This window comes from Lipophrys pholis, assembly GCF_963383615.2.
Source record: "Lipophrys pholis genome assembly, chromosome: 3".
Classification (NCBI taxonomy): domain Eukaryota; kingdom Metazoa; phylum Chordata; class Actinopteri; order Blenniiformes; family Blenniidae; genus Lipophrys; species Lipophrys pholis.
Window position 1 is genome coordinate 11,781,332 of NC_137627.1, and position 116,952 is coordinate 11,898,283.

Below are 116,952 nucleotides of genomic sequence, written 5' to 3' on the forward strand. Positions count from 1 at the left end.
TATATATTTTGAAGCTTTTCTTTTATTCTCATTGATTCATGTATGATGGGATTTGTGTTTATCTCCGTGACTCTATGAAAGTGGGCAGGCTTTTTTATTTTTTGGGGGGGAAAAGCTAAACTATTCAACGCGTTCAATATGAGAGCTGCTCCAAAACCTGAAGCTATGAGGAAACTAGATGAGCCATGTTTCCTCCGTTCCTCCCTGGAGACATATCAGCATGATCAGCCTACATTTGCTGCTTGACAGGTGAGAGCAGGTGGGAGAGCCGTGGGTGTCGTTGATTCGAGAGGTGAAATGAAAAGCCGGGCCAATGTCGTTCCTCGTCCTCCCTCTGTTCCGATTCCCGCACCTGCGTTGGTGTGAGTCCACTTTCGGCTCCAAGGGCAAACAAACAAAAACGAGAAAAAAAAAAAGAAAGAAAGAAAGACACTGAAGCAGGTTGTCAAGGCAACACGGGCACTGCACACACACGCTCATATATACACACTCGCTCACAGACATACAGGTGCAGTGTGCGGTGTACAGTGGGTATACACATGCTCAGACATGTGTGGTGGATACGTCACCGCTCTTCTGTTTGCAGCGTGAGCGAGTGTTTGTAGGCTGGAGCTGAGGAACCTTTCACGACTTCAGCTGATGAGTGGGCAATAAAGTTGGCAGCGTGTCGCAGGCTTTATTTACACAATGCTGTGTCTCACAGCTACTGTCCTATTTTAACACAGACTTTAGAAATGATGTATTTGTCCCAGTATTTCCAACACTACACCCACAGCGGCGAGTTTAAGTTGAGGTCATCTTGGTTTATCTTCGCGTTCTCCACGATTAAGCTGCGGAACTGTTGAAAATGGGATCCTGCAGACTTGCCCATACTACAATGCTCGTCTGTTGAAATAACAAGGCATTTATCATTTGGTCGACTCCTCCTCCCAACCGATCTCCAATCTGGCTTTCATAATCTGTTGACTTCTTTTCTCATGTGTCATTCATGTGTCGCTCTCCCCAAGAGCCCTGAGATACTTTTAATGGCTGGGTGTGCCAGCGCTTCACATGCAAATGTGGGAAAGTGTAAAGAACCAGACAAAATCAAGACCAAAATTCAAAACAAATGCCTAATTAGTAGCTGGGGACTTCAATGAAGCCTGAGGCACCATAGTCAATGTAGCAAACAATTTTGGGAGGGGGCAATGGGGGGTGGGATGTAAATGTCAGGTTTTAAAGATGTGTTAATGTGCACTTTCTGGTACAGTGAGAGCCTTCATGACTGGCTTTGGGGCCTTTGTATGGGCCTGTGTGTGTGAAAGCAAGCGCTCACATCTGTGTGGGTGCGTGCATGTGATGTCAGCTCTGTCTTATGTGTGTCTAGCTGGATGTGTTAATTAAGTACGAAGTGCATGGCACATTACCAAAGGGGAAATGGATCTGGGACAGAGCTGAAATAAGCAAACACCTTGCTTAGCCATGCAAAAGATTAGACTGACACTGTCAAGTTCAGCCTTCACTGGCAGAATTAATGATCAAAGGATTATAATCTGATTCTGGATCACAGCCTGGGAGAAATTAAAGATTCATTTACCAGATGTTAACTATAAGGAATGGATTAGGACCATATAGAAAGGCCAATATACAAAAGAATGTATCTAAACTCACCATGACCTTTTTTTTTTAGCTTGTTACCCGCTTTCTACATTTTCTTTATCGCAGTGTTAGGAGAGGAAATGCTTCTACTGCACGTTGGCCACCCCACCAAACTGAATAACAGACAAAACAATATGAGTACCTCGATTAAAATGGCTAACTTTGTATAGAAACCTTCCCAGGGCCCGATACCAATAAAGTTCACCCCGGTCCTTGCCAAGTGTAATTTGTTCGCTCTGCTTGTGTTTCTCGACAGGCTGATCTTGATTAAGACGTACAACCCTCCAAAGGGCCAGACCAACTTCTTATCTCACAACAAGGAAGCGAGGAAGGAACCATCAACACTGACACAAAGGGTGGACCGTGTGTGACGTGAGTCAGCCATGTTTGGGTTTGGAACATTTTCCATTCGCCGAGGTGTCTAAATGGGAACCTACTCTTCTTGTTATTCAGCTGGTTGCTCAGTCTGTCTGACACAAGTGATAGATATGCAGTGGGGCCAAATGCTGGTGGGAGCACTCACTCTCACAAACATACAAAAACAGGATCTTTTAAAATGTAAGCCACAAGCAGTGTCCGAGGTTTGCTTTCGATTTGAGAAAGTCTCTTTATAACATGTGCAAATCGAATTATGACAACCTCAGAGCAGGCAAAGCCTCTGGCCCCTCTTGTGATCCCTGGCAACCCCTCGGGGTCCCTGATCCCACGTTGGGAACCACGGTGTAAGAGTGGAAGTCAATAATTGTCTTCATTCTTTTATTGAGATGGAGATTTATGCAGTTTTCTCCCTAAATATGCCAATATTGCATGAAAATGGTGATCTTAATCTGGTTTATAGCAACAAAATGTAATATAGGACATATTGAACGTTTAATTAGAATTTCAGATCACAGCATTAAAAAAAAAGGTATCAGACAACAACATTTAAAAAAACAACAGTTTTGATGTCATTTATAGTATTAAATTACCAAAGGAACGTGTACCATCGTCCACTATAGTAATACCATTAGAAAACATAAGCTTGTGAGGGGCTGCAGCTTTCGGGAACAGTGTGTTCTCAGTCCAACAAGAGAAGCGGAGGCAACAGGAGCTGGCAACGCTAGAAAGGTAAACATGACAGTTGGCAAAGCTTCGGCAACTTTTAACAACAAATAGTAAAATCTCCGAGATCCAGACTGAGGGCAGCTCAACACCTCCACACCATCACTTTATTACTGAAGTCTTACATATTGCACCTTGAAGACTGGTAATGATCCTACTTTAATCAAAAACAAACCAAATTCCTCCTTTAAGGATTTGGAGAGCATGAGTAGGCGAGTTATAACTCAACAGATTGTACAAAGGAGTATTGACGTATTCTTCAGTGTGTTCCTGCCAGATTTTATCCCATACATAAAAAGAAAAATAACAAATTAGGTAATTTTTTCTGGTAATGAGATATGAGCCTAATGAGATTCAACATGCAGAGTGTGTGTGTGTGTGTGTGGGGGGGGGGGGAGTTGCAAACCTGTTAAATCATATTAGTTACATATTATGTGTGATGACATATTTGAACTTGAAACACAATAGATTTTCTGCAGTGCATGCTGAACTGTTATCCTGCAGCTTATTTCCTAAGCGACGCACGAGAGGATGGCGCGTGTGCGATGTGTAAATGTCTGAAGAGCCGAGGAGAAAGGAGCAGGTGTTGCTGAATGATAAAAGGGGAAAATTAAGGAAACGAGGACATTGGAAGGACAAAGTAAAATGGAAGTAGGACAAGGAGCGCTCCCGTGTTGCACCTCTCCCCCCCTTCAGCAGGGGTGGTCCTCGAGATAGATAACCCCAGCCAGACAGCCGTGGGTGATAGAGATCAGATTGAGATGACAGGCTGGAGTGCTGCCCAGGCACACATGTACACACACACACACACACACACACACACACACACACACACACACACACACACACACACACACACACACACACACACACACACACACACACACACACACACACACATTCATGCACACAGACAAAGTAATGAGGAGGAAATTAAAAAGCCATTCTGTAGCATGAAAAGAAAAAAAAAAATGTGTGTGTTTTTGTTGTTTGTCTTTCGTGGAGGGGAGAAAAAAAAAGACGTAAGTGAAAACAGAAGGCTGGAAGCTCTTTTTACTGTCAAACAAACATGTCTCCTGTCGTGTGAATGTGCAACGGGGAGAGCTCTTATACTTTAACTACACTTGGACCGGAGAGCATTTTCACTTTTGCATTCAACAGAACATGTGCGGAAAATTGAAACAATATATTGCAAATGCAGAAAAACACATTTCAGTGCGTGAGCATCCTGCAAACAGCGCAGACTACAGTCACAAAGTGTTTACAGCATTAAAAAAATACCTGCCATACAAAGACTATATTCATATAATGGATGGATTGGCCTGCAGAATGAATCATTTCACGTTTGATGAATCGTGTTTTATAAATCGTGTTTTATAAATCGTATCACGGAATCATTTAGGCCACACAAGCTTTACGGTAAAGGTAAATAGTCAACTGCCTGTGTTTTATTTCTCACAATGTTTACCGTATTTGCAAAGTTCGAATTGTGAAACTGTTTTAAATTTATAATTAGTGACCTTTTGTGTGTTTCCTCAGGCTGGAATACATTTACCTCATCAATACGTGTTTTGTGTATATTTTATATAATCTCTTTGACATAGTTTTTGATATTCATCATCTAAAAATGTCATTTCTGACAACCTGTATTGTAATTAGCCAGTTGAGTGGTGATATTATGAAAATCTTACTGTTTAAGAAGAATTTATGGGACAGTCTTTGTTGTGATTTATTTATTTCAATGAAGGATAAAAGCATTTGTGGAGTGTCCCAGGGTTCTGTCCTGGGACCCCTTTTTTTCTCGTCTGTGCATGCTGTTACAAAAATATATTAATAAATGTATTTCCATAATTTTGCAGTTTTTATATGCTGCGACATGTTGACTCTCACGTCACCTTTTTCCTTTTGTGCCGATTAAAGTTTAAAATAATGTTTTGGATCGTTGATATAAAACCAAGATTCAGATGTCAATTTTTGTTTCTTTGAGGAGTTTCAAACATATATTTGATTCAACTATGATATTATCACCTGTTTTTCAATAGTGCGTTTTTAATGTCATCAGAAAATTGTGAAAATTTGAAGCGTAGGTTTATGAGACACTTCTTCATTCTGACATGACACCATGTCTTGTTAATATTTCAACACAGAAAGAATATGCCAGTGACTGACTAATGTACCTCGATTTACTGTCAATAAGCCAGTACTTTAGTGAACCCAGCCTCCAGATGTTCAGTTGGGAAAATTGCAGACTTAATGACATATCTCTGCCTCAGCTGGTTTACGTGAGGTTGCATTTTCATTAAAGCAAACCGACTGTCAGCGCCTATTTCCCGGAGCTGCATCCACAAACCGCATTTAATGATGAAACAGTCTTTCCACCGTGTGTGCTGTCGTATGTACGTGTCTGTCTGACAGGTGCCTATTGTCTGATGATTCATCTCGGCGGCCTGGTGTCTTGCTGTTGCTTCACTGACGGCGTTCATGTAGGAGCTTTGCTGCACCTCGGGGATCCATGAACTGATGGGAGCGCTGACAGACTGAAAACGTGCAGCGCTGACTGGAATTTACGAGCAAGGGGGATAAACGTGTAGACACGCAGTCAGTGGTTTTTGTTTTTTTTCTCCACACAGCTCCACCTTTCCATGAGGATCCCTCCGAGCTCCTGTGCGACGTTGTGAGCTCTTCGCTTTCCCAGAGGTCATTGTCTCTGGGTCCAGACGGTTTCGACTCAGGTTCTCGGTGTGGCTTCTCTAATCTGCCGTAATTATGTCTCACGGCCAGCTCACACACAGTCACAGACATTCACTGGATCCTCGTCTCCTTGACTGTCTTTCTCTCCCGCCTCTCTCTATCTTCTCTGCTTCCATTACTCTTTCTCTTTTGCTCTCAGGAGACCAGAATGGCCGTTGCCTCGGGGCAGCTGGCTGTGCATGTGTGTATATATGACGCGGCGTTACCAATGCAATGGGACCTACTACCCGGCCAACAAACAGCTGAAAGGACTCCCTTCACAGCTTGAGGGTGAAAGAAAATGCGTTCGTGACTCGCCATACAGCGAAATGTTTTTTTTTGTTTTTTGTTTTTTGCTGGGAGAGTCATCGGCTGCAAGCGCCACGTCTCCCTCATCCTGCAAGTGTGACGCAGATCTTCCTTTTTGCTTTATCAGATGTCAAGCCTCAGATTGTGTGCTGACACAGAATCTCAGTGGGAGTTGTGTTTTAAAGGATCATGACAAAATGAAAAAATATAAAATAAATAATGATAATAAACTTGATTTTTAATAATATTCTGATAAACCACATTGGTTTGCGTTGCAGAGGCAATGACATTTTCAGCCATACACACTGTAAAAATCAATACAGAGGCTGAGTTTCCATTGTCTCTCCCACCTTCTTTTAAATTTTTTAATATGCCCCTTGGTGTTTCCTCCAATTATCATTGGTTGTCGGCTGAAGTTGTCTCTCAACATTGTGTCATGAAAAGGTAGTATAGAACAGGAAGCTGTTATGTCCTTGATTTGACTTATTTCTATTTTTCCCTGTAAAAAAGCAAACAAACCGGTGAATCCAAAAATAATGACATCACACTGTGAGCTCATTATTTTTTATTTTTGTGACGGTCACAGTCAAACCAGATTGAAGCGTAGCATGTTTACAATGAATTCAGAACATTAAATTAAATTCTAGTCCACACATGCCAAATAAAATAGACTGATATTTCAGAATAATTCAGACTCACGTATTGGACTATCATCATTTCTCTCAGAGATTATTTCTTGGTTACAGTTTCCCCCAGACTGACTTCTTAGAAATAATTCAATGTAGTGATGAGACAGAGAAGCAATCTTTTAAATGGCTCTTTGACAGGAACAAATCCTGAAGAACTGGCTCCCATCAAAAAGCCAAATATCCCATCTTTTTTTTTTTTTTTTTTACCAATGACATCAAGATGAAGAAATTGACAATTAAATCTTATTCTCAATTAGTTGTCTAAAATTATAATCCAGGCCCCTTCACAAGCCCAGGTGTATCCAAATGGAGAATTAATTTTTTTAATTACATTTTTCCAGAAATTAGAGGAACAAAACAAACATTTGTTTTGTTTAGAATGGTAATGTGATGGGCGGGGAGGTGAACAGGTCGTCTGAATTGTCACTTCTCCATTTGCCCTTGAGGGTTTGTCTCTCGCGACTCTAAATTGGCCATTGAGGAATACATGTCTGAGCTGATTGTACTTTTCTGTGTGGACTCTTGACCTGTCCATCACCCGCCGTCATTCAATCCCCCTATCGGCTGACCGTAACTCTGATGACACAGATTTCATACGTTTTCTTGCCCTAATCTTTCCATCCAGGCTGAATACAAGAGACAAGTCCTCATAATCTGCTCATGAACGTCACATGAATAAGGACTTTCTCTTTATTTCACAATCAATCTAAAGATCAAAACCTTCACAATAAAGTTGCAACTGGAATATATTCAATTATAGATCATAATGTTCTAAAAGTATTGTAGCTGTTAGCACACAGTGTATATTTGGAAATGCCTTTTATACTTGTACATGGCTGCGGGTAGATGATCACCATCCTGCTTCGGTTTTTCCACTTTAATTAGTTGCATCATTATATTACTATACTAAATCAAAGACTTTACACATTCAGCTCGCTGTCAATCACCTGACAAACACAGAATTAGAGCAAAGTCCCCTCAAGAAAACGATCTCCCAGAAACATGCCACTTTGTGAACTTCCACTATCTCATGCTTGTCTTTTTTTTTCTTCTTTCTCTGAAGCCTATAAAATGCGTTTTCAGCTCAAGCTTTAAAAAGAAAAAGCGGAAAGTGTGTTAAGATTTGATAGTCACGGAAAAAACGTACAGTAGCTATGGGGCATAAAGAGGGAAATGAAAACAGTTATCTATTCAAATGACAGAATGGGAGCATGCAGATGAAGAAATAGACATAAAATGAACTTTTGTTTAGGTAAACAATCTAAAAATAATTAACTTAATTAGATGTGACGGCTCGCTGTCCCTAAGTGCAACTTCTAAGATGGCATATCTATTTAAATTCTCAGGCTCCATGTCTATAACAAAGCGTCTTAATTCATATTTACTGTTGTACTCATTTATATTGCAGTGATGTATGTTGAGGTGAACTCTACTCAACCCCATGACAGCTTTGATTTATTCAGCAGGCAGGTTGGCCTTACAGGACAAACCTGTTTCTTTAAAAAAAAAAAAAAAACACCTCTGTGGAGTGATTGACCTGCGCGTTCGTCCATGTGTGCGTGTGTGTGTGCGGGAGAACCCCACTGAGCTCATTAAACTGTTAATATCGCCGTCTTTCCTCCTCACAAAACCTCAAACCTCACAAGATATTGCATGCTGACTGGCTGAAACACACAATCCTGCACACAGACACTCAGTCATACACACATACAAAGCCTCGCAAAGCTCTTCTGACTTAGTGCGTGCCTGGCCGCTTGCTTAAACACACACACACACACACGCACACACACACACACACACACACACACACACATACACACACACACATACACGCACACAAAGACGCACACACACCCACACGGCTGCAGCACAGCACTCTTATTTAAACTGATGTGAGTGCTGTCACGACATCCGACTAGTCCTATTTGTTCCACAGAAGCCTTGGCGTGAGAGAGCAGGGTCACCCCACTGGCTCTCATGCAAATCCATTCAGCACACACGCGCACACACGTCCACACACACACACACACACACACACACACACACACACACACACACACACACACACACACACACACACACACACACACACACACACACACACTTAATAGTGCTGCAGATAAGCAAAAAGACAGAGAGACGGACGGGCAAGCAACCAGAAAGCCATATAGAGATTCAGGCTGAGTGAGCCCGGTGGAGAGGAAAACCATTAGGATCCAAAAATAAAGAACAAAAGACCGACGCACACACGCACAGAGATAAATAGACCTGAACACACCCTGTCGCACATAATGAAAGTGTCAGATATGGAACTGGTCACGTCTCAATTCAACAATCCACAAAGGTTCACTTTGTTCTCAAGATTTTAAAGTTGCCTCAAGCTTTTTTTTTCACTCACTGATGGCCTCTGATGGCAACAAGAGACCCTGCAACAGTTTAAGAATTTAAAAATATGTAGATGTTTATTTAAACTGAAAAACTAGAAGCACGCAGAAGCCGTGGCTGGTTGGGCTGCTTTTGAAGATTAGCCTCGGAAGGGAGGTCAAAAGATCAGGGCATGGTAGAGCGAGGTCATACAATTCAACCAAAACTTAAAGAGAAAGAAAGAAAAGAAACAAAGTGTTGACAGGTGTCGTAAACAGTGGCATTCATTCAGCTGTCACAACGTCCGGTCATAATTGAGGGGAATTGGAACTTTTTCCTGTTTGCCTCAGTACTCATCATAATTATTACTTTTCCATGAGAAACCATGAGAAAAAAACACAAAAAACAAAGGTAAGATTGTCAATGGAAAAATTATATATTCTATGATTTATGGTGTATGTTTGAGCAAAGATGTCTTGAATTAAATGTAATCATTATAGTATTGAAGATTGAAAGTATAATAATAATAATAATAATAATGTTAATAAAAATGTTAATAATAATAATAATAATAATAATAATAATGTTAATAAAAATGTTAATAATAATAATAATAATAATAATAATAATAATAATAATAATAATAATGCAGATCAATCAAAAGGCAATATTTTTTTTTAATGGTAAAAAGAGAAATAACTTTTGTTACAAAAAAGAATGCTTATTCGGATAAAAAGTAAAACATTTTTTTAAATAAAACACCAGATGGTGCCTGGCAAATATTGACTCATAAACGATTCCATAGTTTCAATTCATAAACAGAAGCGTCCACTAATGTTTTTATGTTTCATTTCAGGAACAATCAACAGTCAAATCAACCACTCGCCAATGCAATGATGCTAAAGCAGTTTATATACGCTCACTCTTTCTTGTACGGTTAACTAGTGTAAGAGCTGAGTTTTAAACTAGCTGTACTCAATCAGCTGTTGATTTTGGTCGAGTTGTCAATAAGACATTAAAGTAAACCCAGGCTTCGGAGCATGCTGATTTTAGCAACGGTCAAACAAACTATGAGGAAGCATAAATGAGGAAAACAGAAGTGGGCCGAATACTGTTCCCTATGAAACACCACATATTATTTTATGAAGATTTGAACAGTCGTCAGCTCTCCTGAAAAACAACAACAACAAAAAAGTGTTGCCTTTTGTTTTGAAAGGATATAGTGGCGTACCGATGAAAAACAACCCTCTAGTCTAAAAGAATGAAAAGGCTCCATTTAAAGTCACAGCTAATGACCTTGAATGCCTCAAACGAGAACTAATGTCTGTTATTTCATCCTTAAAAATTCAGCAAAGTATTGATATTTGAATGTTTATGCCTCTCACTTTGTATTAACCTTTAAATATTGACATCTGTAAATGTTTCCCTTTGTTTGAGGGAAAATAAGTTTAAGTAGTTTTTTAAAAGTTCACATTTAAATAAATCTCTTTTCACAAAATCTGAACAAGTTGAAAAATAAGAGTCAACTTTCTACATTATGCCATTTGCAATCATTCATTGTCATCACAATGAATTAGCTTCACTCATGTTCTTGGCTTTGAATTTGTTTGACTCCGAAGATGCAACTGATCACTTAGTGTCGTGTTTCATTTATCGAATCTGCAGACGGATCCGAAGTCTTATCAGCTACAGCCTTTCTTTATAACTCGTGTTGCTAAACCCTGTTGCATCACACACGAGGGCTCCGGGCTTCAACTTGTATTTTCACCGTCACTCTCACAGCTGGGACGATGATGCTGCTTGAATGGAAGTACGTTACGACTGCATCACATATTTGTCAGCTTGAAGACCCTGTGTTGTGCTGTGTGCGTCATTCTGACAAAAGCAATGCAACTCCCCGCGAATAAATGAGAAAGACATTATCATCATTAAAAACAACTCAAAGGGCAACGTTTTCCCCGTGGGAGTCATTCTGTGAGCGGATTGATCCCCGTGGGAGTCATTCTGTGAGCGGATTGATCCCCGTGGGAGTCATTCTGTGAGCGGATTGATCCCCCTGGTCGTCCAGTCTCGGCCCGTCTATTTCACACTCCTGCTTTAAATGATCAAGACATGAAGATGTTGCTTTCAGTGACAACATGCCCGGCAATGTGTGCGTATGAGCAAAATACGCACTCTGGATATCTTTCATGAGTCAGACGTGGGGGTTTTCTTTTTCTTTTTCTTTTTTTTCTTTTTACGCAAAAGGAAAACAAGTGACTGAGCAACTTGGCAAAACAGGATCAGGATGCCACAGAAAGTGACGCAACTCAACAAGAGGTTTTAGATGGAGATGAGTACGCTCACACAGAGAAGCGTTGCGTGCTCAAGAGGACCATTTGGATGTTACTCACAGAAATACCAAGGAAATCTGTTCCCATCAGAGGAGCACAGTGAAGGCAGTGAGTGTGGGATGTGTTATTTGGGTTAACCGAGCGAGTGAGTGTGAGGAAGCTTATGTCATGAAAGTTATATTATTCACAAATGGAAAAAAATAAAGAAAGAAATAAAATAAAGCTGTTTTTCGAGTGCCAGCCTGCAGTTTTCTAATTCTCCTCTTTCACTGTCAGCCACACTTTGTTGACCTCCGGTGCTGCTCTAACGTTGCAGGGATTTCTGAGAATTCAACCTTCATGCTCGGCCATCGGATTCGTCCTGCATAGACTCGCCTAAATATGTCAAGCGTGACAATATTAGTTATTTCATGCCAAAAAAAGAATAGTGGGTCATATTCTCCCTCCCCCCCCCCCCCCCCCCCCCCTCTTAACTCTGAGCACACACACACACACACACACACACACACACACACACACACACACACACACACACACACACACACACACACACACACACGCCTACTTTCGCCTGTCGCTCCCCCCCGCTACTTTCTCTCTCTCTCTCTCTCTCTCTCTCTCTCTCTCTCTCTCTCTCTCTCTCTCTCTCTCTCTCTCTCCCTCTCTCGCTCTCTCTCTCTCTCTCCTCTCTCTCTCTCTCTCTCTCTCTCTCTCTCTCTCTCTCTCCCTCTCTACACACGCACGCAAGCACACACTCAGCATGCTTCATTATACACTTGCCCACACAGCATAGCGTGCCGGAAACAGACTCAATAGATGCCAAGCTCCCAGTCCCCGCAGGCTCAGTGCCCCTAAAACACTGGATGCACCTTCCCCAAATTAGGTTAATTTGCTTTTGCCGAAGAGGCGGCCCAAAAATACCGTCTAGTGGTTAGACAAACAATTATGATAGAGAAATAATTAGATTATGGTTTTGTAAATTCCATCTCTCATCAATTATTCTGGTCAGTTTCAATAATCACACCAGCCCAGCTGAAATGGATAGCGCGTATTGGAAGATGACGGCAGAATTTAATACCCTATTGCCAGCCTATTTTGAAAATAGGATTGACTTTTAAAAATATGATCAACAGCTTTGATCCTGTTGAACTCTATGTTCTAGATCGAAAGAGTGACAGTTGCATTCCAGTTACACAGTGTTCCTTATTTTAATGCCCTTGCCACCGGGGCAATTGAGGACATGACCAGTTTCAAAGAGGGCAAGAGGGAGTGAGACAGAAAGAGGCGGAGGGATGTTTTTTTTTCCCTTTACTATATATGATGGGCCAGCTGGGTGAGAGGGTTTTTGTTTCTGCCTAACTACAATTTCCCCCCTCTTATCACGTTCACCAATTTTCCTTTCCTCCGCGGAGGCAGATAAACAAGCACGAAAGGGAAGGTAGGGTAGACTTGAGTGGGCGAGTGCAATTTACATCAGAGTGACTGAGCCTGCACGATTCATTGATGGCTCCATAAATAGCACGACATGCATCCCAAAAGAAATCATAGCCAAGATCTCGCTCGCTCGCTCACGAGCAGAGGAGGCAACATTCAAACTGAGATTGCTTTCAGTCGCCACAGAAAAATGAGAGCAATGATATCACATGAAAAGATAACAATGTCTGTCTAAAGACATTTGTTAACAGTCTATTAACATTAAATGATTGGTCCTGTATAATCCCCCACCGGAAGGTCTGGACACTATTTCACATTAGTTCTGAGGGAATGAATTAAACACACACAACTAGTATCGGGAGGGGGGGCCGATACCACATTAAAAGCTGGTATCGGCAGGTATGAACTATTAACTCGCCGATACGCAGCGCCGCGTGTTTTTCTCTCTCCCGACTCTCACTCACTGCTGCCCTGACTCCTGATCCATGTATGGTGACGTATTCAGTGCATGCCAAGGAAAGCCTCATATGTATATTATTTGTTATTTTAATTTCAATTTAGCTGCGGTTGCACTACTGTTTTACCTGTACAAGGATATTGCACTATTTTTTGGCATTTGTGAGCTAAAACTCAGGTTTAAGAAAAGTTTATTCTTTTTTCAGTTTCACCCATACCAGGTAGGAAACAAAAAAGTTGTCCTACATTTACTGCGTTGGTGTTTTTTTTCCTGTTTCACAAAGGTTTAAGCAGCCAGATGAAGCCATGATAGCAATGAGTTATACAACCAAGTGAGTGTGCAGTTCTTAAGAAATGGAGGTAAAACAGGCCATACCTTTTTTTAAACACTCCGGTATAGGCAAGTATCGGTATCGGCAAGTATCCGTATCGGTATCGGCCAATACTATGCAACAGGGTATCGGTATCGATATCGGGACACAAAATTGGTTTTGGAACAACAATACACACAACCCAAACAGAGCATGGAGAGTGACCTGTGCATGCATGCGTTGAGAGTTCGGAGAATGCCACTGCATGGCATTGTCTGTCTGCACTGAGTGCACGATAACTTAGTGACAGTATTAATGCTCTTGGTATTTTTTCATTCGGGCCCTGACAATTTGGAATTTATGCATGCTGTGTTATTTCAGCAAAGTATGAGGATACCGCAGAAAATCACTATCGCCTTCATCTTCCTGTGTCTTGTATAACCACCTTCTTATCATCTATAACCTTTGTCGCTGCAGTCATATAAAGACTGGAATGTTTTATGTCAGTCTGTTTGTTTTCTTCCAAGAGAAGCCTCCAGCTGCTAACTTATGAAATTGCAGGGATAATGAACTTGACCAGCTGATGTTTGCTCCCCTGACACTGAAGCAATAGTGGTACATTTTTAACTGTTGCTCAACAAGGGAAAAAATAGAAACTCCCTTATTAATGATTTTTATTTTCCATCTTTTCTTTTCATTTTTTTCTTTTCTTTTCCTCTCTTTTCTTTTTTTTTTTTAAATTGAACGCAGGTAAAACTAAATAAACAGTTTTCACGAATTCATTATGCAGTGAAATGTTGAAATGGTGACTTTTTTTAAAATGTGAAATTAGTGCTGCGCTCTCGTGACGGACGTGCTGCACTACGTGTTTACGTAACTTGTGTTACGTCGTTCCCTCAGCAACGGCGAGAGCATGGCGGACACTTGTTTAGACAGAAAACAATAAGAATGTTTTCTTGTTGTTTAAACCTCTCTTCAAAGTGGAACTGCTAAAAAAAAAAATGGGTAGGTAGATCTTTTGTTGTTTTTGTTATCAGCCTTGTTGTCAAAACAACGAGGCTGCACTTTCGTGTGACTGCATTGTTGTAGGTGAAGTTATTCGCACTGATTTGTTGACGGAAGTGAATCACTGCTGTTTAACTCTGGGCTGCGGCTTATTATTTGCACATTGAGTCAATTATTTACTTCACGTTCCTAAAATATTCCAGCATTTTAAATATATGCTACCTAATCCGCGGCGTGTTGATGTTATTCAGTGTTGTTTTTAAGTATTGTTCGATGGATAATATGGCTACTAAGAGTGGTGACGAGAATACTGGGTATTTGTAGTCAAGTTAAGTGGAACCACATTGGTTAAATACTATCATTTACGGATAAAAGTAGAATTTTTGAAATACTCACTACACTACAATATACTCGTCTCATAAGATACTCAGAGTATTAATTACGTGCGTTTTAATAGGGTTTAATTGTCAATTAAAGGTATTCGATTTTATTTCTATAAAGTATATAAAAATAGCATTTAGTCTTGTAAACAAATGTACTTATAAAGCTGTTTGTCTGCTCTTTCCAAAAACAAAGATTCCAAGAAAAAGGTTTGAATAATTGAGATTGCGATCATACTCAGTATAGACTTTATATAACTTGCAAAGTGAAGCACACATTATGCCAACACTTTTCCTTTCACCTCTGAGTACTATATACAAATGGTACTTCTTAAAAAGGCTTTCCTGTGACTCTTTAATGAGTATTATATGTTGTGAGCTGCGGTGACTGCAGGAGGCAGCAGTTCAGTTGCCAATTGCCACTTTGACCAACTGACAGTATTGTGTAAGTCTATTGTATAATCCAGTAAGTTTCCCCATATTCATGCATGAAAGTCTTTATAAAGCCTCCGCTTTATCTCCCTGTTCATCTCTCAGGTCAGAATGAGGTTGGTTGAGGACATACCTTCCTGTTGGCTCCTCCTTTCTTTAGCCAAATACCCCCCCCCCCCCCCCCCCCCCCCCCCCCTCCCACCACTCCACCCCAGTGCTTGTCTTCATACTTGAGCCGATCCATGAGCCCTCTGGACTTTACATGTTCGTGTATATTGTTCTGTCACGATTCAGGCATGCGTCCATGCAGAATAGATGCATTTATGAACAGCTTGCCTCTCTCACATTAGACTGATTAATAGTTCAATCAGGGCTAAAACGGACAAAATGTCACAGGGGAACAGTTGTCATGCAAAATCAGCCCGTTATATCTGTGTCCATCTAAAAGGATAGGCCTGCTTAATGCTGTCATAGGGCGTTACTAATTTATCTGTGTTGTGAGAGCCCAGTGATTGAGGAGCTCTGCTGTGTTGTAAATGCAGAGCCTAGAGACAGTAGGGGGGCAATTAGGCTATTAACGTGCGTGAGCATGAAGCCTGCTCTTTGATTGGGCAGGGTTTGTGTGTCTGCAGTGGCATGTGAGTGTGAAAGAGACAGAGGGAGTGCCCATGCTTGTTTACATGCAAATACTCTGACAGTTTAGTGTGTGCATCAGAACAGACCTGCATATCTTTGCATGGCTTCCTATTTTTAGATCGATTTGTGTGCATGCATCGTGCCTATGGCCGAAGCCTTGTGCGTCTGTGGACGATTTTCCGTGCGTCCTCTCATTCTATTCCTGTCTGATGATCTGCAGGGACATTTAATGTGTGGCATGCAGTCGTGCACAGGAGGCCATCCGATAGGAGTGACCTCGGGCCCTAAGTTAGCGGAGGTATTTAATCAGAGGTCAAGTGTTGAGTTAGCGTGTTCTTTTCTCCTCGCTAATGGTGAGCTGATATAGATAAATGCCCTGGAAGCGGTGTGCGCACAGACAGACAGAGGTCGCGTTAGGCTTGTATTACTCTTCTCCTCACACAACCTCCTGCACTCATGGCTACATTACTGACAGGACATTAGTAGCTGCTCTCGCACACATTTCTTGATTTACAGCGACTCCTATGATAGTGAACATGCTTTCTTCTAAACACTTTGTAAGGTCAAAGTTGTATAACACTTTTTGCATTTAATCAAGAGCATCAAGCAAAAACAAGCATGGTTTCTTATTGATCAATGTTTACATTTAAAGGTTGACTCGACCCCGCGTTGCACTGCGGTCGAGGCTAATGTATGGCTCTGAAGTCAAAAATACCTTCTGCTGTGAAATGCCATAATCTACAGCCTGTAAGCTTAATGCCGTAAGCTTGACTGATTAATCTGTTGAATAGAGTGTATTTGAAATGGGTTTAATATGGTGGACATCACGCTAAGGGATTTTCTTTCACATTAATGTTTGAGGCAATGTTCTGTTCATCAGTTTGAAAGTACCACCCACTTTTGTCCTGAAAAGAGAAGTGAATTTTTGCTGGGTGACACAGCGTCTCGGATCAGTGTGACAGTGAATGGCTGGAGTGAGATTTTTTTTACATTTTGAATTTAGCTTCTTTGTTTTTATTTGTTTATTTTATACACATATACTTCAATTCAGGAAGTTGCAAATGTTGTCAGAGCAAATCGATGACGACAGGCGTCACATTCATTTAGGAAAATGCTATTTAAACAAACAAAAACAAAACTACACATTCATTGTTTTTGTAGAAGCTAAAATATGACATCAAAATGACTGAATTACTGATAATTCATGAATTATTGATTAGAGAGACATGCATTTGTTGTCTTCATTTGCACAGTCACATTGCCAAAGGATTATTTGTTGCCTCACGTTTTGGAAATTATAACAAACATTTTCTCAATTCATAGATGACATAGATATGTCATTCATGTGAGGAACAAAAGAACGATGAGTGTCTCTTTTTGAGTGGCTCCAGCGTCAAAAGAAAATGTGTAATATGCATATGTTTATAGTAAAGCAACTCCAGTGTTGCTAATTCCCTCCCTTGTTTCTAGGAGACGAGGACAGGGAGGGATCTCTGGAGGCGGAGCAGGTGGAGGAGGATGAAATGAAGGGGCTTCGTCACTGTCCTTCGATCTCGTCACTGCCTGAGGAGATAAAACAAGTAAGAACTGAATTTATATATAAAAAAAAAAAAACACATTTCTGGAAAACTACACAAATTTTTTAATTTTTTAATTTTTTACATGTAGTAACACCAAATCTCCCATCTCAAGAGAATCCATACACATTCAGTCAGTTGGAGACTTTCACCTTTGAGAGCAGTATGTTAATGAATGGCCACAATGAACATATGTCGGCGACAAATGTTAGTTTTTTTACGACCCAGAAGTATAAATGTGTTGAGTACACATTTGTTTCAAGCTGACGAGGGTTTCAACACAGTACCCTCTCCATATGCTCCAGTAATCCATATGATTTGAATAAAAAGAAATGGGACAATGTCTTCCTCTTTAATCTTCCATCTGTTTTAAGATGAAACACACACAAAGTAACATGGCAGTGATTTCGTGATGATGATATCCACGACAATGTCAGGTGGTGGTTGCGTTTTCCCATATGATATGACATATGGTATGAATTAAACCTTGCAGGGACGATCCCTTTCTTTTTTCCATTCAAGCGGGAATTGCAAGGAGTATCTAGTGCCACTTAAAGCTCCATAGTATCTGTCAAATAATACAATTAATCTGCACACACCATGTTGTATAGAAATTAATGCTTCCTGTTTGTATGTAGTAATAGTAAGCATCATAATTACACTGAAAAAATGCTTTAATAGCCTTGCAACGAGCAGTTTTACTTTTTAATATATTCTGATTCTCAACATTAAGGTAAGCAAACATTTTCGTCTTTAGTGGGACTTGGCAGAGTTTGTTCCTCCTGCCGATTAAAAACACAGCCAACTTGGCACTGTTTCCAATTACAAGAGTACCTGCTGTATAAATCATGTCTTCCACATTAGGACTGCAGAATAGTCCAAGAACGGCAGTGTGTTGTTAATCAACAGGACCACCACAAGATTCACAAGGCTGATAGGATCAGGTCACTATCGCAAAATCATTATTCTTTTGAAGTGATACCACCACAGTAGCATAATCGGCTTCACTGTTTAGTGGCTTGTGCGCTTTAATATGAACAGAATTCCACACATGAATACTATTTCATGACAAATTGTAGAATTAGTCACAAGGTTTTGGATTGAACTTTTGGACGGTTGCAGCGGAGGGGAGTGCCTATTCTGAACATCTGAGTCTGGCCTGTTGTCAATGTCGCAAATCCCCTGGTGCTGGTAGAGTTACCGTATTATTGATGGTGGCTGCATGAAAGACAAGCAACGGTGTAATGAGGAAAAGCTCTATTTTCTGAATAAGGGGAGGCACTGTCGTGATTCAATAATTGAAATGTATTCCTTATGAAATATTTTACAGATTTTACCAAGATTTTACGTACCCAACCAAAATATCTAAATACATTTCACGCGTCGCTTGTTATTTTAGATATATGATCATATTTGTCAGTTGTGACTCACTGCACAAATGTTGATAAAGTGCAGCGAGCGCAGCAGGGTTATTCCGTCAGAATTGTGTTCAAGGCCGCGCTCTGCTCTCTTTTCCTGTTTGATGTCTTGGTTCCTCTGCCTCGTGCTCTCTGGTAATTTCTGGAATTTCTCAATGAGGCCACTCGGTAGTTATGGACAATAGTATTACACAAGGGTGATCATTCCCGCCCACAAATCCCCCCAGAGTCGCCCCATAGGTCCCCCCTCGTTGACACGCCCGTCTTCACACAGTGAAGAGAACACATACAAGCACACTTTATTCTCTCATCCATTGTTTTGTCCATCCATCTTTTTCATTTTTGCTGACACACCATGACCAACACACTCAAATGGGAATCCATTTTATTCATTGATTCCTCTGGTAGGCATCCCTCTCTGCCCTGTGCGTGTGTGTTGATCTGGTATTAGAAATGTTGTGGGGACCTAAATCTGTTCACACAGTCGCAATAAGGGCGCATGTTGTCTTTATGGGCAGTCAATGAAACTCCCTATTATACGTAAATTAGAAAATCCAAAGATGAAGCCATATTTACGGTTAGGTTAATGCTATAGTGTAAGTTAAGGTCAGGGTTAAGTAAGTGGATGTAAATGTAAACTAATCCTCAAGGAAATGAACATAATTCCTTGCAATGCCCCGCGATACTGTAAAACGATATACTTGTGAGTCTGTGTTTGCACCTATTTTTGTCGTATTGTGCTTGTCATGAAGACACGTGACAACTAGGATAGAAAAAAAATAACCATTCTGCCTATCTGGTTCAATGTGAGATCCGCCCCCTCTCCCTTCTTGTTTTCCTCCCTCTGCCCTGCAGTTGAATTCCAATAGGTCTGTAAAATAGAGGATGTTCTGGGCTTAGCCCCCCGCTGCGTGCACTTCAGCACCGTTTATTGGAGGAGGCTTAGGTGGCTGGGCCGAGCGGAGAACAAAAACAACAGAGGCAGTGTGCGTTGCGAGCACAAAGCTGTGGGCAGCACCGTGTGCACCAGTCGGCGTGGGAGGCAGAGAGGAGGTGGTGTGCTAACAGGCCCATTTAAGTGCTGTTAATCCTGGTGTGCTGGGAGTGGGCTGGCACCGAGGTTTAATGGTGGGCTGCTGAGAAGGAGGGCGCTGCGGTTACACACACACACACACACACACACACACACACACACACACACACACACACACACACACACACACTGTGCCTTCCACCCACACACTCTGGCGCTGCAACACACACACACACACGCACGCACGCACACACGCACACACACACACACACACACACACACACACACACATACGGTAGTTGCAGAGAACATTGATGCCAACTGTAGGTTTATTGTTACTCTACACTTGCACATGCATCTCAAATACAACTACAGGTACACACACGTAAACATTCCTCCAGACACCACAAACTGCCGACACATGTTTCCTATTTGTGTGAGATCCCTGTCAAATTTCAGAAGCTGTTAATTCTGTTATGGTATAATTCCATGAAAGCAATGCAATGTCTAAATCATGCTGGACAGCCAATATGTTACTCGCATTTACATTTACTGGAATTAATGTGGGAATACTCACTGCCAAGCTACTTATTACCAAACTGGAATCTTAACAAGTTTTTGCAAGGGGGCCTACAATCCAGTATTTATGGTTTGCTTCAAATATGCTGGAAACTCGTAGTGTTTTTCAGTCTGTGTTTGTCGTCTTAAATACATTAATTCTAGAATACAGTTACGCTTACCTTCAGTTACTTTTGTTGTCTTTCTCCAGGGGACATTAGCAATGACTGTATTTCGGTCCTGGATCAGAGAGACACACATCCGTTTCTCACTGATGGCTTTAGAACTCAAAGTCCACTAAATCATGTTTTTAACAAGTACAGCGACCATTGTACAATACTCAAATACAAACTCGGTTCCAAAAATAAAGTAATACACCTGACAGTTAGAAAGATTGGGTTTTACCATCAGCACAAGGTTGTAAAGGCTGTCTGTGTTCAGTGTCGTCACATAATGACTCTGGCAGAATTGAAGCTGGTCTTTTCTTTAAAATGTCATTTATAAGGTCTGGCATGGCTGCAGACACAGACTGTGGCTGTGGTCCAGCAATTTACTTCCTTGGGAATCTGCGGACGATGTTTCTGGTGTAGCGCCAGTGTTGCTTTGATCATCATGACATTCTCCGCTACATTTCTCTGGGCAGTGAGAAGCAGTAGATCGTAGCAACAGTCAGATTGCTAACGTGTAGCGAGTCACAGTGCTGGACATTTCTGACATCGTTGGAGGTGATCTCCAGCTGTCTTTGGTTGTTAGGCCGTCGCAATGGCAGCCACATTTTTGAACCAATCTTTCAACATGGACAGTATCACACGGTATATATCTGCCTTCACTATCAAGTATTTGAGCAGTGACCATATCTAAAACTTAAGGATTCAGATTTTCAGGGAGCAAAACAAAGAAAAGTACAGTAATCATCATAACTTATTCCTGAGTTTTACAACTTTTCTACATTCCCAAAACAGTCTGCTGTGCTTTGTTTATTGCCATGTTTCTACAGTTGAATAAACCAAACACTTCTTCTGAAGAGGGATTTATGTCTTTTCTTGAGTTTTACAGCCACTATACTTTTTTTCTTGAGAAGTGTGGGGAGAGCAGGATTCACTTGGTTGCACTCTGCGCTGTCACTGATAGATGCCACCAATTCTTGCCCATGGGTTCCATAAAAACATGTTCCTCGTCTCCTGGGGCAGATACCCGGTCCAACTGCGGCTGAATGACTTGATGTTTTCCCTGCAACACCGAGCACAGGACGGCACAGCCTTTTTCGCAGCAGCTGAGCACCTCTTGTTCTCCATGAGGTGCTGATACGACTTATTCACTGCTCAAGTGTCACGGTCTGAGAGGAGCTCAAACACACAGTGTAACAGGACAAGACGTTCACCTCCCGAAGTGTTGGAAGCACAGTGAGGGACAGAAAGAGAGGCGAAGCAAGAAAAGCAATTAGAAGGGAAGAAAAAAAAAAGAAAGAAAAAAAAAGGACAACACTCGGTGTCATCTTTTGAAATGCTGCGGTCTGTGAAGACCTCCAAAAACACAATGTAACAGGACGAGACGTTCACTTTGAAAGATAATTACAATGGAGAGCAACACATGCAGTGAGAGAATAGGGAGGAATCCATTCTGTGTGAAGGAAAAGATAAGTGAAATATTTCTCCCCCTTGTTTTGTTCAGAAACAAAATCAATGGAGAGAGGACAAAACCAGAAAGACTGTAGATGTAAACGGTTGCTACAATACAGGCACACACTCACATGGAGACACACATGCAAGCAGACAAGCAGCCCCATCTTTTCTTTATGCTATTTAGGGTTTTTTTTCCCCTGTTTCCTTTCATGATACCAGACACTTTACCAACATAACAAACGATTATAGACAAAACATTAGTTCTTTAAAAAATCTGTTTACCGTTGCCTCACCACACACACATACACATACACATACACACACACACACACACACACACACACACACACACACACACACACACACACACACACACACACACACACACACACACACACACACACACACACACACACACACACACACACACACACACACACACACACACACACACACACACACGCTGCACGCCACAGCATGCATTCGCTACCTGTCAAGAGTTTTATTCATAGTCCATTGGGTGCTGAGATTTGTGAGTTACTTGCTTGACATTATATTGTGTTTGAGCCTGAGGCCGTTGTCCCAAATCTAGAGTCTCAGCGACTGTTCAATTCTTTTTTTCATTTTCACTCTCTGTCTCACAGACTGTATGGAGTGTACTGTAAGTGGTCTTCACACGAAGCAGAGACGCAGCACGTGTTGTTATCGGCTCCCTGCCTCTGCTTTCATGAATATACAACTGTGAAATTTAAGCAGGGCTTATCAATGCGTTTGTATTCCTGCCCTGAGGTTTCGCTGCTTCAGAGTAAGGACCATTTAGAAATGGGAAAACAAGCTTCCTTGTTATCACTTCAAAGACTTCTTTTTAGGGCTACATCGTCCGGGTAACAAAAACAACACATTCAGTCTTCCATCTACACCGGATGCATTAAAGGCACATTATTTAGTCTTTGTCATATTTCAAGGCCTGACTGGCTGACACTCTTACTGTAGTGATAGTATTTTATTATTTAATCTTTTTTTTTTTTTTTTTTTAAACTAATGCATTAAATATAAATGTGACTGTGGTGTCCCAGTGGGGGTTATGTTGTACACCGAAACACATGTTGTGTGTTGCCTTAACTTTTTATTAGCCTGAAAGCAGAGACACTAGCAGTATTGTATAACAAGGTTTGCTGGTGTTCTCAAACAGACTTGTGATCAGCTGTAATCACAAGCTGTGCTGTGGCCACACTGCCCTCTGTATGTTGATAGTATTGGTACAAATAAGGCAGCTTACCTCCATCGCATGACAATTCATCTTTTGTCTGAGACCAAATCTGAAATTTTGTTCTCGACGAACTGTGTCTGCTTGCCTTATGATGGACTTGTGACCTGTGTAGGGTGTATGACATCTACCCCCCCGTTGTCAACTATGATCAGCTCCAGCTCCCTGCAAATCAGTTGGAAATATCTTTCTGACTGCAAGAGTACATCCTTATATTATGCAAAATTCCCTGTAGAATGGTTTTCTATCAGTAATATGTGTCAGCATCGCCTGTGTATGAGGCCCCAGAAGTGAAGAGATTCTGTCATATCCCTCACTTGCTCTCTCCACCTTTTCGCGAATGTGTGCTCATACAGCCGAATCGGTGATTTTCCCTTCATGACATCAACTGGGGGAACTGACCACTCCCACTGGTAGCGCATACTCCCTTTGACCCTCACACAGGTAGATGAGCTCTGCCCTCTAAAATTATGAGCAGGCGCCATTTTTTCTCTCTTTGCAAACACTACCAGAAAACAGACATGGTGTGAACAGACACAGCTCATTAGCATTTAAAGGTACAGACACAGAAAGAGCCTGTTCTCAGTAGAGGGAATTCTAGCCTGGCAGGAATTCATGACCAAGGCTGGGTTTGGGGAAATACACTTAGGATACAAAGTTGCTGGACCTCTGACACCTTGTGAAATTGTTGAAAATGTGTGTGGTCCCGAATATATGTTTCATACTATTTTTTGTAAGAACAATACAATATTTGAAGGCCAGCAGAGCAGCGCTGTGCATCAATGTTTTGATGTAATCTTCATCCGAGAGCAGAGAATTCAAAATGGTGACTGGCTGGCCATCTGCTCTGCAGTCCACGTTTTGTGAGATTTCAAGACAATTTTCAAAAATCAATCGCTTTACACATTCAAGGATATTGTGAAGAAGAAAGACAGTTTAACTACGTTTGAACCAGATACCCTTTGTAACTACTGTGTAAATGATGTATTACTAAAGGCAGGTCAGGTGAAGCCACAATTCTCATACATCAAGGCAGAAATACCTGGACAATGGGTCTTGGGTAAGTTGGGTTATTTCTGTGTGTAGTTTCATCTTTGCCCTGTACGGATGATTTGTTTTCCTCAGGTAGTCTGGTTTCTTTTCACAGTCGAAGGCATCCATATTAAGTGAGTTGTTGTTTCTGAATTGACTGTATGTGTGAATGTATGTGTTTATGTGGTGTTGACTGTGTCCAGCTCCTCGTCAGGACCTTACCCTACCTTTCACCCAATGATAGCTGCTATAAGCTACAGACCCGCACAACCCCAAGCTGATTAATGTGGGTTTTGGTCTCTGGATAGATGAACTGACTCCTTTGAATAAGCACACACATTGTCATCTTGTACCTTTTCAAAGTATAGTTGTAGCTTAAACACCTAACTACACTTTGTCCTGTCGTTTGGTGCCTTGGACCATGGACAGTGCAATCAGGTACTACTCTTTCCATCCATCCATTTTTAATGTGAGCATGGCACCTCTTCTGGAAGAACGGAGGAGAGGAGACACAAGTTTTATGTCTCAGTAAATGACACCATGCTATCCTTCTCTCCTTTTTACTAGTGCCTCAACTTTCTTTCTTTTCCCAGTTTTCTGATCTGATCAGTCTTTTTTATCTTTTCTTCAACCCCCTCATCAGTCATCCCTCAGGTGGACACTGAGTAATGGTCACACAATGTGTTGTCCATTCTCTCTAATGAGCATATCTCTGACTCGCGTCCTTCCTTGTCTCTCCGTCTCTTATCATCCTCCTTTTTCTGACGGTCATGTGGTTTTTCCTGTTCACCCCTTACCTTTCTTGCCCTTTTTCAGGCTGTTTTCTTAAAGCTGTGTAAGAGAGGGGAGGATTAAGAGAGAGAGGGAGGGAAGGTTTCATTAGGTGAATGCTGATCTGCTGTAATGATGGAGAGACAGCAGGGGGATTATTGTGCAATATTGTCACGGGTGTTGTCTGTGGCCGGGTAATACAAAGTGACAATATTGCATGATAATCCACAGGTCATTAGAAGGTCACTGTTGCTTTTCTAAAGCAGTTGCCAACCAAGAATTGCAGAAGTTGCTTTTGAGGGTTGTACACTAATTAGGTGGGCCGGCAGTTAGTCCATAAATTAAAAACAAACCAACAAAAAAAAACCACTTTTTTAGTGCATCAGCATCCTTATTGATGTGGGATAAAACTGCCTTCATCCTGTGGATATCAGGCCAAGAGGCTTCAAATTACATCTGAGCTTGGTCATTGAGTAGTATTCTTTTTTTGACATTTTTGAAAAAAACATTTACTCTTAAAAGAGGAGGACTTCTCTGATTACTGTTTCAACTTTTGTTTGGTGATTGCTGGTATGTGACGAATAGAGACTTCTTGCCCTTTATCACAACAGCCTTTTCTTTTTATCATTTACCATCGTTTTACTTACAGGTTTTACTATTTACATCTAAAGTAGGAGTACATTTCCTTTTGGTATCTTGTGTGATTTAAAAAAAAAAAGATGTTTAGCAAACTAGTGGTACAAACAGCATTGGTGAAGGGGCTTCTTTTGTCGACCTATTCCAATTCTGCTTGCCATGCTCTAGTAACAAGATCAGTGATACAATGAACAGTGACATACTTAGTGACACCCCCGATGTTCTATTGAGATTAAAATATGGACTTTCTATAATTGCTAATCACAGCATCCTGTTTCTATTTTCATATTTGCGCATCTTCCCAAGTTTTGGGGGAATTGGGATTATATTTTTGCGAGAAGGTCACGGGAACAACCACATTTTTCTCGCTTCTCTCACACCAATTTATCCAATGATAGCTGACAGCTTCTCGGTATGAGCGTACTGCATGTGTAAATCAAGTGATTTTTCCTAATCAGTGTTTTTCAGGCTGTCACTTCAGTGCTTTGTTGCACTACTTACCAGGTACTCAAGGGTTTTGCGCCAACACAATTACTGATGGTAACATTCAACGTTTTAAAGCTTTGAAATCAACTTCAGATCTTCTCTCCTTCCCTCATTAATAAGCATAATGTACTTATTTCATCATGCTTGAGGAAGTTGCTCAGCGGAGTGTCGAGTCGGACTGAAAGTCCTATCACCTGGTTTGAACTGCAAATGAAGAGCATGGAAGTGGGATATGTAATCATCGGGAACAAGAGAGCGCACGCACAGGTGCAGGCAGACATGCAACGCACTTAGCCAGCGTTACCTCCTCTAGCCTCTCGCGGCTTACTGTGCCATGCTATGTCGTGCCGAGCCGTGTGTTTTGGTGCGTGCTCTAGTGGGGCTAACGGAAGCACATGTGTTGTCTGCTAACTCTGATTAATGTAACAGACTATACTCCCCCTTCTCTCTCTGGCTCATTTTGTTCACTGACTGCCCCGCTGTCCTGCCTTCACCTCTAATGTCTGCTCTCTGTCTGTGTTTCGTGGCAGAGCCCTGAGTAAAAAGGAGAGAAAGTTGTTCATTTATCACTTTGTTTTTCTTTTTTATTGTAGAATTCTATATTTTGTACCGGAACTTGGCCAATGAATATTAATAGTTTAAGCTTCTTACTACAGGCAAAAGAAATTTAAGTTGTTTTGAGTTAGGAATTGTTCTTTTCTTCTCCGTTTTTTCCAGTTCTCAGAATAAATAATTGAATTTGTCATTAATTTTGATTTACTATTCACATATATATATCCTCTCCAAATACTCATTACCAAGTGACATATGAACTCACAGCAGGCATAAATGGCTCCAGGTTGAATATTCTGGCTTACTGAAGTGGTGTTAATGACTATTTGAGAGTTACTACTCGTCGAGGTTAAATAAGGCGTCTCAATGTCGGCGGCTATATTTTGAACATGAGCTTGCTGCTTCGTTTCCTTGGATGCAGTTGGCATTCAAGTCATGGGGCTTAGTTTACTTTTGAAAAAATACCTTGAGACAAGTAAACTGATTGCTCGACTCTCACACAGCCAACACAGGAACAAAGAAAACGAAATGGACATAGCCAGACAAGCGGATGCCGCCTGCTCTTCAGGCTAGTTGTTTGTGGCTGTGTGTGCGTGCCCTGCCAGGCCGTGCCGTGCCGTGCCGTGCTGTGCCTCACCCAATGTTTGTATGTGATGTGATGCGTGGCCGAGTGCCGGTCGAGGCAGCCATAGGTGATTCTTTCCCTGCCACTGCCCTTTCCCTGTTTCCACGCAAAAGCAGCGAGTAGGGTGGGGGCTGAGCAGACAGGGAAGGGAAGGCAAAAGGAGGAGATATGGAAATGGTGAGGTCCAGTCAGTCACGCAAGAAACCCTGGATTTTATCCTTCAACAAAGCTCTCGTTTTATTCTGGTTTCCAATATATTTTTCCTGCCCCACGCACTTGTTCCTTTTTTCTTTCCTTTGCCTTATAAGATGACTTTTTCCTGACTTTCCACACACATTGAGCATGTGAATGGTTGACTTTATTTACTAATAGTATACAAGTTTGGCATTGGCCTCACCTGGGGGCCACCAGAGAGGTCATAGGTGACTTTGCACTGTAATTGTTCTTTAATGTTTTTGCTTTTGAGAAGAAATATGAAGTAATGATTAAAAGAAAAAACAAGTTGACGGTGAAACTATTATTTATGTTTTTGAAATACACAAATAAATTATTTCTATAGCAAAACTAGAATGGTTACAATTACAGACTTACAAGATACAAAACATCCAAAATATTTAAGTGACACAACTAGAGATATTCTCATATCATATAACCAAGTAAACCAAATATTATTGTTTAGTGTGAGACAAAACATGTGTTGCGTAAGAGTTAGAGGCTTGATAGGAACAAGGGAGGAGTAGATTGTCCCAGACACTGACCTATTCGCATACTTGGAGTCATCCACAGTTCAACATGGCTCTGCTAACACTGGCCACTCCCTTTCTCTCCTCTCTGCCACTCACACACCTCAGTCCCACTCCTCCTCTTCCTCCTCTTCCTCCTCCTCCTTCTCCTCCTCCTCCACTTCCCTTCATCCCTTGTGACTCCTACTGCCCCCCCTTTTCACCTCCTCCATGCATTTCTAGACACACAACCTCATAAAAAAACACACACACACACACACACACACACACACACACACACACACACACACACACACACACACACACACACACACACACACACACACACACACACACACACACTTGTCATGTGATGTGTGATGCGCCACGGGGTCCAGATGAGTGGAATCTCCGTGTTGGCTCTCACTACACTGAGCACCACGGGGGGTCTTTATCGTCGCAAAAATCAACAAAGCCACAGTCACGAAGTGCTGTCTCGATCGCACACGTAGTGATCAGCACGCACATGCATTCAGGCACAAAATAATGCATGTTAGTAATTTAAAATATCTAATCAAAAAACCAAAACAAGAAAAAAAAAATCGAAAAGCACTCAGGCGCACATAAAGTGACAAAGCTGGGAAAAAAACAAAACATTCTCATTTTGACACGCGAAAAACAACGGCACAGCTGGGCAGTGTTTTTGTGTAGGACAGACGTGAACACACACCACCAGCCTCTGTCACACTGTTAAAGTCCAAAAAATAAAATATTTTCTGAAAATTTGAAATGAAAGAAAACATGGATAAGTCCCATAACTATTTAATCCCTTCTTAAACGCTTGCGTGATCTATCGTGTCTGTGATTTCACAGACAGACAGAGGCAGCACTGGGATGAAGTGCCAGATTAGCAGATAGAAAAGAGGAAGCATTTGTTTGATTGGAAGAGAGAGAGAGAGAGAGAGAGGGAGACAGAGTGAAAGAGATTTTGAAAGCGAAAGATTTTACAAGAATACAGGTATGATGTGAAGCTGCACTCCTGCCTTTGTTTTTCCCCTCTCCAAATCCACCACCCATCATCATATCACTTGATTAAATCTAATCCTAATGCCTCTAATCCTCGAGGCACCCCCCACACTCCCCTCCCCCCAAAAAAATGCTTGAGTGCCTCTTGTACCCCTCCATAACAACTCCATGCAGATTTCATTGTGCCCTAAGCGGTGCCTCTATATGTCTGTGTTTATGCGCATAGGTTATAGTTCTTCAAATCTCTCCACTTTGTAAAATTACACCAGAGGATTCAGTACAGTACAGTACAGAGGATTAGTGGGAAAAAAATACTGTAGTTTAAACTGTTTGTGAAAATCTGCCGTTGCCTGCTGTCTCTGTTTCTGCGTGCCACATAGTCTGGTCCTCACATCAAAAGCCCTGACCCTCTACGTATTTGGCAAATACAATTAGTAGACAAATGTAATTAATTTGGCAGATTGTAAATGGTATTAGCGTTTTAATTGACAAGGAGTTGTACTTCAGAAGTCACATATGTGAGGTTTAAGAAGACCAAAAAACACACTCATAACCATCTCTTTTAAAAATCTGTAATGCCGAAAATATTTGGTGTGATTCTCGTCTTCGAACGTGTTATGTGAAACTATTTCAACCTGTTGTTTATTTCAGTAATTTGTGGGCTTTTTGTGTCGCGATTGATATTCAGGCACATTCTGCACGGGATGTGCACAGTGCGTGTGTAAGTGGCTGCATGCCTTTTGGGTCAGTTTTGGTCACGGAATGTTTGTTTGGATGTGTTTATGGGAATGGTTTGGGGGGGGGGGTTATAAGTAAGTGTGTGTGTGTGTGCGTGCGTGCATGCGTGTGTCTGTCTGTCTGTCTGGTGTCTGCATACATGTGTGTGCTACATGAAGGGTCCGTGTTCGTGACAGTGACCCACTTCTGGCGTTTTGATGAGCCAGATGGGTCACGGCAGCTGGAGCTGAGGAGGCGGAGGTGGACGAGGGAGACAAGCAGGACAATGAGGAAGAGCGGCATGGAAGGATCAGTTATGTTAAAGGAGGGAGGAAGGAAAGGAAGACAAAGGACCTTTCCTTGAGGATGGAGAGGAAATTGAAAATTGGGTGAAATAAGGGACACATTAGAAGTGAAGGCACTGAGAAAGAGGAGCCCCCAAACTGAGAAACACAAAATCTTTTTTAAACATTTCGTCTGCACAAGAGTCTGTCTCCACCGTTGGTGCATGAGACAATGAGCCCAGACATTTGCACACCAACACACATGCAGACAGTTATAAAAAAAAAAAAAAGACATAAATTAATTATGTTTCTCATCCTGGCAAGACATCAACCACCCACAGATTGCCCCCACCCTTTTGCCCCACCTGCCCCCGTCCCTCCTAAATGTTTCACGTCAGGCGAGAGGTAATAGTCCCATGTTTAATTGATGGAGCGAAGAGGCATCGTGGCAATAACATGGACTGTGGAGGAGGTTCCAAGTCACAAAACACAGACACACACTGAACCGTCTGGATACCTGTGAGCTGTAGGCGTGTAGGAGGTTCATTTATAGTAAGAGGCTGATGATTCACTGCCCTGTGGTTATTGACTGAAGGCAGAGACGGCGATTACGTCACAGATGTCTCCTGAGGCATCATACATGTTTTTGCATATACTGTCTTCACTTTAGCATAATCTGTTTCAATAAATGCTTAATAGCCCCAAAGAATACAATAGTAAATATTAAATTAACTGAGCAAATATGGCAAGAAACGCAAAAGTTGTTCACTTGTTGAAATTTAACATCGTCAACGGCTGCTGGCAACAGTCCAGCATGTTAATTGAGTCAATAGAGAGACAGAATGAAACTGTGATAAGGGAGGCACAAGGAAAGCTGTGTTTTGCACCATAGAGGACAAAGAGGTTTGGTGTGTTGAAAAAGAGCACTGACTGCTGCTGACATAAAAAATTGAAAGGACAACAAAATGTCACCCCACCCCCATTGTCCCTTACTTTTTCTCCCATCACCTAACTGGCTTACTCAAGCCCTCCATGCCTCGCTCTTTTTCTTTCTTCCTCTACCCAGGTATTTTTTTGTGATTGTGTGTAGATTCACTGCGTGTAGTGCCCGTGTGTTTGTGAGCGAGCGTGTGCAGGGGTTGGTTTTGCGGTTTGAGTGCTAAGTGAACGTGTCAGTGCCCAGGGCAATGGGTCTCCCCACGAGGCTAAACTCAGTCACGGGAGCGTACAACCCACTGGTGGCACGGACATTCTGCCCTCAGGGTGTGTATATGTGTGCCGATTGGTGAGTGCTCGTGTCTATTGGTGTGTGTGTGTGTGTGTGCGTGCGTGCGAGTGTGCGTGTGCGTGCGTGCATGTGTGGAGTGAATGATTGACTTTTCTATCTGCCTCGCAATGTTTAATTTGAGTACATTTTCTTTTGAATGTGTCTGTCTTTAGTGGCATGCCTTTTTTTGTGATCCTTTGTCTGTGTGTGTATGTGTGTGTGCGCATGTTTGTGTGTGTGATAGCTGAGGCACGACACCCCCCAGGACAGTATGATGTTGTGTACGACCCTCTTGTTGTCTGCCTTCATGACTACATCATTTGCATTAAGAACTCGCCCTTCACACCCACACAGTCATTTATACAGACAAAAATTTACATTTGTAAGCATTTCTTTGACAAACTGCACTCACAAACACAGTTTCACACACACAAACACAGTTTCACACACACACACACACACACACACACACACACACACACACACACACACACACACACACACACACACACACACACACACGGACACACACTTAGTAGTTTTTGCTGTATGAATGCCTGCAGGAGCCATGAGGACATCTGCACGGTAAACACTAAAACCCCATGAGCCCCAGTCTCAAATATTGCTCACACTTGCACGCACTACTCTCCTTGCTCTCAGTCTCTCACAAAACGATAATAGCCCGTATTCGCCAGAGAGCATTCTGTGGTAACACAATGTAATACGTTATCATTTTGCAGAGCATTTTCTCCTCCCACACTAATAGACTTCCTCCTCTCTTTTTCTGCCTTCTCTGCCCCATTCTGTGTGCTTCTATAAAACCTTCATCAGGGTAAAACGCTCAGCAACAGGGAATCAAATTATTGCAGTGAGGCCATTAAGAGCGCGCATTGTCGTTATCATATCATATATAAGCATGCAACTACAGCGTAGACAGAAAGCAAGAAATTGACCTTAAACTGAGCAGATTTATTTTTTCAGGGAGCAGAGCCTCAAGAAGAGCAACAAACAACCACTGATCACAAAGGAAACAGAGATGGCATTGGATGCATTTTTCAAACATTTCTTTGAGAAGAAATGAAGAAAAAATTTATAATTTGATGCCAAAATTATTGATTATGTCACTTGAAAAAACATATTTTCTTGGATGAAGTTTGTATAGAGAGAAGAGTTTAAAAAATAAGAATTTAAATAATAGAGAATTAAAATGATTTGAAGTGCAAACCACATGTGTAACAATTATGACAGTAGCAGACTGCATACAAAGACTAACTAAAGTTCAAATTGAAAACATGTAATCAGCAGGAAAAGATTATTATATTTGATCGCCTGAAGATTCCCAGCAGCTATTAAAAGTGATATCTTATTATTAAAAAAAAAAAAAAGTAAGAAGTCCAGGATTGAATCAAAACAACTACCGTGTTTTAGCGCAGTGCGACGAGGTGCATTACACTTTTCTTAGGTAGCATGCACGGTTCATGATTAGTTCAACAGTTTAAAAACAACAATGTTAGTAAAAATACAGGATATTTAATTTGCATTGATGCATAACAATTTTTTTCGTCACAATTTTCTTGAAAACATTTAATGCTAAAAGTATTTGTTTCTGTATGTAACGTATGAAAAAATGAAGTCTTTCAAGTGTGTAAAGGCCTTTGGTGTTGTGAATGAGGTGCTCTTCGACAAGATGTTCTTCTGTCTGTCTTTCTGTCTGTCATGGCGGCGACGAAGACCGACTCCCGCTGTCCTGAAGACACGCAGCAGACGAAGTCTGCTTCCTCACCAGACACAAATAGACAAGATGCTAACACGGCGCAAGATGGGTGTTCTGATAGGTGGCAACAGAGGGGCAATGTTACGTATCTCGGTTGTGAGAAAAGAGTGAGAGATAGGAGGAAAGAGATAAAAAGACTGAGGTTTTATCCTGTTAAGGGTGCCACCTTTCCGTCTACTGTCATGTGTGAAACAGTATGGAGTAACGCTTTATGCCTTGGCTCTACATGTTGGCCATGATTCTGCCATTCATTTTGAAATTCTTGTCTAAAGAACAGAAGGAAACTTGGGAGGCAGCCAAAATAAAGAGGGACAAATATATGGTCCTCATTGTGTGAGACGCATTTCAGTGTGTTTCAGCGTTTTCAAGCAGCGGCTGCGACTCTTTCTGGTTTCTGTGGCGGTACTTGCCTGTCTCTTCATGTTAAGGTCCCTCTCATTTGTTCCAACCTGTTTTTAGATCAGCACAAAGCACAAGCTAATGAAAAGTTCCCACACTATTTGAAAGTCATTCACGACCAGATTTTGTTTAGCCATTATTCTCTTTTTGTAAATTAGGTTTCATTTTAATATCAAAAAGTAGCCCCATATTTACATTTTCATTTGCATCTTCTTCATTCAGGAACCCTATTTGTTCTCTCGCCTGCAGCTGATGGATGCACATCTACTTTGCATTATTATTGTTTTTCTAACCCCATTTACACACACCTTTCCATTCAAATTCAAAACTAATGAAAATAAGCTGCACTTTATGTCCTGAAGCAGCAAATGAAATATGAGTTTGGTACCGCCAATGTGTTTTTACACTGATGTACTGTTGTTCTCTTTGAAGGGCGAGTAGTGAAACACCCAAAGCCTTTGCTTTCATCAGACTCTGAGGTTGTTGAACCTGGTGCAGAGGAGAAACGGTCAAAGCCCCCCAACACATGATTTGGATAATTTCTGACGAAATAATTTCCCTTGAATGCCTTCAAAGGCGATACGCTCATCAGAATGTGGTTTTAATGTTTAATTGCATCACGGAGGTCAACAAAATGGCTTCAATAGACTTTAAAGTCTCGAGTGTAGACTTAACAAAGCAAGTTTCACAGCCATTATGGAGATACAGAATCAAACAACCAGATGACTCAATGGGCAGAAGCAGTTAATTGCCCTCTGCGTCTTCGATCAAATCATGTGTCCTTGTCACTGTTGTCTTCTTCAGCACGTCGGCTTTGCTCGCAACTTTATTTCACCTTGTTTACATCATGTCTGTTTGGAGCTTTCTAACACTTGAGCTGTCAGTATGTCACCCCAAATATCAGCTGCCTCTCTGCCACATGCCATCATGAAGATGAAAGCTGGAGGGATGTGATCTTATCCCTCATAAGCTTGAAAGAAGTGACAGCAGCTTGGCGAGAGCACGCTGACACGCACAAAGAGAGAGAAAAAAATCATTTTAGGAGAGAACAGGCAGCGATGAAGACAATATCTAAAGGAGGGATTACAGTATCTGTGTTTGTCTGCTTTGAACTGCTGCCAGATACAGTAAAATTATGTTTTTGACATGAAACACGGGAGGGGATTTTGTTGGATAATGGGACTTGTAGTTTTCCAATCTTTGAATTGATGTATGATTGAGCTGAGGACATTTTGGTTAATCTCTGCAATGACATATCTACATATGAATAAAGGATTATCCTAATAATAAATGATCTTTAAACAGCTAAATCATTGTAGGTTTTGGTTGTATCAGGCTGCACGAGACCAAACTCTTGTCTTGCTTCTTAGAAACAATGCTTTCACATTGAGATCTCTTTTTGAAGATTAATAAGTGTCAGTTTTATGATTTAGACAACGAACTGTGAAGGAAACATGGGGCTGTTCAAAGTTACCAGTGATTTCCTGATTTATCTGTATGATATTGTAATTGTTTTTATAGGGATTTTCATATCACAATTCATTTTTGAATTTATGATACAGATACAGCAGGATTGATCATGAGACTTGCAATTTGTGTATTCATAGCACATATTTTTATAAAACTGGACTCTCTACCGTTTTTTTGGTGGGTTTTTTTCATGATCCCAGGATCCTGACATTGAATGTACATGTACTGGCTTGCTCCCTTTATTTTTCTATGACACTTGATGGGATTTAACCATTGGTTGGTTTATTCATCAAATCTCTTCCAGTAGTAGTGGTGTTGCTCCAGTGTGTCAAAACCTCAGGTGTAAAGAAGGTTTATGGGGTGCACCAGGCTGTGGGAGTTATTTCAATCATCTGCCTTGTAAAGTAACATATTATGCCTGAGGGAAGTTCTAATAAAACACATTAGTCATCTGTCACAATCAAATTCCACTGCATCAGACATGTTGCTCCTTCTTACAAAACAGCTGTAGAATTCTTTGAGGTGTTGCTAGAAAGAGCTGGTGACGTGATGGTGAATTATTGCTTAAACTGATTGAAGCCCGTCTCCAGTTCTTAGTTAAAATCCTGACATGTGTCTCATGATCTGTTTTTCCCCAGATGGAGCGCAGTGAGACCGTGTGTCGTTACTGTGGCGTAAGCTACCTCATATTCCACGAGTTCCACCAGCTTCACATCAAACTGACCCAGATGGAGGCCGACCTCCAGGAGCTCAGAGAGGCCGCTCAGAGAGAGAAGACTCTGCGTGAGGCACTGGAGCAGGGCAGGCACAACTGGGAGAGGACTCTTCGCCACGAGGTGAAGAGACAAGCAGAAGTGAGAGAGCGACGCACGCAAGAAGAGCTGGAGGAGAGGTTTCAAGACATGGAAAGAGCTGTGAGAGAGGCGCTTGAAGCAAACACCGAGACTGCAAGGAGAGCGGTGGAAGAAGAGTTTCATAAAATCAGCTTAGAGAAAGAGAGACAACTTCGAGAGGAACTGGGAGAGATGGAGGCGGAGAAACTGAGGAGGCAGAGGGACAAGATGGAGAGGAGGGCCGAGGAGAGAGAGGAAGTTCTGAGCGACGCTCTTCAAAAGACCAATAAAAAGTCAGGGGAGCTGAGAAACAGCCTCCAACAGTTGGAAGAGAGGTGAGGTCTGTCGGTGTTTGTGCTTCTTTTCCCCGGTGTGAAATGGAACGCTATTGCCAGGTTTCATGTAGGCAATTATCCTGTGAGCCATGCTGTTACAAACTCTGAGACAAATCAGCTGTCCCACTGGCACACGTGTCTCTATGTCCAACCCAAAGTTGAATTCATAACTCTCTTTTCTACTGTTCTTTTTGTTTGCAGCATCAAGAAAAACAGAACAGTATCAGACTCAGCAAGACGTATAAAAAGTTCTAGTTTTTCTTTCCCCTCAACATTGTTTTAGTTTTCTCTTCTCTACTTCTATACACAAAGACAATCAATATGTGTGTGTGTGTGTGTGTGTGTGTGTGTGTGTGTGTGTGTGTGTGTGTGTGTGTGTGTGTGTGTGTGTGTGTGTGTGTGTGTGTGTGTGTGTGTGTGTGTGTGTGTGTGTGTGTGTGTGTGTGTGTGTGTGTGTGTGTGTGTGTGTGTGTGTGTGTGTGTGTGTGTGTGTGTGTGTGTACTGCTTCTATCTTTAGTATTTATTAGGTTTTCTTGTAACCACATACACACTATTGTGGTTATTGCCTGACTGCTTTTGGCGTTATCAACAAGAGGGAAATGTATTGTTTCATTTAGAAGCTGTGTTATGACAGTACGCCACATTTCCACTCTTTCAGTCTGGATCTGTGTCCAAAAGTGATACATGAGGAGGCAGGGCATTTTTCAAAAGCGACATGCATGGAGGTGTTACGTTAAAAGAAAAAAGAAGAAGAAAAAAGATATCCCTGTTAGTTTCATAGCTTTGCAAGAATGAACATGCAATTTTCACCTGGAGCAGGTGCTATAGGAAACTTTGATCCAAAGGCATCGATTTCAGAAAATGTAAACTTTTCTCTACATCAACCCTTTTGTTGTCTTCTCAACATTGGCATTGGTATGTTTGTGTTGTGTCAGGCCCAAGTATGCCCACATAATCATGAATAGAATAGAAACATATATAGAAATACATATTGGTTCTGTTCACATTGAGTTTCAACTGGATTTAACACAAATTTAAAGCACAGCAACACACACACACACACACACACACACACACACACACACACACACACACACACACACACACACACACACACACACACACACACACACACACACACACACACGAATGTCTGAGAATGAAAGATGAATATTTCTTTTCATGTACTTATTGACAAGCGTTGATACTAAACAGTCACGCTGGAAAAAGCCTGCAGACAGTTGTCTCTATTAACACCAATGTTAACAGCTCATCCAACCTCCCTCCCACATATGTACTGTATCAGATGAATGCAACAGGCTCAAGCATGTGTCCTTGGGGCAAAAAGTTTCTATTCTGAGAAATGTAAGTATACATAGAAGTGAAGTTTTCCTATCTGTGTTATGTCATATGTACCAGTTCAGGCTGTAAACATGATAAAGGCACTGATTATATTTGTACCCTCAAGCTAACATACTAGTTTTGTCTGCTTGTGCAGTCGAGTGAGGAAGATGATGTTAAATATATTTTTGGATATCACTTTTTCCATTTAGTGTAGCCCTCATTGAGGCGCTGATGTCACTGACGTGGAACATATCTGTTGATATGCCGCTACAGTTTTCCAAATAATGTGACACACACACACACACACACACACACACACACACACACACACACACACACACACACACACACACACACACACACACACACACACACACACACACACACACACACACACACACACACGCACAAAAACAAACAGGTGGAGAAACTTTCAGTTGTGTCACTTACATCAGCTTTAAAGTGTTGGTAATAAAAAGGGCATCTGCAAACAAACAGCCATCAAAGGCTAATCTAGGTTTCTGGGAAATATGTAGGAAACGTTTGCAGGCCATGACTCACAGTGGTGCTATGATCAGGCTGTCCTGTTGTGACTCAAAACAATGACATGATTCTACTGCCCTTGCCGCACAAAGATCTGAGACCAACCTGCAGCTTCACACACTCTTTCCCAGTGTACGCCACAAACAGATCTTATTTTGAAAGTTGTTTTGCCTAAATAGAGTAAAATTTTCTAATTGATTTACACAAGTTTAGACACACCAACACAATACAGCCAAGTGTAGATTTTGCATGCACATGGGCAGATGAAAGGCACGGACATACTCGTAAAATTAAGGTTGCTATTTTTAGTTCAGCTGGAACACACAGTCCATGAGGACACCCAATACATCGATGGAGATCAAACAGCACATCATGAAGAGGGTAGACTGTTCAGAACATTGGTCTCTCATATGATTATCAAACGGAGTGGTGTGACGTCTCTCCTCCTCTAAAGCACAAGTTGTAACACGGGCGAGGTCACATTTATTCAAGAGTTTGGCCTGAAAATTATTGATCTATGTGTTGCGCAATGCGGCCAATGTCCAGCTGTGCGGTGGCGCATGCAGCGTCACATAAGCAATAAAGAAAAGTGGCGTAGGTGTGACAGAAGCAGCATTTTTGAGTTGATGGTTTCTATGGTAACTGCTGCCCACCTTCAACCAGGTGTTAGTGGTTGCTGTTATTTATAAACAATAGAGAAAAGTGTTTGTAGCCCTTGTACATAATGTCTGGTTTCCAGATCACACATTATTAAGTTAATAGTTAGTGGATATTGGAATCTGTTTGAGTAAATGTGTCATTTGTCGTGTGTTATTTTTATCTCCAATATTTTGTATTCATTTAAGTTGATCATTTCGGTGAAGTCTGCTCACAAGTCGAAGACTGTGAGAACACATGCTCTAGATTTTATAAGCCAAATCAACTTTGTTTTTCATCTGAGCCATAAATATGGGATAAAACAGTGAACTAGGTACATTTAAATGCGACCAGTGTCCGAATCTACTGGTGTTGTTTTTCAAATTCCCGTAGCAAATACTCCATGACACATCTCAAAGACCATCCTTTTTCTGCCGAGTGTTTGTTTGCTTGAATCTGAAATAGTTCCACATTATTTGTGTTACTGAGGAATGAGCTTGGTTTGCTCTGCAGACGCCATTATTACTCACGCTGCCGCTCTCAAGCTTCTTTGTTGCCTACATCTTACATCTACTGCGTTTAAATTTAGTTAGAAAGTACTCAAATAAAGTCACAACCCCAGATCGCCTCTTTATCAAATCGTAACATCCGTGAATGCTGAATTACCAATTAAGGTTCATATTTAAACGAATCTGCAGTGTTTTGTTGAAACACAAAGTCAATATTGCGATTTGCACACATTTGCTTTTGCTTGTTTTTGTTCACACATTTTGTCTTTTGTTTTCTGTGATTGTTGTCAAAGTTCAGTCGATAGATCCGCTATTCTAAAGTAAAGGCTCCTAAAAAACAGCGCCCTTTTGAAGGCATTAGGAAAACATGAAAAATATGAGCTAGAATGCAATGCTGTATTGTTCATGTATTTACAAACTCGCAACTTGGAGCACTATGGAGGGCTATTGTGAGCTGGTAGAAACAATGGAAACAAACCTGTACTTGTTGAGTAATCAATGCAATTTTACATTACATAGGAGGCTTAAATTGAATATCAAATATGGATCATTTATGATTTATTTATTTATTTCTAATGATTTTCTTAATGTTTGTCTCTAAATCTGTGTGCACGCTACAGCCGGTGTGCTCATATGGCAAACTGGGTTTTAGGTTGTCCGTATGTTGTTTTGTGTTTGGTAGACTGGTGAGCCAATCCACTATCTGGTCCTATGTAAGCTGATTATCTCTCTCTCAGCCTCTCCATTGAGCCAACACATGCAAACAACCACACACATGCACACACACACACACAGACAGCTTGTGCGCACAGTTGTGCTCTGAAGGCTTGGGGCCAAGTGTGGGTCAAGAGGTCAAAGTTCAGGCTGATATAATGATGCTTGGCACAGGGATGCGTGAGAGGCCAACGTGCACTGACAGCAGTCGATTGTTTCTTCCTGTCTCTCCGGCGTTTTAAATACCCAAATTCATTTGCGTTCAGATATAGGATATTTAATTTATATGCATGTCGAGGGCTGTAATCCACCTCTCCATTTGTTTGCTATTTACTCACGGAGCTGCTTTCCACTTCTTTGTCACTCTCCTTTTGTCTGTCTTGACCCCAAACAGCTACACCAGCAATTTGCCAGTACTTCACTGTAATTGCAATCACTCACACTCGAGGTAATAAACGGATTAAAAGGCAAAAAGAGGGAGCGAGAACAGAGAAAAGATGGCATGCGAGTGGGAGTTAATGATGATGAATTGCTTGCTACACAGCAGGAGAATGACTCTGTTGTTATGTGAGATAGGTTTGTGATTGATGCGCCCCCTTCCTCTGAGTCTTCTTTGTGAGGCTTCCTTTTTTATAAGTCACCTCAAAAACACAATACTTTATAGGGAAAAGAATGTGAATTTTGAATTCTACTTCATAAAGTAACACGACGCTTGTGATATGTTTTCGATGCCAATGTTTTTTATGAATACAAAAATCATTGAGAGACTAACTACAGACCTAAATACTCTTATACATGCCTCAACAACCCACCATTTCTACTTTTTACTTGTCATTGTTTTTGTTGTATATGTGACGTAGCCTTCAGACTGTGTGTGTGTGTGTGTGTGTGTGTGTGTGTGCGTGTGTGGAGGTAGAACCTGACAGGTAGCTCCAAAACAAACACGCCACTGATACACAAGCCAAACCTAACTAAAACTGTCACCTGGAACACAGCGGGGCGTGTTCATGTTTCAGAGTGTTTGTCTGCAACAGGTGTTGGAGGAAAGCAGGAGTGTAAAGGTAGCCAGTGTGAAGAATGTAATTAAAGCTCATTTCAAAGTGTCACCTGCCTGACAGGTTCAAACATAGACGCTGTGCTGGAGATATATTTGATCCTCTAACGAGACAAACCAGAGGGAGGGAAAGAGAAATAATCACGTACCACGTTCGCTCGATATTAGGCCGACCGGAGCGTGAGTAATTTTTCTCTGGTCAGTTTTGCAAGTTCCTCACGTTTTCCACGTGTGAAGCTAAATTGCCATTTACCCTCTAGTCAAAAAGATGTTGTAACCTCAAAGCTAAGTTGTGACAGAAGCCCATGTCATAAAAATATTTATTGTTATTGATTTATTGATTTACCTAAATATTTATTGGTTCATACCAAAAAAACAACATAGTTCCATAAAAAGCTGTACAGTTGTCGGGATGTCTTTATTTACACACAAAAAACAAAACATTGAGAACGAAGAGGAACATTACCAGTCCAGTGTTCTCCTAATGGAAAAAGGGGAAAAAAAAGATCAGTTTCAGCAGCTGAATTAAAGGGCCAGCAGTGTCTCAACAGTGGAAGAAATAATGAGCACTATAAGTGAAGTGTTGTCTGCCGGTCACACAGAAATTAGGTTTGCGATTTAAGTGTTATTAAAAAGCATCAATTATGTCTATTTGTGCCTTTTTTACAGGGGTCAAAATAGCAAGTCCTCGCCCCCTTGCTCGTTGACACCAGAAATATTAGTCGGTTAGTGTTTTATTCATGTGAGAGTCACTGCTTAATTGTCATGCAGCCTCCTGCCACTACAGAGCCTCTGGGGCTGCAGAGCTTTCAGATAGAAGTCTCCCTCCGGGAAGCAGCGTTTAAGCAGACTGCAGTTTTAAAGCTGTGTGGTGGGAAATAGGACAGATGTTCTCTTGTAGAAGCCCGTGTGGCGTTACTACTCTCATCTACAAAATACACCAAGTTAGCATTTAGTCTGTGTCAGAAGAAAAAAAAAATTGCCTTCGTCCTCTGCAGTGTTACATAATCACGTTCACCTTGTGGATTTCGATATTAAACTGTACGGGACAGTTTTGATCAATTTTGGTAAATCTTCACTATTTTATAAGCGTTTTCCCTTGTCTTAATTTAAGCTTAAACAGAAGTCTTAATCAAGATTATCGTTTACTCTATAGAGAAAGTATTTAAAATGAAAACTCCATAATTGTGTCATTTGTGGTCATCTTTGATTGCATGTGGATTATTAAGCTTTAGGCCGGGCAGCTGTGTTTCAATCAAGTGTGAAAAGAGCTGAAAATGGGAAAAGATGAAAAATTTGGTGTTTCGCATTTTGGGTCTGACAAAAGAAGGGATGTTATCCGTGGTGGTAAACAAAAGCTCTCAAGAAGTACAAGCTGCCACTATGAACGTAAAGCTGACAGATATGGACGGACAATGCAGCTCTAACTGAAGACAGGTTGTAACACATCATGTCGCTTGTGCGCATGCTTGTGGTATTGAAAGAAGTGTCTGGGAATTCAATCCGCTCTGATTGTTTCCCGTTGGCTGGCTGATCTGCTCCTTGATCCAAACAGCCTGTCCTGGTGTGAGTCTGTGTGTGTCTGTACCTGACAGCGTGTGTGTGTGTGTGTCTGTTTTTGCATTTTGCCTCTGTGTGAGTGCACGTGCCTGCACACACGTGTATACACCTGCAATGGATAGGATAATCACTCTTGCGCACAGTAACAAAAATTAGTCTTGGCAGTTATGACCAATGAATCATAGAAAATGTGTGGGAGCACACACACACACACACATGCACACACACACACACACACACACACAAAAACCTGGGGCAGGAATTTAGCAGTAATAAGAGGACTTGCAGGTGGGAGAGGGGGGTGACAGGGAAGAAAATGATGGATGACAAATAGAAAAGCATCCATTGGTATCAGGGAAGTACTTTGTGGCAAATTAGTTAAGTACTCATGTGGTTTTATTTGAATTTCTGGTTTCCACTAGCTACCTCAGAAACAATACACTTGGGTTCTTTGTCCTGTGTGTGTGTGTGTGTGTGTGTGTGTGTGTTGGGTAATATGTCAAGTCGTATATGCAGAGTCAAGCAGCCTTCACAGCTATCATGTGAGGCATTAGCACAGATCCAACTTCAAGTTCACATTACCACATCAAACAGTCTCTCTCTCTCTCTCTCTCTCTCTCTCTCTCTCTCTCTCTCTCTCTCTCTCTCTCTCTCTCTCTCTCTCTCTCTCTCTCTCTCTCTCTCTCTCTCTCTCTCTCTCTCTCTCTCTCTCTCTCTCTCTCTCTCTCTCTCTCTCTCTCTCTCTCTCTCTCTCTCTCTCTCTCTCTCTCTCTCTCTCACACCCACACCCACCGCTGTATCTATGTTTTAGTTGTGGTCTAAGGGGACCTCACCCTGGTAAGAGACCTCCGTCTGGCTCCAATAGGGGCTCAGATTTTAAGGTGGCGCTCATGACAACAAGGCAAACAAAAACAGTGATATTTGTGTATGTGTCAACATTGTGCGTTCTCTGACACACAGACACACTATATGACAAAGTTTATGTGGTAATCAAAAGCAACATGCTGCAGCAGTATCATAGCAACCCACACACACAAATAAAACACAGAGAAACACATTGCTCTTCAGAGTTTTAATTATAATTGACAAGCTAGAAGATATTCACTGATCCTTTCAGTTAATTTTTTGTCCCCTGTTTTGGCTTTGTTGCTTTGTCAGCACTTGTGTGTGCTTGCCTTTGTTCTTTTCAAGATTGTGATCATTGTTATTGCATCTCCACCGTGGTTACTAGATAACGTAACAAAACAAAAAATATATACAGATGTGTTTCACGGCCACAGATGGATAGACAGATTTCTTTCTCTGAAAGATTAGTGATGAGGAATGGGCAGCTCTAATTTGAATCCTTTAAGTTTACACTGGAGGATTTAACCAGCTGTTGACAAGCCCGAAATGTGCTTTCAGCTTCTTACTTTTTAGAAACCAGCTATACATGCACCATGTTTGACGTCAGCATTTTTTTATGGCATCCCTCTATGGGTCTCGGCATGCTACATTCTGTTTGTGCTCCTTTTTGGTCAAAGTAAGATGGCTTTCGTCTTTGAATGTACTGCCATGCCACTGATCAAAACACCCTTTTAACTCGCACACGCATGCGCGCACGCAGCGGTGCACAGATGACACTTTGATATAGGGAGGCTTTTATGTCACTTCCAATAATAGAAGAAAATATCAGCACATGCGCGCGCATTGAATATGCTGCCACATTTACACTCACATGCACTCATAAGTCGTCACTGCATATGTTAATGTCAAATTCCTGATGTGAAAGGCCTGCATCACTGAATGCTACACATCCATTTGAAAGTTGTTACCAATTAACAAGGGAGGACAGTCCAGAGTCCCTTGAGCCTTTTGATTAAACCACTGTAAGAAATGTGAGAGGCTGCCGTGACCTTTCAATCCTTGAAGCACATCGTTACACATACTTCTTCATCAGCTGTGATTTTTCTCTACACTTTTATACTGTTTATCTCCGTGACTTCAGTTCGTCTCATGTGGTCACACAAGGAATTACACCTCTTTATGTCGCGCTCCCTTCCTTCTTAAAACGCTGCAGCTTTTGTGTTCGTGCTTCTCGAAAAATAACAATGTGTAACAAATCTAACTTTGCTGGGAGCAACCATCTCATAAAACAATGTGTACAATGGAACATCAAAAAAATGGCAGTAAAGTAAAGGCTGCCCTTTAAGCCATATTGAGCCATATTTATTTTCTTTTGGGCCCAGTCGCCCACTTTAATCCTTCCACTAAAACTTGGTTAAACAGACATAACAACACTGAACTTTTTGTAAAGAGTCAGCGGTTGAAAATAGGCCTGCTGGGGGAATGGCAAAATTAGTTTTGTGATGTTGACCTTCAGCCGAAACCTCCAAGAACATGAAGGAGAACTGAACTTGTAAAGTCTCTGACAGATGCGCAGCCAGAAAAAGAGAACATTTCACATGGGAGGTCACGATAGCACAGAGGCTGAGATTGTTTGTGTGTGACGCTTACAGTTCATGTATGGTGTGTCGTGCATGTGCCTGCGTGTGGTGTGTGTGTGTGTGTGTGTGTGACATGTCCTGATGAGGCAGTTGATTTGGGCCGCTTGTAGGGGGTACGCTAATCTGGCACGCACTCTCTGGCACTACACTACCTAGTTATTCCCCAGGACAGCCATGGCCCTGGGAACAGGGAATTGAGCTCACACACGCAAAAGCTCACACAAATTTGTACACAAAATAGACGGACAAACATCACACACATGCACAGGAGAGGGGCGTGTGCATTTTCATGCAAACACCCATCTCGAGGCGGTGTTCTTTCCGTTCTCGCTCTGGGACTGGTGGGGACAGATGGGTGAACAGTGGGAGTCTGGGCTGCCATCACTTGAAAGGCAAAGGCATGTACGCAGACACACACACACACACACACACACACACACACACACACACACACACACACACACACACACACACACACACACACACACACACACACACACACACGATAACAGCCTTGGTCAGAAAAGTGGCAAACATACAAACAGACAGCCTAAAATGCTCACGGAAAACTCTAACTCACACGATCTCTCACACACAAGGACCCACACATCGGCTAAGCCATAGTCACACGCATGCTTATTTACTCGTGAACTTGCACACACACACAAACACACACAAGGTGCAAGGTCACAGGGCTAGACAGCAAGTAACACACACACACACACACACACACACACACACACACACACACACACACACACACACACACACACACACACACACACACACAGGATTACTAGAAACACGCACACATGCTCAATATATTCTCACCCCACATTTCTCTCTACGGTTCAGTTTTCTACTGAGATCATCACACAGGCAAAGAGGTAGTTATTCTGTTTGGTGACAGATTTATGTGATTTTAACGTGAAGAGAATTAACCATTGCAAAAATAAGAAAAACAAGCAAACGTGAAAAATGTCTAAACACAAAAACACACCCATATGTTTGTTCTATAGTAAAACAATTGTAGCAAATCTCATTTAATTCGGAAAGGCTGTGGAGCTGTTATCTTTTAAAGATCAAAACAATTCTCCAAATAATTTATTAATGACTCATCATTCAAGCTCTCAGGCACAGTATGCAGAGAAATAAAGTCTATGCTGAAAAGCCTTCTTACAAACAATTTGTGTGGATTTCTTTATGCATTAAGTCAATAACCTGATATGACCTGAATCGCCAAATATAACAGCTTAATGGACCGTGTAAGCTCAGATCCTCTTTGCCATTTTACTATTTGTGTGTTGTGATGCAAAAAGTGAAATACTTATCACATGGTATCTGTGACCTTAGAATTCTCTGTCCTGACATATCTGCTGTCCTGGACCATTTCAAAGTAGCAACACTATTATCATTCAACCATTACATTGTCTTCTGATTTTGAACTCATTAAAGCATTAGCTATAACTATAGATTGCTCTGTACAGTAAACAAACACGCAATAGTTGAAACGGCACTATACATCTTATCTCTTTTAAGTACTTTCAAGGTTTTGCTTGTTGAATTGTATGTGTATATAGGGCTACATTTTCCCGTAGGTGTGTCTGTGTTTACCCTGTGATGGATCGGCACCCTGTGATGAGCTGGGAGCAGTTCCAACACCCTTCAACCTTGAGTTGCACAAAGCAGTATAGAAGACGGATGGAGGGATGTTTTGTTCTTAAGAACAAACAAAAACCAAGAGTGCCATCTCTCAATCTGTGAATGCCACTACCCAGCTCTGGAGATGCACACAAAGATTTGGCTGCATAGCCGGAGTTAATTATGAAACTCAAAGAAAGTAATTTCACAACCTGCTGCAAACAACAAACACAACTCCGTTCCTTGCTGACAATTCATGTTTAACAAGCAGGAGTAAGTGAGATGTGAGCCACCAGTTCTGGCACATAAATCACTGTGCCTCTGACTCAAGACTCAGTGTTTTACTGGCCCAAATTAAATCCATTTTTTTTATGTCGCCAATTCACCTAAACACGTCTCACACATCTGTAGGACCAAGTCTACTATGGGTGTGCCAATATACACAAGTATCTTTGCTATACAAGCAGCACATTGCAGCACCCTGCATTTACTGCATTTACTGTGTTTGATGTCGTGAAATTGTTTCATTGACATTTAATTTCTATTGTTGATTTTAGAGGGTTAGATCAGAGTGACTATATTTCAAATTTTTTGTTTTGTTTTTCCATGAAGTTTATTTTTGCCAACTCAGTCTGAGTGTGATAATGGGGTTATCAGAATAAAGGTTGGAGATTTGTCTGCCAGCTGGCTTTTTCGTGAAGCCCTTCCCAAAATTTAACACACCTGTCTGAACATGACCACACTTGCAACAAACAGTAAAATCACAAAACTCATGATAACACTTTTCTGTTATAGTTACTGCACGCGCTGCTGTTGCATCATTGGTGCAAAATTTACTAAGTTCACTGAGGTTCGCAGTTAAAATGAGTCGTCTTGGTATTCAAGAGATTGTTGTAATACCTCCTAATTTATATTTCCCTTGATTAGTCTCTTTTTCATGTCAGTGCATATTGTTGGTGTCTTAGAAAGGAACGGGAGGTTTGATAACTGTACAGATCACACAGTGACACAAATACGTTCTCCCCATTCTCAAAATGTACCTGTTGCTGAGACATTACCTTTAACCTCCTTGTGCTTGCAAGTTATTGCAGCCATGAAACAAGATTGTGCAGGCATTACTGCCTGGGACCCGAGTGGGGTCGTGCACTTGATGATGATGTCAACACACAGGCATGCAACACTGGTAAAATATGTGTTGATATGATCACCTGAAGACTAAAGATAAGGAATACTTCTGAGCCATCGGATGTTAATTCATTTCTTTTGTGAATGTGGGCTGTGGCCTGTGGTTTTCCATTGTCTGACGTGCTTTCAAACGTTATATCAGCCGATTATAAATTAGTTCTACTACCACATGATAGCTCTCTTGTCATTAAGCAGTAATTCTTGGTATTCTCAGATGACAACCAACAGTAAAATCAGCTTCACGTTATTAGGTTAACATATGAGTCATAATTTAATATTTACAACCTTCATAGAAACCTATCGTAAGTCAGATGCAGCCCTTTTTATGGGGAGCTATGTTTTCTTTGTAGGTCTCTTTCCTCTGCGGTTTATTCAATACCGACTTTGTCACTGGCAGCAGGATTTCTATGATCATCTACAAAATGGGACAATTTGGTGTTATTACTTTTGTAGCACAACAACTGTAACACAATATTTTACCTTTAAGTTATCCCGAACAATAGAGCCGGAAATCGTGGAAGATTAGATTTCCCTTTTTTTTTTATTCTTTATTTCAGCCAGAATTCATTTGTTACACAATTTATTTGTCCTTTGTCCTTTCTCCCATTACCACGGTTGCTTTCACACTGTGTGCCAGTTGATGTGTTTCCAGTGCAGAAAAGCCTTATTTTCTACTGTGAATCCACTCTGGTGATTCAACAGCTATTCAACAAGGTATAAGAGCACCTGCCCTTAGAGCTGGAGATGGCGCTTTCTTTACTTTCCATCCAAAGAAAGCAGAATGAAGCTGAGTACAAACCATGTGCCATGTTTTACACCGAGCTTATATGCCATCAAAATAGCTGCAGTTGATTTGGACACACACACACGAGTCATAAACTTTCGACCCAGTGTTGAGATGCTTCGGGCCGCTGCCTTGTTAAATTGAAAATGTTGCATCTTTAAAATAGTTTTCTCTGACTTCTTTGAGGAACCACCATGTCTTGTCCTACATGTGTACTTTCTGTTACTGTCCTATAACTAAAACGTTTGGGAGGTTTTCTTTTTAATGTTTTCCTTATTAAAATGTCTGTATTTTCTCATCTTCTATGCTTTGGTGACCTTTTCCGAAATAAGATGCGATGAGCCGGAAAGAAGGAGAGCTGAACTTATTATATCAATTACCTCTGAGAAACATTTCAATATTCATCTCATTCCATTTCATTACATTCGTCCTTTCTATTTCATTAAATTTGCATCATGTCTAAGCTCATTTCACCCCTTGGTAGTTTGGTGGCACTGCATTCAGCTGTGGCTCTCTAATGGCTAGTTATTATTGCTCTCGACTCTTCACTTTAATTCTTCCACCATTCTCCTCTTCTTCCATTTATAGATTGATAATTGCTACTGCCGTGAATAAGGAAGCAGAGCAGACACTTGAAGAGGAGAAGCAGCGATGTGAAGTTCTCAGGTAAGGAAGCAACCGAAAGGTCAAAAAAAGGTGAACGCCTTTGTAAAAATGCTGAAAACCATCTGTTCCTTCTCCATCCTGCCAAAGTGGAGCACACAATCCAATGCGGAAGATGTGAAAAACAGAGCATTAGTCTGAGTCGCTCCACTTGGTGTTCCAATTCTTGACCAGATGCACAGCAGGGAGGCTTCAGCAGATGGGAAACGACTGTGTGAGATGATAGAGACGTGACAATGATAAAAAAAAGAAAAAGCTGGAAAGAGACAGCTGAGTAAGTTAATTCACCTCACTCTCTCCTTAATTTCTGGAAATAGAAAAAGAGCTTGAAGAAGTCATAATCATTTAATGATTTCAGGAGTGGAGCGGTGGGGGGCAAGGTGGCGGTGAAGCGAGCAGGGGAGAGGAGATGAGATGTCATTGGGGGGAAAAGTGCTTCTCAATCAGGCTTCTGACATTCGACACTACTAAATGAGTAAACCGTCAGACGTGCAAACGCGTGCATCCTATTCCTCGTCGTCTCTGTTTTTCACTATCTTAGCCTTATCACCGGTGACAGATCTGGCTCATATCTGTTCCCCCATTTGGTGCTGTCAGCCTTATGATTTATGTCATCTGACATTATAAAATTGGCTCTCGTGACAAGCAGTGCCCATACTCTCCTCCACTCTGCACGCACACAGACACTCTCTCAGGCTCGGCAGGCTCGCTCACGGTCTTCCCTCGCATCCCGTCTCGTCTCGTCTGAGACTCCGTTCATTTTTGATCACCTTAAGCCACAAACCCTGAATAAGAAAAACAACATCCTCTCAACCCGGCAGAGCTCTCCAAACCGGTCACATTATTTTTGCACGCGAGACCAGGCTGTGTTCAGCCCGTTTGTGTGTGCGCGTGTGCGCGTGTGCGCGTGTGTGCGTGTGTGTGTGTGTGTGCACGCTCAGTGTGCTCTCACCCACATGTTCCTTCAAAAGTGTTCTAGAAATAACAGAATGTTCTATTCCAGTGCTCCAGTTTTCCACGCTTTGCATTGGTTTGTGTGACTTGATCATGTGTGTGTGTGTGTGTGTGCATGTGCGCTCACGCGCATGTGTAAATGTGCACGTATGTAAGTGTGAGTGGGCGCTAGTGATCTTTCGTGTTGCTCAAAGTGCTTTTTATCGGAACATATTTTATTTGCGAGTTAAGGACAGAGAGGAGGAGACAGAGCGCTGTAATACATGTGCCCTTTTTTAAGGACAGTGTGGATGCATCAGTCCTCATTTGCCTTTCTCTTTTATGTTTCTCCATTAATGTTTGAGGTTCTGTTGGTATTAATCTCCTACTTATGCATTATATATAATTAATGAGCTAAATCTAACAGCGCCTGTCACACATTCACTACATCTGCAAATAACAGAGTGAGAACCGAACAATTTGAGCACTTTTCAGCCCACAAGCTAATATTTGAGAGTGTGAGTCACTGTTAGGCCTAAACCGGCTCATCATTGGAATGGGTGAGGATGCTACAGCCCCCCTGGTAATTGATGGTGCATAGCTGAGAAGCAGATGGAAAACTGGTGTGTAGGTGTAAGCTGGCGGGGGGGATGCATCTGACTGGACTCCAACCAGAGACTTTAACTTTGCCCCGAAGGACTCGGTCAGAGTTTCCACATTTTGTTCTTAAACTATGAACAAAGACTTCACACGCTATTCCATCCATATTTGGATCGTAATTGGATGTGCTTTAGTTATTTGCACAGACATCACAGAGGGGGGAAAAAATTACACTTCTTGTGTGCCACACAGACCTCTAACACAATAACACCATAACTTTTATGTGTACTGACCTTTTGGGTCATTCACATTATTCTACCACTTTACATTTATTACAGCTCAAGGATTTTCATGAAAGTACAGCTTTACTGTGGTAAAGACAGTGTAGGTAACAGGTTAGCTTACGAAACGTTATTGTAGATTATGTGTGTGTTTACACTCAGATCAAGATTACAAGTGGTTTATTGCTGTTACAGTCTGTGCTGTTGCATTGTGACAACTCTGAAGTGTTATTAATTTTTGGATCCACACAGATACCCGCGCAGAAGTATGTGTAAACTTTAGAACACACCATGATAATGAACACGTTTATCCATAGAGTCAGTATGACTTTACCTAAGACTTCCTACATCCAGATGCGGGCGCGGACTTTTGAAACCTGCTCATTACAAATAGCGACAGTTTTACACACTCCGAAACTACGAGAATAGCAGGTGCAAAAATCGATCAAGCATCGTGCTCCAGAACATCTTTGTCAGAGTTTTAGTAAGATGTCACTGAATAATTTACAAGATCAGTCCCTGTTGGATTGTAAATAGATTTATTTTTTTAAACAGCCACGATGAAAAGCGATGTTAAAGCAACTCTTTTATTTAACAGTCTTGATTTATCCAGGGAGCGTCGTCTGCCGACAGTTTGCTGTTTGAGTCACACATTGACCCCGAGGGATCCATACCGCAAGCAACTTCTATTACTCACTAATAAACACCACTGGAGCAATTGAGGATTAAGAGTCTTAGTCAAAGTATTTTTTCTAAAGAATTCCCCCTCCAGTTCAGGATTCCAACCACAATCTTTCCGAGCCGCACCTTTACTGACTCACGATGGCTGATTCACATACATCACTCAAATCATACAGACATCCTGAAGATTAGACATGTATAAATATATATTTGTAACATCCAAGCAATTACGTTTTTGTTCACTTTTTGAGGAATGAAATACAAGTCAAAGTGTTGATTGTGGACTTTGTTAAGCTGCGACTCTGTCTCTGTATTTCAGGGGAGTGTGTATGAAGCAAAAGCAGACGCTACGAGCGACTCTCTCCTTACTCCACGCCTCTGGCAGCAGTTTCACAGACATTCGGGGTTTCCTCAGCCAGCTGGAGGAGGCCTGGCAGGCCTGTAGGTCTCAGATAGTGCAACACAGTGGACATCTTTTCTCAGGTAACGCATACACATTGATGCACGTAAATAGAAAAAAACGCACCATGCGGGGCTTAACATTTGAAGATACAGAGTCTTATCGGTGTCCAAAGCGCTGGAACTGACAGGAGACAGAAGAGGCAGAGAGTTGAACAAATATTCTCTCAACAAGAATTAATATTCTCTAACCGTGACCGGGCTCTTTTAGGCTGTACACAATGGATGGGCTATAATGTGTTTGTATATGAGTGTAGAGTTAATACACACAATGGTAACCTTAAATAGGCTACTGTTTGTGAGTACATATGCTGTATGTGGCTCCAAACGAATGAAACGAAAGTGCTGAGTGTGCGTGCGTGCGTGTGTGTCTGTCTGTCTGCATGTGTTCACCATTGACAGTAAATGCCTTAAGGACAGCTCACCTCCGGCTAACCTCATGGGCGGGTCTTTTTCTCTCTGCCGCATGTTCCAAACATCTGTCAACTATGCATGTGCATCTGTGTGCGCGCTGGAGAGAGAGAGAGAAAAAAAAAGATGTTGACAGAGGGAGTGTTTGATAGAAGAATCTTGTGAAAGTTTTCTGTTGACTGTTTGTCTTGATTTGAAGTGAGACTATGTGTTTGCCGAGCGACGCGATGGTGTCAGGCAGTTGCTGCACAAACCCGTCGATACTTTTTGCCAAGTGACATGCAAGCACACACATGCAGCTAGAACGCTGTGCATGCAGTCAAAGAAATTTGTCTTCTCTCAAAATAATCATTTTCATAAACTTGCTATAGTGTCAACATTGTGTTTATCTCTTTCTATGCAAACTTGCACATGATCAGAGCAGGTCATGACGGCAGGAAGTCGTACACAGAAACGGCAAAGAGCATATTTTGATATCAATTCAATGAAGTTGGAAATGACAAGGTTGAAGGCAGTCAAAAGAAAACACATTAAATAACACAATCATGGTAGGATGTCAAAAGGCAAAGAAATATGCTGAAATGGGGCTGATAACTTTCCCTCTGAAATACTCTCAGAGCTGCAGATGTCAATTATTACCGCCGTTGAGAAATGTATTACACTTTTGGTATTAGATTCAGTTCAAATGAATATCAAAATGCAGAAGTGAAGCCAGATATGTGGTATTCGTTTCTAAGATACTAGTTTTGTAATCACATGAGGCAAATAAAAGCAGCAGGGTCTGCTATGAGAACCTCAACTTGGCATTGTTTGACATCTATTTGTTTCAACAGCTGTTTATTTCAATTACTTAACTGATTTGTCTGTTGCTTGTTTTCAGTCACTTGGTTTTCTGTTGCGTTAGTAGCTTCGTAACATTGCTCTGACTCCATAAGTGATACACAGATCCAAGTGATTTACCTGAGGTGGACCCTAAGCTGATGTGAGTGTTTAGTTGGCTACGAAACTGAGTTCCCTTTCTGTCAGCGTTGTGTGCTTAATGTTAAATTGTGAAGGAACGGGGAGGGAAAATGGGCAGAGGGTAACAAGAAGACGTTGCCCACTGTGAACGGATGAATGTGGTTCATGGTTTGGTGGAGAAGAGCTGGCAGGAGACGAGCAAGCAATCTGGAGGGGTGTGGAATTTTCCGAAGAATGACACAAAGACAAGTGATGAGATTAGAGGGAGATGAAGGCATAATTAATCTCTTTTACTTTGTGAAGATTTCAGCAGTTGACTTTTACAACGTGATGTGGAGGTGATGAGCGCGGACGTTTCAAACTGTGGGAGAGTTTATTCTGCATTTAGCAGGAAAAGAAACAAGATCGACTGTAATATCAAGAAATGACTAAGTGTGAATGAGGATAAACAACTCTGTGTGTGTGTGCGTGCGTGCGTGCGTGGGTATGACCGATCTGTGAACCACAGTCATCTGCCAGCACCCTGGGCCATTCTAAGACTATATGGTATCTCACTGGGAGCCAAATATGTGTTGATAGTGACAGCAGAGATATAAAAACCCTAAATTCCTTCCTGAAACAGCTTAGCAAAGGAATTTTCCTTCTAATGGCCTCCCACCCCAGCTGTTTGACCACGTTTGTCTGTCTGTCTGTCTGGGCTTTTCCATTTGCCCAGTAGCGTGTTCCTTTCAGGAATTGCTTTTTGTGTTGATTTGGTTTCTTTTAATTCATAAATACAACATTGTATTTCCAAAACAAATACATAAAGTAACCTCTTGAGTGTTTTACTTGAGTAAAAAAATAGACTCCTTGCTGTTTCTGTTCTGCAACCCATCCATGACTGCAGTTCCACAAAGCGGCTGTGGTTCAGAAGCTGGTATACTTTTATTACATATAATAAACCCGGCAGACACCCAGAAATGGCTGTGGTACCCAAACATTTAAGAATGTGATATTATAGTAATGTAGATGCTCATAAAAATTCCAGGGCACAGCTGTTGCCGAGTTACTGTGACTGTAAATGTGTGTTAAAGGTAAATGTAAAGGTAGCTGTAATTTACAGGACTTCATGTCGTCACATGGCTGTCTAAATTACTATAGCGTGCTACTTGTACAGTATACTGTCTCATACCATGTAAATCCTACCACAATTACACATGCTGGGTGTGTCTGCTTATGCATGAGTACGTTAATAGTCTCTTCTGGAGGAATGTGTTCCCACATATGTGTCATATTTAAACATATTCATTTCATGTTGTTATTCCCCTGAACGTATTTTAGCAAATCTGTTTTCTTCTTGTTTTCTTCCCTTTTCATGGGTCTTTTGAGTTATTTTTGTTGTGGATGATTTTCTTATTGTATTGTTTGTGTCCCTCTCCTCATGGCAGTGGCTCATGTACAGGGAGATTACTTCAAAGTTCAGGGGTTGGGATTTAGACAGAGAAGCAAATAACTCATTTAATCATTGCGTGCCTTCTAATTTTATGTTTTAGAGTGTAGTACTTTAGATCTTGGCCTGCTCCGTGACCTTCCCCAGTTGACCTACAAACAAATTAATTGAATATGGACACTTAAGATGCCATAGCTGTTTATGTTTATCTGCTGAAGGCTTTTTGAAGCTGCCGTACTGTTAGCTACTTGAAATGAAATAGTAACCTTGCGTAACTGATGGCCCAATTCAGTGTAATAGATTTGATGCATTGCTATTCATTCAAAACTTTCAGCCTATGTGTAGCAATACAAACTGTTTCATTACTTGTTAGGACAAATGTCTAATCAGAAGTTCTCTGGGTATTAACCTCTTGTGTTTATGAATGTAGATATGGACTAGATGACCAGCTGGAATTCAAACTGCACCAGAACAAAGAAAAACTGGATATATCGGTGGTTTTGAAAGTGACATAGATGTTAGTGCTGCGTGATCTATTCTGGAAGCTGCCTGTATTTTTATTTTGCACAGTTGTCACTTGGATTCGGTCTAAAACAAAGAAAATACCCAGTCAGCCGAAGTTCTCTGAGCGAGGATGCCCTGTTGATGCCAGACTGGTCCGAGATGACAGAACGAGAACAGAAACTCAAACAAGCACTTAATGTCATCAACACATGCAAGAGACAATGTCCACCCATGGCTTGGTGGTGTCATGGAGGATCTTTTTTAGTCCACTCTGTACCCCTCAATGCCAATGGAGCAATATTCAAGTGTCATAACTTCTGTTGATGTTGTTGTTGGCCATATTCATCACTTCATGACCACAGTGTACCGTCTTGTGACGGTCACGTCCAGCAAGATCGCGCACCATGTCACAGAAATTGAATCTGAGACGGGACAAAACATTAGATTCAGATCATGGATGTCCATTCAACAAAGAAACTGTGTGGCATTTCCACGTCAGTATGACCGCAATTCCAGCAAGATATTTTAAGCGTCCAGGAAAAAAAAGAAAATAGAAAAAAAAAAGCAGTTGTCAAGACATGAGAGGTACAGTCTGGTACAAGGGAGGTGTATATAATGTTGCCTTGCTGGAATTACTGCCAATGTTAGCTGGACGACATGACTTGCACCGGTGCTACAGCCTGTTAACCACTACTGCATCATTATGTGTAATCTGTATCTTAGGCAAAGTGACTTTTACTACTAGGTAATAACACTTAAAGAGCGGTTGTCATGATCTAAGAAACAAACATTAAACTTATGGATTGCTTGGTAGCATCTTGTGGGTGTTTTCATATCATTAGTCCTTTAGCGCATAGCAGAAGTCTGAGGAAAAAGTATTTGTTCTTTTCACAGTAACTCCAAAAGCCTGACTCGGCACGTGTCCGAGAGCCCAGGGAGAGCAGAGCACGAGCCAATTGATCACAGCTGTCGGTCAGGGGTCCCACAGTGGACATCAGGACCTTTTCTAAGCTTCAAACTCCTACTAATAAAGTAATGATTCAAAAATGACTATCGACACACCAGGATCGTGATAAAGTGTTGACATGATATTTCTGGAGAACGACTTTTGAATGGTATTTGAAGGCAGTTTGAAAACACCATATAGCAAACTGTAGTTTTTCTGACTTCTGCAGTGGGTTCAGCCAAGTTGTGGTAGTATCTATCTGCACAATGAGAGGGTACTTAAGGGCTGTCTGGGCATTCAAACCCAACACATTTCTCGGCAAAAAGTGCAGATTATCTACCCGATCTTGAAATACTATTAGTTATTTTTGCTCACTTTGGGATTTGCTCTTTCACTTACTGTAAGGTAGTACTCAATGCAAGGTGCTCTGTCAATATTTCCAGTAAAGTCAATTATACTGTGACTGCAGCACTGCAGACCACCAACCCAGTAGCAATACTGTAAAACAAGTTAGAGCTGCCGGTAATTTCTGCAGCCACCTTCTTACACGTTGTGTCTCTGTTTGTTCAGACTGAGGGACATAATAGAAGTGCAGCAGGGAAAGTCAGGTTGACTGGTGTGCTTTCATTGCAAAGTCTTTCTGCTCTACCAAGTATTTATACGACTTTTGCTGTGTGGACACACTTGTTTGAGTGTGTGTGTTCGCTGATGTGTGCGTGTTTCTGTTGTGCTTGGGCATCTTTGTGTATTTGTGTGTGTGTGTGTGTGTGTGTGTGTGTGTGTGTGTGTGTGTGTGTGTGTGTGTGTGTGTGTGTGTGTGTGTGTGTGTGTGTGTGTGTGTGTGTGTGTGTGTGTGTGTGTGTGTGTGTGTGTGTGTGTGTGTGTGTGTGTGTGTGTGTGAGAGAGAGAGTGATTGTGTGTGTGCATGCTGCTTTACCCTGGCAGACCTTGCTATGTCACAGTGACCAGAAAGCAATTATCGGTGTATTGCCGGTTTGAGAAGGGCCTCCTACACCCCCTTTTTCCTGCTGTGAGAGAGAGAGAGAGAGAGAGAGAGAGAGAGAGAGAGAGAGAGAGAGAGAGAGAGAGAGAGAGAGAGAGAGAGAGAGAGAGAGAGAGAGAGAGAGAGAGAGAGAGAGAGAGAGAGAGAGAGAGAGAGAGAGAGAGAGAGAGAGAGAGAGAGAGAGAGAGAGAGAGAGAGAGAGAGAGAGAGAGAGAGATGAAAACCACATGAGAAATGGGAAAACAAAATGATGAAGAAAATCAAGAAAAAAAATGGACTGAGAGAGAAGAGAGACTGTGTGAAGAACAACCAATGAGGGGAGAGCGAGGAAAACAAAAGCTTGAACGCAATGTCAGGCTGACATTTCTGGATCGGTTTGAGAGCTCTCCAGGGCTACAGCCAGCGCGCCCTGCTGCACCTCTCTGAAGGACCCTCACAGACAACTTTCTCAGTATACACACACACACACACACACACACACACACACACACACACACACACACACACACACACACACACACACACACACACACACACACACACACACACACACACACACACACACACAAATACACAAATACAAGCACACACTTGTTTGGTACGCTCCACTTTCTGCACCATACAAACAACTGAGCAGACACCCACTGCTTTTTTGTTTTGCCGAACAGCAAGAAGAGGCCACTGCAAGTCTGGTTTTACATAAAATCTATTGGGTAAAGAAAATGTACGAATCAGAAATGTGTTACGACACAGCGATAGTTGAACAAGACGTTAACAAAGCTCTTCAATAATTTTGTTAGATGAAGCTTTCAGTAAAGTGAATCTCCAATGCTACAAAGAAGCTTTTAATGAACAGGCTTTGTCTGCATGAGATGTCCTTGAGAAAAGGTTTTCAGAGCATCACATGGTGTCTATCACAGGAAACCTGCAGCGCAACTTGAAAACAACTCAGCTATAGCAGGGTTTTTTTCCCCTGTGCCTTCAGTTTAACAGAGGACGAACGACAATGTTGGTCATCCAGATAATGATTGTGGATACCACGGTAACTATGTGCATTAGCGTGTTGAAAGCTGAGGTCAGTTTGACGAAAAGTTATTTTTTGTGACACACACAGCGTTTTCTCAGTATCTCCAGTTTTTCACCGTCGGGCTGGAAACTTAAGAGCTTTCCTCTTGCGTGATATCTACTCCTGCCTGGAGCTGCATTACGTCCACCGCTACAGTCTGACAAGTTACTAGTCTGACATCAGGTCTAAATATTGCAGTTCAGCATCTTCCAAGTCTTTTTTTTTTTTCTTTTTTTTTTTCAATTAATGTATTAATGTATGCTCCAGCCTAGAAAATCTGGTAAATTAGACGGTGTGGCTGTGTATCTTTTCACAATCACAACACATTCACATTCAAACACTTTTAAATCAAAACATGCTGACCTTCCTTACTTACACAGTTGGTACACAGTATCATTTATTTTTATCTGCATATCGGCATTTATTTTGTGTTTTTATTCTATATTTTTTACTTCCTAGTTTTGTTTTGTGTTTTTTTGTTTGTTGTCCTGTATATTTTTTTACCAATGCCATAAGCGGAATAATATCTCCAAGAAACTGAATATTGTCAGCCGTGAGAACATAAACTTCAACTAAGTAACATAACTTCTGTGAGTGTAAGAAGTTATTGCAAAATTAAAGCCAGGTCATCCAAGCCACTTGTGATGCTGTAAGTGTTGCATCTCTCTATAGAGACACCAAATAAGCGTTTGGATCATTATGTGAACCTCCACTTTCTCTTTGTACAGCGAGATGACAAATCCTTTAAGAACATAAACCAAAAGAAGCCAAATGTGAGTTAGACTTCATATACTGTAGGTGCATGCAGCAATACAGAAAGTCATTGAAAAGGTCATTATTTTGTCAGTTCTTTCCACACTCAGAATGATGAACTGAGCTGGTTTGCTCGGCATACCAAAGAAGAAATTAAAAAAATATTTATGCAACTGTGACGTCAAACGTGCTCAGTCAAGACAATCAGTTTGAAGAAAGAGCTGAAGACATATTTTTATGCCCCTGCTTTTCATTAACTTCCAGGTTTAAATGTTATCTTGTGAATGTTATCTTGTAATTGATTTCCATTGTCTGTGTTTTAATATTGGTTTAAAAAAAAAAAAAGTTTTTAATAATTTAATTCAGATTTAAATACTGTTGTCTGCCCAAATCTCAGTTTTGATCACGAGTGTTTTAACCCTTCCATTTAAATTACTTCTTTTTTTTTTTCAATCGATTTGAATGCCCTACCCTTTCTTAATACTTACATTTCCTGTGGCAGACACCAGTGGACGCACATAGATGGAAAGAAGCAGTTGCGATACTTTGCATCATTCACACAACAACGACAGACTGTGGCGTGCTGATCCAGAGTTTCATGGTTTTCTCCTCAAGCACAACATTATGCAGTCTGTCTTCCTCTGCACACACCCTGCTCCATTCCACACAATATTTCCTCCTTTTTTGGTTTTGTTTTTTAACGGCTTCCCTATCTCTCAACTTCCCACCTTTATTTTGTAGCCTTGCTGTTTTCCTCACTTCTCCCCGGCACCTGTTGTTTTGTGATACACTTCCTTCTGTGGTCCTCCCCCTCTACCTGTTGTATTGTTTTCTCTTTTTCCACTCTTGTCAGAGTCTAGTTTCATTTGATATGCAGGGTATCCTCCTGTGCTCAGTTGTAAGTAAATAATGTGATAGAAAACACTGCTGACCTTCCCGATTGTGTTTCTGGTTTTGAAACCTTGTCTGTCTTTTTCTGTAAATCGTAGTTTTATAGCCTCTGGTGGCAAGATGGGTTCCAGCGTTTGTTGCATTCATCAAGATGCAGGTCGCATTTTGTGATTTTTGTTTGTTTGTTTGTTTGTTTTACTGCAGCCTCACAATGTAAAGCAAACTTGTTTTTGTGTGTGTGCGTGTGTGTCTGAACAGAGCTGAGCGAGGAGCTGCGGCGTCGCAGTGTGGAGATTCAGAAAAGGCGAGATGAGAATGAGAGTCTGCTTCACCAGCTGATGTAAGTGTCTACAGTATGTGGCAAAACACACACACACACACACACACGAAAACACGTGTGCAGATGGGGACGCAGGTGGATTTGGTATTTGGAATATGCTGGGTGAAGAACAGGTCACTGCAAAGTTGGCTTTATGGATAATTTCGTTCAACCAATCAATGCTGTCGACTCGGCTCCACTGACCCCGCCCAAACCAGGAAGTGCTCATGTTCCACATACCAGGCCCACTAAGCTGCAACAACAGAGGGTTTGACTTGTATACACTCACACAAAGGTCTAGTCAGGGCTTTAGGACTTCAGAATAAATATGCCCCTGTGGCTTCTGAAAATATGCTGATGATGAAGCTCCACCAGTCCAAAGATTTTTCAACTGCTCAGTCTTTTGTCTCTTTTCCTTCCACCTAAAAGCCGAGACCTGTGCATACAAATACACACAGACGGAGAAATAAACATCTACACCCACAACACATATTCTACAGAGTCAAATCTCGGCACTGTTTTGTGTCAGAGCAGCATGTTTGAGCCAGTCAGCTGTAGGATGACAGTGAGACATAACATTTTGGACTGACGTGCGTGGTGACCAACAGCTCTGTGATCCCCTGCTGTTTGCTTATTTTTGTTTTTTTTGGTCACAAGACCTGGAGAATAGAGTGCAAACATGATGGATTAGGAGACAAGTGCTGGGGCAGAGGTGTTTGCCAGAAGGATTGGAGCCAGAGGGAAAAGGAAGTCTTAAAACCTGCTAAGATGTATAGTTTGGGGACAGTGACAAAGCTGGAGGTGGAAGCGATGAACAGGATTTTAAAGGGAAAACATCAGAGGGACAGCGAAGGTGGAGCTCTTCAGAGATAAATCTTGAAGAAGGGAGGCTGGGGTGACTTGAAATAGTGCTGAGGAGAGATAGTGTGTATGTTGGAGAGGGTTCTAGAGGAAGGTATTTGGATGTATTAAAGGACATGACGGAAGTGGTTGGTGTAACAGAAGAGGAGGCAGTTGATGTAGAGTAAGATGGAGACAGCTGCTCCGCAGTGCCAAGCCACAAAGAAGTTACAATGGTTGCTGTACTGGTTGCTTCAAACTTGTTACACATGTTCAGTTTTGAGATGACTTTTAATAATTCTGATGATTCCTTAATATTTTTTCCAGCAACATAGTCAGGCCCAAACATTTTAGTTAGTACCCCTGAATTCCACTGAGTGCATGCTTAAAATGCTTTTCCTCCTCTGCATCACGCCAGTTCCCAACAGGAGGCTTTCAGAAACGTTGCATATTTGGGACTGTTTGGCCTCTGATTCACTTGATTTTCCTGCTTTTCTGTGCTTCTATTATAGATCAGTGTAAAACCATTTGGGATACAGTTGTAGTTTGACCCTTCTTTTGTTTGTTTGTCAGTTTGCTGAAGGTATTGGATTCTTCTTCTTTGTATTTGACTTCCACTTCAGCATAATCTTCTCTGTACAACTTCACACATTTCTTCAAAAACATGATGGCGTTGCGTTGATGGTGCTGATGGTCCAAGTTTCTTCGATGCCTCTCAAATGCAACAAGGCTCATCTGGTGCAAACACGAGTATTGAAAATACAGAGAGTGTGGAATGGTTAGTAATGAATTATGAAATCAATAGACAAAATAATCTTCTCCTAAACATTTTTTTCTGTATTTTGTTGGGGAGGTAAAATTGCTATTCTATGATTATGTTGTAATTTGCACTATATAAATCACCCTGCATTTTGCTTACAGTACAGATCATAAGCTTAATATCTGAAGTGAGGATTTTCCCTATGAGCTGATGGGACTCAAACCAAGCTGAAACATCCAAGTGCGCATCAGAGTCCAAATATGTTTTCTTCTTGACTGCACAGTCGTTTGAGCTTCACTTGGGCTTGTTGGTCTTTCTGTTCATAGTTTGTCTGTTCTTGCTGTGTTGGCTGTCAAATTGTCCAGAGGTGTGAATATGTTGTATTCTTTTGCTGTCGCTCCCCTCTGTAGCAATGTTTGTGAACGTCCTCCATGTGATCAAATTTCATTTAGTAGCTCTTTTGGCCACCCTCCCTACAGTCTTTCTATATCAGACACAGGCAGAAAACATGCAAAATCCTCCTCTGAATACTCCTGCTCACCTGTGTTGTCAGACAACGATTATTCTGAGTTGATGATTCACAAAACCCAGGAAACCAAAGCTGCAATCTGTTTGCTTGAACACACATTATAGTGCTCTTTATTTGGAATCTTAGTAAATGCAGCCTCAGGTGATCTTCTGTACTTTCAAACACTGTTTTTGACATGAAAATTATGTTTTTCATCCTCGATTTGAAGTGTATTGTGGCCACCCTTAAAAAAAATGTGATTGTACGAACTAAAGCCTGTTTCTATGTACAATATGGACAAATTATCACAAGTAGACAATAAATTGCAATCCTCAAACAAGAGAAAATCCAAACCTGTCAGTTTTGAAACAATATCAAAAGCAGTGCACTCCTTCATGAGCAATATTTTGCAGGCTCACTTTCAACCTCTTTTACAAGCACACAAATACTTGTCGTGGTCACTGCAGGTTTATTTCTGCTTTCTATATTTTTTCCCTCGACCTTCTCAAACATCGACCTGAATAAATCATTCCATATTTGGTCTAATCGTGACGATAGTAATATTTCCACCAGCTTGTTTGTTGCCACATTTTGTTATGCCGTGCAGTTTCAATGCTTTTAACCTCATTTTGATAATATAACTCCTGACATTTGGTTCCGAACCATTTCACAAGTGTACACACAGAAAGCGGGATACACCCTCTAGATAAAGGGAGGAGATGTTAAATCTTATTATCTACTTCACCTGACAGGCTGTAGATGAAGCATTCATTGATTCCATAATGTTTCCTCTCTTTCCCTTGGTAACCTACCAATCATTCTGTCTCATTCTATTCCTTTTTTCCCTTCTAAATGACTGATTTCTAGATTTTCTCTCCCAACCCAAACAGTGCTAGTGCTGCCTCCTTCAGTTACATGATAGATTACGTCCTGCAGAACGGGTTTGGGAGTTGAAATACTGCACACATACATTATATATAGAACTTGTTGCAGCATTGGTTTTTGGTGTGTACATGTATTGTGGTTGCACCTCATGTGGGTGGACTTACCAAAGCTATGCCACATTCAGTTTATTTTTGGTTTCTGAGTATTTTTGGAAGATCGAGTGTCTTTATTCTGTAAAACACTGAGATTATACATAAAGACACAAAAATACTGTCTGCTGTTGTAAATGTCTCTTATGCCTCTTAATTGGAGTACGAGTTGACGTGGAAGACCTCAGATAAAGCATTCCTTTGTGGCCGTCGGTCTTATAATTTTCCTTTTTTCACTTCAATTTTGTTCTCTTTTGTCTTTCTCCTCTGCTCATCTGTTTGAATTTTCTCTCTTTTAATCACATTTTTTCAAATCACCATCAATTCTATAGTTTTCTTCTCTTTTTTTAAATGCTTCTTTGTTTGGGTACCTGATTTAGGTCAATTAAATATCCTGTTTGGTTTCAAGGTAAGTCAATGTGATAGATAAAAATAGATCTACACCTACCTATTCTTTTTAGTGCAAATTTGTCAAAACCCTAGTTTGACTTTTTGCTACATACACGTGTGCGAAACAAGTACATCCACCCAACACAGGGGGATCAGTGCTGAGACAGGGAGGATGGAGGGGATGTTTGCAGTCTCACGCGACCCACCCAGACATATGGACATATGCTATAGGGAGAATCAGCCTAAAGGCCATGTTGCATGAGTTGTGTGGGGAGGATCAGGCGGCCATGCTCAAGTCTGTGACTTTATTACAGGATAAGGAGTCTCTGCGTGCGTGTGTGCATGCATGTGTGTGTGCGTGCGTGCCTGAACATATGGGGACTTGTATTTACTACAATTGTGAGGATCAGGCTCTGTTTACGCACTCTTATTTTGGTGAGCTTTCATCCCTTTTGCAGCTATTTTACATTTTACTGATAGATTAAGGTTAGAACCACAAATACAGTTACTGTAGTTAAGTAGCAGCTTTGGTTGACATCAGAGTAAGTCCAGAAAAAACCTGTCTAAAAAAAAATGTCTGTGTGCATGTGCGCGCACGTGTGTGTGTCTCCCGTTGTATAACATTTATGCAACAACTTCAGGTCTAGTGAATCCCACTGACCCCTCAGAGTGGCAGCACTGGTGCAACTCTTAATATTAATTAAAAATGCAGAAGTGGATGAGACTCTTTAATTAAGTGCGGTTTGTGCTGTGGAGCCTCTCAATCTCAAGGCCAGCAGGGAGATGATTATGCCTGCTTTTGTCTCAAGTTGAATTGACAACTGTAATGTCTTTCTGCTTTCCGGTCTTTCCCCTAAAAAAAACATCTCGGAACTCAGCTGCTCATGTGTTGAGGCTCAAGACCTTCCTTTGTTGTAGAGTGTGGGAATTTTTATTTAACCATCGATTCATCTTTATTTACACTGGTTATAAATACTTACTCATGTTCCAGTTAGCTTTTAGTTTTCATTGAAGGTGTAAATACAATGGCAGGAGGTGGGCGCATGGGTGAGTATTACTCGTCTGTTTTTATTCAGTTTTTAACTGTGTAAAGCACTTTCTGTTGTGTTTTATTGTGCAAAAACTGTTATATAAATAAAGTTTGATTTGATTTCAATTGAAACAATAACAACAAAATAATAGTCTGTCAAACATTTTTGCAAATATCATCAAATGGGAAGCTGTTTCACTTTAAGGACTCCATATGAAAATCCCATTATAGACTTCAGACTATAAGCACAGTAATAGATTTTGTATTTCATAGAATGACGAATGGCCTTGTAAAAACCGTGACTTCTATGAATTTCTTTGACATATGAGAGCCCAACTAAGAAAAAAGAAAAAAAAATGTTATAGGCATTATTCTATTTTGGGAGATTTTAGCATTTTTAAAAAAATATTTTTTTTTACAGAAGTAGAAAGCTTGACAAAATTAAATTGTACTCTGTATAATGGCCATAAGCATTTCTTTTTGTTTCATTTTATTGTTATTCATGTGACGTACTTTCGATGTCCCAAACTTCGACTTACACTCCTTTCTTGCTATATTATCAGCAAACAGGCCAGGTACTTCTCTTCCATACGCCACGCATGGCAGACAGCCAAGCGAAGTCTAGACAGAGCTCCAGATGGGACGTCTGAGTTGATCGGCTAACTCTCCTTTCACTGTCCGGTTGAAGCGGATTGGTCACCCTCTCCAGCATCTGCCGTTTGTGTTTGTACTTGTGCTTGTTTGTGTGTATGTGCTGTACTCTTTCAGCTTCCTTGTGCATCTTATCGGTTCCACAACCACCTTCTAGCCTCTGATGCTCTTTCCAGCTCAATAGGACAATAACTGTTTGTATGCAGGAGGAGTTGCCGTGACAACTGGCCTACCTTTGACCCTCCCACCTCCATCCAGCGTCACACTTTCACACCTGTTGTATTTCGGTGGCGCCAGCCTGTTGCTTTTGAAACGCATATACACTTATGTTTTAGGGGCGGTCTGAGGAATTTTTCTGATCCGAGCGTGCAATCTGATCAGCATGCCAGAGGGACACTCAAGGGCAACTTGTTTTGTCATCAGTGGTTCCACTCACATGCACACTGTTTAGGATGTCGGAGCATGCCGGGGATCTTTGGGTTGTGTTACACGTTCACTCCTCAGGCATGTGAATGGAGATGCCTGCAAATTTTATGTCACTTTGATCACCCAATTTAAAAGTCAGACTTATGGCCACTGGACAAATCTGCAGCAGTGCTGGGAAGTTATGAACTCGGCCTTTGGCCGCTTTGACAGCATTTGTCTGTGGATCAACAAGAGCTTTGCCAACCTTGTATCATAACATGGAGATGATATGTACGTATGTAAAAGGTGTCGGGAAGCTTCCTACTGCTCTCTGATTGGCGGGAGACGCTGAGCTCATTCTTTCATCAGAGGATGAGCACGTGGATGATCCAACACAGACGCGGGCCCGGTTGAAAGGATGGATTAGAGGGAAGAGAGGGATAGTTGAAAGATAGGATGGACGCACTAAGCAAGGGGGAGAGATAAAAGAGTGGATGGTGGAATGAATGAAGGTCAAGAGAGAAAGAGCAAAGGATTGATGTGATTGATGTGATACAGCTTGTTTTCATAAGGCTGATGCATGCCAACTGCTCTCTGTGTGTGTGTGTGTGTGTGTGTGTGTGTGTGTGTGTGTGTGTGTGTGTGTGTGTGTGTGTGTGTGTGTGTGTGTGTGTGTGTGTGTGTGTGTGTGTGTGTGTGTGTGTGTGTGTGTGTGTGTGTGTGTGTGTGTGTGTGTGTGTGTGTGTGTGTGTGTGTGTGTGTGTGTGTGTGTGTGTGTGTGTGCTCGCACATCGCATTCAAGCTTTGTGTCAATGTGCTTTTTTTGATTATCGACAGTCGAAGATCTATTGAGCTAAGGGTCAATACGAGGACCCCGTTTCCCACAAGAGCTTCTTTTGCCATTTCAGACGCCCACGTAGAAACATTTTTTTTTCTTCTGTTTGTACCTGAGCCTGCTGTTTATCTTATGTTAGATAAAATCATTCACAGTCCTCTGGGAAAAAGAGAATCTTCGTTTTTCTTTCCCTCATTCAAAAAAAGTCTTCCTTTTCTAGTTTCTCTGGCTGTTAGGGAGCCCCCCCACTAGCTTTGGCGTTTATCATGTAAGCACACACCGCTCAATAAATGCTATTTTCCTGAAATGGTGAGAGCTTCTTTCCCTCTCTTGTGTCTGTTTGGTATTTTGGGGACGAGAGACCCAGCGGGGTGTCGTAGGCCTGTTGCAATTTTACTGTTGAGATTCACCGTGTTTTGGACCGTCCGCCTCCTCTGTGCTCCCCCTGGATCAACAGCAAACTGTACGCGCATTTTCCTCCACTTTAATCTGGAGAGGCGCGCCCACGTGTTTTACTCGCTCTGTTTCACTTTCATGACACAGTCTTTGATTGGTTGACACGTCTAATTACACTGAGAAATATATCTGGCCGAGAAGGTAGACTTAAACTTGATTCTGTTTAGCATTCACAACAGCTGATTACCTTTCTTTTACAGCCAGCTGAAGGCTGCAGAAATGTGTTCCATCTGCAGTCTGTAATTTGAGTGATAGCTGTTGTCAAGCTGTGATTATGCACGCTACATCTAGTGGCGTTACCTTAATTAAAACCGGCACAATGAGGAAAACCTTTTCTCTCCCTCTCATGAAAAATGGGCCGCATCTTGTTGCAGGTGGAGACGGTGACATCCTGAGGTCACACAGTTCACAGAATCTGTTCCATGGGAAATTAAATAACAATTAAACTGATTTATGCTTTTCACACCAAAACCCTCATGCTGAGATTTTAACTTGCTTTGACACACCTTCCATGTGAACACTGGCTGCAACGTCTGCACGCAGCTACAAAACTACCCAAAATGCCCCGCCACTCCTAAGCTGTGCTATTCACTTGACTGCACATTGAAGCCCGAGCCTTTCATAAGAACACGTCTAACTTCTGTCTCACTCCAACAACTCCCTCTTGTTCTCTCGCAACTACTTTTTCACCACTCTCATTAAAAAGGAAAAAGAAAAAAAACAGAGATCAGAATGTAAAGAACACTGTAAACGGTTGAGGGAGACGGGAGACAAACTGAAGCAAGATAGAGGGACCAGGAAAAGGACACGACAGACTGCAGAGGAGGAACAACATGTTGTGACGAACCAGGCATAATGCAGACACACTTACAACTGTCAGTGGCTGTAACAGCCGAGGGAAAGAGGAGGTTGAAGACGAGAGCAAAAGTGCAAGACTAGGCGAGAATAAATTGCATGGAAGGAAACAGTGTGGTGAGAAATGCAAAGAGGCGTGTGAGTGTGTGCGTGTGCCTGTGCTTGTTTCTGTCTGTGGCCAACGTTTTTCCAAGCATCACTGACGAATAATAATATTGCTGTTATTTTTTTTAAAATAGCCTTTCCTTCCTGCCTGATAGATAGATAGATAGATAGATAGATAGATAGATAGATAGATAGATAGATAGATAGATAGACGGACAGACTTTTTTCATGGAGTTTACTGCCTCTTTTGTTTAAATCCCCTTTAGTGAAATGCGAAAATAATTCCACAGTTGTCAGAAGAATCTTTAGGATTGGAAGTGAAAACAGGCCGTCTGCCTGTGAGCTCAGACATGCAGGCTCTCTCACTCTGTATCCTCATTGCGTGTGGTTGCAAGGTCACAGGACTAGACAGCCGGTAACACACACACACACACACACACACACACACACACACACACACACACACACACACACACACACACACACACACACACACACACACACACACACACACACACACACACACACACACACACACACACACACACACACACACAACATATTAACTGATCATGCCGCCAGAGAGGGGATTAGGCTGAGAAGCCGACAGGGTTAGGAGGGTTCGGGTAAAGTCTGTGTGCGATGTGTTTGTGCACAGAAGGAAAGAGTACCACATCCTGTCATGGCACGCAGAATTAGAAATAAAAGTGATTTCGAATTTACTTTCTCAAGAACCAGGCAGCAACCGCGGAAGGAAGGCGAGGTGATCTCGCGCACATGTAACCGGTGTATTTTGAACTATAAATATTCAGAATTACTTCGGAGGAACACCGCATGGCAACCAAGAGCACTTGTCAAACCCAAGAAGCACAGGATGCTTTCTTGAACTTCTGCTGATCCCAGAGGGCGAATTCATTGTTAAACTTGGCTGCTTGCACATGGACACTGAAGCGTAGGAGTACACAAAATACTAGTTGTGTGGAATTGATGTCCTGCTCAAGTGCTTTCCGGTGACACTTGAGATTTTGAAAACATACTTTCCCTCTGCGTGAATGTGAAATGCTGGCGGAGAGGATGTGAATTGCGTTTAAAAAAAAAAAAAAGTACTGTTTTGTTTTCATCTGTAAATCGTCACCTCTGACTCAACAAACACTGAAAACTGAGTATCCATGCCACGCACTTTGTGTCTCCAGGGAGCAGAGGAGACTGAGAGAGGAGCAGCTGTCTCAACAGGAAAACTCTGAGAAGGAGCACATAGAAGAACTACTCAGGTTTGCTGATCTCCACTATTCCTTTCTCTCGACATTTGCGTTTCACATCAAGTGAAGTATTCCCAATATTGTCTCACACTGCTTTAACTCGTTACACTCGTTCTCCTCCTAATCACTTGCTTTCCCTGCTTCGTTGCTCCTCGTCATCCCTATCCTCCCAGAGAAAGGTGTGTGTGTGTGTCAGCACCAGCTGAGATCTGCTGCTGGATCAGAGGAGATCTCAGGCCACATAAACTGCTAGTGACACAGCAGAGTCTCGTGTGAGGCTGTTGCAACAGATGGAAGCACTTCTTTGTTGGCGGGGAGTCATGTTACGCACGCACACACGCACGCACGCACGCACGCACGCACGCACACACGCACGCACGCACGCACGCACGCACGCACACACACACACACACACACACACACTCATCTGTGCACAGAGGCACACAGATTCTGTAGACATGCAGAGGTGCGGTGGCACTTCTGTTGGAGCACATCGCACTAATACACAGGCGAACACATGTGTCTCACAGACACACACACACACACACCCAAGCCACATGTGTGGACAGACAGACAGGGCCTCTCATCTTTCCGTGCAGGCGTTAGATGTATTTAGGGTGTGTATTTTTTCACATGGTATCTGCTGGTATTCCTTTTCTGAGCCACCGGCAGCCTGGTGTGTTCAATTACACTGTCGATTTATGTCCCTTCCCACAGAGTGGTCTCTGATCTAACCCTTCTAGCTTCTATACAACCCAACATATGATAGTGCTCTACCGGTGGGGTGGAGGCTATTTCAAAAGAGATGAGTGGTTAGGGGGGCAGGGAGCACCCCTGTAGCTGTGAGAAAATGAAATGGGAGACGGGGATTCACTGAATTGTTCAAGCATTTAGACTTTAGCTGCCTCAACACATTGTTTACTCCTGGGGAAAACACACGGGTTTAGATGTGCTTTCGCTGTAGTTTTATTTCATACATTGACCTGAAACAGATACTGTTCTGACCAGAATACTGATAACGCATGATGTGGTACTTGTTTAAAAAACAAAAAAACAAAAGGCTTAATGGTGAGATGAGAAACTCTTTCTGTGTTAAATAGCATAGCTACAACCACAGACCAGAGGAGCTGTTGGCCATTCCTCTTCATGAAAGTCACGTCCTTATTACCATGACCTTAAACAGAATCTCTTCACATTTGGCATGTTTTGATTCAGATAAACATTTATTCAAAGATAAACTGATTCATCTTTGATGGTCGATTTTTTTTAAGGAAACTGTTGCTTCAGGTTTGTCCTTTTTGGTTAATGTAGTGCTTCAGAGAAACAGATTTAATCTATTTCACACATAAACACTCAAGCTTTCATTTTATATTGCTTACATTTAAGGGCTTAACTAAATATTATATATTTGGCCTGACATAAAATTGGAGAAGTGTGTGCGTTCTCAGTATTACTATCTGTTTAGTAAGACTGGTTTGGGTCAAATACTTTACTGGAGAATTAACGGTTTGCAACCTACATACTAAACTCGTTTTAACATGTACTTGTTGCCCGGTCACTACTGGCCTCTATTTGCTTCATGAATCATGAGTGTATTTTCAGTTGTTTAAAATGGGCAAGTTCATAATCTTTTCACAATCAGATAAAAAAAAAAAAAAAAGGTCTTCCTGGAATAATTCGAACATCCTGTACTTGTATTCACCATTGGAGTGACAGCGCCTTGCAAATCTGCAGCCTCCAATGATGTGTGAATGTGTGTGTGAATAGGTGAATGTGATGAGCTATGTAAAGCGCTTTGGGGCTGTTGTCATCGACAAGGCGCTATCCAAGTACGTCCAGCAGTCCAGTTTGTACCATTGGACTCTTTGATCTTCAGTTTCTTTTCAACAGGTTAAAAGTGGAGCTGGAGCAGAAACACAAGCAGTGGTTGTCATGTCAACAAAGGTGCAACAGTGTGCAGGAGCAGCTGTTGTCTCAGGAGCAGAGGGAGCAGCAAATGAAGCAGAAGTACTGTGCAGCTGTGGAGGAAGTGACACAAGAGAGGAAAGTCCTGGAGAGGATCCAGCAGGAAACGACGGAGCTGAGGAGAGAGAGGTCAGGACTGTGATTGTCTATTCTATTCTATTCTATTCTATTCTATTCTATTCTATTCTATTCTATTCTATTCTACAGTATTATTTATACCAATCTTAAAATGGTCATTGTCCTCTTTGTGATGATACTTGAAACTTCTCTACGACATGAACCGTCATTAAAAGAAAAGACACATTCACTCCCCTGACATTAGATAATGAAAGTGTTTTTCTTTGTCGTCCTACAACAAAGTTCAAGGACGCTCAGGCCTTCCAATGAAATCCACAACTGACCGATCATAGCAGATTATATAGCCTGAAGCTTTGTGCGCCGGGGATCCACGTTTGGTTCAGATTCACAAATCAAGATCCTCCCTCGGTTCTGAGCAGGGACAACAGAATCACCTCCAGATAATTCAGTCAAGCAGGATGACTGGCTGGTGACCCCAGAGCACAAAACACTGCTGTCAGGTTGAATCCTTGTTCTGCTGGAATAATCAATTCAGCTCATTCCACTGCAAGAAATAAAATGAAAAACCTTTGTAATCCAGGGAAGCATTTCCACCGTAAGCGGTAGACTTTCTTTCTTTCTTTATTAGTTTATTTAAGAGGGACAGAACAGAGAGCGTTGTTACAACAATAGCAACCGATGCCATGTCCATGAGCGATCCAGCCAAAGGCTAATTTGCAGACCCGGTCCCCTAAATATCTAATGAACTCAACCGTCTTCAGATTTCCAGTGTTTCTTCAGCAATCGATCAAATTTACATACTTCTGACAGCAGTTGATTTTCAGACAGTAATTGTTTTTTTACTGTTGTGGATGTGATTATAATGTGTCATTCAGGCAAGCTCTGAGCTGAAATGAACATGTAATTTGACGACTTGGATGTTATCCTGGGTAACTTGATAAAGACGGGAAGTGACAACAAACACCACAGAAACACGTTTTACAATGTGGTGTGAGAAGGATTTTCTTTACTGTGTATTTCCAATTCCTCTCCGATGACCTTTAAACTCTGTGATGCTTATTGCAAAAAGCCGTGACATGAAAATGAAAGAATAATATTTGAATGTACAAAAAGAAACTCCAGAGGATGCAAGGCTTTTTTTCAGTAGTAGTTTGTTTACTCAGCAGCTTGTTTATCCATGGAATAGATTTAAGACTTCAGAATAGAAGAAAATCTTTTAATTTAGTCCAGGAATGTCTGATATGTGACTCTGTTTTATGTTTATGTTTTATGTCATTTGATTTTATTGGAGCGTGCTGTAACATTTTTCCAGAAACTCAAGCAACTTTCTAAACATCGACATGTCCCCCTACTCAGTGTGTTTGTCTTTGTTTGTTTTTTAATAATCTGCACTTTTTTTTTCCTCTTCATGAAGAGACAGCAGTGAGCATTATATAATAGAATAGATAGCTGATGTAAGTATGATGGTGGAGGCTGTATGAAGTCCTTTTATTAAGCAATTTAAAACCAGCGTGAAAGGGCTTTTTTTGCTGCAGACTATTGAAATTGTAGATTTATTTTTACTTCAGTTAATCCTTAATTTTCGGAATATTGACAGAACCACGTTTGTCAACAAAATGCTGAGCTTAAAAAAAGGTTGTTCTTGGGGCTTGCATTTTTTCTTCAGTTCACAGTATTTAGTGTAAATGTAAGACTTCGTGTGGCACAGTCGGATAACCAAGCATGTTTCAATGGCAGTTTGGGTCTGTGAGTGTGGCCACACCTGAGGTTTGATTGAATTTTGATGAAGTTTTGTGTGAAGGTGTAGTTTCATTTTTTGAGGCGGGATTTTTGTCATCTCAACGTCTTTGAGAAGCAAGTCCCATTCCACTTTCACTGAAGGCTCCTGCAGCCAGTTTTAGCAGTCTTATAGGTTGATTGGATGGATGGATGGATGGGTGGATGGGTGGATGGATGGGAGGGAGTTGCCGTGACAATGGCAATCTAGGAGCCTCTCTCACTGTATGACTTAAGTTGACCATCTTTAAGGCTCAGCAAAAGAATCAAGTTAAAATTTGCTCTTCTTTGGTCTACGACCAGTCAAAATCATGCAGCGTATGCGCAGTGTGATTACTCTCTATGGGCCAAAGCTGCCAAAGTTCCTTGAATACGAGACATAAAGGATGATTATTCCTTGTTCTTAACATTTCATAAGAGATTGTGGATTTTAATTTTTTTGCAAAAATAATACCAAAATACAAAGCACAGAATATAAAACATGGGGGGGGGGGGGGGGTTCTTGGCTTTTACAACATGTTTTTAATTGTCTTCACGTGTGTAAAATTCCAGTAAGAGAAATGGGCTGGATTATTGACTCCACACTGCTCCAAGAAACTAGGAAGGAACTCACATATATTGCACATTTATACATGTAAGACTTTCTTTTTTTATATTTAGTCTTTCTGGTAAAATTGGGGGATCAGTCCTCCTCGGCTGATGGCCCATGTGAGGACAGTCTGTTCCCTTCCTGCTTTGGTCTTTCTTTTATACCGTTCTTGCACAGTTTTACATCACAGATTCATGCTACACTTTAACGCTATCTTGCTTTTCTCCATTCCTCCTGCGCTTCCTCTCACAGCTCGCTCTGGTTCATCTCCCTCTGTCCCCCTCTGTCCCCCTCTGTCCCCCCCTGACCCCACTGACGCACACCACCAAATACACACTTCACCCTTTGTGCCACCGTGACACCAGACCCTGTTCCAGCATCTTGGTTGCATAATTTCACCAGACACATACATCATCCTTCCGCCCTCAAGTGTCTGTTTATGCAGTTGGAAGCACCGTGACAGTACTGTGGTTAATTGTTCACTAGAGTTTAAATGTGTATATCACTGAGAACAGTGCCCTTCACCAGGTAAACATTTATTAATAAGAGCTTTTAATATTTTTGAGCTTTTTCTATTCCCTTTTCATACATGTAGTGTTTATTCTATGTTGTTCAATGAAGCTGGTTTCTGCATTTCAAGTTAAATGTATTTTGAGTCTTGGAAAATGTGATAATTCAGTTTTAAACTAAAATAATGAACACCAGATATAACATGAAAAGAAAATTTGCATTAAAAAAAAGCATATAAACAACTACCCTTAGGATCCGTCAATCTTCTGTACTGCTTCAGACATTTGCGGGTTGAGAACTATGGGTGAAGGCAGTCCATTCTGGATGAGACGAACCACCACACACACACTCACATTCACATCTACAGCAATAATCACCAATTATCCTCAAATACATATTTGGATTGTGGAAAAAAACATCCATTTGTGCACAGGGAGAACATGCAAACACAGAAATGCCCCCGACTGGAAGGAAGGAAGGAAGGAAGGAAGGAAGGAAGGAAGGAAGGAAGGAAGGAAGGAAGGAAGGAAGGAAGGAAGGAAGGAAGGAAGGAAGGAAGGAAGGAAGGAAGGAAGGAAGGAAGGAAGGAAGGAAGGAAGGAAGGAAGGAAGGAAGGAAGGAAGGAAGGAAGGAAGGAAGGAAGGAAGGAAGGAAGGAAGGAAGGAAGGAAGGAAGGAAGGAAGGAAGGAAGGAAGGAAGGAAGGAAGGAAGGAAGGAAGGAAGGAAGGAAGGAAGGAAGGAAGGAAGGAAGGAAGGAAGGAAGGAAGGAAGGAGTAAATGTAGAGAAAAGGACGTGGGAGGCAGGGAGGAGGGATGGAGACCGTGACTGTGGTTTCAGTGGTTTCTTCACACACTGTCTGGCTCTCACATGCACACAGCCTGGGTCGCAGAGGACGCACGCACGCACGCACGCACGCACGCACGCACGCACGCACGCACGCACGCACGCACGCACGCAGAGGCATAACATGACAGCCTGCCCTGATTCAGTATAACTGACACAAAGTTAAAAACATAGCGACAGGGTGAGTGAGGAAAAGGGGTAAGAGGGAAAAAAGAGTGAAAATGGCAGAAAGTGGAGAGAGTAAAAGATTTAAAAGTCAAGAGAGGTCAGGAGTATCCGTGTGCTTCCTCATCCATCTGTTAAATGTGAGAGGACTTGTTTCAAGTGGTTTCCAGCAGCCAAGTTTTCGTGACAAAAATGATGATCTCTGAATCCCTGCGGTCTGTCTATCCACATCCAGAGACATTAAGGAGTGATTTTTTATTTTTTTTTCTTCTTCAAACAGGCTAATAAAAGAGTCGAAAAGATGAATGTCAACAATTCATCCTTGAGATAAGGGTTTCCTGTGTTCACTGCTATCTCTTTCTATTTTCTACCATGACCGTATTGCAAAATAACCCAACTGGATGGATTTTCTACTCTATCACCAACATCTTTGACTATTCCAAGCAGTTATTATTGTTCTTACTAATTTTGCTAATATTCTTAAAAGTATTTCTTTCATTCACTTAGTTACTCCCATTCATGTTTCCTGACAGTGTACACACAGCCCATGGAAGGGAAAATATATAGTATATGATATAAGTTATGACTTAAGTTTATTGTTTTCCTTTTGTCAACAGAAAATGTTCAAAATGTACAGCTTTTTTTTTTTTTTTTAAGACCCCCAAGCCTGGACGTGACTTTTTCAATCATCCAGTTGGGTTATTTTGCTATATGATCGTGGTAGAAAATAGAAAGAGATAGCAGTGAACACAGGAATCCCTTATCTCAAGGATGAATTGTTGACATTCATCTTTTTGACTCTTTTATTAGCCTGTTTGAAGAAGAAGAAAAAAAATAAATTCAGTATCATCATGCCCTCTCACTTTCCACTTAACGTGTGAATGCACCGATGATGCACTAGAAGTACTTTGACTATATTTTTCAACCTGAATCATGTAACATCATCAGCGTATATAGGAAAGAATTTCCCTCTGAGATTCTAAATGTATTTTCTATTCTATTCTATTCTCTATTACATATGTAAGAAGTAAACATCTGTCAAAGTAAATGTTGGATTTTGTCTTTGCACTGGACACAAATGAAGTGTTGCGGAAGGTCTTTTTGTTTTCTCTTTCACGTATGCTTTATCAATCTTTTCGCACATGAACTCACAACAAATGTGAATTTCAAGTCATTTTACATTTCCTCATTAATCTTTTTATAGCCACTTTAATAGGAAGCCATGCTGCTGTTTTTGCCTTCATATCTGTAATGTCTTTCTTTCTTTCTTTCTTCTTTCCTGATGATGTTATATCAAACTTTCCTGGGTCTTGATTTTTATTACAAGCTCATTTTTATTAGCGGTTCATAAATTCATGTCACATTTTTACAGGCAGTTTATGTACGCTGTGAAAGTCTGAGAGTTTGAGAAGTTTCTCGACTTTGAAATCTTAATCACCTTTCCAGGCGGAGAATTTGTCCCTGACAACTCACATGGAGGAAGCATGATGTCAGCAGAGATTCCTGTCACCCGTTCATCTCCGTTGTTGATTCATAAACAGTGCAAACCATTTGGGATCGCCCTTGAGCGTCGCTGTAATAAAGTGGGCATCAGTGGAGTCGGTTGTCTTTGTCTGCATGTGCACGCAAAGATTGTATCGGCACCAAGTGGAAAAATTGAATGTGTCTTTTGACGAGGTAGCAGCCGCCCATGCTGCACACACACACACACACACACACACACACACACACACACACACACACACACACACACACAGACACACACACTCCCTGCACACGCATGCCTGTCCTTAAAAGCAGCCTGGCGTGTGAGTGAATGAGAGAGTGCTCCCAGATTTTCCCATCATTCCTCCCTGTAATCCCCCCAGACCTCCTTCTGAGGGCTGAATTTGCACGCTCATGCTCCCTGGGGGGTCACACAAAAACACACTCACACACATGCACACAAACGCACACTCACACAAAGGCGCACACACTCTTAACACACACGTGCACACGCAGGCTCTAAGTTCATTTACAAACTTCTGGCACTTTACCTTTGCAGGAGTCTGCTTTTTTTGGCAATGCGGATTTATTAGTGAGTGTGACACAACGCAAGCACTTCAACACACACACACGCACACACGCACACCCACACACGCACACACACACACACACACACACACACACACACACACACACACACACACACACACACACACACACACACACACACACACACACACACACACACACACACTAATACTGGATGCATCAGCAGGTTTGTCACATTTCTAAAAACGGTTCAGCTTCTTAAAAGTGTAAAATCCTCACATCCAGGGATTTTAACGGGCAAAAATCAAACTGGAAAAGCTCCAAATTATGCACACAAATTTTACACACATAGGCACCTAGAATAGTCATAAGCTCTGTCAAAAATCTGTCATTTTAAAAGTATGCATACTCCATGTCAACAATTACATCTAATCGGGGGGGAAAAAAATGTTTACTCCGATGGATTGATGATTTCTTAAAGTATATTTAGAAGTGATCTATCTTTCATCCTGTCTCAGAATCCTGTTTGTTCTCGTGGCTGGAAGACATTTAAATAGGAGTCGCATCTCAGCATCAAACTTGCAACTCTCGGGGAGCGTTCAAGCATGGCTGTCTGTCTGCATCTATTTTTGTGGCTCTGTTTGTGTGTGCGTCTGCAAGTGTGTATTTGTGTGTGTGTGTGGAGTAGCCTGATGTGATTAGCCAGAGCCAGTGGAGTGAATAATATTGTGTCTGCCCTGACTAGGAAGAGAAGGAATGGAGCTGCTGCACATTATTATTATTATATTGCAGCTTTTCTACGTCTCTATCAGACATATATGCGTGGGTATCGACTCATATTGTTATTTTCCATATACAGATGGTCGCACTAACAATACAGCTGTGTGATATAGGGTTAATTTTTTTTTTTTTCTTTGACATGTAGCAGAGTATCAAAGCTCATGCTTAATGACCAAAAACCCACAGTAGGTTGTAGTTTCAGAATGCGCCTATTACAGTTCAGTTTTCTAATTATAAGTCCTTTAAACGTGGATGTTTTCACAATGTAATAAAACTAAGAGGTGAAATGTTGTTACTGCTCTGTCCTCATGCAGATTAACTCAAATAAGTTTCGCTTCCCTCCTGAATGGAGTTTTTCTCATGATACTCGGTGTGTCCCAGCGTGTGCCGAAACCTTTGTGCACTCGTTTATTTTTTTCTTTCCGATTTTTTTCTGAGATGCAATGTGTTTCCAGGCGTCTCGGTTTTGCCTGTGATTTTCTTTCAGCATGGCAGAATGTGTTCAGAGGGGTTGCTCAGTTTCTTTTTGAGGGTTTCTTTCAGAACGCTTTTCTGCCAAACCGAACTGTACAAACATTTGCAAAAAAGAAACAGCCGGTTCATCAACATGTCTGTGACTGGTCTCAGATTTACGCTGGTTTGCTTCTTATCAGCCACAGCAGCTGCTGAAACGACATATTTTATTTGGACAGAAGATCAACAAATCAATGAAGTTTACGCTTTCCAGCACTCCCAACTTCATCTTTTCTTCTCTTTTTTTCTTTCCATTTTTTTTTCTTCACTTTCCCTTTTCTTTTTCCCCGCTTCCCTTCCTCGCCCAGCCATATTTCTCTTTTCCCCCAGAGACTGTTGGGAGTCGTCTTGTTGAGTATGCTCTATGCAGCCTGACACGCTGAGAGGATCATCGGAAAAGCAGCATGTGTAAATATTATCTGAGCTTTTCGGATCGTGACACATGTGATGTTGGCTTACTTTTGCCGTGCTTATTCATTCGGCTGCGGAAAGTGCCGCTCTGGTAAAAATGGTTAACGCCGTCTGGCGTGCGTGTGTGTACAAAAGTGCATTTGACACTTTTAAGACATGTCGATTCATTCGCCAGCCGGTTATACCTCAAACCCCCGGCCTTCTGTGTCCTCATGCTCATTTGTGAAAATCTATTTTGTTTTGTATCAGTGTCAAAAAAAAATCTAAAGTCCATTGATTATTTGTTTTATTTTTGTCCATTTGCTGTTCGAGAACCAAGTTTTTTTTGTCAAACTCCAGAAGCTAAAGCAGCCATTGAGTGTGAACATCTTTGGTCTCATATGCTAATCTTAGGGCATTTACAGCAGTCTTCCGTCTGGATTTGGAAACAGATGGCTGTTTGCTTCTGCTGCAATAAGTGAGGCAATGAGTTATTTAGTCCTACGGCAGCTGCTATTTGAACATGATATCAAATGTTGTTCTCAACCGTGATGCGGCATTTGTCTTCAGCGCAGCGTCAACGCAGACATTTCTTGCTTAATGTCACCATGGTATTGAAGTGAAAATTCAGTTACACCACATTTCGTCACAAAAACGACGTGTGAGTGGCTTAACGCTCCAGTGTTTGTGTGTCTGCGCTGACAGGGATCTTCTCATGGAGTCTCATGGAAGAGCTTTGACCAAAATGAAGGAGGACTTCAGTCAGCAACTGGCCACAAAGGTAAACATTGACCGGTTTTACTAATTCCTTAATATGTAAACGTAAATAATGTTGAAAACTGTGCTTGTATTATATCATACAATTACACATTATATCATATTATATCATGTTTGATCCGTGCCATCTTTTGGTTTGTCACAAATGTCATATTCTAATCTCTTTGAATACTGAAGAGAAACAGAGGCCGTCGCTAAACGTCATCTGTAACTTGATCATTTTGATCTGGTTCAACGTTATAGTACCGCCTCACCACACAGCTGCTCACGAGCTAATCAGAGAGTCCTCACAAAAGGGTTCTACCCTTATAACACTTTTGTCTATAGTGCTAAAAAGTGCACTTTTAATTATGTATAATGAGCTCAAACAAATCAACATTCAGCTCAGTAACTGTGGATGAGTATCAGTTTGTGATTTGCGATTTGTTCCAGTGTGTTGAAGTAAACAGACATTTAGGACGGCATCCAAAGGCCCTGTCACAGCTCAGAGGAGTTTAATAGGGGGAATCCTGACAACACACACACACACACACACACACACACACACACACACACACACACACACACACACACACACACACGCACACGCAATGTGGTTGAGATTAAGAGGTTCCAGGACCACCAGTCTGTACAACACCAGATAAACAGTGAGACGGAGGAATACAGACACACATAGAAAACCAATCTGTCTTTTATTAGTGAAACAGTGTCATTGTGTGTTGGGTTGTGTCTTTCTCTCTGGCGGCAAGAGTCACTGAGTTTTTGCTGCACGTCACAACAAAGAAGAAATGTCAGCAGAAAAAGGGAAAAAACATCAAGCAGTGTTTCATTTTTTTCTTTTTTTCCCCCATAATTCTTTTATTTTTATTTTAATATGAATGAATCTTTGTGATTGAAAAATGTGCTACAGTTTTACTTTAGATAGACTGTGGTTTTAAATCAATTCAACAAAACGTCTGTGAATCCTCGTCTGCTGTAACACAAAAAGTGCAGTAGAACAAAGAGTTTTGTTTTTCCATACCGTCTTGTCTCACTTGACATGTACTTGACCTTCACCGCCACCTCAATTCCACTGTGCATTTGAGACGCATCTAATCCCACAAATTGCATCACACAAAACCCACTCTGTCATCGAGCGTTTTTGGTCACAGTGATCAAAGCAAGTCTGTGAGCAGAATTTGAACGGATGAAAAACGAGATGAGGAGAAATTTGTCTTGCAGGGACTTTCTGTTAAAAGCCGAACGTGGGAGCCGCGGACGTGCTAAGCGCTCGGTCAGCTCAATCCGCAAAGACTGCGGCCTCGCTCCTGCCAACCCTGTCATCAGAACCAGCTGCCCGTCTGTCAGCGACACGGCCATTTAAAGAGCCAAGGCGAGAGTGACTGGACAATCTGTTTTCACCACACTGACTGACAGAGCACATTTACGAAACCAAATTAGTTTTTGTGTTGGCTCAATATGAGGATATCCACGGGTATAAATTAACTCGCTGATCTTATAGTGAGAGTGGGAAGTTGGCTGAGAAGGAGCCCAAATCGGTCATGACTGATGCTGTCAATAAGGTCAATACATGTAAACAGTTGAAGATTATTGTGATTGTATCTGTTCCTGAAAGAGATCGCTCCATACTAAGTTATACAATTTCACTGGAAACCTAAAAATTCTAGGGGAAACCCGAAGTGACGCCCATGTGCAGACTTACCTATTCATTGAACTGGAACCTTATCTGTTCTCTGTGACACAATGTCAAAAGTGCAACTCCAAACACGTTCTATGTATGTCGATGCTTTGTTCTTTTATCTTCTGTTTCATTCTCCAACTGTGGGATTGTTGCTGGCATTGCATTGCTAAGCCTGCAGTGCATGCTGAAGGACAGCTGAGCACACACGCCGATGCCTATCCAGTTGAAGACACTGACACATGCTGCAGATCCACTAAGACGCTTTACACACACACACACACACACACACACACACACACACACACACACACACACACACACACACACACACACACACACACACACACACACACACACACACACACACACACACACACACACACACACACACACACACACACACACACACGCGCACTCATCCAGGTTATTGTTCATTCTGGGCTTCCTGACCTCACACGAGTTTATGCCCATGGAAAGGAAGTGGTCACTCGGAGCACTTCTTAAATACAAACGACAGCTGTATACACACACACACACATACACACACACACGCACACACACAAAAGGATATACACGCACAAACCATCCATGTTCCTCACACGTACGTTCACACTGCGAAGAGGAAGTGGTGTTTTCTCATTTGATCCAACACACGCAATCTCCGTCCCTCATGCAGCCTCCCAAACCAAAACCAGAGTAAACACGCACGCAAAGGGTCAAATATGCACTTTTTCACACGCCAATCTGCTTTTTTTCTCTCACACCCACATCCACTATTTCTTCTCCTGTTTCACACGAGCAGGCATAAATACACGCAGGGGCTCAGGCAGATAAACACACACACTCAGAAACACAATGGTCTCATGGCAGCGGCGCTCGTTTTGTCAGATCTCTTGTGCTGGTTGAAAGAAAACAAGGTGGCCTTGGCAAAGCTTTGTGAAAAATAATGTCACATGTGACTTTGGTGCCTCTCATTTAAAGAGATGAAGCTGGTGTTTTATATCATCCAACCATTCTTTTTATTTTTTTTGCTGCCTGTGGGAGTGTGATGATTGGGCTCGTCACAGAGCAAACTGCCCTCACTGTCACGCACCATAGGAAAACAAAACTCATTGCAAACGCTCCTCATATGAAAAAGAGTTCAGCGTTGTTCCTACTCTGGCCCTGAATCAGCAATGAAGTGTAACCCAACATAGAACAGTAACACATTTTTTTCAAACGTTTCTTTTGCAGGTTAAGAGGCAGCAAAACTTTTCAAAGGAATATAATAGGATGAAATGGAATCGAATTTACTGCAGCAGCTGTAACTGGCAGTGCAAAATTAATGGGAAAATACAATAATAAATTGTGCATATCAGATTGAAATGTTTGAGGACTTAATTGCACATCATGTGGGGGGAATGTGTGTGGGAGATGAGTGAGGGTCCTCTGAAATACAACTGACCTTTTACCGTCACGTTGAATGTATTGTTGTGGTCTGTTTACAGTGTGCTCTGCCACCCACTGCAATTCTTTCTGTTCTCCTCTGTACAGCTGGAGAACCACAGTGCAGCAGCAGATCAGGACGTTCTGAGCATAGTATAGCTGTAGTTTTAAAGATAAAGGTCCAATAAATCGAACAATGGTCTCCAGCCAGACTGTGCAAGAGCATGCATTGTGGGATGTAACTTCAGCTTTCAAGGTACTTTGAATTAGATTCAGTTTCAATTCATATTGTTTCTTCCCAACCACTTTATTGAAACGCAGCTGGGTTTTTTTTTTCTTTTTCATCATACTGACAAATCTCTCTGACTTTCCTTGTTCCCGTTTATATTATGAATAGATCAACTCTTATTGGACTTCTTCAGCTCTGATTTAGAAAAAGACTTGAGGATGTGGTTCTTTCTCTGGTTCCAGCACACTTACTGCCCTTATGCTGCTTGGTCATTATGTTCATTCGTGAATTGGTATTGAGTGAAAGCGCATCTCTTGTTGTTCGTGTTTGACTCTCTTAGCTGTCTGCTGCCCTGGAAGAGCAGAGATCCCAGAGTGCGTTGTACCTAAAGGAGCAGATGGAGGAGCTTCGCAGGGATGCAGAGCTTGAGCTCAGTGTCCACATGGAGAAGAACCAGTTGCTTCTGCAACAGTGCCAACGAGACATTTTCCAACTTCAGCAAAAGGTGAAAACCCGTTAGAAAAAACAACAACCAAAGAACCCCGCTAATAAACACATCACAGGCCACGCAATAAAAGTCTGTTCACAATATCAAACTATTTATTTGCCTTTTTGCATTTTTTCTTTATTCCCTAGCTTGTCTTTGGGATTTACTATGACTAGAATTTGATGTGTATTTTCATTTTAACTTGGGGGGTGGGGGGGTTCCATTCATTTCACATTCACCAAATGAATTAAGAATTTTTACTTTGCAATCTTGCCACAAATGGGCAGCTGTTGTGCATCAGTTTTTGGCCACACAAATACAGGGTCTCTCCCCAAACCTGCAATCATTTTGTCATCAGACCTCATGCAAAATGGAGCTCATAAAACGAGTGCGGAGGCTGCTGCATGGGGGCTGCTAACCCGATGGAAGTACTGAAGGCTTTCTGAGGCTTGGTGACAGATTTTAGACAACCACAAAACAAAAAGGTCTGCAGACATTTTGAACATAATCCAAATTCATGTGAGGCCCCCCCAGACTCAACAGAGGAAAATCTTTTTGGGGGAAATTAATTTGGAAACTCCTGTGAATTCTATTCAGGGTCAGCAATTTGTTGGGCTTAGAAACATAAATTGGTTTTAACACTGATTTAACAGAAAATGAAAACCATGTCTGTCCCAATTGCTTGTAAGCTGTTGCATCATCACTATGTCTCATCTTTGGAACGCATTAACAGGTTCACATTAGGAATAACTACACATGAAAGTTATGAGGTATGCACAAAGATCAGCTTGACGATATACAGATATATTTTTTCCCACCAGTTGGAGGAGAAAAACCTTCAGCTGCAGGACCTGCAAGAAGAACTGCGGCAGGAGACGAGCAGCGTGGAGGAGCGGAGGAGAACACAAGATGAAATACACCGACAGGAGTTGCTACAGCTGAGCCAGGCAAAAACTGAAGTGGACTTACTGACTGACAAGAATACTGAACTTCAAGAAGAGGTGTGTCTATGTCAGTGCGTGTTGATCCTGTCTCTCAGCCGTGTGGCGTTCTTCTCCACATGAAAAACACTGGAAGTTATTCCAGTGCATAAAGGAAACCAAAATCTTTAGAAATTGCTTCCTGTATGCCATCGTTGTGTCTGTGCGCTCGCCCTGTTCACCCTGGGCTGGTTTAGATTTATTGAGTGTGTCTTTCTGTGAGTGCGATCACGGCTGAAAGGAAGTGAGCGAGAGAGAGGAGAACTGGAGACAGACAGATCTCATAGTTGCTTTGGCAGCAAAATCCACCGTGATGGATTTCGGTGCCAGCGCTATCCAAATGGAGCTGAATTGAATTGTGAAACAACATGTGAATAGATGGAAAGCAGTACAAGGAGGAAGCGGGACGGATAAACGCTCAGAGGGAGGAAGAAATAAAGGAAAGATCGTGCGAGCGTGCGTGCGTGGAAGACAGTGAGGGAGCAAATTACACAGACGAGAACAAAGACAGAACAGGATGGACAGCTCCCTGAAGTAATGAGCAAGAGTGGCTTCGCTCGACGCTCTGTGCGAATGTGAGTGTGTGCGGCTGTGTGCGGACACATGGGGCTGCCTGTCTTGAGGGGAACCGTCTGAGGACGCAGTCACGACACGTCTCAGCTGTCTGACCGCGAACACGCACGCACATGCGGGCACAACCCGACACAAACGAGACCCATTTTTAGGGTGTGCTTCCCTCCGTGCCCTCTACCTCAACTTTACCCTTCGTTTGACTTTTGTTTTCTTCTCATGTTTGTTTCTTGATTTTTTTTTTTGGGTGTCTGTCTGCTTTACAATAAGGACTTCATGTCAAGGTGTGCTTATTGTAACCCTCTCGATGTAATTCAGATTTTAACTTTTTATCTCCCGTTATGCCTAATAATCGCGTAAACTGCAGGGTGGAAAGGAAGAGAGTCTACTAACTCCATTATTGCATTATATGAGTGAGATAGAGGCTTTAAACCACTGTATCTCTGAGCGATCATCTATGCTCATCATACATCCAGCTGTCTTATAATATTTTATCCAACTTGACATTACAGGCTGTCGGAGCCATAATCACAACTGATTATGGACAAAGTCAGAGTATCTGGATGAAACCCTCACATGCACAATATGCAAATTCAACACAGTGAATTGTGTGGTGATCCAAAGCCTCTGAGTCTGAGTTAAAACCAATGAACTCAGGATGTCCGGGTGATTCACTCCACCAACTGAGCTTCCGAAGGGAGGAAAATTAAACTCAATGAGGATGGCTAGACCATGGACAAATATACTTTATGTTTTCAAGATGAGAGCATCTACAGTCTTAGATTAACATGAGTGTTACAAGAGTGTAACTTCTGTACTGTGGGAAACTGAATCAAGTCACAAAAACAAGATTTTGTCACGAATGCTAAATTGCACAAACATTGTGGATGTTTCAAGAACATTCCAAACCAATGAAGTCCTTTTAAGATCTTGCGATCAGTGGAAAATAACCTCAGAGCTGACGCTGATGAGAGACGTTTACAGAATTCTGCCGAATGAGTACAAATATGTTGTCTTGAATCTTTGTATTCATCATGTGAGATGCATCAGGAAAAAACAAATAGCTTCTGTTAAAAAAGTTAAGAAAACACACTGCCGAACTGTCAGCTGATTGTGTCTGTTGTGGACTTTTCAAAAGGGAAAAATAAATTAACTAAAAATAAAATGGTATCAAGTAATTTGAAATGAGAAAGCTGAATGTGCATGGAAATATACTTGTTTTTTTTTAAATCCTGAAAAGAAATATGAAATATATTTGTATATAAATATATATGAATGTATTTTTTTTTACAATATTTATATTTAGTAGTATTTATTTTGTTATACAATGGAAAAATGCTTCTTTCAATTTCGCACATGTTCACCTGAGTTAATTTCGGTGGCCGAAGGTGAAGGTGAAGGTGAAGGTTACTGTGACCTCATGAGTCCCATTTTCCTCAGAGCAGTAAGCCGTGAGGGAATCTCACCATATTGGCTGCAAATGTTCACTTGGAGTCCATGATGAACGAGAATTTGGTGGCCATAGGTCAAGGACACCATGGTCCTCCCATATGTGAGCTTTTTCAACAGGCGGTATCTTTTGTCATCGTATATATCATTTCCAGCTGAAAACATGCCGGACAGTTGCAGCTTTGGAAATAGCAGCGATGAATCTGTGGGCTTCTCGATGCTCCACATTGTTACCACCTTTGGCTGCTTCTCGATAGCTAATGTGGAAACACAACAACGTGGGGGAAAAAAATGCAAAACCTAGACAGGCTGAGGGGCTCTAAAACAAAATGTACAAAATCGGGAGATTTTCCAGTAATGAGGGAGGCGCTACTTCCTCTTTACAAGTAATATGATCCATTGTACAAATAGTTGTTTTTGCAGCTTTTCAGAAGTCTTCATTCAAAGCATATGGCTCAACAGGTGTTAAACATGTTGTATAAGAACACGCAGCATTGTTCTTCTATTACAGAGATGCATTTAAACGTGGTGGCAACACCCCCAGAATGATCACAGAAGGGAAACAATCTGATGCCTTTGCCTGCAGAGGTTATCAAGTCAAGTCATTGCCTCTTTTCTTGCGCTCATCACTCCTTGATCACTTCATGTCTGCCCCTCGCCCCCCCCCCCCCCCCCCCCCCACTCGCCCTCGTTCATGCAGCTGAGCTTTGTACTGCTGCAGCCTGACAGCCCTCCAGCACAGCCCCCCCTTTGTGTTCACCCACTGTCTCTTTAACTGCCTCCCTTTCAGACAGCCTGTCCAGATAGGTTCAGCCAGTTCAAGGTGCCCTGATGCCAATTTCACAGCTGACATGCTCTTTTATGTCATTCATGGACCTTCAGCACAGCGGCTCCTTCACCCCCACCACCGCGGTCTTTCTCTTCTCATTTAATTTAAAGGGCCTCTTTCTTAATGTGCTGTGTCTGTAGTTAAAGCTAATCAGTCAGATAATCTCTTTAGATGGTTTCTTTCTTTCGTTTCTTTCTTTCTTTCTTTCTTTCTTTCTTTCTTTCTTTCTTTCTTTCTTTCTCCAGACTTTTCCTTAAGTTCTTCACTTCGTGTGCGCGCGTGCAGGCATGCATGCGTGTGTGTGTGTGTGTGTGTGTGTGTGTGTGTGTGTGTGTGTGTGTGTGTGTGTGTGTGTGTGTGTGTGTGTGTGTGTGTGTGTGTGTGTGTGTGTGTGTGTGTGTGTGTGTGTGTGTGTGTGTGTGTGTGTGTTTGAGATAATTGGCTTTTGATTGTGACCTTGTGATATCACTCTGTTGCTAAGATACTGATGTATTTTCCGCAAGAGCTGGAGCACATCAGTGACCTTTCACCCACCAGTTTTGTTAGAGGGTAAAATAATCAATCTCCTGAGATGTGTTAGTCATTTTAGGATCACAAATACAAGACCTGTCTTGAACAACACTTTCCACAAGTTATCAAAGCAGCCATTATTATATTTGTGGTATCTGTCCTTCAAAAAGTAATATCCTTTCACAGGCACAATCCAAGCTGGCTGATGATTTGAGCATTACAGTCGTGACTCTCTCTCCATGGTTTACGACTGACGACATGAAATATGTTATCATGTAGACAGATTTTACAGAAATGATGTGTTTAGAAGGCTTATAGCATCTCTAAATTATGATATGAGTCCTTGTGATTTTTCCATCCCGCCGTCATTTCAGTTTAGGCGTACGATGAAAACTACAGCTGCTGCATGTTCAGTGTGTCCATTTTATACACTGCTTCATCCAATGTGTGTAAGACGGGTTAGACGCTGGACAGGTCACCAAACACAGAGTCAGTCAGACACATGACTAATCCAAATGCACGTTTAAGGAATGGGAGTGGAAACTGGAGTAATCTGAGAAAACATATGCATGCACAGGGAAAACATGCAAGCTCCACAGAGAGAGGCCTAGCCTGGACTCGGACCCGCAACCTTCATGCTTTGAGGCTACCTCGACACCTTGCAGAATGTTAGGGGGAAAACCAGCGCAACAATCCTGCCTTGAGCAGGCTTTGTGAAATGCTCTTACGCCGTCTGTCTCTGCTCGGTCACTCTGCACTCTCCCTGTCCCCTCCTGTCTCTCTCGCCACCCCTCCCCCTGTCTGAAGCTTTGTCACAGTTGACCAGGACAAGAGGGAAAGGTCACTATGTCTGGGAGAAAAAAAAAAACGCGTGACCTATAACCTCCCACTAAGCTCTGAGGTCACACAACACAGGAAGTCGGGGGGAAAAAGGGTTATTTTCTATCAACATGCATAGTGTGTCTTTTGTGTTCGTGTGCAGTAAAATGTACAAAATCCTGAAATTGTATACTGTATGTATACAGTGAGTGCGTGCGTGCGTGCGTGCTTGCGTGTGTGCTTGCATACGTGCGTGCGTTGCCACTGGAATGTGGTTTACAGTTTTAGATTAAAAGCAGGGGCTCTGTGAGTTTGCGTGTGACTTCCTTCTAATAGCCCTGTAATCCTGCTCTCACTAGGAGCCCCTAATGATGGCTGTCTCTCTGTGGAGCAAGACTGGCATGCACGAAATGTACACATACACACACATGCACACACACACACACACACACACACACACACACACACACACACACACACACACACACACGATCTAACACATGCCTGCATATTAACAGGCAGGAAAGAAACTCATACACACCCCTCAAGGAAGTGGCCTCACACGTGCGTGCAGACTGTCACACACACTCTCACAGTAAAACGCAATACAATAGCACAAGGTGTGACACACATCCCCTGGAACATGAGTGATGTGGCTTGTGTGTGTATGTGTGCATCCACATATGTTCAGAATTATAACTACATATCAATTATGTACAAAATAGGAAAGTAACGCATACACAGTTACTATTTCAACTTTTCATTTTAACATATGGAGAGAGACTGGACTTTCTTCACTTTCAAAAACACACACCACTCCCTATGAGTTAACATATGTTAAGGCTCTTCCCCTGACGTATAATCATTCGGCTTGTTTGCAGGAGTGAGTCATTCCCACCATGTCATTTATCATTCTGTAGCAACTGATGGATTCATGAGCGTTTGGTGTGCTGTCTGGCTGGTGCGAACATTAAAAGCTCCAGAATTACTGAAAACCACCAAACCACTGCTCTTTACTGAGCTGTGAATAAATCGAGGTGTTTCATCTGATGTTTGACACATCTGGGAAAGTGTTCTAATACGATTAACAGTATGCATTCCCTAATACTGTTAGCCAAGCCTAGAAATGTGTTTCATTAAAAATCAGTGTTTTTTTTTTTTTTTTTCCTTTCTTCACATTTAATTTTTAAGTGACAATATCACATTTTGATTATGATATATATTTGCTCTTCCGTGTGGAATGAAACAGTAGTGAAATGTAACATTAATTAATTCATGACAGATGTGGGAAAACTTTAGATTGATGCGGCTGCTTAACTGAGGCAACATGTGGGGTAGAAAGGTCCAGATAGAATTATTTCACCTCCGGTGGCCAGAATAATTTAAATCAAATCAGTCTGGGATGTTTTCATTTAAAGCTGTGGTTCCCAACATGCAAGGCAAATTATTTTCTATAGCATCATTCAGACACAAGCTAGTTCACAGCGCTTTACAAAGAAATAAAAGAAATGCATTAAAACAAAGCTATTAATAATCTTAATCTGAAGGGATAAGATTATGAAATACATAAAAACAAATAGGGATTAAAAACAGCACAAAAAGCAGAATGAACAAAGTAAAAGTTTTATCAAGATAAAGCTAATCAAATTTGTAAATCTATTGTTTATTGGAAAGCCTTGGCAAATAATAATGATTTGAGTTCTGATTTAGAAGAAGCGAGTGTCTCAGCAGTCCTCAGGGGTTCAGGACGTTTGCTCCACAGGTGAGGAGCGTTGAACTAGAAACTTGTTCCTTCCGACTCTGGGAACACCGAGTAAACGTCTTCCTGGCCTCCTCAGAGGTCTGGAGGTTTCATATTCGACAAGTAAATCCGAGATGTATTTTAGGCCCGAGACCATTCAGAGCTTTACAAAAACCAAAGTACGATTTTGAGGTCGATTCTTGTGCTCCGCCCTCTTTGTGTTGCCGAGCACCCTGGATGAGCTACAGCAGACCCTGATTTATGTTGTCATCTCATAAACTTTACCAACAATCTTGTAATACTTTTCTTGTCCACAGAGATGAAAGGGCTGCTTCACCACTAAATGTTAACAGTGACATAGATTACATGTGGGGATCTTCGCAGGTGGAGCTAAAAGTGGCTGCTGTTGTCACCTGCTTGATGAGAACAAAGCAATCTGCAGTTCATCTGCACGGCTTCATCAGTCACATGTAATATATCAGTCGAGGAAGCCCTTCCTCCGTGCCACACTTTCTATAGTTGTAAAAGCACACATGTGCCAGATGTGATATGCCGTTTGCGTGGTGTTAATGCTGTTATGTTCCCACACAGACGGCCTCCAGGAATCCTTCTTAGTCGCCTGGAAGTTAAATTCCTGTGTTTAGGTTTGTCACTTCACCATTTGGAGATGCAAACATGCGTCTGTGATCAAACGGCAGATGGCCATAATGCTGCGATCCGTTCAAATGGCACATGTTTATGATTAAATGAGCCAGTGAGCAGTGCTTATGGCCATGCTCCATATTGGTGGGAAAAGCATATAACATCACAAGAAAGCTATGAAACGCTCTGAAACAAATAGCTTTTCCATTTTTCAAATTCTGGCCTGGGACATAAAGTGAGCAGCGTTCCTGTCTCCCACTGTTTGCATGTATCGGTTACACAACAACAACAACAACAAGTGCGGATGGTTTTAATTGAATTTTCTCTAATAGGCTTTATTTTTCGGTAGAACATAAGATTTTGATCAAGCAATGCCTCACATGATGCCTTTTCATCCACGTCTCATACTTTTCACTAACAGACAGTTTAGATCTTAATAGTTCGCTTTACTCTCAGCCTAACCCTACATTTCCAGGTGTAGTAGGGTGGAGGGTAAAGCCAGAAGCTTTACAAGGCAACATAGAAGAGAGATGGATGGATTTATATCTGCACAGGGTATCAGCAATCTAAAGTTAAATTCTTGCCTTCATGTATTTTAATGTCCTTCTTTCCTCTTTTGTTTTTGCAGTGCGGTGCTGTGATGCTCTGCTGCGTGCTATTAATACTGCCCCGCTTTCACTGTGCTAGAACAGCTTGTCTGTTGGGTCTCACTGACCGAGTCTCTTTGACTGTGCCACGTTCTTAGTGTCACCGTGTTACTCTGCACGGTCACGCTTTTTTTTTTTTTTTTTTTTTTACTGCACACATAGCGAGATTGATTTTCAGGTACAAGTGGTTGTCTCAGTCTCATGCACTTTCTGCTTGTTTTTTTTTGTTTTTTTTTAACCCCCCTTCACTTGCACTACAAAGACGTGTATCTCATGTGCAGCAGTTTGCAAATCTATTGAGCAGATTCTTTTCAGCCATTTAGAATTTGAACTCCACACAATACACATTCATTCCAAATACTGACACAATATTCATGATGGCAGTGATCAGTGTGGTGACAAGAAGACGCCGAGCTCAAGGTTTTAAACAGGAATGTAAACGCTGTTCTAAATGTACAGAATATTGGCTTTGGGGTGTTTTATATGTAGGCAAACCTGCTGGGTGGTGTATTGCATTTGACAGACTTGGTCATGAATTTAAAGCACCCCACCGTGAAATAACAAATAAAACATGCAGGGCCAGTAGATTTATGAATCGGGGTAAAATTAGACCAACTACAAATCATCCTCTAATCACCACATACGTTCCTCTCTATGTCCCACTCACATTATCTCCTCAATGCCTCCACTTCATTAATTTGAACCTTATGTTTACTCTCATGTAAACAATCTGAACTGCCAAGATTTTAAGCTCCAAAATGTAAAGGGGGAGGGTACTATGTGTGAATGCACGCACTGAAAATAGCCTCAAGGGAATATGTCCATATTTAACACGAATGTTCTTCTGGACTCTATAATGCACTGGTCACACTGTGGTGGTCAAACGTCACGGTCACCTTGCTGTGGTATCTTCAGGCAGAAGTCCTGTTATTTGGCTGGGTCTTGCCTTTGACTTCTTTCCCAAACACATGCCTGGTACGTTGGCATGGTGACTCCTTATTGGCCGTGGCGGTGGGTGACTGTGTCTTTCTGTGTTTGCCCTGTGAGGAACCGAGGGTCTGTCCAGGGTGTCCAGCGCACGACATCATAGGTCAGCTGATGTGGCCACTTGTCCCTCATGACCCTGCTCTGGATAACGTGGACACAGAAAATAACTCAGTGGATTATCCAGGTCACCGTGTCCCGACATTTTATATCGTTTTTATGAGTGGAATCTTGAAAGTCTACACTTAATCTGATTCATGGCATTTTTAACATTTCTGACGTAACACAAGCTTCTACTTGGCGGAGGCTTAATATTCAAGGAAAACACTGTAGCTCAGCTCTACCCTCCTTCTGACCACACTTTCAAAACCCTGAGAGTGCAGACAAATGTTTCTATACTTCTATCAAATAAATAACAGAGTATATTTAATATAACAATAACAAATATAAATGAAGATGTTATTAGAAACAATTAATATCATGACCCAGAATCGGCAGTCTCCTCATGTGCTGTCTCTCCCTTGTCTCCCTCTAGGTGGCGTTGCTCCAAGAAGCCGTGAGGAGAGAGTGTGAGGAGAGGGAGGAGCTGACTGCTGCCCTGACTCAAGCTCAAAAGGAGCTCTGCGGGCTGCGGTCCCGTGCGTCCCATCAGGGCGCCTCGGGGCCTCTGCCAGACTCCATACAGAGGCTAACTGCCCGGGGGCAAAAGAATTTCCATCCCCACAGCCAACTCCGGGTACTCCTTACTCGCTCTCCAGCCTCCCCAAACACACTCCGACACTCCCCTTCCAGCACAGACAAAGACAGAGGCTGGGGCACAGATGGAGGAGACGCGGAAAGGAATGTGGAGCCCCGGAAAAGTGTTGTGGTGTTAGGTGAAGACAAAAGACGCGAGGGGATCCTGCCGAGGCTGAAATCAAGCGGCGCAGTGAGTGAAGTCAAGCACAAGGTCAATAGGGTGACAACAAGGAAGGATAAAATATAAGAAGCCAACATGTGAACTGCAAGCATGGCGAATTCTGCATTGTAGTTTAACACTATTCCAGCAGTATTTATTGGTTTCTCTTCAGTCTCTTCCATCACTTCCTCCGACTCTGAGACGCTCAAATGAAACTCAGTTCACAACTTCTAATCCTGTTGATACACAAGTAAACTCCCAGTGCGTACAACTCCCCAACAGTCATCCACTTGTTTCCCCACAACCTGACCCATGCACTCTCAGTGGCACACACACACACACACACACACACACACACACACACACACACACACACACACACACACACACACACACACACACACACACAGCCTGTCACAAGGGCAGAGCTGAAGTGGCATGACAGCGTGTCCCCCGCCACCCGTGGACACAAACAAAAGACAGGCGAACACAAAAGAAACTGTACAGCAAGCACCCCCTGTAGCACACACGCACGCACACACACACACACACGCACACACGCACGCACACACGCACACACGCACACACATAACACGTACTCAACCCCCGACCCCCCTTTGTGTGTTACTGACATCATTCACTCCAGCGGAAGGTCTTTCCATCCTCCCCTTCTCTGCGCTCTTCCTCTCTCTTCCTCCACATTTGGGATGCGTGAAGTGTGTGTGTGGCATGGAACTCATTTCCCCACTCGCTGGCACAAACGCACACGAGGTTTTGATTCGACTTCTCTGTGCTCCGTCCCTCCTTCCAATCCATCTGTGAGGATGCACACATGCACATCGTTTGCTCAAAAAAGGTGGATTTTGCTTTTTTCTCGTCCTGCCAACGTTTCCTGTTTGCCAAAACACACACACACACACACACACACACACACACACACGCACACACACACACACACACACACACACACACACACACACACACGGCTTATCTGCTGAAAACCTTGGTCCAAACAGAGAGGATGTTCTGAAGTACTGAACAATGAACATTTTGTGCTGCTCGAACCTACTTTTCTGTCTTTGATGTGTTTCTCTGAGGGTTTAATGGCAGGTTTCCAAATTACTTTTTTCTAATGATGTAGTATCAGGAATAAAGAAGTGAATGTACTAATTTTTATTCATGAGATCATTTGTGAATTCAAGAAAGTATCTTGTGTTTTTCAGTGCGTACGGTTTCCTTTAAAAATGGCGTTTTCCTTTGATGTGATTTGTGTGACAGAAGCCGCTTTTTTTGTGCTTTGCTGCTGATTTGTTGTTGTCTTCCTGTGTTTGAGTGTGTGGCCTTGTGTACAATTGCTGTGCATGCGTACTATGTGTGCATGTGTGTTTGTTTCCAGGCCGCGATTGTTTCTGTCCTAACCATGACTTACTTTTTATGCCTCCGCAGAGGCAACAACTGTGACCGGAGCCATTATGTTTTCAGATTTCACAGGAACACCTGGAGGATTTTACAGCCTGGTACAGAAGTTCAACTGGACTCAAGTATAAAATCCTGGTCAAAGGTCAAAGGGCAAAGACAGCGTGTTTTCACAAAACATGTTTGTATCCCCCAACTCAAGATTCCGCCTGCTAATGACTAAGTTTTTCACCAATGTCGAAAATGGATGAAAAGGATATTGTTACTTTAAAAATGGCACATCGTGGTTTTCTGTAAAACATCGCTGCACTGATTACATGAACCTCAGGCGACCATCATCACTGAATAAATGTTTGAAGCCTCCACATTTTTAAAGTTTTATTTTCTTTGTTGCAAAATTTCCGAAAAGAAAAGTTAGATCTGCTTAGATTCAACTGCTGACTGATATGTCTGTGGAGGCAGACCTGTAACAGACAGAAAATCTCAATTCAATGATCACAACGGTGTTTGTTGTGATCTCCGTGTGGAAAACGTGAAGATGTTCCTCTTCAAAGTTCTTCCACTAAGTTTTTGTGAGCTTGTCAGCACAGAAACAACACGGCTGTAGAGCTGCTGTCTCTCTTTGTTCTGCTCACTTAGCCGGCTGTTAGCTTTAGCATCTTTAAAGTTGTTGTCTGGACGCCGGACGGCGGAAAGATGCGTAACTTTGCGCCGTGAAGCATGAAGCCGAAGTAAAAGCTTTATTAATGTCTGCGTTTCATCTTCCCCATCCAGGGGTCACTGACAGCACTTCACTGGTACACTCCATTCATGTTATTACTGACACCTGTGCACTTCATGCTCTGTAAAGTCAAAACGCCGGGCCATGAAAAGAGTCCATTCTAACCATGTGCTGACCTTTGACCTTTTCTTCTTTTATCCATGTTCTGCCTCCTCCCTCCGTGACCTGCATTTGCGCTGTTCATACAGAGAGATGAAGTGTAACCATCCCGGTCGGAGGCGTGAACCTGCCCTGCTTTCCACGCTCCTCCTTTGTACCACCACACACTCTTTCTTCTCCTTCTGTCTGGCTCGCAACATAAACACTCTCCCTCCCTCTGCAGCTCTATCACACACGCATAAATCTGTCTCTGTGTGTCAATATTCCTTTAATCTTCTTGGCCTTCTTTTGGTATTCAGCCTCTATGACCCTCCCGCTAAAAAGCAATTCCCTGTCAGCCTCTCCTCCTCGGCTATCTTTACTTTATTTTTGATCCAGCCGGCTCGCTCTTTTCTACTCCCCTCTGCTCTTCTGCCGAGGCGTTTTTCCTTTGCTGGTGCCCTTGCTTTGCAGCCCTTGACCTGCTGTCCTTCCTGGTGTATATGTGTTTGAAAAGGAGCCACGAAAGAAATGTGGTCTAAATAGACACGAACCCGACAAACTCTGTCCACGTCTCCATACGTTTGTTGTCGACACGTGGAATTCCATGGAGCTGACTGACACGGAGGAAGTTTTGATCGGTTGTGAACATTCAAATTTAATCGCCCTAAACAAATGCCCGCGCACACGAATGGTCACGCGCTCACGCACACACGCACACACATATCCACACAGGGAATGTGATCTCCTCGCGGTAATTATCATAGCAGGGCAGGCACGCACACGTGTCCCTGGGGAATCTGTGCGAGTTTCTCGTAAACACACACGCTCCGGGGAGTGGCGTGTGTATGTGTGTGTATGACTAAGCCCTTGTTCGTCACTGGGTGTCCCTTAACGCCTCGCTGCAGCGTTGATGTACGCTGCTTTTGGAATCCTGTCATCCCGTGAGCCCTCCCACACCCTATAATTAGTGTCACCCGGGCAACCGGCGCAAGAATGCTCAGTATTCTTGTCGCGGTGGTAACTGCGTAAGTGTGGGGGCCGGAGGTGCTGCTTGTAGGTGTCGGTTAATGACGGGGACAATGAGACCTCAGTCTGCCACTTTATGGGCTGCATTAGTGAGACCCAGAGAGGTGCCCTGTGCTTGCAATGCAGATGCGGACGGCCTGACAGATTATCCAAGTCAGGAGACCAGGGGTTTGCAGGCTTCACAACCATTTTGGCCCCGTCTCACCAAATCTTAACTTTTCATATGCATATGTATATGTATACACCCAGGGCCACACAGTGGAGGTAGTGGTTTGCACTCTGGCCTCCCAGCCAGAACAGCGTTAGTGAAAGTCTTTACTTGGAGGCTTAGTACTCCAGTTTCCTCCCACAGTCCAAAAACATGTGTTTGAGGCTAATTGGCGACTCTAAATTGCGGAAACGTGTCAATCTGAGTGTGTCAGATTGTCTCTAGTGTTCTGCCTGTGATGGGCTGGTGATCTCACATGTGGCTCCTCGGCCCCTCTCTAGTAGATCCTTGAAGATTTGAGATAATTACATATCAATACATATTTTTTATTTGCACACACACACTTATTTTCTCCTGGTCAGACAAAACGGTTTCAAACGGCAAGAATTCTTGTTGAGATCAAATGGCCAAACTGAGAAAATGGCTGAAACTGAAACCACTACAGCTGAAATATGGCTGAAGGCCATCACGTCGGTCACCTCAAACTTTTGCGATCGGAGTCTATTTTTAAGATACTCCGATGCGGAAATATAACATGACTATTAATTTCCATGTGAAATTGTGAAAGCTACGGGGGGGGGGGACAAACTACAGGGAAAAGACTGAAGTAGACCCTTGTGACGTTTCTACATGATTACAGCTTTTGCTTCCAAAGTGCACAAAAATAAAGAACTGCAGCCAGATCAAACTGTGTTGCGGGGCTTGAGGCCATAATTTGCTGATTGGCTCCTACTTAACTCACTGCATCCTATGTCTGAGAGTTTCTGTGGCGAACGACCCCATGTTTGTTGTGCGTCAGTTATTGGGTCACATTTGTAATGAAAATAACAAATTGTGGAAAATGGAACTGAAGCATAATGCAAACCAGCTCGGTGTATGAGGGGATCAATCTGAGAGATCAAAGGCGACGTCACTCAACGATCAATCCATCTTCATTTGTATTTGTATAATAGAGCAATATCACACAAGAGGGAGCGATGTACTGAATGTCGGCACGGCTGAGATTCAGCAGGAGGAAGGTAATCACAGCCGTCTTGTTATTCTGTTGCTTCCAAACAACCATTACACTCACGTTGGTTGACGGCAATAAAAATGAAAACGGACTTATTTACTTCATTGGTTTTGAACACAAACCGTTCCACCACTCACCCACTAAGTGCTTGTTGGTATAGGAGTTTTGCATTACTGTACGTTCTGCTCTTTTTTTTAAAGTACCGCTCACGGCATCAGTGAGATTTTTATTTGAACAACTATTTGTTGGTTGTATTTTGCTTTACGAGAGGAGGATACAGTAGCCAGTGTTAATGCTCAAATGGCAATATTCTCAAAAGACATTAATTAATAAAAACTTTATTTTTTAATTTTTATTGTGAATATGTTTTTGTGTGTGTATACTATTCAATATCCACATTGAATGGTCTATGAAAGCGCTCAAGTATTCAAGCTCGGTCTGAGTCTCTGCCACAGATTTAGATGATAATGTAACAATAATCCCATAAAAATCCCAGTAAGTCAATCAGATCATTTCACAAGGAAACTTGAATTGTGGGTTAATTTGCAGGGCAGTGTCTCCTTTAGCAGTAATACACTCCCTTGAATAGGTGAGACAACTATTATTGAGTGACGATTTATCCTTTAAAGCAGAGGGGGATGTTTCATTTTATTGTTAGGGACACTTTGAAAAAATAAACTGGGGTTTTCCTGGCAGATAGAGCCATAGATTGATCTCAATTCTGTTAAAAATGATATATTTCTCAATAAAAAGCTGTAAATTGAACATGTTTGATAAATGGCCCATTATTGTTGTGGATTCAGACCAGACGGATCAGGAGTGATTAAAGAATCACGACCACATTCAATGAGAAAGTCAGTGACATGGAGATCAAACATAAGGCCCGTGAGCCAAAACCATCACCCAAGAGTCAAATCTGGCTCACATGGTGATAATACAAGGTGTGAAAATTACAAAGGAACTTTTTATTGGAATTTTTGATCCATCAGCGATACAGTGATCTTAGCACCAACGCCACATTGTGAGAGTAAATTTGTCATTGTGTGCAATTGTGTGTTGAATATGCCATAATGTTAAAACTGCTCTTAATTTTCTTTTGGATTAAGGAGTATTAATGAGTACTTAAGAGGCACAGCTCATGTTGGACAGTTTGACGGGGAAGGTGAGAGTGACCATTTTGAGATGTTTTTTGTTGAATATGTGTGAGATGATAGCGTTGTAGGTGAAACAATGCCGAGGATGGGGGTGATAGGCAAAGGGGGAGATGAAGAAAGCCAGTGAGGAGGTCCATCGACGCAGTGATGCAGAGCATGAGAGTGACTGAGTGTGTGTGAGGAAGGAGGATACGGGAGAGGGAAGAAGAATGCTGGTGTTTCAAATTGTAATTTACTTTCACACACCATATCCTCTTCCCCGGTGTTCACACTCAGTTTATGTGAAATATGTTGGTATGGTTACAGTTTACTTTTGTAGAGTAACAATCATTAGTAACCCCTGTCAACTCAACAAAGACGGGAAAAAGTGCCTCCACAAGTATGGGCTATGTACACAGAAAAAACTAAAGCATCAAGCTTCAAAATAAGAAGAGTATTGCATGCATCATGTACACTCTTTTGTTTTTGTTTTTAAATGTAATTCCTAATTTCTTAATGACCTCATGTAGGCAGGTCAAGAATAGTTAGAGGCGTTTCAAGGAAAATTCACAGACAACATATTAACCCTCTTTCCTCTTCATCAGGAAAGAGTAACATGCAACAAGGTGAGGAAGCCAAGTCCAAGATCCAGACAGGATTTACAGATGCACCGAAACAATGTGTGTATATCTGGAACATTGTCTGAGAATGAGAAGGACAGATGCATTCAATAAGAGAACAAACATTTCAGTTTATGTAGCATCAGACTTGATGGATATTGGATATATGTTTACTGTCCTGACTTTGACTCTTTGCTTCACCTGAGGAATATCAGGGCTTCACAATCCTCCACTCGTGGTGCTCTGGTTCCCTCTGCTGTCCATTTATAGTTACTGCAAAGCTTCTGAGGCTGAGCTGTGACTGAACAGTGTGACTGAACACAGTGTTCCCAGGACAAGCTGCTCATGTGGAGCTGTGGATTTATGAAATAAAGTTAATAGACTAGTTCACTGTTGTTTTTTGTCCTCTCCTCTTGCTTCGTTTTATATTTAGACAAGGATACAAGACAGACTCATTTCACAAAGTTAATAGAGCAAACAAACTGGAGTTTCTTTATAGTATTCAAGTACTTTATTTGTCATAAATAGCTATATACGCATAATCTCTTTCTTTCTTTCTTTGATTGTTTGTTTGTTTCTTTGTTAGTTTCTTTCTTTCTTTCTTTCTTTCTTATCGGCGGATTGATATGTACTCGCGCTGGTGGTGAGAAGTCCGGTGTTTCCTGTAAAACGCGTCACAGAAACCGTTGGCGGTGACTCGTTTCCGCGTGCTGCGTTAGTGAAATATCGGAATATTTTGAGTGTAACAGTGACCGCTGTGCGATAACTTGCAGAGAAACGCCAGACATTAACGTATATACCAGATTTACATCAGTTATAAGCTAGATGTATCAGTCCGGAAATATAATGTTAGAATTAAAAAATTTAAAAATACCCGATGTCTTTTAATGCAACATTTAACAAGCCTTCTGTTGACCAAAAACATTATTGTTTAAAGTCTAAACTCTTGGAGTTTTAGGCATGATTTATCTTTAAGTCATTCGTGTACCTTCCTTAGTGGCAAAGCGCAAAGATTACAATCATAGTAGGTGGCTGTTTAATTTGCTTATTATTTTTTTTTAATCTTTTTTGGGGCAGGTGACTCGTGCTACACTATTTGGTACACAGACACGAACAGCATATCAAAACTTGCTGAACGTTCGGGAATATGTTGCTATGACTTTTGTTAACAATTTGGCGAAATATGCCCAAAAAACAGTGAAAAAAAGTCCAATACAAAGCGGGTGGGCGTTTGTATGGGAGATCATAGGAGATCAGCGTCTGTTGCCACGGAGGTGCACAAAAAATGTGCCTGCCTCTTTAAGAAGCAAGGCGCAAAGACGACTATCCTCGGCAGCCATTTAGTTTTATTATTATTGTTGTTGTTGTTATTATTATTATTATTCCGTTTTTCTTTTCCTGCAAAACTAGTCATGCCCCATTGGAAGTACAGACACAAAAAGCACATCAAAACGTGTAGGATGTTAATATCACACAATATTTCCTCTGGAATTTTCAAGTTCACATTTAGTCTTCAACTGTTTCTTTAGATCTTTACACAAATCCCAAACGAAATATTTACTTATTTATATTCAAAGTTTTTCATGGGGACCATTTCATGGGAAACAGCGTTATTCACTCACACACATATTCAAAAAGAGAACTATTTTACACTCGCGGATGTGCACTCTGACGTCACGTCTTTAGTCGCGTGCAGCGCTCCGTTGCCGTCCTGTTGAGGCTGAGCCGCCGCTGCTGGTGACCGCCGAGAATTCCTGTTAATATGGCTGCCGGTCAACTCCCCGCATCTGCTACCAACGCTCCCACCACCATCACCAACGATGGCATCCTCATTGGCGACAAAGTGTACTCGGAGGTTTTCCTCGCCATTGACAACTCGCTCATCCCGGAGGAGCGGCTCTCCCCGACGCCGTCGATGCTCGACGGCCTCGACCTGAACACGGAGACCGACCTTCGCATCCTCGGCTGTGAATTGATCCAGTCGGCGGGTATTCTGCTCCGGTTGCCCCAGGTAGCGCTTCATACGGTTTCACAAACTCTAAAAACACTTGTATCAAGTATCGCCCGTTCATTTGACACGGGAGAATGTACGATTTTTTTTGTCTCCGTCTCACCGCGGCCTAGCAGTTAGCGCATGCTAATGTCAGGTCTTTGACGCTGGCGTGGTGGAGTTAAAATGGCGGCGGTCTATTGTACAAGGTTAGGCCGGCTTACACTGAGCTGAACACATATGTGGTTTTATTTCCCTCCCTCCAGGTGGCGATGGCGACGGGACAAGTGCTTTTCCATCGGTTTTTCTACTCCAAATCATTCGTCAAACACAGCTTTGAGGTAAGTTTGGGTCTGTATTCGGGTTCAGCGGCGTCATTAGCACGACGTTATAGTTACGTTGGTGGAAGCCATGTTGTCAACAGGAGTCAATCTGTATCGAGGCGAGGCAGGAACTGACTCCGTTTGATCAACTTGCCACCTATTATCCTTGTAGATTTGAAGTCGGGGAGTACATTCTAGCTCAGATTCACATAGTTTTTGATGTTCTAATTTGAAATCTATCGATTTGGGGTATTTTAATCGTCCGTGCGGCCTAATGAGTAACATCGACTTACCCATCAAGCGTGTCGATTTACTTTCTATTTTTTGTCGTCTTCGCACACTGTTTATTAGTATTCCTTGTAAATCATATTTTCCTGAGACTAAACTAGTGCTATCTATTCACGATCTCAGATGGCCTCTGTCCTGGACATTGTGTCTTTAGTGATTGTATCAACAAGCTCATGAGAAAGTCTACTAAGGAGCAGAGTTATAGTATGACCAGACTAAAAGAACCAGGAAATTGGCCCTTCAGGATCATGGACTATTTGTTAAACATATTGCTCATTTGACAGAATATTTCACATTAAATCCACACTAAACAATTATTGCAACATCATCATCAGTAGGATAAAACTAATGATTTACTCTTTTAATCCATTTAAAGTGTCTTACTTAAGCCAATGAACAATAGCTTTGGAGAGAGTTCCACTTTGTTATTCTGACTTTACATCCTGTCCTCTTATCCAGACTACCTCAATGTGCAGATAAAGTACTCTGTTAATAGATGTAAGATAACTTTGCTGAGCCGTGCTCGTCACGTGTGGGCTCTATTCTGGTTGCGTGTCCTCAGAAAACTCTTCCTTCCAACTTTGCACTCCGATCGTTTCCTTCCCAGATTGTTGCAATGGCCTGCATCAACTTGGCATCCAAGATTGAAGAAGCGCCACGGCGAATACGAGATGTCATCAACGTTTTCCATCACCTGAAACAGATCAGAGTCAAAAAGTAAGTATCAGCCTTGAATGCATCAACCTGATGGACTGTGACAATATTTGTTGGCATTGTATTATTTGTATCTTTCACAATGTTGTATATTTTTTATTTTTTGCTGTGAAAGTGCTCTTCTGTTTATCCATGTACCCTAAACCATTTTAAAACTTTTCAGTTTTCTCTTCTCTAATAGTTTCAGAAGTGTAATTGGCTACCCTTAGACATGAGTGACATTACAATGAATTTGATTTCTCAACAAACTCGCTTCACACACTGAAGCGCATAATGAGACTTGTAAGACAATGCACATTAACTTTGTGCATTTGTCCTACTAGAAATTTGTTCATGTCCATATTTTAGACCTTGGTATTAACTTGGACTCTTTTTTCCCTTGCAACCAACTAACAGCGACCAGCTACATTTACCAAAGCCTGGGTGATGTGGAATGGTACGTAAGATGAAGCAGTCGGCATGACAACCATGATGCGAGGGGGTCGCTCTGCTCCCCCTGGCCCACCCCACCCCCGACCTGTGGGAGACTCCCGTGGTCTGAGCCACCGCGGGGCACTGGGATCGGGGATGACAGGTTGGCCGAAGGTCCTTGGCCCCTGGGGCCCCTTGAGGACTCCTGTGGTTCAGTCTTAAGCTTTGGGTATCTAACTGTCCGTCAGTCTGTGGACCATTGGGTAACGTAGTTCTCTTCTCTGACTGCTCCTCACCATGCATTTTGACTGTGCTTCAAGAGCAAAACCTCATTCACCCACTGTAACCCATGGCTTTTAAAGAAATATCACTTTGAAGACAATGAAGTGGTTACTCGTTCATTAGCGCTGTCAGTGCATGAACTTTAGTTGTAGTAATCACATGCTGTTAATGTGAGTCAGTGTTGTTTGCCTCGAGCTTTGATGTACTTCAAAAGGATGTTTTCTTTGTTATTGATGTGAGATTGTAAGATTTGTGTATAATGGATATTTGACTTTTTGCAACGCATGTGGTTTGTAGCATGATATTATTCACTTGTTTGTTTTTCTAAAAAGCCTTTGGTTTTAAAATGGGTCTGGCTTTGATTTGGTTAATTGTTGGTTTGACTGCTTGTGAATGACAAATCTGTATCCAATCAGAGTTGCCAGATAAGATGTGATGTTAATGTTGTGATCAAGTTTTATTGATGGGAAATTTTTTTTCCCAACAGACAGCTTGTCAACAGATACAGATTGAAAGGAATTAAATTAAATCATGTGAATGGAAGACGCATTTTGTTCAGTTAGTTAAAGGTACAATTTAATGTTTCTCTGCTTCTGTACATTTTGAAGTAGGGAGCATTTATCCGTATGTTGTGGGTGGGTTTATCGTTGTTACTGGCAGGAAAGTTTCTGTTGTACTTTTGCTCTTCCATATTGATCAATTAAGTAATGAGTTGTGGTTGCAGATTTTTCTGTGATCGACTGCCAGGTGAGGTTGAAACTGTTGTGGAGGTTTGCTTGGTTGAGTTTCCTTTGAGCGTTAGAAGCCTGAAGTGTCTTTTGGTGGCATTTATTGATATTTCTTTGAAAGCTGTGGCACACGGTGTTTGAGGCGGAGGGCTGTCTTCAGATCCCAGCAGATCAGCAGAACCACAGGAGTCCACAAACCCCGACAAACTGTCAGGCATGCAAGCAGTTGCTTTTAGTTGGTTGAACCAGGGAAAAAAGTGTAGGATGACAAAAGGGCACTTTCATCTTTACGTTTCTTACGATGAGAGGGGAACAACATTATATTTTCATTCCTTTATAAAACTAGGAATCCAAGTTCATTGATACTTGATCAGAACTACATAAATACCAAAAACCAAGTCATCAAAGCGGAACGGCGGGTCCTGAAGGAGCTGGGCTTCTGTGTCCATGTGAAGCATCCACACAAGGTGAGTGAAATCCAAACCATCAGCTTTGTGTTTAGCCACATAGTTGTAATCCAAATAGTTTCTCACTTCTGAGGAAAGGAGTGAGCAGGTTTGTTTCTGTGTTTTTAATAAGTTGTAAATGTTCCATTCCAGCTTATCGTCACGTACATCCAAGTCCTGGAATGCGAAAAGAACCAGACTCTGGTCCAGACGGCCTGGTAAGTTTCTTTGTTGTTCTGCACTCACAATCCCCCACAGCAGCAACCTGTGTCATGTCTGCAAGAAGTGCCACCAGACCTGGGCTGTGGATGAAGTTGAACGACTTTCAAATGGTGTCATTTCTGAGGAGCACTTGTTGGATCTCGTTTTACAATTTAAAAAAATAAATAAATAAAAAAATCGGTTTGTATTCAAGTGGCCTCCAATTTGAAAAGCATTCAACAAACCATTTTGCCCAGGTCTGACAAAGACATCCCCTCACTCCATTTGAACCCTTCCACATCTTTTTTTTTTCTCTGATGGAGCAATTTGTTTAATTGCAAACCAGCTACTAGTCTCACTCTCTTGTCTGCCCTTACATGGCTTGCTTTAAAGTCTGTTTGATTTGAAATGCCCAGGGAACTTGGTTTAACTTTGTCCTTTCTCTCTACTCTTTGATTAAAGGGTAGTCCATGCTGGTAAGTCACATAAAGAACCTCTGAACTCTGCCTCCTCCAACCACATGACCTCAGGAAGCTCCCCCCATTGGCTGGCTGGCCCACTCCTGACAGCCAATCCCAATGCCGAGATTCACTGAAGGGGGCGAGCGGGCCTTTTCCAACAGCCAGCATCGCCTTGTTTTCTCTTGGGTGTCCAAAAGGATTTGTATTTTTTTGGTCTTGCTACAAACTGTAATTCCTATTTTTGCCAAGTAGCTACAGGTAGATTCCACTTTTTGTAGTTTACTTGCATTTATCAATGAAGTAAACTTATCCAGAACGCTACTTTTTTTTTAATTTATTTTTTTTCCAACAGTTTGATTATTTTTCACTTTTAAAAGTAAAATACTGTCTTGTCCCCAACTGATGTGGTGTTCAGACATGTGTCTCTTACAGGCTGATCCAGTTCTCAGGTTTTGCCTCCAAGGACCTGTCTCACCCACACAGCAATCAGAACGCAACGTTCGTATATCCGTAGTAGCGATGGCAGTTCTGGCTTTTCGTTGACGGCAGAGTAGACTGGTAGTTTTGTCTTCAGCAGGTTTTCAAACGTCTGCAAACCTCCACTGAAGTGAAAGTGTAAATATTCACATGCTTGTAAATGGCTTGACACAAACTGATGTGTATGTTGGGGTGTTAAATCTGTGAGGAAGTCTGGTTGTCTTGAGAGAAGTTGCTGTATCGTTTGTTGTCTGGTTTGAGTGATACCAATGTTGAGTTTGTTTTCGAAGATTTTACCATCTCACTTATGTTTTTGTCCTTACGACGTCTATGTGTCTGAATAACATAGATGTCACGCCACCCTGCACTTGTATGATCCCCATTATGGTCATCGTGTCTTCTCTAACACTCCTAGTGGCTAATCTCATTTATGGGTTGCCTTTGACTCAATAACATGTCTGTGTGGTCGCACAGGACCTTAATGTTGCACACCGGAGCCTCTAACTGACACATGTGGGAACTGAGTCGGAGGCTGACTAGACCTGTCCTCATAGCCGGCCTGTGGCTCACTAAGATCTCTTGGGTGGGGCAAGAAAGTTCCTGTACAGCAGAAACTTGAAAAACGTGAAATTTTGGGTCAGTTTTGACTAATTGCAAAGCTTCACTAATTCAAAGTAGTTGTCGCATGCTGCCATATTTGTTCTGCCTCCTTGTATATTTCAGATGTACCGATCTGAAAGCTGCATTCTAGAAGTTTGCATGCATGTTCCCTGATCTAAAGGCATGCGTCATTGTTGTCAGTCATCATTGGGTCTAATCTAGTTACTGTTTGGTTTCATGGGCTTGTTTACACTTGGCATCAACATGCATTTCGGGTGATCGGATCAAGTGGTGAGCCCTGCCGCAGACTGTTTATACTGGTCGGTATCATGTAGTTCAGGCCGACCACTTCACTTTGGGTTCTGTTACTACCTCTACGCCACTTCTACTAAAAGGTCAAAGGGCCCGGTGTGCAGTGATTTCCTCAGTCTGTCACCAGACAAAGGCAAGGCTGGTCAGATCACCCGAAAAGCACGTGTGCGCCAGGTGTACTGGGCCCAATGTGGCAGAATGTCAGCGGGTCATCAGACTTTCTTTTCCCCATTTGTGTCTTCATTCTTTATCTGTGACCAACAGCAGACCTGTGGATGCCCCCCGAAAGAGAGAGAGAGAGAGAGAGAAATGGACAAAGTTAAACTCACTAATGACAATACAGCTTTCATGTAACTCTGACCTTAAGATGTCAGGTCCAAATGTAAAATAACAAAACGAACTTGGAGAAAATCACAAGACAAGCCACAAATGTTTGGATTGTAAAGACAGAGTTAAAGTTTTATGGCCTTTGTGGGGATTTGGTTCTAAAAAACCATGAAGATTGAATTATTGGGTGATTGTGTTGGTGAGACTTTGTGTGGAGAAGATGCTATGTTTTTGTTTTTGTGTTGTTTTCTCCCTTTATAGGAACTACATGAACGACACCCTGAGGACAAATGTCTTTGTGCGGTTCCAAGCGGAGACGATTGCCTGTGCCTGCATATACCTCGCTGCCCGAGCTCTACAGGTGAGCTTTCGATTTCTGTACACTTGGGGTGGCTTTGTTTCTCAGATGTAGTCGTCTAAAGTCGTCTCCAGGTTTGTGGCCTAAGCAAAGCTTGTACATGTTCTCAGATTCCTCTGCCATCCAGACCTCATTGGTACCTGCTGTTCAGCACCACTGAGGAGGAGATTAAAGAGATCTGCATCACCACCCTCAAGCTCTACACAAGGAAGAAGGTAACGGTCATGTAGCAGATCAGTGAGCTCCTAATAAAGACTTGAACTGTGTCACATGACGTCAGTCTGCTCAGCTGCTGTCAAACATTCAGAGTGTTCTTGTTCTGTGTTCGCAGCCTAATTACGAGCAGCTGGAGAAGGAGGTGGAGCGGAGGAAGATGTTTCTGGCCGAGGCTAAGCTGAAGGCCAAAGGCCTGAATCCTGATGGAACCCCTGCACTTTCCACGCTGGGGGGCTTCTCTCCGGCTTCAAAGCCCTGCTCTCCAAACGTGGTCAAGGTGGAGGAGAAGTCTCCAAACCCCCAGACCCTCAAGCCTGCGAAGAAGGAGTCTGACAACCGGGCCCAAACAAACAAAAGTCCACATAATGGGTGCGTGAGTGTCTTTGTCAAGGCCGGAATTCTCCCGGCGATTCTCTGTAACTTGAGTCTCTTTTCTTTCTCAAACAAAGGTTACGGAAGGACGTGAAGATTGGGAGGAACAGCAGGAGTGGAAGTCGTTCTCGCTCTAGAACACGGTCACGATCAAGGTCACGTTCTCCCCGCAGACAGTAAGTTAAGCCAACAACAACCCAACAAGCCACTGAAGTTTACATTTGATGCTCTTTGATATTATTCACCATCTTCCTCTTGTCCTCCACAGTTACAACAGCAGACGCAGTCACTCAGGGACCTACAGCTCTCGCTCACGTTCTCGCTCTCACAGTCGCAGCCCGTCGCCTCGGCGACACCCCCCCTCGCCCCTCCTCCCCCACCTCAAGTCCAAATCCAGCCACCACAGCAACAGCGACTCCAAGCTGAGCGGTCGCCACAGCAGCAGTGGGGGCGGCGGGTCGGGTCACAAGAGGAAGCGTTCGCGCTCTCGCTCGCGCTCCCGCACTCCGGTCAAAGTAGACCGGGAGCGCGAGCGAGAGAGGGAGCGAGAGCGGGACAGAGACCGCGGCTCCTTCGAGCTCACTTCAAAGAAACACAAACACGAGCGTGGAGGCGGCCACCGAGGAGACCGCAGGGAGAGGGAGCGCTCTCGCTCCTACGACAGGGAGCGAGAGAGGGAGCGCAGCCACAAGAGCAAGCACCACAGCAGCGGACACTCAGGACACGGTCGTCACCGGCGCTGAGACACACACACACACACACACACACACACACACACACACAGAGGCTGTGGGGTTGATTGTCGCTGAAGCATCTCCAGTATATGCAAAACTGTTGCGTTGGATTTTTTTCCTGAACGTTGTGTTGAAAGTGAGCTGCTGAAAGCACGAGTCGTTCTGTTCTCTCTCAGCCAGCTGGAGTCGCACCTCCCCAAACCAAGCGAATGTAAGTGAAGTACAACTTCTGTGAAAGTAAACCAAATGTTCAACATTTCCAGTATGTCAGATGGGATTGTTGACAATTCCACCCATCTGATGTATCTGCGACGTTTGCTTGGTTTTGGGGATTTTTCCAGCCTCGTGCTGCTGGAGCCGTCTGGGTTTCTCACATGCATCCTAGAAAAGGGGCTTTCAAATGATCAAACATTCATATAGAGGTAAACTTGAAACTGCCAGTCTTACGTTGACAGTATTAGTTGCTTTGACTCTTGACACACTGACGTAAAAGATGTCCTTTATGCATCTGAGTGACCCAGACCACCAGAGAAGATGGTTTCCACCTGGTCAGACACCATCAGCCCCAAACCCTCCTCTCAACGCTCGCACCACTTCAAACACCCACCAACCATCTAGCCTACCCTTGTGTTCTTGGTTTTACATGTAAAGTTTTGGACTCTGGGGGAAAAGAAACTTATTTACAGTGTAAAGACGGCCTGCTACCCACTGAGGCATTGTGAATGCTTTGATTTATAAAAGCTAAAGTGCTCAGTGGAAGGATTGAATGAGTAAATGTAAAATAAAAGTCCACCAGGACAGATGTGTATGTTTGCACATGATTACAGCAAAGTGGTTTTGTTTTGTTTAGTTTTTTCACATGTATGTACAAATGCTGACGCTGTATTTTGTACAGGTTTGGAGAAAAGCAAACTTTTTTTTTGTTGTTTTTTTTTCCTTCTGTCCAGCAGGGAAATGCAGACTTGAGTCAAAAAATATTTTAGGGTTGATAATTTGTTACACTGGTTTTTAGTCCACACGTGTTCATGTCAAATTTTTATTCAGTAATTAAAGAGTTACGCCACTGAACTCAGAATTATTTTTTTCTTTCTTTTTGTCTTGACCAGCGAACGAATACAATAACAATCCAGCTTGGATGAATGTTACATCATGTTTAGATCTCGGTTCAATGTGAAAGTAATAAAAGTGCAGTTGGAGTTCAGTTGTTGACATTTCTGAAATAAAAGATGCAGTATTGCAGAAAGTACATATCGTATCGAGGCACCAGATGGCACTGTTGAGCCTAGAGACTAAAAATGACCCTTTATGACCACATCTTGTTCTTGAAGTGACCACACACCGAGTTTTTACCCTACAACAAAGTTAACTGTTGTGCAACACAAATACAACGGTTTTGTAACTTCTTGTTGTCTCGTAGCCAATTTAAAGACCTTTTGTTCCTGGAAACGTTGGTCAATAGCACCGTGATACTCGACTCCAATGACGTCACAGAAAGCTTCGGCAAAGCCATGATAAACGGGAGTGATCGTCCCGTGAGTGTCGTCAAAATAATCCAAATTGTAATAAATGAAATCCTGATATAAATCCCTCAGGTCAGTAGCAGCCACTTTTCATTTTCTATTCAGACAGAAATAAGCAGTTGAAGGTTATTTAGAGGTTATTATTCTGCCATTTTACTCGGGATTAGAAACGCCCTGGACCACCTCTCCATGGCTCCTCTGCAGCGTCTTTGAATCACAAGTTTCCAGTCTTCACTTCTCTCGTCACACCTGCTAGAAAGATCAGGGCCTCGAGACATCAGCTTCATAAACTGCCAACTGTTGTGTGAGATGTAGTGCCATCTAGTGGTGAGGTTACAAATTACAGCCAACATCCATTCATTCATTCATCTTTGACACCACTTCACACGCTGGAAGGGTGGATGGAGCTGATCCCAGCTGACTGAGTGAAGGCAGGGGAGATGCGACCACATAAAACATTCCTGTCTTGATCAGAGAACACTGAATAACCAAAATCCAACGAGGTCGACAAATTGAAGAACACATCTCGGCAGGGGTCAAACTGAGAGCTTCCCTCTGAGAAGGTTTGGGAGAGCTCCCAGGTCTGCTTCGATTCACGGCCATAAATTACAGTCCTTCCTCTCGCCACTTAAGTAAAATAGATCTTCAGTTTGTGAAGCTTTATCACTGTTATAAGATTTGTCAGATGAGTCGACGGCAAACAACAAAATCAAAAATGTAGCGCAGATAAATGTAATGTGATAATTAAATGGGGCTATTCCTGGTGTGCTTTTGGCCCTTCTGGGCCACCGTATGCTTGAGCACCTGAATGGCCCCCCCCCAAAAAAAACCTCAATAAAATCATCCTCGGATCATTTAAACACAAGTGTCATATTACGTTTTGAATCTTTACCCTTGTGAACATTTTTGAGTGTGTTACATTTACCATGTGGTAAAATGAATTCAATTTGTATTGTGTAAAAAGTCAGAAAGCCATTACGGAAATAATCTGATTCTCTGTGAGTTTATATATAGATATATATATATTTTTTTTAATCTATGAGACCAAAACTAAACCCAGAGAGGAAGAACAAACTCACATTTGACTGATTCCAAAGATTTATTGTACAATTCTGTCAGGAAAAGGGACAAAGAGGCGAACATGCGAACGGTGCAACAGGCACACATCACAGTCTAGAACACGGCCAGTGTACAGTAATCATCAATACTGCATTTGTTTGCAGTTTGAACTTAGAGTAATATTAAAATGGAAGAAGAAGAAGACGGAGACTCAGTCGTCTTTGGAGACATGATTAAATCCTCACATTCATGTAAAAATAAATACTGACTTCATATCAAAAACAAAAATCAAGTGTTTAAATGAAGGACAAAGAAAATCTCAAATCTCTAAACAAAAGGCAGATTTTTTTATTAAATGTAATTATACATTCAGATACTTTTAATACTTGTATCAATCATGTTCACAGTCTATTGATTGTTGGAAATCTTATTTACAAACATTAACAACTCACTACTGCCATCGATAGATAGACAGACAGACAGACAGACAGACAGACAGACAGACAGACAGACAGACAGACAGACAGACAGACAGATAGACAGATAGACAGACAGATAGATAGATAGATAGATAGATAGATAGATAGATAGACAGACAGACAGACAGACAGACAGACAGACAGATAGATAGATAGACAGACAGACAGACAGACAGATAGATAGATAGACAGACAGACAGACAGACAGACAGACAGACAGACAGACAGACAGATAGATAGATAGATAGATAGATAGATAGATAGATAGATAGATAGATAGATAGATAGATAGATAGATAGACAGACAGACAGACTGTCAGACGAGCCATGAGAGTTCTCTGTGCTCAGCTGTCTTTCACATTATCAGACATTCTCTTCAGTAAAAATAAAAATTGAGGGATTAAAATCAGCTTCACGGTACTTTCACGTTACAGAAAGTGCATTGTCCCTACACGGAGTCGTATTTCAAGATTAGATCTGCATATCAAATATACACAAACTGAATTTGAGTTTGGTCCATCATTTCACCGGCGCTGACAGACGTGGAACCAGTATACTCAACTCTGCTGCTCATCCCACCAATGCAGCACCATTTCAATGGGAAGCAATGAGGCCTTCCGATTCTTTATTTTGTTGTCACCATGAAGCGATTTCACGGCTCAGAAATAATCTAGCACAACATATGGTTCCTACGTCCTGTGCGGGGAGTCATACTATACCAGTATCAGTGTTTTCCACAGTGTGTGTGAGTTTAGAGGTTTTCAGCCTATCTTTGTTTCTCCGCTCTCACCTGGTGACGCCTGAAATCTTCATTTTATTTACCTCAGGCCAGCAAACTGCAGCTTTACAATGAAGTGAACGTAACTCTACTTTTTAAATATATCTGTTTGCGGTTGTTCTGCAATACATTATTATACTATTGGTTCAGTTTCATGACGTTATTTGATCCATGGCTACGCGTGTTAGATCGAGTTTTTAGTGCATCTATATATAGACCGTGTGACGTCAAGGACCACGTGATTTATGTTCATGCCACCATATTGGAATATATATATATATATTTAAAGCCTCAATGTTTGACGGCACCAAACACGCCACCTTTAAATACAATTTTGTCTGAATTGTATCAGGAAGCCCGTCATTCAAGCTTGTTTAGATTTGTAACGTTTGAATAGAAAAGAATAAGGTGAAATAGAAATACTTCATTAATCCCAGAGGGAAATTCCGTATCTCCTCGTGTCAGCCTCCGAGCAGTCAAGATAAGAATATTCATGACATGTTCAATCTAGGACAGGAGAAACTTGATATCTGCAATTGGGAGAAATAAAAAAAAGTGCAGCTATCAGAGTCTGCTGTCAGGGTTGGAAAACATCCGAGTTCAGCGTCGTGTGAGGCTAAAAAAGTCAAGTAGAAGTTGAGTTGTTTTTGCCCTGGATGTAAACACACCATGCAGTCATAGTGGGAAACGCCCCCCCCCCCCTCCTCACTCTGGGGTGTATAGCCAGCTGTGTATGTAGGTCATAAAACTAAAGAGGGTGGAAGGGAGGAATCCAAATGTGAATGAGAGGCATGATGTAAATAAAATTTCTGCGCGAGCAGATGGAGTTCTGCGGCGTGGGGGGGAGCACAAAGACGACTTGAGGTACAAACAGTGGTAACTCACGCCGGTGTGAAGCCTTGTGCGACGGCGGCACGGCACACAGCTGACAGGATTTCAGCCATTAGGCCAACTTGAAAAGAGAATTTGCTTTATTTATTTATTTCTTCCTGGTGACGAAGCGAGACCACCTTCAGGCTTTAGAAAAATGCACCTAAACCAAAAGCACCGAGTGAAGTGGGCAGACGCACGCCTCAGATCATGGCCCCAGATAAACATGGAAATCAGACATCACACAAAATAATGGATTCGCTACGGCCGGCCGCGAACGCTCGTCTGGTGCAGGCGGTTCAGAGCTTAACTGGGTGCAGACTTTGGTCGTCTGCCACTCCCCCCCCCCCCCCGGTGAGACTGAGACCTGGTCCTGCTCAACACGTTGAATGTGTCGCAGTAGGTTGATGGATTGGGAGAGTTGACCAACGTCTCAGCCAATCCGTCTCAAAGTTTGACGTAAACGCCACAAAGTATCAGGCCTTTTCGACTCTTAACTCGAGAAAAAGGGCCTAAAAATAAGGGAGCTCACCTTTTGGTGTCTGAACAAAGTCCTTCGGCGAATCGTCCGAAATCAACACGACTGAACGGGCAGAGTTTCCAAATCCACGAGGAAACCACTCATTTACTCCAATGTTTTCTTGAGAACTCTGCGGTCCAAACTTTGCCATGAGGCAACAAGTTGTACTGACATTGTTCCTCATGAAACATCTGAGAAAACTGCTGCAGACGTTTCTCATTTGGAGGGAGCCAGAAGGAGTTCCGTCCATACAGTACCCCGGGATTGCAAAAGAACAGAAATGTGACCAGCGTGCAGAGTTCAGGGCCTCGCTTCATAACTCACCCCAGTACTAAAACACAGACAACGGAGTGAGAAAGTTTCGAAATGAAAAGACAATCTACAAAACAAAATACCCGATGCAGAAGAAGCGTTTTGATTAAATATATTCCACATGAGGTGTTTAAAAGAATAGATTTGAGGAAGTACTTGTTTTAACCGCCCCTGGCATCAGACGGCCACAGCCGGGCGGGACGTTTAAGGTTTCTGAGCTGATCTTAGGAAGGACGGCCAACTCTCACACTCCCTCATGTCACCACACCACGCAGGCTTATTATCCACGTTGAACAGCCGCATTCAGCTCCGTGATAAACTTCCTGAGTTTCACGGTGAAAGACGAAAACATTGTTTGAACTATTTTGAAAGTGGTCATCCTGTATTCATCGCCTCGAACTACCTCGAACTACACTCTGGCCTAATTTAAAGCTTTCAATTTGTCCTCGTGACGTTTATTCGACTGCTTTCAGCTTCGGTTCCTAAACAGTACATTTTCTAACGGATGAATATTACTTCTATCTTATTTCTTCTCAAAAAAATAACATAGAAGAAAAAACCATCTGGGGGGATGCTGGTGTGCTTCTACAAACAAATTCTTTCTGTTTACACAACAACAGCCACTGCAATCTTAATGTTTCAAACATGGCGGAACTATCTGAAACCGCTCCGTCGTAGATTAGAGGGAAACACAAGTTCTCTGAAAAGCTGCTCCTGGACAAGCTCACCACAGCCGTGGCTAATAGTTCTGCACATTTGCGCGTAGATGGACAATAACAACAACAATGGCCGCCTCCAGGAGGGGCGTGACCCACGATCCGTATTCTCCTGGAACTTGGTAGTTGGGAGTGTCGTGGTAAAATGATATCTTGGCCTTATACTCATTATATTTGATCATCATAGGCTCCCTACCTTCCTGGCTTTAAGCTAGCAACCCTTGGTTCACTCCCTTTTCCCGCTGGCTTTCAACTAGCAAAGATTCCCTCACTCCCTTCTGTAGCAAGGCCTTCTCTTCCTGGGAACCATGGTCAACGGTCTGCTACTGCTAAAACTCAACCGTTCAATTGTTCTGCTTCAAACCCCTCCTTCTCCTCCCCACCGGTTAAGACGCTCACTCTATCCCGCAGAGGAGTCGGTCCAAACGATCGGCTGTGACCTCGGCATTGTTGATGTTTGGAGCGTATTGTTCTCTGCGCGCATGCGTGTGGTTTACAAAAACAAACAACACCACCCGCTAGTGGCGCAGCAAGAAAACGACGTCGTTTTCAGCGTTCCCGTGTAGACGGACAAACGTTGCCATGGAAACGTGAAACTTTTCTGAAACGGAACCGAAAACAATGTGTTTTCACTCGCAACGTTGTTGTGTAAACGGGGCCTAATCCGGTGGGATTTAATCTGCAGACCCCTCAGCAAAAACACGTTAGTCAGCGGTTCGCAGCCCTGAACTCCACTCATTTAGGTTCATTAAAAGTTTTCTAGCAATCTTCTGAATGTCGCATCGACTTCGACGTCCAACTCCACATGCGCATGTTGAAAATGTTGTGGTGCCACCTCCTGGCAATAAGTGATGACCTATTCCCTTTAACTCAGTGAATTTGATCTCTTTCTCTCTCTCTCTCTCACACACACACACACACACACACACACACACACACACACACACACACACACACACACACACACACACACACACACACACACACACACACACACACACACACACACACACACACACACACACACACACACACAGACAAAACTTGAGTTTTCAATGTCCTTCTTCCCATCTGCTGTCCATTAGCCTCCTCTTCAGTCCCATTATTGCTACGAGTCCTGTTGAGGTCTGTACTTGGATTATTGCTAAATGCTACTCTGGGCT

The 116,952-nt window shown here is 42.1% G+C and overlaps 2 protein-coding genes across 2 annotated transcripts; both read left to right on the plus strand.

The window, feature by feature from the left end:
* Positions 1–35,692: 35,692 nt before the first annotated feature.
* lekr1 (Leucine-, glutamate- and lysine-rich protein 1) lies at positions 35,693–83,982 on the plus strand (the record flags this gene model as incomplete). Its single annotated transcript, XM_080459698.1, has 7 exons — positions 35,693–36,222; positions 52,157–52,320; positions 60,518–60,599; positions 69,641–69,718; positions 71,597–71,800; positions 80,056–80,131; positions 83,803–83,982. 7 exons carry the CDS (start codon positions 35,693–35,695, stop codon positions 83,980–83,982), a joined length of 1,314 nt encoding a protein of 437 aa, XP_080315824.1.
* A 17,997-nt stretch (positions 83,983–101,979) lies between these two features.
* Positions 101,980–110,731, plus strand: ccnl1a (cyclin L1a). The gene is made up of 10 exons (XM_080459367.1): positions 101,980–102,306; positions 102,552–102,626; positions 103,504–103,613; positions 105,378–105,498; positions 105,631–105,695; positions 108,117–108,216; positions 108,324–108,428; positions 108,545–108,798; positions 108,879–108,977; positions 109,070–110,731. The coding sequence occupies exons 1-10, from the start codon at positions 102,058–102,060 to the stop codon at positions 109,542–109,544; spliced, it is 1,653 nt and encodes a 550-aa protein (XP_080315493.1). The 5' UTR covers positions 101,980–102,057; the 3' UTR covers positions 109,545–110,731.
* Positions 110,732–116,952: the final 6,221 nt, after the last annotated feature.

Bases quoted from the DNA above. Each gene is read 5' to 3' on its own strand.
- ccnl1a (XM_080459367.1), top strand. From the start codon at position 102,058: ATGGCTGCCGGTCAACTCCCCGCATCTGCTACCAACGCTCCCACCACC. The intron at 102,307-102,551 runs GTAGCGCTTCAT...CCCTCCCTCCAG, and splicing joins TTCTGCTCCGGTTGCCCCAG to GTGGCGATGGCGACGGGACA. The intron at 108,799-108,878 runs GTGCGTGAGTGT...TCTCAAACAAAG, and splicing joins AACAAAAGTCCACATAATGG to GTTACGGAAGGACGTGAAGA.